Here is a 144,179-nt window from a genome sequence, read left to right on the forward strand (position 1 = left end):
GGAGGTCTAGGGTGAGGGTAAAAAACTGTAGAGAGACACCGAGTCTTTAATTCGGTACGCTGGTTCAAGTGGATGTAGGTTGCAGCAGTTATGCAGAAATAAAGAGGCTTCAGTCGTCGGGTAAAGCCTACAATAACAGCCCTGCCTGTCAGGAGACCAGACAGCTGTTGCGTAAGAGCAAGGTCGGATTACATGATGTGTCGTTATCTGCGAGTTAGCAGCGAGAGGCGCCAGTGTCCGCCCAGGAGGTGCGCAGTGCACACGCGGTGCAGGGCTAGATACCGTCTGCTATGGCGGAGCCCACCAGCATCGACGATACACACGCCACGTGCTGGCGGCCGCACGGCTTCTCTGGGGCATCGGTGACAACACAGACTGGTACTCCGACCGCATCTGTGATACACCAAGAAAGCTGTGACCTCTCAGCTGCCATGTAGTGGGTTGCTTATGCAGCAGCGGTACCTCTACTGTCAAGTAACTGGCGAGAGGGCAAGTGCACATCAGATCTAAGAGTTGCGACGTCTTGCGTGCTACAGTTCGTCGTCTATTGTAAAACTCGTAAAGATGTTGTGGTCAGACAGTTTGTGGACAACGCTCTTGATTTTAACAGTAATTATTGCTCTGTTGTACGTGTACTTGTCGTCTGTGAATAACTACTGGAAGAGACTCGGCGTTCCGTGCGTGAAAAGTGAACTCCTCTTCGGAAGTGCTCGTCGCGCCCTCTTTGCCCGGGAGTCGCTGCCCACATGTATCCAGAGGATATACCAGGAGCTCGGCGACGTGCCTTTCGGAGGATTCTACCTTATGATGACGCCTTGCCTCATGGTGAAAGATGTCGGACTCATCAATAAAATCCTTGTCTCTGACTTCGCGCATTTCACTGACAGGTAAGCCTCCAATTCATCTTACTTTCTTTATGTCCTCACTTTTCGAAATTTGTATGCCGTTTTTCTCTTTCTACTGTATCTGAGTACGTAAGTTTGAGACTGATTTGATGTAGCTCACCACGACAGCCTGCCTTGTGCTTTTCATATCTGCGTCACTACTACACATTTATCCATTCCTATCTGTTTTTTGTATTAAAGCACTGTCCCACCCCCTTCCTCGTTTCTGTACTCCCCTTCACTACCCAACTAACTATTCCTTGCTGCTTTACGGTGTGACCTACCAGCCTATCTGTTCCTTTAGTGAAGTCGTCACCTACACTGTCGTCTACATGAATACTCTGCAATTCCCACGTAAGTGCTTGGCAGACGGTTCAAATAAGCACTTTCAACCTACTACTCGACCGATTAACATTCCCTCTGGAGGTTGGAATCAACAAAATATTATCATATTCGGAGGAGAAAGTTGTGCTTGAAATTTCGTGAAAAGACCTTGCCGCAACAAATAGTTGTTTTCTCCCCATTTCGAAGTTATACCTCCATTAATTATCCAATCTACTCGTTTTTGTCTTCTGCATTCTTCTGTAGCATCAAATTTCAAAAGCTTCTGTTCACTTCTTGTCTGTAGTTTTTATCGCCCACGTTTGATTTTCATGCAAAGCTACTCTCCGGACAAATACTTTCAGAAGAGGCTTCATAATAATCACGTTTATAATGAATCCTAACACGTTTCTCCACAACATGCACATTTTTATGCTGTTGTCAGTCTGCATTTTCTAACCTCGATACTTCTGCCATCGTCAGTGACTATTCCATCCGAATAGCAAAAAGCGTCTCATTTCCTAAGTTAGTTTCCTCATCATCACCTGATTTTAACCGCCAACACACAATTATTCCAGTTTTCTTTTGTGGCTGTTCGTCTTATAATCTCTTCCTGAGACACTGTCCATTCTGTTCAACAAATCTTCAAAAGCAAAGGAAACTATATGGTTCCAGACTCCTTTTCAAGTCTCCAACATCTCTGCCGTATATAGGGAGACTGAAGTAACGGAAGGAAATTTGTACCACGGCCAGGATTCGAACACACGTCCCTTGCCCACTAGGTAGGTGTGCTAACCACCACACCTCTCTGGCACAATGGCTTTGCACAACTGCATGGGCTACCCTAGCAACCCTCCTTACTCAATCCAGTTAATAACACATCATTTGTAAAACTTTTAAGAAAATGTAGTATGGACGGTTGGATGGATGATTAAAGGGACAAAACTACTAGATCATCAGTCCCTGCGGATAGTTGCAAAGACGGAACATAACTCCACGAATTTTGAAGCTATTAAGGACGACGGAAAACGGAAAAAATGATTTTTCTTCTTTCTTCACGTTTGTAACCCATTCTGGGAGTTTCTTATTTTCATAACAAAAGTATGTTTTGCAGTACTCGATGTAAAAGTGTGTGCTCTCTAAGTTATGAGTTCCTTCCAGTTTGTGACTTCACTTTGTCTAAAAAACGAAAGATGAAGTTGCTGCGACCGAAACAATTAACAGTGGCATTTATATTCCTTATTGTCCCAAATGTTTGACCTTTTTTTCCGAAACCGTATATCGCGATTTACGAGGGTATGCATCGGCAGGAATCTAAGAGTGTAGCTTAAACTTTTCTTAAGTAAAATGAGCAGCAACGATGTACATATTCTTTCTTGTCACATATACACACATCAAAGTTTTGCATCACCCTGGTTCCCATAACTCCTGGAGAGAGATGTTGACTGTGGATATTGTATCACAGACACAGTCCCCTTGACTGTTCGGAGATGTCACCAAACCCGCCCAAAGATGTAAACAACAACGCATGACCAGCGCCTATTAGACGGAGGGGTTCCGACAGCCGATCAGTTCCAGTCATTCTTCCAGGAAGGAGGTACACGGCTCGTGTTGTCTGTAATTCAACCATGCCTAGACGGTCAATACCGCAGTTCGATCGCATCCGCGTTGTTGCTTAGTGCCAGGAAGAGCTCTTAACAAGGGAAGTGTTGTCCAAGCGTCTCGGAGTGAACCAAAGCGATGTTGTTCGGTTACGGAAGAGATACAGAGAGAGAGGAATTGTTGACGACATGCCTCGCACAGCCCCCCCCCCCCCCCCCTCAAGGGCAACTACTGCAGTGGATGACCGCTGCCCACAGTTTATGGCTCGGAGTAACCCTGACAACAAAGCCACCATGTTGAATAATGCTTTTCGTGCAGCCACAGGACGTCGTGTTACGCCTCAAACTGTGCGCAGTAGGCTGCATGATGCGCAACTTCACTCCCGACGCCCCTGGCGAGGTCCATATTTGCAACCACTACACCAAGCAGCGCGGTACAGATAGGCCGAACAACATGGGCAATGGACCGCTCAGGATTGGCACCACGTTCTCTTCATCGATGAGTGTCGCGTATGCTTTCAACTAGACAATCGTCGGAGACGTGTTTGGAGGCAACCCGGTCAGGCTGAACGCCTTAGACACACTGTCCAGCGAGTGCAGGAAGGTGGAGGCTTCCTGCTGTTTTGGGTTGATGTTATGTTCGGCCGACATTCGCCTCTGGTGAACATGGAAGGCGCCGTAACGGCTGTACGATACGTGAATGCCATCCTCCGACCGATAGTGCAACCATATCGGCAGCATATTGGCGAGGCATTCGTATTCATGGACGACAATTTACGCCGCCATCGTGTACATCTTGTGAATGACTTCCTTCAGGATAACGACATCGCTCGACTAGAGTGGCCAGCATGTTCTCCAGACATGAACCCTATTGAACATGCCTGGGATGGATTGAAAAGGGCTGTCTATGGACGACGTGACCCACTAACCACTCTGAGGGATCTACGCCGATTAACCGTTGAGGAGTGGGACACTCTGGACCAAAAGCGCCTTGATGAACTTGTGGATAGTATGCCGCACGAATACACGCATGCATCACTGCAAGAGGACGTATTAGAGGTACCAGTGTGTACAGCAATCTGGACCACCACCTCTGAAAGTCCCGCTCTGTGGTGGTACAACATGCAATGTGTGGTTTTCATGAGCAGTAAAAAGAGCGGAAATGATGTTTATGTTGATCTATATTCAAATTTTCTGTACAGGTTCCGGAACTCTCGGAATCGAGGTGATGCAAAACTTTTTTTGATGTTTGTATTTGGCTGTGTGTTTTCGAATATGTCGCGATTTCTGGTAGTGTGGTTAGGCAGTACCCTAAGAGTACAGCTTAAACTGATGAGAGTAAAACGAGGGGCAACCATGTTTATAATCTTACTTCTCGCTAATAATTTGCTGTTTATTTGGAGTATGTCGCGATTTTCGAGGATGTCGTTTGGTAGGAACTTAAGAGCGCAGCGTAAATAGCAGTATATGAAACGAGCAGAAATCGGTTTTATGGTCTTGCTTGTCACAAATATTTAGCTGTGATCAAATCCTTAACAGTGATTTCGTAAATTTGTCAGGCATCACAAAGAGCCCACCACACATGTCCGCTTTCCGATTTCAGATGAATGCCACATACACGTCCGATTTTGTTCAAAAAATGGTTCATATGGCTGAGCACTGTGGGACTTAACTTCTGAGGTCATCAGTCCCCTAGAACTTAGAACTACTTAAACCTAACTAACCTAAGGACACCGCACACATCCATGCCCGAGGCAGGATTCGAACCTGCGACCGTAACGGTCGCGCGGTTCCAGACTGTAGCGCCTAGAATCGCTCGTCCACCCAGGCCGGCCCGATTTTGTCACCCGTACTCAGAACACGCAGCGCTCTCGGCGAATCACCTGGCCCGTCAGCTAGGGACCAGAATGCCCTTAAAAGCAGTGTCCGAGATTGTTGGCTTCATCCTCTGGACGTCCTACTCGAACCTGTTCTCTACTGGACTGGATTACAGATTGCTATATGGACTATTGACTGATGTGCTCATAACTACTTCGCGAGACTTAACGGACTTTTTGGTACTATTCTTCTACCATCAAGTTTGCTCGCTCACCCTAAAGCACTTCTTTCAAGTTATGTTTTAACCTATTCTGTCGTGAATTAATAAAAGCTGTGTCCGCGGCTTGTGGTCTTGCGGTAGCGTTCTCGCTTCCCGCGCACGGGGTACCGGGTCCGATTCCCGGCGGGGTCAGGGATTTTTCTCTGCATCGAGATGACTGGGTGTTGTGTGTGTTTCATCATCATTTCATCCTCATTCACTCGCAAGTAGTGGCGTTAAAGAACTTGTGAAGCGGCAGCCGAACCGCTCCGCGAGGGGTCTCCCGGCCACCAATGCCATACGCTCATTATTATTAATAAAAGCTGTGCACTTTGGTATGCAGGAACCCAATAACCGAGCTGCAGTTTATGGCGGGTCATGGCCCATCGTACACAGGCGGGTGTGAGGTGGAGCGTACAGCATTAAGTTAAGTAGTGGTTTTGACTTTGTACAGATGTACTGTTTGTGTTTTCCTTTTTTTTCGTTTATAAATGTATAGCTATGGTGTTCTTTTAATCATTGATAAAGGTCTTTTTAGGCACTTGTGGGTTTTATTGTTCTGAAAAAGGTGTAATTATCTACTCCGAAACCTAGGTTAACACTAGGTGCTTTTTCCGCAATCGAGGCGGGTTTCCAGTTTTTTAATATTTTAATATACGCAGGTTTTCTCGTCGCATAATTTCCCTCCGTAGACAGAATTCTCGCAACCTATGGTAAATGTTGAGTATATAGTCTAATGGATTTATATTTTTCAGACCGTCTCGTCTCACACATTCGGGATGAATTGGAAGCATTTTTCCAGCGTGTAGTCGATTCTCTAAAAAAGTTGATATTGTCTTTTACAGTGGCAACAGTATTTCTAATTTCCGGCACTGCATTTGCATCATCCACCACAAGGTTGAGTTTGTGATTTTAGCAATGAATATACTAGATTCGATAATATTTTTTTGCTAAAATGGCTTGTACACCACTCTCTGCATGCGCTCGTAGAACAGCCGTTGAAGCCAAATACTACACAAGCTTCTGCTGGCAGACTAGTACTGATCTACAAACTGTCAATGCTTCGGCGATTGATGAGACATTCTGTGACTTTCGTTCTACAAAATCTACAAATTCTTCCCGGATTTTCACTTTGCTTACATCATAGTGGCTATATTCTCCCTAATAACATCGAATTATGAATTCTTTTTGATGATGGTGATGTGTAAACAGTATGACGACGCCACTTTTCCAGATGAGTCCTTAACTTGTCGTCGCCAGAATCCGTTTTCAAATTCAATAAATCTAATAAAACACCTTCATGTGTCTGTTTGTCCCTAAGAGGCATATAGAGCAAAAAAAGTATACAAGAGAGAATCCATGACAATATTTGGCTGTTTTCATCGATCACTTTATGCAGTTGCACGTCCACAGATGTATGTTCAAGAGAAGTTTTTGCTGCAGCTAACGCTGTCAAGTGAAGCTGGGTTTTGACATGCTTACGACTACCTTCATGCACATTCTTGAATTTTGTGGATACCCTAATGATAAATGATCCAAAAATGCCTCCAACAGTGTCAGTGACAGGAGGGAACAAAACACAGTCGAATATACTAGCAACATTGCATATTGATGTAATCAAGTACAATTAAAATTTTTTTAGAAATGGCTTGCATCACTTTCAAAATTGTGATTCCTTGAAGTGATTCAAGGATTTAGTAAAAGCTCCTTCTTCTTTTCCACTGACATCTGAGTAATCAGCCCAATATAACGACCCAGATGGTTTTCATTGCAGTCACTTTTTATTGCAACTTCCGAAACGCCTTTGGACATACAAGCTAGTTGGAATGTTGGCTGAGAATTAGGAACCGAGACTGCTACAGTTAGAGGTATTTTTGATTATTGTTCAGTGTCACCATTGGATGTTGATCGTGACACGTCACTCTTGTTATGATCGTCATCGCTTCAAATGGCTTGGTTCAAAATGGTTCAAATGGCTCTGAGCACTATGGGACTTTACATCTTAGGTCATCAGTCCCCTAGAACTAAGAACTACTTAAACCTAAGTAAACTAAGGACATCACACACATCCATGCCCGAGGCAGGATTCGAACCTGCGACCGTAGTAGTCCCGCGGTTCCGGACTGCAGCGCCTAGAACCGCACGGCCACCGCGGCCGGCATATCGCTTCCAATGCCGATATTTCGATTCCTTTTCCTTTCATGAGCAGCAGATCCTATAAAATAGGTAAACGTAAATTATTTCCTACTAGTTGACCATAAAACGAAAATAGAGTTAAGATAAGTGGAAGACAGACAGATTTACCGGAAACATAATAATATTCAAGTGCCAAGTACCTATATTATTACTGCCGCTTCTGGTGTCTGAGAACAATATTAACAACGAGAAAGTCCAGAAACATCACAATAACATTTGTTGATTTCAAGAAGGCCTACGACTCCATAGACAAACACTTTTCAATACATTGGAAGAAGTGAAGGTAGACAACAAGACCAGAAAACTAATCCAGGAAACATTAACAAATTCAAAATTCAAAGTGAAGTTCATGGGGGGAGAGATCTCGGAACCGTTCGAACTCAAGACAGGAGAGAGACAGGGAGATGGCCTGTCACCCACTTTATTTAAAGCAGTTTTAGAGAAAATAATCAGGACATGGGACAAAGGAGTCAATGGGGTAAAGATGGGGAGGCACAAAAATAGAACCATCAAAATAAAATGTCTGGCCTCTGCCAATGATATAGCCATCATAACAAATAACAGAAAAGAAGCGAAAGAAGCCCTAGAGACACTATATGAAATCGCAGCTGGAACAGGACTACAAATTTCGTATGAAAAAACGCAGTACATGGACACAAAATCCACAGACAGAAATCCATTGGTAAAAAGGTATGGAAAGATAGCACAAGTAGAAAGTTTCAAGTACCTGGGAGAGATTATGCAGAAAACAGGACTAAACTCGACAGCCAATCAAGAAAGTGTTGCAAAGCTGCAAAAAGCTTACAGACTTATATGGAAACATTACAACAAAAGAAGTATTTCCGTTAATGCCAAATTAAGACATTACAAAGTAGTAGTCTTACCAGAATCCTTGTATGCCTCAGAAACGACAGTAATCCGGGGAAGAACGAAAATCAAGGAAATGGAAAAGTAAGAGTGGAAAATTCTGAGAAAGTTCAGAGACAGGGGATTTGACAAAAAGACCGACAAAAGAACTGTACAAACAGACAGAGACAGTTACAGACAACATCAGAAAAAGAAGGGCGTATATATAGGATGAACGAAAGAAAATAGGCTGATCAAGAAGATTTTTAACATAGTGATGAGTAATACGGTGAAAAGTAACTGGGCAAAGGAATGGAAGACCTCAAGGAATTAAATATCTCCACTGAAGAAATAACAAACAGAAAAAAAATCAGGAAACAGAAATTCGAGGAAACACCAAAAGACAAGAAGCCAGGAAAGAAGTGGACAAAAGAGAGGAAGATGAAGCGCAGTGAATATATGAGAGGTTTTTGGGAAGAGAAAAGAAAGAGACAAAAAAGTGCCATGAAAATTGATTGTGTTTTAACGCTCTTTTAAATGGGGAATTAACGATAATAATTACTTCCTCCAGGCCGTGAACTATAAGAAATAATTGTTGTAGTTTGTGAACTTGTTAGTATATCCATGCCATTTCAACTACTGGGATTTTTGATGAATTCGATACAAAGCAGACAGGATTCAGGCAACGATCAATTTAAATCTAGAACTAAAGTAATTTCCTGTTGTAACTCTCTCAAGACATTCCAAGCGCATTTGTTGTAGAATTCAGTAGAGTTGTTCCTATATAAATAGCATCAATTTCACAAGGAAATATTATAAGTCGCCTGCTGTTCCTAATATATATAAAAGATTAGGAGACAATCCGAGCAGTTATCTTAGGTTGTTTGTAGACGATGATGTCATTTACCGTGCAGTGAAATCATTAGAAGATCAAAACCAATTGCAAAATGATTTAAACAAAATATCTGCATAGTGCGAAAAGTGGCAATTGGACCTGAACAGAGAAAAGTGTGAGGTCATCATGAGTACTAAGGGGAATCTCTTAAATTTCGTTTACACTACATACCACACAAATCTAAAGGCTGCTAATTCACGTAAATACCTAGGAATTAAAACTACGAACAACTGAAATTGGAGCTATCATACACATAATGTTGTGAGGAAAGCTTAACAAAGAACGAAATTTATTGCCAGAACTATTAGAAGATATAAGTTTACTAAAGAGACTGCCTACACTACACTTGTCCGTCTTCCGCTAGAGTATTGCTATGCAGTGTGGCGCCCTTATCAGACAGGACCGACGGAGGACATCGTAACAGGTGAAAAATGGGCAGCTCGTTTTGTATTCACTAGCAGTGGCCTGTACGACAGCTAGGGCTCTGGAATGCGTTGCCTTCTTTATTGTGTATTTCCTTCAATTGGTGTTGAGAACGATAGGCTCTCCTACTAACACACCCTTAAGTTTTTTTGTAGGGTTGAAATGTATGCAATGTTATTGGGCTGGTGCATAAGTTCATAGCGTTTTTCCATAAGTTTAATAAACACCAAAGATGCATATAACAGAGACTTCAGTCATCAATAACGTGTTCTCTGCCAATGCTGGGGTAACTTTCCGATTTCTTGGCTGTGGAAATCACGTGGTTTTGAGGCGAAGAACATGTCGATCCACGTCTGAAGCGCATTTTCATTTGCAAAGGAAGTTCAACATTTTTCGATAGAGAGCGGAAATGGGGAAAATCTGAGGGCACAAGGTCAAATAAATAAGATGGGTGCGGAATGTCTTTCCCATACAACTGCTGTGTAGTGTTTTTTGTCAATTTGTCACAGCTGTCGTCAAATTTTTCTGCTTAAGAGCCGAAATTGATGTTATAGGACAACACCTAGGGCCGCATGGGAAGGAGAGTGGAAACTGGAGAGAGGGGGCGGTGGCCGAGCGGTTAAAGGCACTACAGTCTGGAACCGCACGACCGCTACGGTCGCAGGTTCGAATCCTGCCTCGGGCATGGATGTGTGTGATGTCCATAGGTTAGTTAGGTTTAAGTAGTTCTAAGTTCTAGGGGACTTATGACCACAGCAGTTGAGTCCCATAGTGCTCAGAGCCATTTGAACCATTTTAGAGGGGGCGGTGGGAGGAGGGGTGGGGGCAGTTTTCACTAAACCACTGTTATTGATGGAAGCTTACCACTTACACGTTTGAATCTACGCATCGTAAGGTATCACACCAAATATTTATAAGTGAAAAAGAAAAAAAATCAAACTACGTTCATTTTTATGAAGGTTTAAACAGTGACCAGTTTTCTACATCGTAGCTGATACTGTGGCCAGTGCCGTGGCAACAAGATTCCGTGCTTGTTGTTCTGACTTGCGGACATATTCTCTAACTGTCTTGATACCCTACTATCTGAAACTATACCAAGCGACTGCAGCAGATCCTTTTTAATAGAACTTTTGTATTATGCAAAATATAACAGAACAGAGACCGTTTTAAGTAATGCAGTTAAACTAATTCATAGTTGTTACGGAGGGATAGAATAGCGGATGATAGAATTCAGTTTTATCCGTTGTCTTATGAGTGTTCTGATTACACAGCTCTACAAAATAAAATTTTTTTTTCGTTGCCAGGGAAGTTTGAACGAAAATGGGATATTGTTATGATACTCATTCCGAGTATATTTGTACTTTTTCCAGATTGGCTCTGGTTTTTGAGATATAGGTTATTTGTGGAAATGAGAGTTTCATGTGGATAATATCGACTGCAGGGTCCATATATGGTGTAATGTATTTGCTACCTGTTTCTTAATTAGTGATATTGTACTATTTTTATTAAACAATTGTGCTCAGGGAGTGCATCTTTGTGGTTGAGGATTACATCATGCAAACATCACACTGTCAGCATGTGTTCAGTCCTGTTGTGCGGTGCGTGTGTTGAAGATATTGAGGGTTGTGCAGATTTGAATTCGGCGGTACTCGACATTCATTTGTTGGCCGAGGTAATCCCCGCAACAGCCGATAGGTAGCGTTCAGTGTAAAGAAGAAAAATGGCGATGGTCGAAAGTCACACACATGTGCAGTGCAGCTTCAAGGAGATAGAACCTTTTCATCGTGACGTAGCAAATAAGAGGTGAGTATTCATTTCACACAAAACAATTAATGATGTTTGTTGGATGTGATTGACATGCAAATACAAGAAAGTTCTGCATAATATGTAGTATTTGTGCAATTTTGTTTTAGGAAAACATGAGTTCTTCATGCCATCTTTGCGTGAACCATCCAGATGAGTTCTGTTACATTTGTGGTGAATACGTTCTTCAAAAGAACAGGAAGAATATCACTCCTTTTGTGAAGGAAGCGTATCTGGCATATTTCGGAATTAAACTTGGAGATCAAGACAAGGCGTGGGCACCCCATAAAGTTTGTAAATGCTGTGTGGAGTGCTTACGGCAGTGGACAAAACGAAAAAGGAAAAGCTTAAACTTCGGAGTGCCTATGGTATGGCGAGAGCAGAAGAACCATACAGATGATTGCTATTTTTGCATTGTTAATGTGAAAGGTTTTAATAGGTTCAAAAAACGAAAGTGGGAATATCCCGATTTGGAGTCAGCAAGAAGACCGGTGGTGCACAGCAACGATGTTCCTGTACCAACCTTCACAACATTACCCACCCTAACATCATCAGATGACGATGTGCACGCCGAGGAATGTACAAGTAGTGGTTCGGAATACGAAGGACGTGAGACACAACCCCAGCAGTTCGACCAGAAGGAGCTCAGTGACTTGATACGAGAACTCAATCTTTCAAAGCAAGCATCAGAACTCTTAGCATCCAGGCTTAAGGAAAAGAACTGTCTTCATCCAAGTGTTAAAATAACAGCTTACCGGACGAGAGATGAAAACCTTCTTCCATACTTCAACCAAGAAGAGGTTATAGTGTATTGCAGCAATATACCTGGACTTTTACTTGAATTGGGGCTGCCGGAATATAGACCAGAGGACTGGCGTCTCTTCATAGACAGTTCCACTAGAAGTTTAAAATGTGTTCTCCTACACAATGGCAATCGTTACGCATCTATTCCAATTGCCCACTCAACAAAACTTTGTGAAGCATATGCTAACATCAAGATGGTTCTGCAGAAAATTCAGTATATGCAGCACCAGTGGTTGATTTGTGTTGATTTGAAAATGGTGAACTTCTTGCTTGGACAACAAAGTGGATACACAAAGCACCCATGTTTTATCTGCATGTGGGATAGTAGGGCAAAGCACGAACATTGGAAGCAGAAAACATGGCCTCCAAGGGAACATATGGCTGTTGGTGAAGCAAACATCATTAATGAACCTCTGGTTAGTAGGGACAAGATTGTTCTTCCACCATTACATATTAAGTTAGGACTAATGAAGCAATTCACCAAAGCTTTAGACAGAAATGGTAATTGCTTCACATACATCTGCAATACGTTCCCTGGACTCAGTAGTGAAAAACTTAAGGCAGGAATATTTGATGGTCCTCAACGATACCAATTTTACAAGTGTCATGACTGTCACTGAAGCATCGGCCTGGAACAGTTTTGTCGCTGTTGTAAAATGTTTTTTGGGCAATCATAAAGCTCCCAATTACGAGGAACTGGTCAAAAACATGCTCACTAACTTTCAAAATGGAAATGAAGTCCCATGCTTCTTTACAGAGCGTAGGGGAGACACGCACCGCCTTACTAGGCAAGGTCCTAATGGAGGTGGTTTGCCGTTGCCTTCCTCCGACCGTAATGGGGGTGATGAAGACGACACAACAACACCCAGTCATCTCGAGGCAGGAAAAATCCGTGACCCCGCCGGGAATCGAACCCGGGACCCCGCGAGACCACGAGGACAAAACTTAGGAGCTAACATGAGCATAAAATTGCACTTCCTTCACAGCCACTTGGAGCGGTTCCATCAAGATATGAAAGGAATAGAGGAAAGATATAAAGGAAGATGGGACAGGCATATGATGGCAGATTATTGCTGGAATCTGCAACGTGACTGTTCTGAAGAGACCTATAAAAGGAAAGCGTGCAGGAAGCGGTTCGTCATGGACGGAAAATGATATACTTATAGAGAAACTTTTCAATTATGTTTTATACGTGGACAAATGCGTATCAGGTTTTCATAGAAGCTATTTATAAAGATTATTTTCTTTTTTCATTGTAGTTTGTAGCGCTCGAGTTCAGTATTAGCAATTTTTTCTAATTTTTTGAATAAATCATGCATTATCTCAAAAACTAGAGCCAAACTGCGTAAATGGTTGCTATATTCGTCCTCGGCACCACTAACCCATCCTAAAGCCACTCAAATATCCTTGGCAAGAAAATGAGTGTTGACCAGTGCTATAACTAACTCTTACTGTAGTGAAAAAATTGGCTACTTTTCCCGACCGGCTTACTGGTTCGCAGAAGAGACTGTTGTTGTTGTGGTCTCCAGTCCGAAAACAGCTTTGATGTAGCTCTCTATGCTGCTCTGTCCTTCGCCAACTTCTTCATCGCTGAGTAACTACTGCAACATACATACTTCTGAATCTGTTTGCTGTACTCATCTCTTGGTCTCCCTCTACGATTTTTACTCCACACACTTCCCTCCAATACTAAACTGGTGATCCCTTGGTGTCACAGAATTTGCCCTATCAACCGCTAACTCTTTCATTGCCATTGCCAGTCTACATTTTATATCCTCTCTACTTCCACCATCAACCGTTATTTTACTGACAAAATAGCAAAACTCATCTACTACTTTAAATGTCTCGTTTCCTAGTCTAATTCCCTAAGCTGATTTAGTTCGACTAAATTCCATTATTCTTGTTTTGCTTTTGTTGATGTTCATATTATATCCATGTTTCAAGACTCTATCCACTCCGTTCACTGCTTATCCAAGTCTTTTGCTGTCTCTGACAGAATTACAATGTCATGGGCAAATCTCAAAGTCTTTATTTCTTCCCCCTGAACCTTAATTCCTTCTCCTATTTATTCTTTGGTTTCCTTTAGTGCTTGCTCAGTGTACATATTGAATAACATCGGGGATGGCCTACAACCCTATCTTTCAGTTTATCCAGGTCCCATCTCCTTAAATTTCCACCTTTTTGCAGTTTCTTAGTTTTTAATCTGTAGTTCGTAATCAATAGATTGTGGTCAGAGTCCACATCTGGCCCTGGAAATGTCTTAAAATTTAAAATCTGGCTCCTAAGTCTCTGTCTTACCATTATGTATCCATCTGAAACCTCCCAGTGTCTCCAGATCTCTTGCACGTATACATCCCTCTTTTATGATTTTTAAACCAAATGTTGACGATGGTTGAATTATGCTCTGTGCAAAACTCTACCAGACGGTTTCCTCATTCATTACTTTCCCCTTGTTCATATTCACCTACTATATTTCCTTCTCTTCCTTTTCCTCGCGAGTTTCGGTCCCCCATCACTATTACATTTTCGTCTTCCTTAATTATCTGAACAATTTCTTTTAAGTCGTCATACATTTCTTCAATCTTTTCATCTGCGGAGCTAGTTGGCATATAAACTTGTACGACTGTGGTGGGTGTGGGTTTCGTGTCTATCTTGGCCACAATAATGCGTCCACTGTGCTGTTCATAGTGGCTTACTCGCATTCCTATTTTCTTATTCATTATTAAACCAACTCCTGCATTACGCCTATCTGATTTTGTATTTATAACCCTGTATTCACTTGACCAGAAGTTCTGTTCCTCCTGCCACCGAATTTCACTAATTCCCAGTATATCTAACCAACCAATCCATTTCCCTTTTTAAATTTTCCAACCTAACTGCCCAATTAATGGATCAAACATCCCAGTCTCCGATCCATAGAACGCCAGTTTTGTTTCTCCTGATAACGACGTCCTCTTGAGTAGTCCCCACACGAATGGGCGACTATTTTACTTCCGGAATATTTCACCCAAGAAGAATCCATCATAATTTAACCATAGAGTAGAGCTGCATGCTCTTGGGAAGAATTACGGCTGTAGTTTCTCCTTGCTTTCAGCCGTTTGCAGTACAACACAGCAAGATCGATTTGGTCGATGTTACAAGGCTAGATCAGTCAATCACAGACACGAAGCCAACACCCACCACAGTCGTACAAGTTTATACGCCAACTAGCTCTGCAGATGTGGAGATTAAAGAAATGTATCATAGCTGTCATTGCAACTACTGGAAAGGCTGCTGGCCTTCCTCAGGAGCCACGTGTCTGTCTGGTTTTCCAACAGATATCTCTCCACTCTGTATCGCTGATGCACGCAAGCCACCCCACCGACGACAAGATCGACGGTTCACGGGGGTGGGGGAGGAAGAGACAATCAATTTGAAATAAGTAACAAGTAATTACATTGGTACGCCAAAGGACGTTGTTTAAACATTGATATTGTAAAAATTATTGCTCGTCACACAAGTGAGGTATGAAGAATGATATACAGGACTTAGATTAGTTGACTCAGAAAAAAGTATTTACTAAAACGTAAGGGAACAAGTTTCCTCTGTCTCTCACTGACAACTATGACGATATATACGAGAGCTATTCGGAAAGTAAGTTCCGATAGCTCGCGAAATGGAAACCACTGCGAAAATCCAATGAAGTTTTGCACAGATGTGTGGATCTAGTATGCCCGTTGAATGTGGCACGTGACTCTTTTGAACTCTGAGCGCACATCGAACACATAAGGATGCCTCGAAAATAGTGTCTCCCGCCAAGTATGAGCGCCGAGTGAAAGATTTCGCCTGACGTCATGCAGCCCACATAACACTACTGTCATGCGTTTCGTTCTTCATGACAGTTCTCGGCCGCACTCTCCAGGGCAATGAATGTTCTCCCTCAGCGTCTTCTATGGAAAGTTTTTGGTCACCCACAACACAGCCTGTAATTATCTCGTCGTGAGTTTCATCTCTGCTCAAATGAACCATTGGCTATGAAGACAACATATGGCACAGACAATAGGCTGTAGTCGAGCGTAGAGAATTGACGAAAAGCACAGGTGGCTACCTTCTACGACAAGTGTACTGGAAAGATGGTACAAAGCTACGACAAACGTCTAAGTCGGTGCGGCGACTACGTAGAAAAGTAGCTGAAAGGTGTAGCTTACTACTACAAATAATTTTATTTTCAGAATGGTTGCCATTTCGCGATCGATAGGACATTACTTTCCGAATAGTCCTCGTGTTAGAACTAGTGTCACAATTTCTCGGCAGACAGCAGCGCTTTCCAGGGCAAAAACTACGCAGTGGTCACCTTTCTCATACTAGCTACTTTACCACACCTTCCCTTATCGACATTATTATGTTGGTAACCTACATAAATTAGTACACTATAAATGCAATATTAAACACGATCTCAAATCTTATTAAATATTCTGAACGTCATTTTTCTTTTACTACAACGGCCTTAATTCATTCCCATATTACTTGCTACAAACATGTACCACATTTGAAGATGACCGTCTCTCTAATGCGCATTCACGAATCGGTGTTACTTCTGTTTGATATTTGTACCCTACACATTTGTACCATAGCGTTAGTTGCTCACTCCTGTGAGTTGTCAACGTTATAAGACTAACAATATAATATTACCCCAATCATCTCTATTAATCAAGCAGTGGCCGTGCTACTTTACTTACCTCACCGAAGTGAATTAAAATTAAGCACATCTTAAAATACTACTGTCTCTGTAAGTAATTTTGGTTATTATTGAGCAAAAAAAAAAAAATTCACTTCTAAGAAGCTCTTAAAGTTATTTGACGTTTTTGGATTCTGCTGTTAGTTGCTAGAATACGGCTGAAAACACTTGATTCGCGTCGCATGCGGCCCGCGGGCCGCATTGACGACCACTAGTTGGTTGGTTGATTTGGGGTAGGTGGACCAACAACGAGGTCATCGGTCCCATCGTATTAGGGAAGGATGGGAAGGAAGTCGGCCGTGCCCTTTCAAAGGAACCATCCCGACATTTGTCTGAAGCAATTTAGGGAAATCACGGAAAACCAATATAAGGACGGCGGGCCGTAGGTTTAAATCGTCGTCCTCCGAGATGCGAATCCAGCGTGCTAATCACTGCGCCACTTCACTCAGTGATTACCACTGTAGTTGAAGGGACAAACGATGCCGGTCGAGTTTAGGTTCGGTTTGCACACGTAAATCACGCATTCTCCGACAGTCAAGTCGGAGTTCATTGGTCGTGGTAAGCGAGAAATTCTACACAAGAAGTTCTACACAGCAGTAATGGTTAGGCCTTGGGGAAGCAATCTGTAGTATACCACACCGTCGCTGTTCCATCAAATGCACAACATTATCTTTTGTGGATGAGTGCAGGACTTTGCACGGAGAGTGGTTGCTTTGTTTGCGCTCGTCCTTTCCTTTCTTTCTCTTATGTTAGAATAAAGACACAATTTCTCGTCACCAGTAACGATACAGGATAGGAATGGTCGGTGTTGTTCACGAGCCAATTGACGATGAGCAAGCAAAGCTGTACATATAGCCACCCGCAGATTTTTGTGATTTTGGCACTGACTGCTGCTTACGTATTTGACGTGCGAACGAACCATTGTGTGTCATCTTCAAGCAAAATTACCTCGTGTTAGAAAACTCTGACAGAGTTTGGGTTTGGAGTAGATGAAGGCGGGATGTGTCATTAAGATTTCGATCGCATAATGCGTTCACTTCAATAACAAAAGTGTATCCCGCATGTCGAAAATTCTGTAAAATCATCAGAAAATGCACTTTCGTAAACTGTTGGTATATCGCCTTAACAATTTGTTGCTTGAAACTTCCTTGCAGATTGAAACTGTGTGCCGGACTGAGAATTGAACTCGGGACCTTTGCCTTTCGCGGGCAAGTGCTCTACCAACTGAGCTACCCAAGCACGACTCACGTCCCCTCCTCACAGCTTTACTTCTGCCAGTACCTCGTCTCCTACCTTCCAAACTTTACAGAAGCTCTCCTGCGAACCTTGCAGAACTAACACTCCTAAAAGAAAGGATATTGGGGAGACATGGCTTAGCCACAACCTGGGGGATGTTTCCAGAATGAGATTTTCACTCTGCAGCGGAGTGCGCGCTCATATGAAACTTCTTGGCAGATTATAACCGTGTGCCGGACCGAGACTCGAACTCCAGACCTTTGCCTATTCTTTCAGGAGTGCTAGTTCTGCAAGGTTCGCATGAGAGCTTCTGCAAAGTTTGGAAGGTAGGAGACGAGGTACTGGCAGAAGTAAAGCTGCGAGGACGGGGCGTGACTCATGCTTGGGTAGCTCAGATGGTAGAGCACTTGCCAGCGAAAGGCAAAGGTCCCGAGTTAGAGTCTCGGTCCGGCACACAGTTTTAATCTGACAGAAAGTTTCATATCAGCGCACACTCCACTGCAGAGTGAAAATCTCATTCTGGAAACATCCCCCAGGTTGTGGCTAAGCCATGTCTCCCCAATATCCTTTCTTTTAGGAGTGTTAGTTCTGCAAGGTTCGCAGGAGAGCTTCTGTAAAGTTTGGAAGGTAGGAGACGAGGTACTGGCAGAAGTAAAGCTGCGAGGACTGGACGTGAGTCGTGCTTGGGTAGCTCAGTTGGTAGAGCACTTGCCCGCGAAAGGGAAAGGTCCCGAGTTCAAGTCTCGGTCCGGCACACAGTTTCAATCTGCAAGGAAGTTTCATATCAGCGCACACTCCGCTGCAGAGTGAAAATCTCATTCTGGAATTTGTTGCTTCACTTACAAATAAAATCGAAACGTGGCGCAACTCTTCTAGAACACATTGATGCCAGTTCCATATTTGTACATCGAACAGTCTGCGTTACATATTTGTACATCGAATAGTCTGCCTTTTTGACCGGTTTGAATGAAGTATAAGATAAGGCGTGTGTTCTGCGCCGGATGAAGAAGACGACACACACCGAGAACCTTCTCAAGAAGGAGGGGAGGTAGTGAGGAAGAACTCCGTCCTCAGAGAATATACTTCAGATTTTTTATTCATTCGAAACTGAGAACTTTCTCAGAGAATGTTCTTTTGCTTTGAGAATCTTCTCCAGATAAAGTTCTCTTTTTTATTCATGGAACTAAGTGTCACAGATACGATGTGCGATTTGGGGTGTCAATTATTAAAAGAGAGGCGTTCCTCGTCGTTGCGAAATCTTTTCACGAAACTTTAGTCTCCAAGTTTTGTTGACATCCACAGAGAAATGACAGTTATAATAAAATAAGAGAAATCAGAGCATGCACGTTTTCCCTGCATGCTATTTGAGAGTGAAACAATGGAGAAATAGTGTGGAACTGGTTCGACGAACCATCTGCCAGAGCCGTAAGTGTGCATTGGAGAGTAGTCATGTGGATGGAATTTCTTTGTGCACTATATCGCATGTTATGTCGGTTTACATGGAAAATGGCGGAGCCGGAGATGACGCGAAAAACCGCATTAAAAAGCCAAATGCTGCCTTCACAACAAATTTAGGTATACGTATACCTGTGTAACCAAGTGTCGTAATATAAAACCACCTGTTGGGTCTGTAATTCAGAACAGTAGCAACCTATGTAAGAGAACAACAATTACTTAATAAATAATGATAAAAAACAATTTCTTATTAAATAGGAACTTTGAACTCACATAAAAGATTTGTACGAATGACATTCTAAAACGTCACACGCTCCCCCTTGTGTTTCGCGCGGCAGAACGAACGACTTTACAAGAGAGCAGACAGTCCTATTTGCGTTTCGTGCGTTATTACTGTCTACTGCTCATGCTCTCCGGGTGTATAACGCGTGGATGGGGTTATAGAGCTACGTGAAGCAGCCGGTAGTCACAGATATGCACGCTTGGGGTGCTGATGCATAGGTGTATACTTTAAGCTCATCGTGTAATAGGGGCCTTGTTATGCTATGGGAGACATTCTAGTGCGCTTGCATGGGAACTTTGACAGTAATCGAAGGCACGCCGCCAACTGTAAACCATCTGCATCCCTTCATGCTTGATGTCTTCCCCGACAGTGATGTCATCTTTCAGCAGTATAATTGTCTGTGCCTCGGAGCCAGAATCGTGCTACGGTGGTTTGAGGAAGATTATAGTGAACTGACGATGATGTCTCGGCTACGAAATTCGCCCGATGTAAATCCTATGGAACCCGCCTGGGTCGCTATCGGGAGGCATCGCCGCGTACTCAAATCAGCAGCCCAATTATTCATGCGATTTGATGACCTGTATGTAGACATCGAATGCCCTATACCTCCACAAACCTACCAACAAACTGTCGGATTTCTGATACGCAAAATCGGGGATGTACTTTGTTGCAAAAACGAACAAACAAGCTATTAAGCAGGTGGTCTTAATGTTTTGGCTCATAGGTGTAGAATACTACAGCAACGACAATGCTACTAGCAACCAAAGATCACATTACTCGTGCTTAGAACCTCTGTGGTGTAGCATATTGTGGCGGTTTTTGCGTATCATCAACATGGACAAACGCAATGAATATGGATGATATGATACTCTATGGTATTCTGCGGTTTGAATTCATTCTGTTTTTTAGCAGTTGCATTGATTTGATTTTGTAAATGATACTGACAATATTATACACATGTATAATGCATTATTCATACTACAACTTCTCCCGGATAATTATTTTGCTCAAATTGCACAAGAATTCCACCTGACGTAGTGTAATAATGTTGACTGTAAGTTGTGTTCATATCACTAAAATTACAGATCGTACATCAGAGCTTTTATAATTTTTGTCTTCGATGGATTTAGTTATTCTTAGCAAATTGATCATGAAAAGGAACCACAGAATACCACCCGCACACAACACTGACGTGTGCTACCAGAAATATTTTTCTCCGTGATTCGTGCGTAGTTTAATTTTGGCCTCATACATCAGCAATGAAATGTTGTCCAACAATAAATACCATCAGCACTGTTCTTAGAAAATGCAGTCTGATTCGATAATTTTTTTCTTTTATAAATAGAGTTCAGTACCACCGGTGCACATTTATTTCTTACACGTCGGAATATTGTTTGCAGTTTCAAGTAATTTAAATTTGCCGCTGCGATAAAAGTTAAGATGGCGGCCAACAAAAGATAGAGGATTTCTTTTTTAATTAAGATTTTCCTTTGCTCAATAAATAATTAATCATTTAAATTGGTGCCACCAATAAAAAAAATTATTAAATTGTTTTGCAAATTAGTTTAACACAAACCCATGCTATTTTCAACTAGAATTACAGACGAAGTTGCTATATAATCGCAACTAACAATGGCTGCGCTTCTTGCAGCTATGATAAAACAATTAATATAAAATTATAATTAAAAGAGGAAGTGATTTTACAATAATTAATCATAAATAGTTGTAACGCATTTGGCTTTGTTTGTTTTTTACCAGCAAATTAACATAAAAGTACAATACTTTTACATTAAATGTTTTTCATTCAACAGACCTTAAATCGATTCGCGTCTTGCGTCGACGACGTTCGATAGAAGAAGACGACAAAAGGGTACAAAACAAAAGAAAAGAATGACATAGATTAACAAAGAATGTGAGACGGGCAGGGTGGGAGATGAAGAGGGAACACAAGGCAGGAGACACTGAAGGGGAGCACCGGAGAGGAAGGGGATGTAGGAGGGGGAAAGCCACTCTGGAGAAGGGAGGGGGAGGAGAGGGAACCCTGAGGAGGAGACAGGAGGAAGGTGGGGTTAGAGTTGGTAGGAGCGGTAAATGTCGGGGTGAAGTTCATCATCCGGGAGGGGTAGGTGCTGGAAGTTGCCTTGGGAAAGGAGATGGAGGTGTGGACATGGGAATGGTCGAAGTGTGAGACAAATATTGTCTCTGTTTTACACAATTATCATCTTTTTAAGAAATAATTACATAATTGAATGAATATTATTGAGTTACATAATTTTCCAAAAAAATGGTTCAAATGGCTCTGAGCACTATGGGACTCAACATCTTAGGCCATAAGTCCCCTAGAACTTAGAACTACTTAAACCTAACTAATCTAAGGACATCACACACTCCCATGCTCGAGGCAGGATTCGAACCTGCGACCGTAGCAGTCGCGCGGTTCCGGACTGCGCGCCTAGAACCGCGAGACCACCGCTGCCGGCCATAATTTTCCACACGTTCATATTCCACTCGTAATATATACATATATATATACCGTGGATGTTATAATATCTACTATTGTAAACCTCTGTCTGAAAAAAAATTATCCAGTATACAGATATGAAATATGACACATCGACTACACTTGAATACAAAGATTAGCTAAAAACCATTCAAACAAACCTAGGAGAAATTTTACTTAGTGCGTGTGTTGCAGGTTCAGCCCTCTGAGCACCAAGATGGAGCCGTTGGCGAAGCATCTGTTCTGCCTGGGCGGCGACCTCTGGAGGGAGATGCGGCTGTACATGTCCTCCGCCTTCTCAGACAGCAGCTGCCGGCGCGACTTCTGCCTGGTGAAATTATGCTGCGACCGGCTGCAGAAGAGCGTTCACGCGGCCTTCCAGGGCCGCCACAGCCGCGACTTGGCCCTCAGGGATCTGCTCGCCTCCTTCACCACTGACGTCATCGGCATGTGCGCCTTCGGCATCGAGTGCGGAGCCATCGACGACCCTAACTCGCAGTTCCGACGTATTGGAAGTATGGTAAGTCCTTTCTCGTTGCGCGTCGTTTAAGCTCTTTGGGCAGTTTCTCACAACCTCGTATCCAGAATTCGTATCAAGAACAACAGCAAAGACGAGTAACTTACAAATAGATATCCTCAGTCTAGCGAAGCAACTTAACTCGTTTAATAAAGGCATGGTCTCCGATCCAGATTGTATTCCAGTCAATGTATTGACACATGTTGTTATTGTGGTCTTCAGTCCTGAGACTGGTTTGATGCAGCTCTCCGTGCTACTCTATCCTGTGCAAGCTTCTTCATCTCCCAGTACCTACTGCAGCCTACATCCTTCTGAATCTGCTTAGTGTATTCATCTCTTGGTCTCCCTCTACGATTTTTACCCTCCACGCTGCCCTCCAACACTAAATTGGTGATCCCTCGATGTCTCAGAATGGTCCTACCAACCGATCCCATCTTCTAGTCAAGTTGTGCCACAAGCACCTCTTCTCCCCAATTCTATTCAATACGTCCTAATTAGTTACATGATCTACCCATCTAATATTCAGCATTCTTTTGTAGCACCACATTTCGAAATTCTTGTCTAAACTATTTATCGTCCACTTTTCACTTCCATACATATCTACACTCCATATAAATACTTTCAGAAACGACTTCCCTGACATTTAAATCTATACTCGATGTTAACAAATTTTTCTTCTTCAGAAACGCTTTCCTTGCCATTACCAGTCTACATTTTATATCCTCTCTACTTCGACCATCATCAGTTATTTTGCTCCCCAAATAGCAAAACTCCTTTACTACTTTAAGTGTCTCATTTCCTAATCTAATTCCCTCAGCATCACCTGACTTAATTCGACTACATTCCGTTATCCGCGTTTTGCTTTTGTTGATGTTGTATCTTATACCCTCCTTTCAAGACACTATCCATTCCGTTCAACTGCTCTTCCAAGTCCTTTGCTGTCTCTGACAGAATTACAATGTCATCGGCGAACCTCAATGTTTTTGTTTGTTCTCCATGGATTTTAATACCTACTCCGAACTTTTCTTTTGTTTCCTTTATTGCTTGCTCAATATACAGATTGAATAACATCGGGGATAGGCTACAGCCCTGTTCTCACTACCTTCCCAACTATTGCTTCCCTTTCATACCCCTCGACTCTTATAACTGCCATCTGCTTTCTGTACAAATTGTAAATAGCCTTTCGCTCCCTGTATTTTAACGCTGCCACCTTCAGAATTTGAAAGAGAGTATTCCAATCAACATCGTCAAAAGCTTTCTATAAGTCTACAAATGCTAGAAACGTAGGTTTCCCTTTCCTTAATCTTTCTTCTAAGATAAGTCAGCCAACACAAATTCGGAAAATACCGTTCTCGTGAAGCACAACTAGCTCTTTATTCTGACGAAGTAATGAGTGCTATCGACAGGGGATGTCAAATTGATTCCATAGTCCTAGATTTCCAGATGGCTTTTGACACCCTTCTTCACAAGCGACTTGTAATTAAATTGTGTATCTATGGAGTATCGTCTCAGTTGCATGGCAAGCTTCGTGATTTCCTGTCAGAAAGGTTACAGTTCGTAGTAACTGACCGAAGCCATCGAATAAAACAGAAGTAATATCTGGCGTTCCCAAGGACGTGCTATAGCCCTCTGTTGTTCCTGATCTACTTAAGCGATATAGGAGACAAACTGGATAGTCGTCTTAGATTGTTTGCAGATGATGCTGTCATTTATCGTCTTATAAAACCATAGATGATCAAAATAAATTGTAAAATGATACTGACAAGACACCATTATGCTGCGAATAGTAAAAATTGACTCTAAGTAATTAAAAGTGTGAAGTCAAGCACATGAGTACTAAAAGGAATCCACTAAATTTAGGTTACACGATAAACAACACAAATCTAAAACCACTCAGTTAAACTAAATAATTAAGAATTATAGTTACGAATAACTTAAATTTGAACGATTACATGGATAATGTTGAGGGGAGAACAAAACAAAGACTGCGATTTATTGGCAGAGCACTTAAAAAATGCAACAGGTCTGCTAAAGAGACTGCTTACATTACGTGTGTCCACCATGTTCTGGAGTATTGCTGTGGTGTGTGGGATCACATCGAAAAAGTACAAAGAGGGGCAGCTCGTTTTGTGTCGTCGCGGAATAGGCGAGAGGGTGCCACGACACGGCGTTTTGTACTGTCGTTATATGCGAGAGAGATTGCCACGAATGTGGTAACCAAATTTGGCTGCCAGTCATGAAAATAAAGTCCTTTTTCGTTGCGACAGGATATTCTCATGAAATTTCAATCACCAACTTTCTCCACAGGAGTGTGAAAATATTTTATTGGCGCCCACTTACCTAGGGAGAAACCATCATCATAGTAACATAAGAGGAATCAGAGCTCACACGGAAAGACTTAATTGTTCGTACTTCCCGTTCGCTGCACGAGAGTGGAACGGTATGAAAATATTTTGGAGGTGGTTCGATGAACATGCTGCCACGCGTTCAGTTGTGAATTGCAGGGTAATCATGTATATGTAGATCCAAGCCTCTCGATCTCTAATCTTCTTCCAAATTTCTGCGTGGCATATCGTCCTCTAATTCATTTTTTACAATCTGCACAGGGTCTTCCTATTTTCTCTTGTATGGTGGTTGCCATTATAGTACTTTTTCGGCCATTGTTCATTCCGTAATGTCACCACATGCCCATACCATCTTGAACGCCGTTTCTCCACCACTTCAGTGACGTACGGGGAAGTTTTCATTCGTTTTCAGGTTTCTTAACATGGGATCTTCTCTCGGCCTGAAGTTTTCAATTTTTCTTGTATTCCTTTTATAGTCCGCAGCTCGTGGTCGTGCGGTAGCGTTCTCGCTTCCCGCGCCCGGGTTCCCGGGTTCGATTCCCGCCGGGGTCAGGGATTTTCTCTGCCTCGTGATGACTGGGTGTTGTGTGCTGTCCTTAGGTTAGTTAGGTTTAAGTAGTTCTAAGCTCTAGGGGACTGATGACCATAGATGTTAAGTCCCATAGTGCTCAGAGCCATTTTATTCCTTTTATTTTCCTCAATTATTGGAACATGATAGTTTGATCGATGTAAGACTTATTTGTATATCGCAGAGCAGGAACTCAGAGCCGTTCACTTGAAGAATAACAATCTATGACCGAATTTAGTACTGCTCTGCGTCCACGAACTCTTTTCCTAGATGTGGAATGCCTTTTCCCATTGGTTTTCAGCTTTTCTCTTCTTTAATAATCCTATATGTCTCTGCTGCTATAGTGTCCTCATCAGTGTATCTAGTTTCCTGAAGAGCTAAGAGTTGTATTTAGTACTCGTACATTAGCAGTTTTCCAGGGGTTTGGAATTCTGCCTGTTAGTAATGCCCCGTTGAACATGTTCTTAACAAAAAGTTTAATTTGTGTTACTGTTTGTTTTAATGTTTCTGAAAGTATGTTGTCTGGACAGGGTGCTTTTCGGTTTTTAAGCCTGCTAATTGTCGCTGCGATTTCTTCTTGTGAGAATGGTACGGTTACACTGTCATTGACGTATGGTCGTCCTGTCTCTTAGGTCATGTGGTGTCGCTCGTCTTGTGTGGGGTCGTCATCTAGGAGGAGCTTTCTCAGGAGATATTCTGCTGTACTTCTCCATGCTATGGTCATTGTGCCGTAAGCTTGTTTAAGTGTCGATAGAAGATGGGTTTTGACGAAATTGATCCAGTAGTCTTTCGCTCTTTTCTGTAGTTGTTTTTGATATTTCTGTTTGGCGTCATTATACAGATCGTGTCGTATCTGTCTTTCAGGAGCTGTCTTTGCTTGTTGGTGGTACTTTCTTTTGTCCCGTGAATCCTTTCTTAATCTTGCCACAGTTGTTTCTGCCCCCACCCTGTTTTTGCTGGTGGTATGGCTGCTTCCTGTGCTCTTTATATGACGTCTGTCAGAACATACGTTTTGTAATCTATGCTGCCTTGAACAGTATTTAGTGACGACGCCTCAAAAATGTCTCGAAATTTTTACCAGTTGGCCCTTCGTATGAGTGGATGCTGCTGTTCATTGTCCATGTTATGTGTATTGACATATTTGTCTGTAGTTATGACGACTGCATTGTGGTCGCTGTGTGTGGCTCTGTCTAATACCCTCCATGTTTTGAGTAGTGGAAGAGATTTTACGTTCCCTAGAGAAAGGTATATGTCACTAACGCTACCGGCGTCTCCGCGATAGGTTCAAATGGTTCAAATGGCTCTGAGCACTAACATCTGAGGTCATCAGTCCCCTAGAACATAGAACTACTTAAACCTAACTAACCTAAGGACACCACACACATCCATGCCCGAGGCAGGATTCGAACCTGCGACCGCAGCGGTCTTGCAGTTCCAGACTGAAACCCCTAGAACCGCTCGGCCACGCTGGCCGGCCCGCCGTAGGTAGGTGGCTGCCCCTCCCTATTCGGTATGAAGAGATTGCGCTCATTTATCACGCCAGCTCCAGTTGTCTTCTGTCGTCAGTTCCAATTAAGTTTCACAGGGGGGATTTTGCGTTGATACTGGTTAGACTGAGCAGCCTTTTCTTTCTGAGTATAGTGAAATGGCCTTTATTTCGTCTAAGAAATGTTCTATATCATACGAGTATTGGGCGTATATAGACGACATGAGCCATACATCCTGTTATTTCTGACGTTGCGATGACTTCCGAGCAAAACAGAGTGATCTGTGTTACTATGACGCTTTTGTTAACTATTATTATTGCGGCTTTCGCTTTTGGTGTTCTTCCTATTGTAATGTAAGGGGAGCCCTGAAATCTTCCAGCTTCGCTGAAAGGGTTTCTGAACGCGAACGTATCTGCTTTTGTTTCACATAAGAGTCTACCTAGTTCTGTGCTTAGTTATATTATCTTCAGAAGGGGTACCTAGTGAAGGAAAGACACTTCGGTGTGGCTTCTTTAAACTCCAGAAACACGCAACCATGTGCCCTCACGATATCCTAATACACTTTCCATAGGTTTAGCGCCTCTCCGCTTCGCGAATGTGACTCCCCTAAAAGCTTACATGGTTCTTTGGGGTTCGCTGGGAGATTTTCAACGCTTAGGGTCATCCTGTCAGTTTTTTCTGTAGTTGGGAAGCAGATTTTGTCCCCGTTTGGTTGCTTAGTTCGTCTTACATAGCGAAGAGCTGTTTGAAATATATCCTTGATTTCCAGTCTGGTAAGTCACACGTTAGCTTCTAAGTTGTCGTAGTTTACCTGAGTAACGGTATTCCACTTAGGATCCTCGGTTGTGTCTGATTGGTGTTCTTGACTATTCGTTTGTTGCTGCTATTTCGAGTAATTTTGTAGTGTAGCATGTTTTTTTCCTGTTTTATGATTTCTAGTGCCGCGGAGTTCTACGTGTTTTCGCTGAGCATTTCCCGTGATAGTGAACTGATGTCTTTGATCACCACTGGGGATTGTTGTTCATGAAAACTGACTATCGTATGTCCGTTTCTGGGGTGGTTGTGTCTGGTGTTGTACCGGTGCGGGATGCGTCTTTTTTTTTGTTCAGTTACCCTGCAATTTTGTTTTTCATAGTGACTATGTTCTACCCTCGTAGACAAAACGAACTGGTGTAATATAGGGTCTACATTAGGTTATATCATATTCTACTTGTTGTGCAGGTAGTGTGCAATTGTTTTTGTTTGTGTTTGCCTGTGGTGTTGCATTTGTTGTGAGCTCTGTGACATCTTCAGGGTGTTCAAGGGTGTCGTTACATTTCTCTGTACTGTCTCGAGTATTTCGTCTTCCAGTTCGTCAACTCGTAAAAGTAGACCAGTCTGGAAAATGGCCAATAAAACAAGAGATGTTTTAGGTGCCTGACCAGTTCATTTTCAGTTGCACCCTGCATGCACTTATCGTCTATATAGTCGGTAATGCTAAAGTATGAGACACTACTACCTGGGCCAAGTGAGCCAACGTTTTTTAAAGAGGTGTTACTCCTTCCCTTCTCACTTTTTCAACTGGGCTTGAGACCGGCTCAGGCGGAGTTCAAACGCTTTGTGTTATTGATTCATATAATTTTTCTCTCTTTTCCTTAATTTTATCCAAATGATGGATGGAATTCAGCTTATTGATTGTTTGTTTAGCTTGTGTTCTCCTCAGCTTTATTTCTTGGTTATTGATTCCTGGCCCTCAGATTGTAATTTACACACATTTATACTTTTGGGGCTACTCAATAGCGTTTACATCTATGATAGCGTCGTGTTGTTTACTTCGTTTAGAGAGACATTTTATTTTAGAAGAATTTATTGTTAGCCTAGCCTATTGTATGTTTCTAAGGTTTTCTTCTCTGTGTAATCTATATCACTGTCATCTGCACCCACTATTGTTTGGCCATTGGTGAATAGTAAACTCGATAGGTAATATTCATCTATGTCTACGCCCTAGGCCTAGTATAGTAAGATGCAGGAGTTTCACATACCAGTAAAACGTTTTCAGTCACCCATGAAAAAAGTTATATATTTTAATGCATAAACATGTCATTACAAACTAAACAGACGAACAAAAAAATATTTTTTTTCTTTCTATCGTTTACCACACTATAATATGGCTTACATTTTACCCACCCTCCCTTGTCCTCAGAACATTTGGACAAATACTTGGCTTCCTGCAGATAAGATTTTGCAGTGTTTCTGTAGGTATTGCAATCGAACACGGCTGTACATTATTCCATAGATTGGTTCAAATGGCTCTGAGCACTATGCGACTTAACTTCTGAGGTCATCAGTCGCCTGGAACTTAGAACTAATTAAACTTAACTAACCTAAGGACATCACACACTCCCATGCCCGAGGCAGGATTCGAACCTGCGACCGTAGCGGTCGCTCGGCTCCAGACTGTAGCGCCTAGAACCGCACGGCCGCTACGGCCGGCCATTCCATAGATCTTCAACATTAAATAACCTCTGTTTTCTGATCACCATGTCAAGTTCACATCACAAAAGTTCAACGAGACTGAAGTTAGGTGAATGACTTACTCAGATCATGTTCTTCAGTTCGCTATATTTCTCCTTTCTGTTCACATACCTCCTGCACAATTTAGAAGCATGTTTGGGATCGTTGGCGTGCTGGCTGGAGAACAAACTCACGACCAGTAAGTCTCTAGCCAGACGGAACTGCATTGCTTATATCCTGTGATATATTTCCTTCTTTGGTGTTCCATTAATTCTCATTAGATCACAGACTTTATCACCCATAAAACATCCTCACACAATGACCGACCCTCCACCATTCTTCACAGTTGGCGTCACATAATGGCTTTTCGTAGGTTGTCCACGAAGTCGACGAACAAACATTCGACGATTGCGCCAAATCCTTCAAACATAGATTCCTCCTTGAATAACACCTTGGACCATTGCTGCTCGCTCCAGCTTTTTGGATGAAGTGCCCACTGCAATCATTTCACCTTATTTTGTTTGCTTAGTAACATTTATTTGGCAGCTATGCACCCCTTTAAACCTCCACCACAGGGACGGCGTTGCACTGTTGGGATAAAGATTTTGGAATTTCGCATACTATTTACTTCCTCGAAAATTTCATGTGCAGTACGAATCCTCTGACGTTTGCTTTGTACACACATGAACTGATCTTCCCTCTTTGTTGTTACTCGGGGACATCCACATCGCGGAAAACTTGCATTGGCACAGCACATTTTTCAATTCCAATTTCCTATTATCGTCCCATTAGGAGGTAATATGCTATGGACCATATCAGGTAAAAAAACACACTGCTAGATGCCCCCAGCGTGCTGGAAACTATTACGATCTGATGGCTACACAGACTACAGAAGGAATGAGACCAATTCGAATGAAACTGCCCTAGGAAAAGGCGTGTCAATGTTGGAGATAACGCTCTATGCGAACATCCAGTCAAATACATGTCAGAGGCGATTAGTATTTACATGTTTATACTTGTTTCTTGATAGAACGGGTGTATGATAGAATATTCAAAGCGAAATCCCTGTTACAACCATTTATCCATAGTTTTGATAGGTGATCGAATACTTTTGATCAGTAGTGTACCTCTGATTTCACTATATTCGCAAGAATGATTCTAAACATTATGTGGGAGCAAGTCGATGAGTAAATGTAACTTTTTCCTGCTGCATAGCTTAAAGCACCGACTCGACAATAACATACTTTCTTGTGCATTAGCTGCGTTAAAGTGGGATACAGCTTTATTCGTAGTGGTGTCAGAGAATTTTGCTATGGGCGCCCGCTTATCTGTATGCAGCAAGATGAAAGCTAGCTGCTGTCTTCTATTTTTACTTAAGGTAGCAATGCTTATTATTTGCTTGATGTCGTTTTCTATTACGCATTTCACAATGCAATGGGGATGACAACAGTTAACCTTCGCAACATAAAGTCAAATACAAAACAAGTTACTAAGCATTTTCTGATACGATTATTTGCAAGAATGGTTATTTAGCCCATAAAATGAACTGAAAGTGGGCAGTTTAGAACTGTTGTTGTGAATGAAGCCTACGAAATAGGAATCGTACGTGTCATGCACATGTGGGTACTGTCTGTATAAACTGCAACGCCTGTGAGTATTGCTTAAGCATGTGAAGTACGTGTACAGACAAATAAACAATTACAATTTTAGAAAAACTGGATTACTAACTCATTATTTAAAGTGTTTTCCTCAGTACAATCTATTCCATATTTTGTACTTGTATGTACTTCACTTAATGGGTTCACCCAGTATTGATTAATAATCCTGAATGTGCATTTGTTGATCCTCTAAAAGATATTTTCATGAACAGAGTCAATTCATAACAAATGTTGTGTCTCTATAACGCTTTCTTAAGAAATTTCTATCGTTTATTTTGCGCCACGTCTTTGAGTAGGTCTACAGCCTGCAGCAGGCTATGTTACGTCCTCATTTCTCGGAGAGCCCTGCCTGTAAGGATCCAAACGTTCTCAGTTGGGGAGAGATCCGGCGACCGTGTTGGCCAACGCAGAGTTTGGTAAGCAGGAAGACAAGTCCATTTCAACAAGATAATGTCCGCCCGCACACAGCGATAGCTTCTGCTGCTTGTTTTCGTGCCTGTCTAAGTCTACCTTCGCCATCCTAAAATGAGAACGTTTGGATCCTTACAGGCAGGGCCCTCCGACCAGATCGGAATTTGGACGATCTAAAGCCACAATTGGACAATATTTGGCACGATATCCCTCAGAAGGACATCCAACAACTCTATCAATCAACGCCAAGCCGAGTAAATTCTTGCGTAACGGCCAGTGGAGCTCATTCTCTCGAACAAATCATCCGGTTTTTCTGAAACTGAAATCATTTCTTTGTTTGTGCATTTATCGGTTTCCGTCCCAATCGGATAACTTCTTCGTGGTACATTATCTTTTTTTCGTGCAGTTTAGTTTCCATGAGTACAAATAGTGGCTACTTATTGAATGTTTGATTAAGGACAGTATGCAATGTGCTTTTGCTTGTTGCCATCGGTTTTCCTATTCGACGACGCACACTTACTGCTGACAATGACATAACTAAAAAAAGAGAAAAACGAACAGCGTTATAGAATGTGTGAAACATTTGTAGAGACTGACACAGCTAAATGGAAAATGCAGGCGTAATATAGCCTGCTGCAGGCTGTGAGCCTACTCAAAGACGTGGCGCAAAATAAACGATGGAAATCTCTTAAGGAAGCGTTATAGAGACACAAAATTTTTTATAAATTGACTCTGTTCATGAAAATATCTTTTAGAGGATCAACAAATGCACATTCAGGATTATTAATTAATACTTGATGAACGCCGGTCGGTGTGGCCGTGCGGTTCTAGGCGCTTCAGTCTGGAACCGCGTGACCGCTACGGTCGCAGGTTCGAATCCTGCCTCGGGCATGGATGTGTGTGATGTCCTTAGGTTAGTTAGGTTTAAGTAGTTCTAAGTTCTAGGGGACGGATGACCACAGATGTTAAGTCCCATAGTGTTCAGAGCCATTTGAACCATTTTTGAACTTGATGAACACATTAAGTGAAGTACAAACAAGTACAAAAAACGGTATAGATTGTACTGAGGAAAACACTTTAAATAACGATAGAGAGATGCTGAAGGAAACGCGTTTGGCCATCACTGACTACCACAGCAGAATATTGTCGAAAGATCTTTCGCAAAACGCAAAGAAATTCTGGCCGAATATAAAGGCTGTTAGGGACACCAAAGTTAGCGTCCAGTCACAGACGGACGACACAGGAACTGAAACTGAGAGTAGCAAACTAAAAGCAGAAATACATAACTCTGTTTTAAAACGGTCCTTTATAGAGGAAAACCTAGGAGTGCTGCCCCAGTTTAATTATCGTACCACTGAAAAGATGAGTCAGATATCTAGTAGAGTCAATGGAGCAGAGAAACAGCTGAAATCGTTTAGACTGAAGAAATCCGCAGGTCCCGACGGAATCTGTATCGCCTTCCGTACACAACTGGCGGCTAAGTTAGCTGCTCTGTTAACTATAATCCATCGTAGATTCCTCGGACAAAATATCGTGCTCAGCAACTGTAGGAAAGCATAGGCCACACCCTTCTGCTACAAGTGTAGCACAAGTGATCAACAAATCTATAGTCCAGCATTCTTGAAGAATCTTAGAGCATATTACGATTTCAAACATAATGAAGTATCTCGAACAGGATGATCTCCTCCGTGGCAACCAACCCGGATTCCGAAAATATTGATCATGTAAAACACAGTCACACTTTTCTGACATGACATACAGCAAGCCATGGGTGAAGGCAATGAGGTAGATGCAGTATTTCCCGACTTCAGAAAAGCATTTGACTCAGTCCCCTACGCCTATTAGCAAAAGTCCGATATGGGTTATCAAGCGAAACTTGTGCCTGGATTGACGACTTTTTAGTAGGGCGGACGCAGCTAGTTATCTTGGATGTGTCGTCGACAGATGTAGAAATTACATTTGGTAGTGTACTGGGTCCCTTGCTGTTCATATTGTATATTAGTTACAATGCAAACAATATGAATGCTACCCTCAGAGCTATCTCTAATGAAGTACAGTCTGAAAGAAGCTGTACAAATATTCAGGCGGATCTTGATAAGATTTAAAACTGGTGTAAAGATTGGCAGCTTGCTTTAAACGTTTAGGTATGTAAAATTGTGCACTTAACAAAACGAAAGAACGTAGTATCCTATGACTATAACATCAAGGAACCACAGTTGAAGTTGGTCAACTCACACAAATAGCTGTGCGTAACACATGTAGACACACAAACTACGTGATTACATAGGCTCGTCGTGGGTAAGGCAAGCGGCAGACATCGTTTCATTCCTAGAATAATAGTGAAACGCAATCAGTCTGCCAAAAAGATTTCTTAGAAATCACTCTTGCGACTCATCCCAGAATATTGCTGAACTGTGTGGGACACGTACCAAACTGAACTAACAGGGGGCAGACAGAGAAAGGCAGCACATATGGTCTCAGGTTTGTTTGGCCCATAGGTGTGTCACAGAGATGTTGAAAGAACTGACTGGTATACTATTGAAGGTAGACGTAAATTGACCCAAGGAAGCCTGCTTAGAAAGTTTCAAGAACCACCTTCAAACGATGACTCTAGAAACATGCTACAATCCCATACATATCACTCCCATAGGGATCGTGCAGAGAATATTAGCTTAACTGCAGCACACAGAGACATTTGAAAGCTCATTCTTCCTGCGCCTCATATGTGAATGGAACCGGGAGAAACACTAGTAACTGCTACAATAGGATGTATCCTCTGCCAAGTATTTCACAGTGATATATAGAGCTTGGACGTAGATGTAGATATCTTTACGAGTGGAGCTGACTTGCTACCAGTTGAGAGAGAGATCATGCATGTATAATATGGGCATTAATTCTGATGGGGTGAGTTGATATCCCAGCCAATTTGGCCACATGACTCTGAAAGGTTAACCCTGTGGGGGTTGTTTAAAATGATTGAGAATGAAGCAAAATTTACTAGAGTTCTAACAACATTTATGTTTCAAAAGAAAAAAAAAACAGACATAAATTATGCTAACGAAGTTGTTGATTGAATACCGTAAACAATTAACAGGTGATTTAAGACCACAATGGTCAAGGATCCTGGGTGGCAGAAGTGAGTCATGTACTCTCGCCCTAAAAATGTGGATAACGCAATCTGAATTGATCTGACGCTGAGCAGATTTTGAGTGTTCAAATCTACAGAAGTTTCTCTATATATGTGTGCAGCTGAGAGCTAGTGGCGATTGAGATCTGTACGCCCTGACAAGGCCAGAGGGGCAGTACGTTACCCTGTTTGCTTCGTGCGGCGATGTAACTTGCAACTGGCGAGATGTGTGCGGCGGAGGCGAGACGTGTGGCGGCACCTGTGAATCGATCGCGGCCACGAAAGAAATGGAAAAATCTCGCGGTCTAGCGATCAGGCAGATGGGTCGCAATTTACTCTCTACCAGAGCCCTGAAATCACGGTAGATTTCAGTGTGTCACACACCCATTCGCTGGTCATACCAAGGACCAATTTGGCTAATTTATACGTCAGAGTGCACAAGGATACCAAACATCAAGACTGGTAAACCAAAAACCAGTAAGTATGCCCTCGGCAAACGAGTAGTCCGAGATGTTTCACGTCACACTGTTGGCACAGTAAGAACTTCACCACAGGCTCCCCAGTCTAAACTACTCGCAAGTGAAGTCAGTCTCAGGACAGGTCCCAAGCACCAACCACAAATGCCAGGGCATCGAAGAGAAGTCTCCTACCAGACCAACGTCCAGCACCCGAGTGCCTTGCACCTCTTCCAAAAAATTTCCGTTTTCCCGCAAAGTGCACAAAAGACATCGCCTTCACGCCATCTTGAGCCAATCATAGTGCTCTAGAGGTGCTGAATCTCCCCTTCCACATGACAGCACAAACTCATGTTGAACCAGGGCAAGAGTTACGAAACCTGCATCTCTGGAAAAAAAGAAAACCGCCAATTACTGGCTTTTTAAACTTTTAGCAGAGAGGGAAGGTGTTTTTCTCCAAAGTAGTGGCGCTTCCCACAGTAACAAGCGATCGTATACAATCTTAAAGATCTTTACCTAAATCGCATATACCTTGGAGCTTGTTAGTCCTAGCTATGAGGTATAATAAAGATTCTATCTCTAAACACTTCTCGGATGCCGGAGTTTCTTATACAACAGAGGCGGCCAATGGAAGTGGGTCACAGGCCTATTTGCAGTATCGGCGAACATGAAAACTTGTGAATTCTTACTACACCTGGCTGTGCACACAATGCCCATTTTATGACGCCATGCATCCCTTCAGTCCGTCGCTCCCAGCACAGCCTTCGGCTGGCGCCAATGCAGTATCGTAGTATTGTTCTGCTGGAAACCCATCTCAACAAGGGTCTGCTCTGTCTGCTCTGTATGGTTGTGGACCTGTCCAGCAAGATTTACTGAGGGATTGGCTCGTTGCCAATAGCTTTCAACTCCAAACATGTCGTTTCTATGAGCTAAGAACCATAAAAATACGTCATGCTTTTAGCGCCCTACTGTGCTCCATCAATGTCTGCTCAGGCTGTTAGCTTTCTAGAGTCTCACTCAAGGTGTGTCAAGTTTTAACAAAATCTTTAATAATTTTCCATATATGACTACTAGGTCGCAGCAAAGCGTCTGATTGGTTGAATGTATGCACAGAGCACCATGTCTTATGTGTCTCTCGACCGACTATCCTTGAATCCAAAGACCTCTGCCAGTCCGTGTTCGTTCAGAGATGCTGGTTATATTGTGCAGTACACCAGGTGTCTTTTCTATGGGTCGGCAGGAACAGTTTCTCTGGTGTTTCGGCAGATATTTTCAATTTCGTTTTTTGCAATGGGTAACTGGTCTCAGCTAAAAGAAATCATACTCATCCCATCTTTAACATGACGCACAACGTTGACGGAATGCGTCAGTTTGTTTTCAGTTTCTAACAAAACGGTTTCAAATCCGAATTTTACACACCCATTCGATAGCGCTACCAGATTAGTCTAGTCTCATATCCGCTTTATTACCAACAAGTATTGACAGTCGCAGTAAAAGATGAAGAATAACTAGAACTTAACTATATATTTTTTTTACAATCGCATTGACCAACTGGTATCACGTTAACAACTTCAGTTCTCGTCTTCCTTTGTTGTTGTTTCCTATTTCTCCAGCATTTCCTCATTTTCTCCCCATGAAATTTCTTCCTTTCTTCTGTCCATGTTGTCCTAGATTTTTTATTTCTTCTGCTTTGAAAGCCATCCAAATTTAGTATTATTTTTAAACGGTTCTGTCTGCTATTTCTCATTCTTTGATGTTGTTTCTTTCTAGATCTTTCCTTACTTCTGTAATCCATGCTATTGTCTATTTCTTCTTCCAGAAATATAGGTCTAATTGTTTTGTTAGTCTATTTCCATCCATTGTGATTAACAATAGATTTTCTTTTCTTCAAAAGAGATCGTTTATAAGCACAGAGATAAGAGGAGAATGATTTTATATACAGCTAGGGTACCCAGCTTTGCTCAGGAAGTTGATATGAGATTGTTTGGTAGTTGGAGTAAAAGTATAAGAGGTAAAAGATTTTATTGAAAACATAACTATTTACAATACTTGTTAAAGTATAAGTGATAAAATTTTTATTGAATAATATTCTAACTATTTACAATACTTGTTTATTAACAACATTTTTCATTTTGTTATCTGGGGTAAATAGTTACATGTTTTTCGAATTTCCTACTTGAGACCATGCTGCGATTTTCTGACCATGAAAGGTACAGGATCTTTCAGGTTGATGTCGCAATATTTCAAAGTTTGTCCTTGCGTATTGTTAATTGTAAAACTGTAGGCTAATTTGATTGGAACTTGCAGTCTTTTAAACTGGAATGGCAGTTCAGTAGAGATCAGTGGCATTCTGGGGATAAATTGTGTGTGCCCTTTGTACTTCCCAGTCATAAGTTCGGCTCTGATGACGTTATTCTATAGCTGTTTGACGAACATCCTTGTTTCATTACATAGTTTTGGTGAGTTGAGATTTCTGAGCAGTATGATCGGAAATCCACTTTCAAGTCGAAGGCAGTGTAATGGCGTATCTGCTACTTGTAAAGAGTTTAGAAATTCTGTACTGAAGTTCAACTTTCTTCATTGTTTCCCATCATGTCGATAGATTTGTATATTCTCTCTTCGCCAGGAATTTTCTTTTGCATATTAAAGCTGACATCGTCGACAATATTATTTTTAGTTGCAAAAATTTCCCTTTCAAATATGCAGTCTGGATTGGTATACTTATGAACAATGTTTGGATACGTATAGTCGATGACCTCGTTTTTAGCAGTGGCTATGGCGCAGAAATAACTGTTGAGTTTCATGAGGCAGGTCCTCTCGTCAGTAGGATATATGCCTTCACCTATTTGTAGAAGCTGTTAATGTGCTGATGCTTCATCTTTCCTTAGTTCAACTCTCATTTTTTTTGTTAGTCAGAGTATTTTTATGTGTGGCCAGAGATGATTTTTTGAAGCATGAATCCATGAATCGATCTCGTCTCTTGGTGCTGACTTAGGGATAACCAGAAGTGTTTGTCGAAAGTCTCCTGAGAGTAACACCAGAGCTCCTCTCATCATTTGAGACTCTCCTCGAAGTCTTGTAATGTTCTGTCCATGGTTTCGAGTGGATTTTTATGTGACATTGTGCATTCCTCCTAGAAAATAATTTTAGCTCGCTTTAGAAGTTCACCCCTTGAGATTTTACTTACCAGACATTGTTCTTTGACTATATTCAACGGTAGTTGTAGGGCGGAATGGGCAGTTCGTCCTTCTTCCATAACTGTTCCTGAAACGTTGGATGATGCCAGTGCAAGGGCGATGTTTTGTTTAGCACGTACTTGTGGCACCAATATATTTATTAGAAACGTTTTCCCAGTGCCGCTTGGTTCAAATGGTTCAAATGGCTCTGAGCACTATGGGACTTAACATTTGTGGTCATCAATCCCCTAGAACTTAGAACTACTTAAACCTAACTAACCTAAGGACATCACACACATCCAGACCCGAGGCAGGATTCGAACCGGCGACCGTAGCAGTCGCGCGGAGTGCCGCTTGGTACGTCCAAGTAAATAATTCCGCCAGTGTTGTTGTCGATCTGGTCCGTGATAACGTTGTAAATTTCATTTTGGTTTTCATTGAGGAGTGATGTCTTGTGAATAATGTATTGAAATAGTTCGTTGAAGTTGTAGCTTTTTTCCTTTGTAATTTCGAAGTTTATCACACTGACAGCATCTTTTTGTGGTGCTTGCATCGCAGGCTGTACTAATGTCTGGTTGTTTATTGCTAAACATTTATCTTTTAGGCGAATGAGAAATTGAATATGTCGTCGTTGAATTCGGTGGTCAATTCCGGATGAACTTGTCAGATTTGGTACAGTATGTCATCACTCATACTCTCTTTGAAGTAGTCCCATAGTTGGCGAATAAGTCATTTGTTCAGCTGGTGATGTGAGTGAGGCTTCCTGTAGTGTCACTTCCCAGTGGTTGTCGTATCCCAGTAGTCCTTAGCGTTGCCACGTTTCTTTGTACGTCTGGCATAGGTAACCATCAACAGTTCTGAGATCTGTGAAACTTGTTGGTCCCCGTGTTTCGTGTAGCAACATCCGGAGATAAAAACATTCGGCATTGTACAGTGTATACTCGACCTATAACCGAATGAGAGTAACAAAGTGATTGACAGCGAAGCACAGTTGAACGTGGAAGGGGGCGATGTTGTCGATATGCCGGTGCGTGCATTACGACCGTAGCAGCAACAGCTCTGCGGTTCCTTACTGGACTACCTTCTCACACCACGTTTTAATGTGCGATATTGAGTTCGCTTTACCGGATCGTTATATCCTTGTTGACTAACAAACGCACTTCCATGTATAAAATGATACCAAGCATATTATTTGTATATCTCAACAAAAGCAACAGGTGGAGCGGCCGCGTGTTCTGAGGCGCCTTGTCACGGTTCGCGCAGCTCCCCCCGTCGGAGGTTCGAGTTGTTCTTCGGGCATGGGTGTGTGTGTTGTCCTTTGCGTAAGTTAGTTTAAAGTATATTAAGCAGTGTGTAAGCTTAGGGGCCAATGACCTCAGCAAAAAGAAAATGGCTCTAAGCACTATGGGAGTTAACATCTATGATCATCAGTCCCCTAGAACTTGGAACTACTTAAACCTAACTAACCTAAGGACAACACACAACACCCAGTCAGCACGAGGCAGAGGAAATCCCTGGCCCCGCCGGGAATCGAATGACCTCAGCAGTTTGATCCCATAGGAACTTAACCACAAATTACCAGTTTCCAGGAAGATAACTGTTTTTACAATAATCAGAATGAATCACGTTCAACTGTCGTATTCGATAGGTATGGGGTGTTAAAATGCATCTGAATCGTTTATGTAGACACAATAACTAATAATATTAAAATAGTATACACTGATTGAGTACTTACCAATCACTGTAGGGTGCATTCGGAGTGTCATACATGTCCAGAGGAGTATTCCTTAATGATGAGATGAAGTTTATTGTGCAACTGCAGTACCCACCTCTCTTCCAAAAATACGACGAATTAAGGCACAGGGTAAATGCCACTTAGTTCAGAATCATTTTCTTCCTCGACACTGTCGGTATCTGCTCTGGTCCGTGGACGAGCCACTGGAATTGCCCGAGGATATAATTATGTTTTCTACGTTATTCTCGACATTCGCTTGAGTTTTCACGCTTCTCTAACAACCGTTTCTGTGCTGTGTACAACTTTTCTCCACTTCTCCGACGTTATTTAAGCCACTTTTTCCTCTAACAGTCTTTGAATTTCTAGCACAACGAAGCTTTTGTTATTTGTGTCCAAATCATTTCGATGCCGTTAAAGAGGCAGTGGTGTGGTAGAAGCCTAAGAACACTAAGGTCATGTTCTTTGACGACCTTGTCCACAACATACTGTTGAAACTATATCTTATTTTTCTTTACTGTTTCCATGAGATTCGCCTTACAAAAATTGTCCGAATTTTCACGTTAGGGCGTTTCAACCATTCAACAATGTTTTTTCGTTGTCATCGTTGGAGCTTTATCTTTAATAACTCAATGGTATGGGGCATTATCCATTACAATGAGAGACAGCCGATTTACGTTTTCCAGTAGTTGTTCCTTGAACCACTTCAGAAAACTATCGTGATTCATCTCCTCGTGATAGTCGTTTACTTTCCTTGGTTTGTAAACGAGGAGACAGTTAGGCACGAAACCAGATGCAATTCCGGCATGCAAGACAATAATTATGGCGCCCTTTTTCACCGGAACGGCAGAGCTACCACATATGCTATCATCTGTCCAGTCTCTTCTGACAGAATGACTGGCGTTTATCCAAATTTCGCCGGCCGCTGTGGCCGAACGGTTCTAGGCGCTTCAGTCCGGAACCACGCGGTTGCAACGGTCGCAGGTTCGAATCCTGTCTCGGGCTCGAATGTGTGTGATGCCCTTAGGTTGGTAGGTTTAAGTAGTTCTAAGTCTAGGGGACTGATGACCTCAGATGTTAAGCCCCGTAGTGCTTAGAGCCATTTGAACCATTTTTATCCAGGTTTCGTCGAGCCACACAATGTCTTCAAATGAACTATAACGATAATTCTTAAAAATCGACAACGCCACGCTACGATGTCACCTCTCTCCATTATAATTTTCCGTCCGTTAATTTTTTCATACCGAAAACAGGGGGCTCTGTCAACTGTTGACAAAGACGTTTTGCTGCCAATGAATAACTCTGCCTCACGAAGAGCAAAGCACAGTTTTTTCATAGTTGGGTGTTCTTTTCTCTCGTAATGTCCACATTTGTGATTACGAACAGAATCTTGTTGAAAAGAGTCCAAGTTTGTTGGATGTGGTTCTGTCCTCCTCCTCTTTCCAGGTGTCTGCAGTTTGGATGGACCAGGCTCTTTTCCTTCTGCCCAGTATTTCTCCTTACAAGTGTTAACGACACTATTCTTGTGTATCTTCAACGCGTCTGCAGTTCTTTCGACTACCTTCGGTGGAGGCAATAGAGTTACACCATTGTCTCTCTCTTTCTCGAAATGTTTTAGCACCGAGCATACAGACTAATGTGCCTGACCACACAAAACATGGGTAGAACACTGAACTTTTCGTTTAACGGCCACACTTTCTTCACTCTTCCACTACAAGCTTCAGACATTCTGTAGTTCAAAATACACTACTGGCCATTAAAATTGCTACACCACGAAGATGACGTGCAAAAGACGCGAAATTTAACCGACAGGAAGGAGATACTGTGATATGCAAATGATTAGCTTTTCAGAGCATTCACACAAGGTTGGCGCCGGTGAGGACACCTACACATGAGGAAAGTTTCCAACCGATTTCTCATACACAAACAGCAGTTGACCGGCGTTGCCTGGTGAAACGCTGTTGTGATGCCTCGTGTAAGGAGGAGAAATTCGTACCATCACGTTTCCGACTTTGATAAAGGTCGGATTGTAGCCTATCGCGATTGTGGTTTACCGTAGCGCGACATTGCTACTCGTGTTGGTCGAGATTCAGTGACTGTTAGCAGAATATGGAATCGATGGGTTCAGGAGGATAATACGGAACGCCGTGCCGGATGCCAACGGCCTCGTATCACTAGCAGTCGAGATGACAGGCATCTTGCAACGGTTCGTGCGGCCACGTCTCGATCACTGAGTGAACAGATGGGGACGTTTTCAAGACAACAACCATCTGCACGAACAGTTCGGCGACGTTTGCAGCAGCATGGACTATCAGGTCGGAGACCATGGCTGCGGTTACCCTTGACGCTGCATCACAGACAAGAGCGACTGCGATGGTGTACTCAACGACGAACCTGGGTGCACGAATGGCAAAATGTCATTTTTTCGGATGAATCCAGGTTCTGTTTACAGCATCATGATGGTCGCATCCGTGTTTGGGGACGTAGCGGTAAACGCACATTGGAAGCGTGTATTCGTCATCGCCATACTGGCGTATCACCCGGCGTGATGGTATGGGGTGCCACTGGTTACACGCCTCGGTCACCTCTTGTTCGCATTGACGGCACTTTGAACAGTGGATGTTACATTTCAGATGTGTTACGACCTGTTGCTCTACGCTTCATTCGATCCCTGCGAAACCCTACATTTCAGCAGGATAATGCACGACCGCATGTTGCAGGTCCTGTAAGGGCCTTTCCGGATACAGAAAATGTTCGACTGCTGCCCTGGCCAGCACATTCTCCAGATCTCTCACCAACTGAAAATGTCTGGTCAATGGTGGCCAAGCAACTGGCTCGTCACAATACGTCAGTCACTACTCTTGATGAACTGTGGTATCGTGTTGAAGCTGCGTGGGCAGCTGCACATGTACACGCCATCCAAGCGCTGTTTGACTCAATGCCCAGGCGTATCAAGGCCGTTATTACGGCCAGAGGCGGTTGTTTTGGGTACTGACTTCTCAGGATCTATGCACCCAAATTGCGTGAAAATGTAATCACATGTCAGTTCTAATATAATATATTTGTGCAATTAATACCCGTTTATCACCTGCATTTCTCCTTGGTGTAGCAATTTTAATGGCAATAGAGTAATCTCGCCGCACTGAGAAACAACAACGAAACGGACCATAAGTGTTTACGTTACTGGCGGCGAGCATCCTCTGCAGCTGGCTACAGCAGCCGCTACCTGCAGTAGCGGAAGGCTTTGACAACGGTGAACGAAACAGGAGCTGCGGCCAAGCGCGTTCTCTGATTGGCTGTTGCTATGGTGCAACTCACTTTGTTATTCTGATCCGAGTATAGTGCGCCACTTTTCATGATTCCTTGATGAGCTTCTACTGGAGTTCCTTGTTTTCGTCGTTGAAAGATGTTTTTCTTTTTGTGTTCCACGTATAAATAGGTAGGGACGTCGACATATAGCAATATTTTCGTGAATGGATCCGTCTCGCACAGTTGGTAAAAAGCTGTTAATGCTGTGTTCTGCGGTGTTTCACTTGCAACTTTTCTGGCGCTGTCTTTTGTGAAGTAAACTCTCTGTCCATTCTCCAAATGTACTGCTAGATACTGCGCAGCTGGTACGCGTTCATTTATGGGAAAACCGAAAATCTGTCACGCTGCTTCGCAGCTGTTGTTGAATCTTCCTGTGTGGTACATGGGGATCTCGTCGTTTCTGTTTGGTTTTTTGCTGTCCTTGGCTATTTGAAATACTGCCGAGTCACTGCGTTTGTTCACATACTTACAGATATATTTGATGGATTTCACTGAATTGCATTGTTCTACGTTTATGTGTGCTTCAAACATTTTCTAAAGTAGTGTGTTATATGGTACTGCGCTTCGGTTATCTATTTCCAGTTCGTCGCTGTCTTGTATTCATATTTTTGTCGGGGAGACACCGTTTTTGTGTGATCGTCTTCTGTATTTGGGATAGCCAACAACTCTGGTTTGTGTGTCGTCTAAATACGGTTTTGGGTAATTCTTCGTACATTTTCCATCGCTCATACATGGCGAATTGGTGTTTAATGCCCCGCATGGTTCGTGGATCAGGTTGTTTACCACAGTTCCGGATCGTCTTCCGGATTGGGAAATACAGCTTGGATGATTTTGTCGATTTCCATGGGATGAATTCTGTAGCCATATGAGATTATGTGAGTCAGGCAGGCCTCGTTTTTGCCATTCGATTGTGTACATATGGTATTTTGTGATGACTTCACAGTAAATCTCATTCGTTTTTGTCGGAAAACTCACATCGATGCATGGGGGCTTGTCCGTATCTTAGTTATTCTTTCCTTTTTGGCCACGACGAGTGACATGTGAATGTTATGAAGAGATCAAGTCGTCCCTATTTTCGTATGTAGGTCCTGGCATCTTGAGTCTATTCCTACAGGTGTCTTGGGCTTCCTATGTGCGATGAGGGTAAGATTATCATTGATCCAATGTCGTTAAAGTTTCCGTCACTTATGACTGCATCTCGATGGTGGATACATTCTTCCGTGCGTAGTTCCTTCTGATTCCATCTTTTGTGAATCATGCTTTCCGCTTCTAGTTTTGCATGCATATCAGCCGCATATCTTTTGTCAGCTCATATTATAAATTTATAGTCATGAGAAATCATTCGATCTAGAGCTGCTTTGAATATGTGAATCAGTTAATTGTATGTGAGAAAGGACGCTCGGGTTAGCCGCGCGGTTTTGGGCGCCTTGCCGCGGTTCGCTCGTACCCTCCCCCCCCCCTCCCCCCCCTCCCTCGGAGGTTCGAGTTCTCCCTCGGGGCATGGGTGTGTGTGTTGCCCTTAGCGTAAGTTAGTTTAAGTTAGATTAAGTCGTGTGTAAGCTTAGAGACCGATGACCTCAGCAGTTTGGTCCCTTAAGGTCTTACCACAAATTTCCAATTTCTATTTGTGAGAGATCCTCTGTACTTCTTCGACTACTTCTCGTCTCAATCCATTGATATTTGTGCATCGTTGATCAATTTCTGTTTCTTCATTTCCGATGAAATGCACTTGCAGAGATTTATGGTATTCGTTGGGTGGTGGTAGTAATGATCTCATGCTCTGATAGATTTGTTCTTGGACGGAAAAAACATAATCGATTCCATATTTCTTAGTGTTGATCGAAGTGACACCGGAAGAAGTCATTCGGAAACAGACGCTGTACGCTTTTACATTCTGAAGAAATTGTTTTGATTCTGGAGTTTCCCTGGTCATGTAACGTAAAAATTCCTGCGGAGGTGCTCCCAGTGATGGTAATCGAATATTTACATTCATGCAACAGAATCCTGGTGCTTCTCTACTGAATTTTTTCGCATTGCAGGTCTGGCATATGTTATCCATTTTTCTGCTTACGAAGTGTTTGCGTTTGTTATATTATTTCGTCGGGTCTTAGTGGAGTACTTCATTTGTTAGGTTCTGCTCTTTACTTGTCATCACCCACGCTTCTCGTACGGTGGCTTGACTTGGCAGCCTTTTGCTATAAGATTGTGTACCGATTCTTGATTCTTTAATCCCTTTATTTCGTTGGTCTTCGGTTTCTCTGCTTCTCTCGACGCTCATTGTCGTTCGTTGGGAACTTAATTTACTTCGTGCTCTTTTTCTGTTTCATTTTTTCGCTTTCTTTTTGTTTTCGTTGTTTTGCTTCAGAACTGGCAATATCTCCTTCCCTTTTACGATTGGATATTGTCTACTAAATGACATTAACTTTTTATTAACAAGTACACTTTTCATACTTTACTTTCAGTTTATATTCAGGCAATGTATCACTTTGACTACTCACACTCCATTGTTTGATTTTATTCACACAGTGCACTACTTTTTCGGTTGCTCCTTTCGTCACTGGTAAGAAACTGACGTTCGAACTTCGACAGGCCTTACCTTATATACCACAAACTATAGGTAGCCCCACCAGTGGCGAATTCCAGAACATACCAAAGAGGCTTCTAATGATCCACGATGTTCCAGAACATTCCACAACATTCTAGAGTGTTCTGGAATGGTCCGCAATGATATGGATGTTCTGGGATGTTCACGAACATTCTGGAATCTTCCCGAATGTTCCAGAACATCCCAGATTATTGTGGAACATTCCAGAACATTCTGGTATGTTGTCGAATGCTCTAGAATACTCTTGAATGGTCTGGAATGTTCTCGAATATTCTCGAATGTTCTGAAATGTCCTAGAAATTTATAGAAACCGAAACTTCCCAAGGCTTATATCTTCAAAAGCACGCCCTTCAGGTGAAAACAGGAACCTTCTTCATGAATGAGGATAGAGGGCTACCGCACCGTATAACTCCCTTGATTGCACTGAGACTCGTTTCTGAGTTTTAGAGGCATGCACATTGTATATTACTTTTATAACGTATATTGATTTACAAGACTAACAGCAGCTCATTGCTAAGATACTTTATAGTATACATGATGAGCAGAGACACATTGTACCAATACTAAGAGAGGAGGAGAAGGATGATTTCATACACAATATTTACATATCAACAACTGATCGACTACTATGGTTATTTTTATGTACAATATTTAAATTGTATGGGAACAGCAACCGCAGGTGAAAGAAAAGAAAGAACTACATATATACACATATATAAAACAACGCTTAGTATGCAAAAGATGTGTACATATTACACACAATAATGCACAATTTGCAAGCATATGTAGTTTGCAGTTAGTTCCATTAACACACACACACACACACACACACACACACACACACACACACACACATACACACACAGTCACTCAAGTGAACAGTGAGAGAATGCGAAGTCCCCATCCCATCCACACAGATGAAGTATTTGTCATCATGGCACAACAGATCAACTATCAGTTGCAGTGGAGTATACACATCATGGTCTCACAACCAAGTGACTACTTACTGCGCCATATGCGGAGATACATCATTACTGAGAAGACTCTCCTTATAGACTTCACTCGTAAGAGCCTGTGAGGCAATGTGATACACACCTTTAGCCCATTTCTGGGTGGCAACTTTATCTATATGACATGCATACATCTTTGATATGAGCCCTACAGACTCTAGCCATTCATATCGTCTTTGGTCAGACCAATAATCCTCTTTTTCTGAGGGCCTATTCCCTAAGGATTATCGGCCACATATCCAGATGTGTCGAATTCCTCAGCATTTTACCTAATTACTTCAAATGGATCACGGCATTTCACCCAGTGGATGAAACTATATGTATCCATATGAAGAAACTTGACATCAGCGAAGTATGGTTTTACAAACTTGTAACGGGATCATTACATGTGGGACTTCAAGAGATCCAAAACACAGGCTTTGTCAACTCCAATGAAACCTTAGCCATCTCTACAGTGACTAGCTGTTCATTGAGGATTTTCCCCCACTTGAGACCAAGTAATTAGGATTCTGCCTCTCGAATTTTGGCAGGTCTGGGATTGTGAAGGGGAATGAGATGCCTTCAAAGTTATAATACCTTCAGACATTAGATGTTTTACATGTGTCTGTACGGTATGCATATTTCGAGTAATTTCCATTGCAAGCCAGAAGCGACAATGCAAAGCAGCATGCACCTTTATTACGTCAAATCGAAAGACCTGCACCCGGCGAACGGTCTACCCGACGGGAGGCCCTAGCCACACGACATTTCATTTCATGTAGATTCTGGACATTAATACATGCCTGTTTAGTCGCTATATCTTTTGGGAGAGCAGTGAAAGTGCACCCCTCCCCCCCCCCCCCCCCCCCCTCCTTCCAGTAACTGATCAAATCTGTGACTACAAGCAAATCAAGAACGGTTATGCCAGTGAGTGCCTTATCAGACTCTCTTTCCTGCATATCAGAAAAGTAGCTCAGTATGATGCTTTCGTTAAAAGTTCTGTACCACTTTGCAACTGACTCACCCCACGATGTCATGTCATCCTTCTCCCAAATTTCAACAATACTTTTTTCTGCAGTAGCTTTACTGCCTTCTCCTGGAGTGTGCGTCAACTTGCAGCATGGAACTGTTTACCACCTGATGGTGGGGTACCACTGCTTGTTGATGATGTCAGGGAGCACCGTTTCCATCACTGCTCTGCATGCACAAAGGAAGGTAGCAGGCTCTCGACATGCCACATTTGTGTCACTGGTGTGAGATTGGAAGATCCTGTCCCTGAAGGCACCAGCAACCACGAAGTAGTATAATGCAGCTGTGTGATTTACCTCATGATGTGCTATGGGCTGCTGCTGCTAGGCCAGGGATGATAGCCAGATGGGCCTGCACGTGGTGATACTGAAACAGATGTATATGACTGCATCAATGGTGGGTCTGCCTTGCTACTACTGGGCCAGGGATGAGATGATGATGATGTAGGCATCAATGTTGGGAACAGAAGTGGTGTTGTTGCTTGCCCATGCAAGTCGAGATGCAGCAAACCTGTGTCCAGACACGTCTTGCAAAGATGGCAATTTCGGGCTGCGAAGTAATTCTGAAACACACAAATCACAACAGCCTATAAGTATCATGTGAAATTAAACAACGACACATACATACAGATACACACTAAAAACTTCTAAAAGTCTATCCTTGTGGAAAGTGGGACTGTGGCTAACAATGTAGATAATGGAAATGGAGCACCAGAGCCATATTTTCAAAGTATTTGTTACTTAGATGACTAGTTTCTATACTAAATTTGCGTCATCTTCAGGTCCTACTATTAACCAAATAAGTACTTCAAGCCACTGCCTCATGTACAACAGGACCCATACAATAACTAGCTGCTATGGATAGCTATTCATCAGGAATGTATATTCTGAACACTTAATTGCCACTATCAGTCATACTCATGTAATGTATCATCGAGAGGAGGTGATGGTGGATTCCTATCATCCTTAAAGTGGGAGCGCTTACTAGCTGCACCACCATCAGCATATACTGACCATTTCATGACTAGAGCCAGTCAGGCTGAAATGGGTAGCAGCTGGTCAGCACTGGCTATACACAGGCTGTAGATAGGATGTGCACGCATCCAGCTGGGGATACAAATGTATCAAGAGAAATAATTTCATCATCATTCGGCAACCTGCCACTTGCGCCAGCTTATTTCCATGGAAATCACTGTGCGGTGCTTCTTTCTGCACACGTGTTGCTATACAAGTGTCACCAGGAGATGTCATGCATTCGCATGATTGTGTGAAAACAGATTGGTAAAAAAATTGATATCATACGTTTCCGCAACTGTCGCCATATACGCTAACTTAAATCAAAGAGCGCACCGCTGCAGTGGAACACGAGGTGCGCCAGGTGCAACTACACTGCTGCAGTACAACCCGAACGCAGGGTGACTCAGCAAGTCCTCCCGGCTATGAGCCAAGGTTGCTCCAGGCACAACCGTACCATATCTATTGGCCAAAGACATGGATGATGCGTGTACATCAATTTATGTATTGGATGACTGATACTTTACAATGTAGAGAAAGCCTCTTGTCTTCATGAGGAGCACACGTAACGTTTGTTAAATACTTACCTGAAGCCTATAAATGAGGTGAAAAATGCGAAGTGCATAAATACAAAGTTAAAAAAAAATTATTTATTAGTAAACCAATTCAATAGTAGTGGTATATTTTTCGAGGTATTTCCTACTTTTCGAAAACTGTATATGTTCTGAAATCTTAAGAACACTTCTTCAGTCGTTAGGAAATCAGAACCCATTTCTGTACAGTCAATCGTTGTAATACCTCTGTATAATAGTTATGGTGGAGCATGTATTATGGGTTGCTCCATGCATCATCATGTTACAACAAAACTGCAGTACGATGGCATACATTATAGTAAGCATATGCTAACATAACTTTCACGTAATATTCACTTGGAAGTGACATATCGCAAATAAAGACACCTAGGGTTATATGTTGCGATAGGACGGTTGTGATTGACTGTTTAACATGGATGACCACCAGCTGTAGAATAAAACTATATAATGTATTTGTACGTCAAATTACAAGTCCAGTAGTGAACAAGTTATCTGTAGGCATGTGTTTGACTCTTTGCTGTAAGTATTTCAAACGTTAATACACTACTGGCCATTAAAATTGCTACACCACGAAGATGACGTGCTACGGACGCGAAATTTAACCGACAGGAAGAAGATGCTGTGATATGCAAATGATCGCAATCGTAAAATGCGTTTTAGACAGGTACGTGCCGAGTAAAACTGTGAGGGACGGGAAAAACCCACCGTGGTACAACATCAAAGTTAGGAAACTACTGCGAAAGCAAAGAGAGCTCCACTCCAAGTTTAAACGCAGCCAAAACCTCTCAGACAAACAGAAGCTAAACGATGTCAAAGTTAGCGTAAGGAGGGCTATGCGTGAAGCGTTCATTGAATTCGAAAGTGAAATTCTATGTACCGACTTGACAGAAAATCCTAGGAAGTTCTGGTCTTACGTTAAATCAGTAAGTGGCTCGAAACAGCATATCCAGACACTCCGGGATGATGATGGCATTGAAATAGAGGATGACACGCGTAAAGCTGAAATACTAAACACCTTTTTCCAAAGCTGTTTCACAGAGGAAGACCGCACTGCAGCTCCTTCTCTAAATCCTCGCACAAACGAAAAAATGGCTGACATCGAAATAAGTGTCCAAGGAATAGAAAAGCAACTGGAATCACTCAACAGAGGAAAGTCCACTGGACCTGACGGGATACCAATTCGATTCTACACAGAGGACGCGAAAGAATTTGCCCTCCTTCTAACAGCCGTGTACCGCAAGTCTCTAGAGGAACGGAGGGTTCCAAATGATTGGAAAAGAGCACAGATAGTCCCAGTCTTCAAGAAGGGTCGTCGAGCAGATGCGCAAAACTATAGACCTATATCTCTTACGTCGATCTCTTGTAGAATTTTAGAACATGTTTTTTGCTCGCGTATCATGTCATTTCTGGAAACCCAGAATCTACTATGTAGGAATCAACATGGATTCCGGAAACAGCGATCGTGTGAGACCCAACTCGCCTTATTTGTTCATGAGACCCAGAAAATATTAGATACAGGCTCCCAGGTAGATGCTATTTTTCTTGACTTCCGGAAGGCGTTCGATACAGTTCTGCACTGTCGCCTGATAAACAAAGTAAGAGCCTACGGACTATCAGACCAGCTGTGTGGCTGGATTGAAGAGTTTTTAGCAAACAGAACACAGCATGTTGTTATCAATGGAGAGACGTCTACAGACATTAAAGTAACCTCTGGCGTGCCACAGGGGAGTGTTATGGGACCATTGCTTTTCACAATATATATAAATGACTTAGTAGATAGTGTCGGAAGTTCCATGCGGCTTTTCGCGGATGATGCTGTAGTATACAGAGAAGTTGCAGCATTAGAAAATTGTAGCGAAATGCAGGAAGATCTGCAGCGGATAGGCACTTGGTGCAGGGAGTGGCAACTGACCCTTAACATAGACAAATGTAATGTATTGCGAATACATAGAAAGAAGGATCCTTTATTGTATGATTATATGATAGCGGAACAAACACTGGTAGCAGTTACTTCTGTAAAATATCTGGGAGTATGCGTGCGGAACGATTTGAAGTGGAATGATCATATAAAATTAATTGTTGGTAAGGCGGGTACCAGGTTGAGATTCATTGGGAGAGTGCTTAGAAAATGTAGTCCATCAACAAAGGAGGTGGCTTACAAAACACTCGTTCGACCTATACTTGAGTATTGCTCATCAGTGTGGGATCCGTACCAGATCGGTCTGACGGAGGAGATAGAAAAGATCCAAAGGAGAGCGGCGCGTTTCGTCACACGGTTATTTGGTAACCGTGATAGCGTTACGGAGATGTTTAATAAACTCAAGTGGCAGACTCTGCAAGAGAGGCGCTCTGCATCGCGGTGTAGCTTGCTCGCCAGGTTTCGAGAGGGTGCGTTTCTGGATGAGGTATCGAATATATTGCTTCCCCCTACTTATACCTCCCGAGGAGATCACGAATGTAAAATTAGAGAGGTTAGAGCGCGCACGGAGGCTTTCAGACAGTCGTTCTTCCCGCGAACCATACGCGACTGGAACAGGAAAGGGAGGTAATGACAGTGGCACGTAAAGTGCCCTCCGCCACACACCGTTGGGTGGCTTGCAGAGTATCAATGTAGATGTAGATGTAGATTAGCTTTTCAGAGCATTCATACAAGGTTGGCGCCGGTGGCGACACCTACAACGTGCTGACATGAGGAAAGTTTGCAACCGATATCTCATGCACAAACAGCAGTTGACCGGCGTTGCCTGGTGAAACGTTGTTGTGATGCCTCGTGTAAGGAGGTGAAATTCGTACCATTACGTTTCCGACTTTGCTAAAGGTCGGATTGTAGCCTATCGCGGTTGCGGTTTATCGAATCGCGACATTGCTGATCGCGTTGGTCGAGATCCAATGGCTGTTAGCAGAATATGGAATCGGTGGGTTCAGGAAGGTAATACGGAACGCCGTGCTTGATCCAAACGGTCTCGTATCACTAGCAGTCGATGTGACAGGCATCTTATCCGCATGGCTGTAACGAATCGTGCAGCCACGTCTCGATCCCTGAGTCAACAGATGGGGACGTTTGGAAGACAACAACCATCTGCACGAACAGTTCGACGACGTTTGCAGCAGCATGGACTATCAGCTCGGAGACCATGGCTGCGGTTACCCTTGACGTTGCATCACAGACAGGAGCGCCTGCGATGGTGTACTCAACACGAACCTGGGTGCACGAATGGCTAAACGTCATTTTTTCGGATGAATCCAGGTTCAGTTTACAGCATCATGATGGTCGCATCCGTGTTTGGCGACATCGCGGTGAACGCACATTGGAAGCGTGCATTCGTTATCGCCATACTGGCGTATCACCCGGCGTGATGGTATGGGGTGCCACTGGTTACACGTCTCGGTCACCTCTTGTTCGCATTCAGAGCACTCTGAACAGTGGACGTTACATTTCAGATGTGTTACGACCCGTGGCTCTACCTTTCATTCGATCCCTGCGAAATTCTACATTTCAGCAGAATAATGCACGACCGCATGTTGCAGGTCCTGTAAGGGCCTTTCTGGATACAGAAAATGTCGACTCCTGCCCTGGCCAGCACATTCTCAAGATCTCTCACCAATTGAAAACATCTGGTCAATGGTGGACGAGCAACTGGCTCGTCACAATACGCCAGTCACTACTCTTGATGAACTGTGGTATCGTGTTGAAGCTGCTTGAGCAGATATAGCTGTACACGCCATCCGAGCTTTGTTTTCCTCAATGCCCAGGCGTATCAAGGCCGTTATTACGGTCAGAGGTGGTTGTTCTGGGTACTGATTTCTCAGAAGCTATGCACCCAAATTGTGTGGAAATGTAATCACATGTCATTTCTAGTATAACATATTTGTCCAAAGAATACCCGTTTATCATCTGCATTTCTTCTTGGTTTAGCAATATTAATGGCCAGTAGTGTAAAAGGTGTTTACAACATGCTGGTGGTGTCAGTTCTTCTACTAGTGTACAGGGAAACTATGTTCTAGTTAAGGAAGTGCAGTTAGTAAACTATGCTGACCCTAATAAGCATGAGACAGAAGTGGTACACTGAGGTGACGAAAGTCATGGGATATAGTGGTGCGCCTCCTTTTGCACGGCGTATTGCAGCAGCTCGACATGGCGTAGACTCAACAAGTCGTTGGAAGTCCCCTGCAGAAATACTGAACCATGCTGCCTCTAATAGCGAAAACGTTGCCGCTGCAGGATTTTGTGCATGACGTGACCATTCAGTTGTGTCCCATAAATGTTCGATGGGATTCATGTTGAGGATCCGGGTGGCTAAATCATTCGCTCCAGTTGTCCAAAATATTCTCCAAACCAATCGTGAACAATTGTGACCCGGTGGAAACGCGCATTGTCATCCACAATTTAAGTCCCTGAATGGCTATAAATGGCCTCCAAGTAGTCGAACATAACCATTTACAGTAAATGATCGGTTCAGTTGGACCAGAGGACCTAGTGAATTTCTTGGAAACACAGCCTATACCATTGTGGAGCCATCACCAACTTGGACAGTGCCTTGTTGACAACTTGGATCCATGGCTTCTTGGGGCCTGCCCCCCATTCGAACCCTACCATCAGCTCTTACCAACTGAAATCGGGACTCATCTGACCAGGCCACGGTTTTCCAGTCGCGTAGGGTACAACTAATGTGGTCACGACCCCAGGAGAGGCACTGCATGCAACGTGGTGCTGTTAGCAAAGGTACTCGCGGCCGTCGTCTGCTGCGATAAACTATTAACGCAAAATTTCACCGCACTGTCTTAACGGATACGTGCGTAGTAGGTCCCGTATTGACTTTTGCGGTTATTTCTCGCGGTGTTGCTTGTCCGTTAGCACTGACAGCTCTACACAAACGCTGCCGCTTTCTGTCATAAATTGAAGGCTACTGCGTTGTCCGTGGTGAGAGGTAATGCATGAAATTTGTTATTCTTGGCACAATCTTGACCACTTGGATCTGGGAATATTGAATTCCCCAACAATTTCCGAAATGCAATATCCTACGCATTCCAACTATCATTCCACGTTCAAAGCCTGCTAATTCCGACTGTGCTGCCATAATCATCTCGGAACCCTTTTCCCATGACTCACCTTGAGCACAAATGAGAATTACGCCAATGCACAGTCCTATTATACCTTGCGTACGCGATTCTACCACCATCTGTATATGTACATTTTGCTATCACATAACTTTCGTCACATCACTGTATATTAAAAGAGGGTAAACGTTGTTCTTCACAATACTGCCAGCGGCACAATGTCTGTTGTGAGTTGGCACAGAGTCACACCCAGTTCGCCGAGAGGACTAACAAACATTTTTTCTCCATAATTTCTATGAATTTATCATTAAATTATTCTGTAGCGTTAATGTTCGTCACAATTTTGTGGAATATGCTATGACATTATTAGGTTATACACATCACACAAGGAATTCACATACAGTGTTTCCCCATGACACTACGCTATAAAACCGTGCTGCAGTCATAGGAAGCAAACATAAAATAAAACTTTGTAATCAGTCATCAGACGCAGAATTTGGAGGAAGACTCCACGCCAGATTAAAACACAAGAACACATAAGTACCACAGCATGCAGCTAAGTTGCCACCCTATATACAGGGCTATTACAAATGATTGAAGCGATTTCATAAATTCACTGTAGCTCCATTCATTGACATATGGTCATGACACACTACAGATACCTAGAGAAACTCATAAAGTTTTGTTCGGCTGAAGCCGCACTTCAGGTTTCTGCCGCCAGAGCGCTCGAGAGCGCAGTGAGACAAAATGGCGACAGGAGCCGAGAAAGCGTATGTCGTGTTTGAAATGCACTCACATCAGTCAGTCATAACAGTGCAACGACACTTCAGGACGAAGTTCAACAAAGATCCACTAACTGCTAACTCCATTCGGCGATGGTATGCGCAGTTTAAAGCTTCTGGATGCCTCTGTAAGGGGAAATCGACGGGTCGGCCTGCAGTGAGCGAAGAAACGGTTGAACGCGTGCGGGCAAGTTTCACGCGTAGTCCGGGGAAGTCGACGAATAAAGCAAGCAGGGAGCTAAACGTACCACAGCCGACAGTTTGGAAAATCTTACGGAAAAGGCTAAAGCAGAAGCCTTACTGTTTACAATTGCTACAAGCCCTGACACCCGATGACAAAGTCAAACGCTTTGAATTTTCGGCGCGGTTGCAACAGCTCATGGAAGAGGATGCGTTCAGTGCGAAACTTGTTTTCAGTGATGAAGCAACATTTTTTCTTAATGGTGAAGTGAACGGACACAATGTGCGAATCTGGGCGGTAGAGAATCCTCACGCATTCGTGCAGCAAATTCGCAATTCACCAAAAGTTAACGTGTTTTGTGCAATCTCACAGTTTAAAGTTTACGGCCCCTTTTTCTTCTGCGAAAAAAAAAAAAAAACGTTACAGGACATGTGTATCTCGACATGCTGGAAAATTGGCTCATGCCACAACTGGAGACCGACAGCGCCGACTTCATCTTTCAACAGGATGGTGCTACACCGCACTTCCATCATGATGTTCGGCATTTCTTAAACAGGAGACTGGAAAACCGATGGATCGGTCGTGGTGGAGATCATGATCAGCAATTCATGTCATGGCCTCCACGCTCTCCTGACTTAACCCCATGCGATTTCTTTCTGTGGGGTTATGTGAAAGATTCAGTGTTTAAACCTCCTCTACCAAGAAACGTGCCAGAACTGCGAGCTCGCATCAAGATGCTTTCGAACTCATTGATGGGGACATGCTGCGCCGAGTGCGGGAGGAACTTGATTATCGGCTTGATGTCTGCCGAATCACTAAAGGGGCACATATCGAACATTTCTAAATGCCTAAAAAACTTTTTGAGTTTTTGCATGTGTGTGCAAAGCATTGTGAAAATATCTCAAATAATAAAGTTATTGTGGAGCTGTGAAATCGCTTCAATCATCTGTAATAACCCTGTAGATGTTTAGTGTCAGAGGATAGGAGTGTGCATAAAAGACTTTAGACACACATGGTCATCGAAAACGCTGCAAACTGATTAGTTTTTGTTTTACTTGTCAATAACGTAATATAAGTGAGACTTTCTTTTATAGAGATACTAAGGACACACTGATGTGGGCCGAAACCACCAGCTTCCAAACAATTACGACAGGTAATTGGTTACACAAACTGTCAAACAGCAATACTGATATGGTTAGGTCTCTGTTCGTCATTTCTAAATCAACATGTAACGTATCTGACTTTTTTTATACAGTGCTTATTAATGGTGCGAGTGAGTGGAAATCGATTCATCAGTTAAGTTACCGGCGGGGTCAGGGATTTGCTCTGCCTCGTGATGGCTGGGTGTTGTGTGTTGTCCTTAGGTTAGTTAGGTTCTAGGGGACTTATGACCACAGCAGTTGAGTCCCATAGTGCTCAGAGCCATTTGAACCATTTTTTTAAGTTACCGGGGTTCGATATTGCCCTAGAGTCAAAATTATGTGTAACATGTGTATCACTGTTATTATTACCACTATTATTAATGGTTATTCACTCGCAACTATGCTTTGAATAAAGAAAAAGTCTCACTTGAATATGATGACCACAGTGTTGCTGAACCTCTACTACCCACTTGTTCCTATTGGCGAGTCTGAGAGTTACAAACAGTCTTATTATGAGGAGTTAAATGAGAGGGTGCTCCATCCTGATGGAGCTCAACAGTGTCAGCTATGCCTTCTTACTGAAGCTTAGATACCATAAATTGCTCTTTGACATTCAGTGGTAGCGTGAGGTGGCTTGTTCCGCCGTATGAGGCAGTTATGCTTGTTAACTTTTCTGCAGATATGGGATGTTTGTTCTTCAATAAACAAAATGTGATGCATAAGTTGTTGACTGTGTGCAGCTCCTGTGAAATCGTATCACACAAATTGCCAAGTTGCATAATCTTTGTGGTCTAATTTGTGAAGCACCTGATTGTGGTACACTTAAGAGTTGATATAGTTGGCTGGCTTTCTATTGCTTTTCTGATTTCATTAACAGGCTCTTGTGGTATAGGAGATCTCCATGCACGTCTGGCTACATTCCCAGCAACAATTCGTATAGTGAAAAAAATTTGCCACGGCGTGTCTGAATACATTGCGAGTGCTTTATGCAAGAACCAGCTGGCCAACTCCATGGCGAGTGTCATCTTGACATGCGTGCTATCCCTCTGTGTGTGTTTCTGCACTTGCTGTGGAGGGGGGGGGGAAGGGGGAGGGGGCCGAGTAGCAGTGCCAGCCAGCTGCATGCAGAGCTCACTTCGTGCTGTGGCTTTCGAAGCAGTTTTACTCGTATGTATCTTAATCTCAAAGGGCTGGGTTACAAAGTTATTATTATTATTATTGGAACATACTACAACAACTGCCTCTTGTTAGGAGTTTTATGCTATTTATTGCACTGTATTAACCGCTAGAAATTGACCGTTACAGCTGCAGTAGGAATTTCCATAGACTACCACTGTTGGTGGACCGACTCGCAGATATGATCGTGTTATTACATAACAAGTTGAGGCTTTGTTTTCGTAGCCACAAGCTTCCTAGCTGTTTAAAGTACCAGTAGTCATGTGTATGTCGGATTGCACTGTTCTGCAAAAATATACATTCTAGAAGTGACTTTACATAAAAAGAAAGATACCATTTCATTTTTCGACTCCATTTTTATTCAACTTGTGAAAGTTATCCTTCTTGTGGAAGTGCAATAGTGGCTCACCATATACACTATGTGATCAAAAGTATCCGAACACCCACAGAAACATACGTCTTTCATGTTAGGTGCATTGTGCTGCCACCTACTGCCAGGTACGCAATATCAGCGACCTCATTAGTCATTAGACATCGTGAGAGAACAGAATGGAGCGCTCCGCGAATCCTACAGACTTTGAACATGGTCAGTTGATTGAATGTCACTTGTGTCATACTTCTGTACGTGATATTTCCACACTCCTAACCATCCCTAGGTTCACTGTTTCTTATGTAATAGTGAAGTGGAACCGTGAAGGGACGCTTACAGCACAAAAGCGTACAGGCCGACCTCGTCTGTTGACTGACAGGGACCGCCGACACTTGAACAGGGTCGTAATATGTAGTGGGCAGACATCTATTCAGACCATCGCACAGGAATTCCAAACTGCATCAGGATCCACTGCAAGTACAATGACAGTTAGGCGGGAGGTGAGAAAACTTGGATTTCATTGTCGAGCGGCTGATCATAAGCCGGTGTAAGGTGTAAGAAACTTAAAAATTGGACGATTGAACAGTGGAAAAAAGTCGTGTCGAGTGAAAATCACGGTACACAATGTGGCGATCCGATGGCATGGTGTGGATATATGGAATGACCGGTGAACGTCATCTGTCAGCGTGTGTAGTGCCAACAGTAAAATTCGGAGGCGGTGGTGTTACGGTGTGGCCCTGTTTTTCATGGACGGGGCTTGCACACCTTGTTGTTTTGCGTGGCAATATCGCAGCACAGGCCTACAGTAATGTTTTAAGCACCTTCTTGCTTCCTACTGTTGAAGAGAAATTTGGGGATGGCGATTGCATCTCTCAACACGATCGAGCACCTGTTCATAATGCACGGCCTGTGGAGGAATGGTTACACGACAATAACATCCCTGTAATGGACTGGCCTGCACAGTGTCCTGACCTGACTCGTACAGAACACTTCTGGGATGTTTTGGAACGCCGACTTCGTGCCAGGCCTCACCGACCAACATCGATACTACTCCTCAGTGCAGCACTCCGTGAAGAATGGGCTGCAATTCTCCAAGAAATCTTCCAGCATCTGATTGAACGTATACCTGCGAGACTGGAAGCTGTCATCAATCTAATGGTTGGCCAACACCATATTGAATTCCAGCATTACCGATGAAGGGCGCCACGAACTCATAAGTCACTTTCAGACAGACGTCCGGATACTTTTGATCACATAGTGTAAGTAATGGAATTGGAAGACCACAGCTGTATTTTCAAAATATTTATTACTCACACTACTAGTTTCAACGGTACATTTGCGTCATCTTTAGGTTCTGTGTATCAAAAAACAACTCATACTGTTGCATTTCCTCAGTCTAATAAATTAATCGGTGGAAAAATAAAATACCACAACTGCTTTAACGCCGCAAAAGGAAAAAAACTCAAACAAGGTACCCTGTGAGTGTACATATCAATACATGGAAAGCCGGCCGAAGTGGCCGCGCGGTTCTGGCGCTGCAGTCTGGAACCGCGAGACCGCTACGGTCGCAGGTTCGAATCCTGCCTCGGGCATGGATGTGTGTGATGTCCTTAGGTTAGTTAGGTTTAACTAGTTCTAAGTTCTAGGGGACTAATGACCTCAGCAGTTGAGTCCCATAGTGCTCAGAGCCATTTGAACCAATACATGGAAAGGTTTTAAGTACACATATTTTTTTTTCAGATACTTGAATCATAAAATGGATAAAAGTATATGAACATTGATATTTTTCCCTTTTCAAAATTTACTGTTGTTAGACACTATGTTGTTTTACACTGTCATAGTTTTAAAGTAAGCCAGTGATTACCTTAGCAGGTTCCACCTTTTCCGCATATACTAGTAATCACACATATGATTGCTATGACACATTTTTCAAACGTATGTTTTTACACTGAAGCGCAAAACAAAGTGGTCTAGACATGCGTATTCAAATGCAGAGATGTGTAAACAGGCAGAATATGGCGCTACGGTCGGCAACGCCTATATATGACAAGTATCTGGCGCAGTTGTTAGATCGGTTACTGCTGCTGCAATGGAAGGTTATAAAGATTTGAGTGAGTTTGAACGTGGTGTTATAGTCGGCGCTGGAGCGATGGGACACAGCATCTCCGCGGTAGCGCTGAAGTTGGGATTTTTTAGTACGACCGTTTCACGAGTGTATCGTGAACATCAGGAATCCAGTAAAACATCAAATTTCCGACATCGCTGTGGCCGGAAAAAGATCCTGCAAACGGGCCGAAAGAGGACTGAAGAATACCTTTCAACGTGACAGAAGTGCACCCCTTCCGCCAATTGCTGCAAATTTCAACGCTCGGCCATCAACAAATGTCAGCGTGCGAACCATTCAACGCAACATAATCGATATGCGCTTTCGGTGCCGAAGGTTCACTCGTGTACCCTTGATGATTGCACGACAAAAGCTTTTGCCTCGCCTGGGCCCGTCAACACTGACATTGGACTTTTGATGATTGTTGCCTGGACAGACGAGTCTCCTCTCAAATTGTATCGAGCAGATGGACGTGTACGGGTATGGAGAAAACCTTTTGAATCCATGGACCGTGCATGTCAGAACGGGACTGTTTAAGCTGGTGGAGGCTCTGTGGGGCGTGTGCAGTTGGAGTGATATGTGACCGCTGATACGTCTAGATACAACTCTGACAGGTTCAAAAAAATGGTTCAAATGGTTCTGAGCACTATGAGACTTAAGATCTGCGGTCATCAGTCCCCTAGAACTTAGAACTACTTAAACCTAATTAACCTGCCCGAGGCAGGATTCTAGCCTGCGACCGTAGCAGTCGCGCGGTTCCGGACTGAAGCGCCTAGAACCGCTCGTCCACCGCGGCCGGCCTCTGACAGGTAAAACGAGCGTAAGTATCCTATCTGATCACCTGCATCCATTCATGTCCATTGTGCATTCCGACGTACTTGGGCAGTTCTAGCAGGACAATGTGACCAGACTTCCAAAATGGTTACATAATGGCTCCAGGTACACTCTTTTGAGTTTAAACACTTCCGCTGGCTACCAAACTCCAAAGACATGAACAGTATTGAGCATATTTGTGATGCCTTGTAACGTGCTGTTCGGAAGATATCTCCACTTCCTCGTACTCGTAGGGATTTATGGACAGCCCTGCAGGATTCATGGTGTCATTTCCCTCCAGCACTACTTCAGACATGCCATGTCATGTTGTGGCACTTCTGCGTGCTCGCGGGGGCCCCACACGATATTAGATAGGTATACCAGTTTCTTTGTCTCTTCAGTGTACGTTCATGTACTTATGTAGTTTTATCCATCTTACAGTTCACTGACAGGGTACTTTGGTTTTGTCCCTTTTACGATTTTAAAGCAATTGTAGTAATCTTTTTGCGTCAGTTAAGTTATTAGACAAAGGCAGTATTAATATATGAGTCTTTTTTTGCTAAACAGGACCTGAAAATGACACAAATGTTACGTTGAAATTATGTCTGAATAAAAAAAAAATACTATACATATCAGCGCACACTCCGCTGCAGAGTGAAAATCTCATTCTGGGAACTATGAAAATATGGCTGTTGTGTTCCATTTCCATTACAAGTTTTTGTTTTGTGATGTCCTTAGGTTAGTTAGGTTTAAGTAGTTCTAAGTTCTAGGGGACTGATGACCATAGCTGTTAAGTCCCATAGTGCTCAGAGCCATTTGAACCACTACAAGTTTTGCTTCGTTCACGTTCATTTTAAAACAATGAAACATTACATTTCCATCATATGAGAAATATCACGAGTGACGATCACATCACCAACGTTCCAACAATTTCAAATTTAATTCATTAGTCACTTTTTCATATTTGCCAAAACACAGGGAGTGAGGGACACTCTTATCCTCAATATTGTAGACAACGTATTCCGGTAACAAATCCGCAACTCACTTCACTTTCTCCAAGACCTTCACGAAGACACGCGACTCGATCGAGCATATGCAATTCTGCCCCGTCTCCAGTGGCATGCCAGCCCATATTGTGCTCGTGGTTATTCTCCCGGGTTCGATTCCCGGCGGGGTCAGGGATTTTCTCTGCCTCGTGATGGCTGGGTGTTGTGCGATGTCCTTAGGTCAGTTAGGTTTAAGTAGTTCTAAGTTCTAGGGGACTGATGACCATAGATGTTAAGTCCCATAGTACTCATAGCCATTTGACCCATTTTTTGTTATTCTCCATTAACAGGTTTACAGAACTTAATCCAATTCATAGTAGGGCCTAGTCAACTCCAAAATAAAATCATCAGATGCAATAACGTTACTTCGAGCGTCATCCAACATCAGAAACGTTAGTGTCTTTGTAACAAATCGATTGTCTGCGATGCGGAATCCTTGATAATCAAAGAGGACATCGTACATGGCTCTGCATCTGACTTCAGTTTCCATACTAACACTCATGCTGCTGCTAACAATGCTCATATAAGACTGATGTTAATTGTAGTTGGAAAGGTGGATACATCTAGAGTCTATGCAGGAGTGGGCCAATAGGAGCCGTAGTTGGGTAAAAGTCTCTTGCTTCCTGTTGGCTTTTAAAAGCAGTAGGATGCATTTTCCCCACCATCACACATGAATTCCTGGGTTTGCCAAAATAGGACAATATTATAGTAAAGACATACATTTAAATTCAACCCTGCAAATTCGGCTTATATGTGTTTAATACTTGTGTAGGTCATAGAAGCCGATCCTGATGGTGTGTGTGTGTGTGGACACACAACGTCATCTAATTCGATTACTACAAGAACAACAGAAGCTGTGAGTTGTGACTATGCATGTCCGAATGGTAACAACATCAATTTTCACAATATGCACGCTGTGTTCTGTACCATTTACGTGCATGCGTTAGTTTAAATTATAATCCAGACTCCAATAGAGGTGAACAGGAGTACAGGCAGCAGTTACCGTGTTGAAACTACATGTAGTGTCTGTTTAAAGAAAGAGCTTCTTTTGTAAACGGTGTCTTACTGCTAATAACTAAAAAGTTAATTTGTTAAGCTACAGTTCAACTGCTGGCACACAGGTTCATTGGTAACAAGCACAGCTGGGATCACATTTTACAAAAATGGTTCAAATGGCTCTGAGCACTATGCGACTTAACTTCTGAGGTCATCAGTCGCCTAGAACTTAGAACTAATGAAACCTAACTAACCTAAGGACATTACACACATCCATGCCCGAGGCAGAATTCGAACCTGCGACCGTAGCGGTCGCTCGGCTCCAGACTGTAGCGCCCAGAACCGCACGGCCACTCCGGCCGGCTCACATTTTACATAGGAACCCTTGTCTGGAAACATCATCCAACTACACTATAGGGTGTCAAAGTTACAGGGGCTGACGCCTATAAGTGTAAGTATACACAGTGTGATTCCTTGATGATGTATGTTACAGACTTGCTAGGATGATAGAGAAGGATAAATGTATCAGTTTGAGGTAAGAGTTCCTGTATCAGAAAACGAACGAGTCGAAAGTTCTAAGCGAAAACCGTTTTGATACCTCTGACTGTGTGATACATGTACTGCTACTGTCGGTGCTAAGATTGTCCGGTAGGCAACTTTCAGACGTGATAATATGGAACAAAACAAGAAAAAACGCCCAGGAAACATGGGTTCTAAAATGCATACCTTAAGAGCTATAAGCACTTCTTCATCTTCGCTACTGTGAAACACATCTTCTCTATTGACCAAGTGCTCATGATCTTAAGGTATGCGTTTTACAGTTCATCTTTATTGGGCGTTTTTTCTTGTTTTGTTCTATATTATCACGTCTGAAAGTTGCCTACCCCGCAATATTAGCACCGACAGTACCAGTACATGTATCACACTGTCAGAGGTATCAAAACGGTTTTCACTTGTAATTTTCGACTCGTTCGCTTCTGGTGTAGGGACCGTTAACTCAGACTGATACATTTGTTCTTCTCCAACATCCTAGAAAGTTTTTAACATCATTACGGAATCACCCTGTATACACAGTGTGGTCCATCTGATGTTTCCCATGAGATTATCTCGAAAACTATATACATTGGGTAAAAGTAGTGGGTAAGACAAGTTAGTAAGCTCAAAGGGGGACATCAAATGATAGTACATGTGACCCCCAGCCCCCGCTCCCTTGGGTGGGGCGGGGGACAGATTCGGATTCTCCATAAAAAAGTAATCAAGTTTTGTCTGAAACATTTTTTAAACCATTGAAAGATGGCGCTGAAATCGAGAAAAATTAAAATTGGGGAAGAACTCCGATTTATTTAGAATGATCCGAGAAGGATGCATCAAATCGATATAAAATGTCCACTGATTCTTTGATTATGCCAAATTAAGCTTTTCTTTTTCTTTTTTTTTTTTTTTCAAAATGTATCCTACCCGCCACAGTTTTTGAGGGAGGGAGGAGGAATGGTATTAAAATCTCGTTAGGGAACTCTTCACAGTTGCATTACACACACGACTGTGGCGTTACTGTGGCCAAACTGCGAACTATGGCTCAGTATAAAGGCTGGTGCAACACGATCAGACGTCACTTCATTTTCAGATTGTGAACCGTAAACATCAACTGATGAAAGTAAATTATTCCTTAGCGAAACATGGCTCACTATCCTACTACAGAGATTGTTGATATGATGTTAATTTTAGGTGAATGCCGTAACAATTACGCTGCAGCTGCGTAATTGTATGCGGATCGTTTCCCAAACAGACGACATCGAAGCGAAAACATTATTCGAAATTGCACTCAACGAGCTCGAAATGGATACATGCACCGTCCACCTCGTCATCGCGAATACAATGAAAATGACGCTCGTACCCTTACCGTTCTCGCCTGTGTTCAACTGGATCCCGAAATTAGTGGTCGTGCGATTCAGAGACAAACTTGAATACCGAAACCAACTGTTTCGAGGATTTTGAAGGAACATAAATATCATATCTATCATATCTTACTGACACAGGCACAGCCGAAAGATATGCAAATACGCGTGCATTTCCGCCAGTTGGCATTGGAAATGATAAGAGGTAACAATGATTCTTTTTAGATACGTTATGTTCACCGATGAAGCCACATTCAAAAACAATGGTGAGTTACATCGTCATGATTGTCATTATTGGTCCCCTGTCAATCCACACTGTCACAGACACGTTGACAATCAACAAAAATGATGGTTAATGGACTGGTGTGGAATTTTAAACGGTTTCTTGGTAGGACCGTATTTTTTGACCGAAATGTTATTTATAACTTCTCTGTGATGATTTGTTGGAGCTAATGGGAGATGCTGATTTAGAGACAGGACGGAGCAGCTCCCCATTATGCTAAAAAAGTGCGGAACGTTTTAAAATTACCGTACCCTGGTCGGTGAATAGGACGCGGCGGACCAGTTCAGTGGCCTCCACGTTCACAAGACCTAACATCTCCTGATTTTCTCTTGTGGGGTTATTTAAAAATATTGTTTATTAAAGACGGTACACAACCAGAAACGATATGGAGCAACGCATTCGAAGAGCGTGTGCGGCCATACCACGGGATGTGCTGCTCAAAACTGTGGACAACTTTCGCCGACGATTGACTTTATGCATTGAAGCAAATGGGGATAATTTTGAACAATTCCTTCGTGGCTAATTTCATTAATTAAGCACCCCAAATTGTGGGATGCAAGGGGACTCACACTAACGAAGCACCCAATGGGAACATCATTCTACTACGTTTATGTCGTTGTTCCTGGGTAACGCTAAAAGTAGGACACAGTACATTTTGTACAAAAACAGCTTACTTTTGCGTAACGAAAGAATTGGTGCACATTTTGTATCGATCTGATGCGTCCTTCTCGGATAATTCTAAATAAATCAGAGTTCTTCCCCAATTTCACTTTTTTCTCGATTTCAGCGCCATCTGTCAATGGTTTAAAAACATGTTTCAGACAAAATTTGATTCCTTTTTTTATGGAGAATCCGAATCTGCATTAAAAAAATGGGTGTTTCCATTTAAAATTTAAAAGCTGCCTCCTGCCGCACCCAAGGAGACAGGGGGCTGGAGGTCACGTGTAGTATCATTTGGTGTACCCCTTTGAGATTACCAACTTGTCTTACCCACTATTTTTACCCGATGAGTAGTTTTCAAGATAATCTCATCCGAAACTTCAAGTCGACCACCCTGTACCCACATTTACCGGTGTCGGCGCCTATAACTTTGACACTCTGTAGCGCCATTGGATGACGTTTCTGGACGTGGTTTCTTACGTACAACTTGAAATACTAAGTCCCCTCTACAAACTCTAGATGTGTTTAACATGAATTGCGAAACACCCTGTATATACATTTATTTACAAAAATTGTATTGTAGCACAGTATTTCATAAACAGCTGTCTTCCATAAGCCTTTAAAATCAACCTGTATTGCAGGGAGTCCAACACGTGTGAACACATACATTGGAATACCGTTCGTAAACTCAGCCACTACGGACTTGATAGATTTAACACTTACACACTTACGTACAGGAAGGTTACAGGCACTGATGCACTTGCTCTATATTTACGCTGTTGTGCAAATACATAGTTGTGTAGATTCATAGTACGTTCCTCTTAACTTATAGACGCCAGAGGCGCAATCTATCTGTTGCAGTTGATAATGCGTAATTTGCGTCTTTAAGTTCAGCTCGACTGCATGTATTTACACATATGGCAATTATTTTCTTGGACGGTACGTCTGAATTTTTGGTCTTTCCTACCAATTTACGATTTGGCAACCTACAAGTCTCCAATTTTACCAATTGCCAGATGTGGCACCACTCAACTAACATCTTTTACGAACTACAGTATGACGTCTTTATTTTTTACACTGTCGAAATACTTACCACAGAGTACGTACGATGTATGTGTGGTGCATATGAGGCGCATTTGTGACACAGTTTTAGTGTAAATGTGGTATAGTTGCAGTACCGTGACGCCAGTTCACCAATTATGCAGCCAATTTACCAAGTTTTCGATTTGACCTCCTACCAAAATTTAAATTTTTTTTATCAATTTGTCTGTTGTACAGCCAATACTACCAATTTCTGGCTTTAGTGCCACTCAACTAACATTTTGCAGACTAGGCTATGACGTCCTTATTTTATACTGTAAAAGTATCTTACCCACCCATCCCCCCATCCCCCATTGCCATTTTTTTACTCTGCTTCTCACTACAGCACTTGATCCCCTCACTACAGAGCTGAAGTTTCAAATGGAAAGCAACAGCACATGACTGACAAATAATACAGGCACTTTTGAGCACTAAATTAATTATGGACAGTGGCATCACATTATACCAATGTGTGTGTTGCATGTGAGACATCGATGTTACACCGACATGACATTTGCGTTACGTCAGATCATTCAGATACTATTCAGCAAAAAATAATTTGTTATATCTGAGCATTGAGAAATTATAAACATTGATGTGATATGATGATGATGTGTGAGAAATTATAAACATTGATGTGATGTGATGATGATGTGTATCTTGCATGTGAGGTACCGACATTACAGTGATGTGTCACATACGTGTAACACAAGTGTGGCATCATAAGATTATTTGGATAATTTTGGCCAAAAAAATTGTTATAACAAATATCCAAGCACTGAGCTAGGAGGAGAGCACATTGCACGAAAACAGTCGGAGCCTGTTCATTTTCATAGTACGTGCAGCACTTGTATTAAAACGCTTGAAGGGCGACTAGCTCTCAGCATGATGCCGTCTAGAACCGCGGGAGTTACTAGACTCCTACCGGGCGCCTCCCCAGGTGTCGGACAGGGGGATGCTCAGCAAATTTGGTGCGTACCGGGGAAATAAAAAACCCGGGGTGGACCAAAACTAGTACCAAAGGGCACGACGGCTCCACACGTCAGTGGCGGTGCCCAACAGCGTCTGTTTCACATGTCAGTGGCGGCTGAGTCATGTTTCAGGGCTACAAAACTTCGGTCCTATCAACTGGCACATGCCAGACAAAAATATGAATTACAAATAAAATCGTGGTTCGTGTACGAAACAACAAAATTACCCCAGGTGGTAAAATCCACCAATCTAGTGAAAAGGTGGCAACCGGTCGTTCGGATCCTGGGGATACCGGGCCTACACTATTTGTGAGTGAGGCGGGGCACTCTGGAAAACTTTCCAAAAACAAAAACAAAAATTTATTTGGAACAATAAACATACAGACAGTGATACAAAAAGGAAAATTACATACAGTAACAGAAGAATCAAAGAGACTGAAAATCCAAATCCTAGCATTACAAGAGACAAGACTTTTACAAAATCTTTTGATTCTTCAAAAGTAGAACTGATACGAAAATTGGCAGAGGGGTAAACATGCTTGATATGGCCTTTATTGTTGAATAATCCGCTGTTAAATCTACAAAGTCTGTAAGAACCATTAACAAAAGACTAATGTTTCTTAGATTTAAAGATCAGAATAAAAACTATATTCTAATTAATGTTCATGCATCTTGCAACATTGAAAATAGGAAGAACCAAGAAGATGTAGATAAATTCTGGGATCGATTAGAACTGGGAATCTCTAAAATACCAAGAAATGACATGAATATACTTATTGGAGATTTCAACGCACAGATTGTCAAAGAAAAAAAAATAGGAAGACAGTTTGCCTCTACCCAGCGCACAGAATGACCAACAAAAACGGTATGAGACTAATCCAACTCTGCCAACAGTTTAACATGAAAATCAGCTCATCTTCCTTCAATAAGAAATTTAGTAAACAGGAAACGAAGAAATTCCTTATAAATATCGACTCTGATCACTACCCACGAGGGTTCGAGTACAGTTCACCACAAGACGAAAAACGCCACGAACACAACCGGTGGTTCCAAAATTTAATCTACAAAAACTAACAGAATCAGAAACAATAGAAAAATGGAAATATTCTCCTGCAAACAACTGGTAAAATTAAAGACAAAAATCACAGAAATATCCAAGGAACAAATACCGTTACAAAACAGACCCAAACATCCATGATGGAATATAGAAAGTGAAAATGCACTACGCAAAAAAGCCTTCGCAAATTACAACTCGAATAAGAACGAGGAGAATCACCAAAACTTTCCAGAAACACGAAAGGTTTCGAATAAAATTATCAGACACGAGAAGAGAAAATATGTAATCCAGCAACTAGAATCAATAGAAACAGATTTTAAAAATTATAATAAACATGGATTCTACAAGACATTCGCAAACCACATTAAAGGGTATAACCCTCAAAATCTTTGCTTCTGAAAACCAGATGGGAATTCAGCACTAAGCGATGAAGAAAATTGTGAGGCACCTGCCGAATATTTTGAAAAACTACTAAACTGTCCAGAACCAACAGAAACCCTCCCAATATCCAACAACAAAGCCCCGCAACAAAACGATTCTACACCGCCAACAGAAGAAGAAATTATCAAACACATAAACAAACTCAAAAATAACAAAGCCTCTGGGGAGGATGGAATTGTAGCCGAATTTCTCAAAAGCCTAGGGCCTAATTAAAGAAAGGAGCTAGTAAGAATTATTCAAAATATATGGTTTACCGAAGAAATCCCAGAATATTGGAAGTGTGCCTTAATACACCCATTACATAAAAACGGGGACAAACATGATGTGAATAATTACAGAGGAATCTCTCTACTACCTGTCACATACAAGAAAGATACTGCCAGCTTGTATTCCTGAAAGAGCCCAACAACTGCTAGAACCTAAAATCTCAGATTGCCAAGCTGGTTTCAGGCCAAACAGATCGTGCCCAGAGCAAACTTTGAACCTAAAATTAATCACAAGAATAAGGAAGATGCGGCGAGGCAAGCCTACAGTATATGTCTTTGTCGACTTCAAAAAGGCCTGTGACTCCATCCACAGCCTCACACTAGTTGAGATTCTTGAAGAAAAAGGATTAGATCGCAAAATACAGAAAATCATGCAGCAGACATTAACAAATAGAACATCCAAAGTGAAATTTATGGGAAAACTTTCTCAAAACCATTCGAGATAAAAACTGGGGTTATACAAGGTCATGGGTTATAGCCTTTTTTGTTCAGTGTAGTTCTAGATAGAGTCATGAAAGAATGGGAAAAGAAATCTGAAGAAGAAAATTGCTGGAAAGTAATTTTATTAGGAACAAAAAAAAAAAAAAAAAAAAAAAAAAAAACCTACGAATCCCCTACTGAGCTTTTGAGGACAATTTCACAATAATGGCAGATTCTTGTGAGGTGCCTATAAAACAGCTAGAAACTCTAAAAGAATGTGCAGAGAAACTCGGCCTGCAGATATCATTTGAAAAGACCGTGTTTACAACAACAAATTTAGAAATTTTCAAATTACAAACCAAATATGGAGAAATTAACAGAGTATCACACTTTAAATATCCAGGAGAAATTATTTTTGAAAAATATGCACAACAAGAAAGAATATAAAGAGCTCGTAAATGTTTTGGATTAGTGTAAAACCTCTATAATAAAAAAAGCTTATCTTTAAATGCCAAAATTAGGCATTACAAAACAATAATTAAACCATCGATGATATGTCAGTAAAACCTTGGCACTAAACAGGAAAACTGATATAGAAAATCTAAAGAAAAAATAAAGAAAAATAATTAGGAAAATTTTGGGACCAAGATGGACCGAGAATTGATACAGATTACAGAAAACGTCCAAAATTGAAGAATATTCTAACAGAGACAGAGATCAGGAAAAGACGCCTCAAATTCTGTGGCCACGTAATGAGGCTTCCCGAACACAGACTAACAAAAAGAATAGTAAAAATACGTAGATGCCCTCGCTAATGGAGGAGAATGGATCCAAAATGTTAGAAAGGACTTGGAAGTAGCCAAAATCACCAAAGAAGAAATAGACGTAAGGAACAATTTTAGAATAAAAGTAGAAAAATGGGAGGTTAAACCAGAGAAAAAAGCCCGAAGAAGCGGAACAAAATGGAACGAAGAAAGAAGATCTAAATTCTCGCAAACAATGAGAAACTAGCGCGTAAGTAAAAAGAACCAGAAGAACAAGAAGGACGGAAAATGAACCATCTTTACTTAGCGTCTTCCACTTTGGGAGCTTTGCGACTAATAAGAATAAGTACTAATAGCATTTATTAACACTGATGATACACAGTTTGGCTAAATATTAGTATGTTTGATGTGTGGCACTTAATACCTAATAAAATGAAACTATATAACTTACCTGTCTCTTGGTAGTTTACGATTTAGTCACGAAGACTGAAAGTATTACGCAGACACTCGGAGTTAACTATTCCTACTGGTTCGTAAATGGCAACTGCTAAGTCGGAACTGTAGTCTTCTGAACTGAACTCCCAAAATTCGTGGTACTGTGTAATTGCAAGAACTGAATGATAGTGGCGCATCGCCTTTTGTTCCTGTTAGCTCGACTCACGCCAATGCTAAGCGGAAGCAAAGTAGTTCACGGATTACGGCGCTCTATCTGGCGGCTGGCAAAATTATCAGGGGATGAATTTGACACGCTGGTGGCCTTGGGGCGGAAACAGAGTGTAGTCCCCATTAGTGAGCGCAATCTGGAGCTGGCTGCTTGGGGCTGGGAGGGTACCAGGTCTATGGCTGTGCTCGTATGTTGGCGGCCTCTTGTGGTATTTCTGTGTACCTCTGAGCTCTGTACTCGACACAACCAAATACAGGAGCGTTTGGAGTTGTTAAATCAAATTTAAGATTTTTTGAAGATGAAAGAAAAGAACTTTTTCAGTGACGTAGTAACCATTAATGAGGTACGGGTTCATTACTACAGATCACAGACTAAGCGATAAAGACCGCACTGCTGATTTATTACAAGTAGGATTGTGCTCCACCAAAGCTGCAGAAATGACGTGGTAAATGGTAGGATTATTTGTGCTATTGGACTCCTCCCCTCCATCTACCCCTCCTATCAACTTTGACCCTGCCCCCCCACTTCCGGTGTCCTTTCCTTTAGGCACCCTCCCTCCCTCCCTTCTCCTCCCTTCCCTCCCCTTCTCTTTCCTTTTCCCCCGTCCCCTCCCTCCACCCCTCTTCCCCCCCCCCCGGGCTTCCCCTCCCCCTTCCTCCCTCCGCCCTTTCTCCCCTGCCCGTGGCATCTCTGCTTTCCCCTCTCCCTCTCCCACTCCCCTTCCTCCTCCTCCACCTCCTCTCTTGGCAGGTCCCCGGACTCGCACACGCATAGTGAACATTCGCGCGCCGGATATCATCGCCATCAGTGTCTAGTGTGTGTGCTTCGTTTTGTGTTTCGTGCAGTTACAACTCCATTGTTCACATGTGCCGTCGCCGTGCTCCGTGTTTTGTGCGCCGTGTCAACAAGTGTTAGTGTTTTTATCGTCCAACGTGAACGGCTTCTTGTTTTTTGTTTTTTGTAACTACTTTCTTTGCCCGCCATTTTTTGTATTGTCTGTGTCACCTATATCATATTATTGTACCCCATAAGGCTGAAGAGCAGCGTATTAAGCTGCTGCCAGCCCGCCTTGTATGAGGTGATAAAATTACAATAAAGGAAAAAAAAAGTGCTATTGGCAGGGAAAGAAACATAAATGAATGTGTGTGAGAGAAACTGGGAGCCAACGACTTCTCTTAGTTTGCCTGATGTTTTTTTTTTTTTATTCTGTACATAATAAATTAGAACCACAACTCGTTCAGTGTTAGTCTTCTGTGCATAGCCCTAAAAAAAGATCCACTTTATAAGCAATAAAAATTAGTTGATCACGTAACTTCTACTCCTTTACCTAAGCAATCACTTTTTGTGCAAGTACAGTTGAAATATTAAAAAAGTTAAGTAATTATTGTTATTTTATACTCACAAGGGGAGACCGCCAATTGTGAAATTCAGATTCGATTCATACTGCGCATAATAAAAGTTCATGGCCAGAGGTGTAATGTGGCAAAGCACCAAGATGCACTTCTCAGCCGTTGTCGAGAAAATCGACAGTTAAAAGAAACCGTTGCGGTGAAATACTCTCTACGATTAATAATTTTCTACAATGTCGTAGCGCAGCGGTAAGCGCTCGGGTTCGTAATCCAAAGGTCGCCGGATCGAAACTCGCGCCATGCAATTTTTTTTGTAGTATTTGTTTTTTGTAATTCAAATGAATTCCCGGCAATCAATTGCAACAATTATGCATAAAATAAGTTGTTGAAAGTCGTTTGTCGTGGAAAAACTGGCGACTTCGAACATCATTATGTTTTCCGCAAATAAAGTTGTATTTCACAAATGTTATTAATATCTTCATACTGTTATCCACGTATAGTTAACGGAAGACGTAGAAACGATATTCCGAAACGAATACGTATAGCGTTAAGTCAAAAGTTCGAATTAGAATAGAGACACCACGAACACAAATTTGCTGTGGCAGGTATGAAATATAAACTCCGTTACTCGCTCGTTACACTTGAAGGACAGATGTTGAATGGGCCGAAACGAGCCGCCGCATAACAGCGTAGTTGCCTGCTAACTTCGAAAGAAGGTAGATGCGGTCCCTCGCGCAACTGATAAACATCGTCAAAAATCAGTGCGGACGGGAGAGCTTTGGTACACCCTGTTAAAAAAAAAGGGAAAAATGGAGGCGGTACAATTGGAGAGCGATCCGCCTTCACCAACATGCATAAGCAATTCATTAATAGTATATATATATATATATATATATATATATATATATATATATATATATATATATATATATATTTGAATTACGAAAAACTATTAATAAAAAGAAGTTGCATGGCGCGAGATTCGATCCGGCGACCTTCGGATTACGAACCCGAGCGCTTACCGCTGCGCCACGACGCTGCAGAAAATCATTAATCGTAGAGAGTATTTCACCGCAACGGTTTCTTTTAACTGTCGATTTTCTCGACAACGGCTGAGAAATGCATCTTGGTGCTTTGCCACATTACACCTCTGGCCATGAGCTTTTATTACGCGCAGTATGAATCGAATCTGAATTTCACAATTGGCGGCCTCCCCTTGTCAGTAGTACGTTCATGATCAAAGGCAAGAGTTTCCTGTTGTTATTGATAAGTGTTAATGTTGTTTATGGATAACAGAAACTTGTTTCATGTAAGCTACACGAAGTATTGAAGCAATGATTGATATGTTTTTGTTTTGCGTTTTGTTAATAATACTTTTTTTTTGAGAACATCGCATTTTATAGCGTTCTTCGGTAAATCTGTAGTAATTTTTTTGTTTGTACTTGGTTTTTCTGCAACATCACTATTTCGTGTTAGAAATCAACAATTTACGAATAAAACCAGAATATAAACACTGAAAATTTCAATTTTGTTATAAATACCGTTTATTTACAAGTAACGAACAGGTGGAATGTAGAACAAAAATGTGTCATAGGTTAAGTGGCTCTTTATATTTATACTTGTTCAATTTGTATACGATTCACCACTTCCGGTTTCTAGGGGAATGTAGTGAGAGACTGATCGCATTAAAAAAAATCGGTGGAAATTATGTATCATCCGATAGGTATGCAACACACCTAACGATAGGTAACACAGTTATGATCTTAACTGACCAAGGCTACAAGGGGAAACTATTTAAGTCTAAGTTCATTTACGATAGTCTACAGTAGCGTACCGTAGTTTTACAAGCCAATTACGAGCCTAAAAGTCAAATAAAAATAGTAATAGCTGCTGTGAGAAATGAAATCTGACATCGCAAGGTAGAGAAAAGCAATAATTTTGCTTGAGGATAATTTCCAGCATCATACAGCAGAAAACGATGCAGTGCATTCAGAATATTGGCTTAAAGCTGATGAAGCGCTCACCGCACACTACTGATCTAGCTTCAAGTGATTTTCACTCCTTTACTCCAACGAAGGAGCACCTACGTGAATCCGTTTTTGTCTCGTTGCTTAGTTATAAAATCCTCTGTGGTTTCTGATATGTTAGGTAGTCGCCTAGATTCCTTCAGCAGGGCGTATGAACGATTTGGCTTCTCCATCAATATTCCAAAGACAAAGGTGATGGCGCAGCCAACTCCTGGCTCCTCCGTTCCTGACTTCAGCGTATCCATTTATGATACACCCTTGGAGCAAGTGGACCATTTCCTCTACCTGGGAAGCATACTGTCATCTAACTGCTCATCTGGAAAAGGTGTGGAGAATAGATTACGTGCTGCCCATGTAGCATTTGGACGTCTTACAAAGCGTGTCTTCCTTAATAAAGACCTAACACTGTACACCAAACTGATGGTGTACAAAGCTGTAGTCATTTCCACCCTGCTATATGGTTGCGAAACCTGGACGTTATATCGCTGCGATCTGAAGAAACTAGAACGCTTCAACCAACAGAAGCTAAGATATATCATGAACCTGAAATGGGATGACTTCATATCCAACACGGCTGTTCTAGAGAAAGCAAAAATGTATAGCATGGAAGCTCTTATCATTGGGCATCAACTCAGATGAGTCGGACATGTCCAGCGGATGAAAAATGACAGACTTCCACGCCAAATGCTGTACAGCGAAGTGAGCACAGGTAAAAGGCCACGAGGTGCCCCTCTCAAACGTTATAAGGATCAGTGCAAGAAAAATCTGAAAAACTTGAACATCGATCCGAGTAACTGGTCCACAATAGCAGAAGACCGAAGTCGCTGGCGCTCAGTTACCTCAAATGCTCTTCAAAACTTTGAGCTGGAACGTCGAAGAATGGAGAATGACAAACGCCGGAGACGTAAACTCCTCCAGGCTCAGCCACGTCCTCCACCTTCCATCAGCTGTAATGTCTGTGGCCGCCTGTTCCACGCTAGGATTGGATTGCTAAGCCATCAACGACACTTCCACGCCTGAACCGTGACAAAGGAAATCTCAGGAGAGAAATGAAAACTCGGATACGAGTATCAGCCGACGACGCCTGGCAGTGGGTACTCTGGGTATTTATTTAGTAGTAATCTTGTACGGCTCACAGTTGTAGCGATGACAGCGAATGCTGCCCTCAAGATGTTCATACGCTTAATGCGCTTACTCGCCGCTGCCAAAAACTCTCTCGCAAGACTTTTCGCTAACGGAAAGACCGCTGCAATATTCTAATCTAGTGAATGTATAGTTGCTCTCTGTTGCAACCTGTAGAAGCCTCTCTCGTTTTGCGGCCGAACGAATTGCGCGACATCTTTTTTCCGGTTGAATGATGATACTGTATATCGCCCGGATTTGCGCAATCGGAAAGTGCAGCTGCTTCTATATGTCCGCCTTTTGCTATCATTAGAGTGCCGCCTGACTGTTAAAACTGCTGATTCATTCATGCTCCACTTTATGTTGTACGTACTCTAGAATAATATGACTCTGGACCTCAGACGAGGGTCATTTCAAAAGTTCAGCACACTGTAAGATATAATTTAAGAAAATAATTGGTTTTATAAAACACTTTTGCAGCCTTTCAATAAAATCTCCATTCTTGCTTGGCAGAGCTTCCCAACATTTTAACAACTTCTGTATTCCCGATAAGGCACCTTCATTGTTCAGCTGTCTAATTATTCGCGTTCATCAGTTGCATCAAACGTTTTCCACGGAGTTCTTCCTTCGATTTGGGAAACAAATGAAAGTCTGGCGGCCTCATATAAGGAATGTACACTGGTAAATGTCCCGAGTTCGAGTTGAGAGGAATGTCGTTACACGTATTGCCAAATGCATTGAGGTTGACGGACCCCATTTTGAGCATTTATTGCATTAATGTGGTATTTACAGGTAATCGCGTTGTAACGTTCTCAGAAATGGTAAGTTTACAAAGATACGTGTATCACATTGGAACAACCGAAATAAAATGTTCAAACGTACCTGCGTTCTGTATTTTAATTTAAAAAACCTACCTGTTACCAACTGTTCGTCGAAAATTGTGAGTCATATGTTTGTGACTATTACAGCGCCATGTATCACAAAGCGAAAAAAGTGATCCAACTAAAACATTCATATTTCTTTACGTACTACACGATTATGTAATAAAAAATGGGAGTTCCTATTTAAAAAAAATGCATTTGATATCCGTTTGACCTATGGCAGCGTCATCTAGCGGCACAACCATAGCGCCATCTGGTTTCCTCCTTCAAGCTAGACAAGTTTCGTTCTTTGTAGTTTTTTCGTTTGATGCTATTTCGTGAGGTATTTGGCCCGGTCACGATTAATGGACCACCCTGTATACAGATGGCGGTAGTATCGGGTACACAAAGTATAAAAAAGCAGTGCATTGGCGGAGCTATCATTTGTGGTCAGGTGATGCATGTCAAGAAGGTGTCCGACATGATTGTTGCCGCACGACGGGATTTAACAGACTTTGATTGTGGAATGTTACTTGGAGCTAGACACACAGATCATTCCATTTCAAAAATCGTTAGAGAATTCGATATTCCGAGTTACACAGTGTCAAGAGTGTGCCGAAAATAACAAATTTCAGGCATTAGCTCTCACCAGGGACGACGCAGTGGCCGACGGCCTTCACTTAACGACCGAGAGCAGCGGCGGTCGCATAGTATTATCAATGCAAAAGAGAAGCAACATTGCGTAAAATAATCGCAGAAATCAATGTGGGACGTACAGCGAAGGTATCCGTTTGGACAGTGCGGCGAAGTTTAGCGATAATGGGCTATGGCAGCAGATGATCGATGCGAGTGCCTTTTCTAACAGTACGACATCGCCTGCAGCGCCTCTCCTGGGCTCGTCACCGCATCGGTTGGACTCTAGGCGACTGGCCTGGTCGGTTGAGCCCGGGATCAGTTGGTAAGAACTGATGGTAAGGTTCGAGTGAGGGCAGACGCACATAGCTATGAAACCAAGTTGTCAACAAGGCACTGTGCAAGCTGGTGGTGACTCCATAATGGTGCGGGCTGTGTTTGCATGGAATGGACTGGGTCCTCTGGTCCAACTGAACCGATCATTGACTAGAAATGGTTGTGTTTGGCTACATGGAAAACATCTGTAGCCATTCAACGATGAAATTTTTGTGGATGACAATGCGCTATGCCACCGGACCACAATTGTTCCTGAATGGCTTGAAGAACATTCGGGACGATTCGAGCGAATTATATGGCCACCTTGATCCCCCGACATGAATCCCATCTAACATTTACGGGTCATAGTCGAGAGGTCAGTTCGTGCACAAAATCCTGCACAGGCAACATTTCGGTAGTTATGGATGGCTACAGAGCAGCATGGCTCATTGTTTCTGCAGGATACTTGCAACAACTTGTTGAGACCACGCCACGTCGGGTTTCTGCCCTACGACGGACAAAAGGGGGTCCGGCACGATGTTAGGATGTATCCCATGACTTTTGTAAATTCAGTGTAATCTCGAGATAGTGTCGTATACGGGACGGGAGATCCTATTGCAAAGCTGTAGAAGTGGTTGGTGACACGTATTATGGATGGAGCATCTTGAATAGTTGCTTAGTTATAAAGTCATCTGTGATTTCTGTTCTCTTAGGTAGATCGCCTTGCAATGTGTGCTCTGGGTAGTTAGTCCTAGCCTCCTACAGCTCTGCGGTGTAGCGAGAACAACAAATGATGCTTTAAGAAGGTTTATATGGTTAATGTGCGAACCCACCTCTGCCAAAAATCCCGCCGGGCGCTGTGGCCGAGCGGTTCTAGGCGCTTCAGTCTGGAACCGCGCTGCTGCTACGGTCGCAGGTTCGAATCCTGCCTCGGGCATGGATGTGTGTGATGTCCTTAGGTTAGTTAGGTTTAAGTAGTTCTAAGTCTAGGGGACTGATGACCTCAGATGTTAAGTCTCATGGTGCTTAGAGCCATTTGATCCATTTGAACCAAAAATCCTCTCGCTAAACTTTTCGCTAACGGTAAGATCGCTGCAACATTCTGGAGTCTTGTTGTCTTTTGCGACCTATCAAAGGCTTTCGTGTTTTGCGTTCTGAAGGCCGCACGAATGGCGCGACGTATTTTTCCAAGTTGAATGACACTACATCGCTCGGATTTGCAGTGATCCAAAATTGCAGTTACTTCCGTATCTCGGCCTTCTCAATCAAGTCCCATTGCTGTCATGAGAGTATAGCCTGATTGCTCTGCTTTATGTGTAAGTAGGCTGTTTAGGTTTTTTTTATTGGTAACGCCACCTCTGTATGAAAATCACTGGCTGTGCTGTGTGCAGTCTGTGTCTGCTTTGCATTGTTGTAATACTCGCCATTGTAGTGTTAGGCAGCTGGCTGTGAACAGCGCGTAGCGTTGCGCAGTTGGAGGTGAGCCGCCAGCAGTGGTGGATGTGGGGAGAGAGATGGCGGAGATTTGAAATTTGTCATGAACTGCTATATTTATATATGATGATATCAAGGTAAATACATTGTTTGTTCTCTATTAATATCTTTCATTTGCTAACTATCCCTATCAGTAGTTAGTGCCTTCCATAGTTTGAATCTTTTATTTAGCTGGCAGTAGTGGCGCTCGCTGTATTGCAGTAGCTTGAGCAGCGAAGATTTTTGTGAGGTAAGTGATTTGTGAAAGGTATAGTTTAATGTTAGTCAGGGCCATTCTTTTGTAGAGAATTTTGAAAGTCAGATTGCGTTGCGCTAACGAAATATTGTGTGTCAGTTTAAGCACAGTCATGTATAATTGTTTAAAAGGGGACGTTTCATATGTTGTACGTATTCTAGAAGTATCTGACTCGCGGTTTCGATATCATCTTGATTGTACGGAGGTTATTTCAAAAGTTCTGCATACTGTAAGATAGAATTGAAGAAAATATTTTTTTTTATAAAATACCTTTACAGGCCTTCAAAATAATCTCCATTCTAGCTTATGAGAGCTTCTCAAACCTTTATCAACTCCTATATTCCATGCAGGGCACCTTCATTCTTGAGGTGTCAGATTACTCGGCTCAGCTCACTGGAAGCTTCAACTGCAACAAAGCTTTTTATACGGAGATGCTCCTTTAATTTGGAAAACAAATAAGTCTGGAGGGGTTCATATCAGGATGTATGGTGGGTGGGGAAGTATTTCCCATCCATATTTGCCGAGCGTTTCTCTCAGTGGTATGGAAATATGCGGTCCTGCATTATTGTGCAAAAGGACCCAGCTGCAAGCTTGTCAGGCCTTCTACATCTACATCTACATGGATACTCTGCAAATCAGATTCAAGTGCCTGGCAGAGCGTTCATCGAATCACCTTCACAGTTCTTTATTATTCCAATCTCGTATAGCGCGCGTAAAGAATGAACACCTATATCTTTCCGTACGAGCTCTGATTTCTATTATTTTATAGTGGTGATCGTTCCTCCCTATGTAGGTCGGTATCAACAAAATGTTTTCGCATTCGGAGGAGAAGGCTGGTGATTCTTTGACGAATTTTCGGCCGCAGAACATTTTGTAGAAGCAGCTTGTAGTACGCGCCTTTTACAGACGCCCCCTAGGGCAGATTAATTGTAGCTTTGACTCTATTCGTGTCAAAGGCATAGAACATCATCAGTTTCACCTTTGATTGTTGGAGGCGGAATTTTTTTGGTCTTGGGGAATCTAACTTTTCCATTTAAGAAACTTCAGTCCTTGCTCAAAATTTCGTATCCAGGTTTCATCAAGTGCAACAGTCCTTTGCAGAAACTGTTCTCCTTCTGTTCGATAATGTTGAAGCAATTCTTTTACGACCTGCTTTCTTCTCTTCACTCACATCATGCGGAACCCATCTGGCAGCAACTTCTCTCATCTGTAACTTTTCAGTTATCATTATGTATGCTGAAGTAACAGACATTCAGGCCTATATGCAATTTCCTCACATGTTTTTCGTCGAATCCTCTCTCAAAGTGTCATTAACAATAAGTTGAGAGGGGCAGTATGTTTCAGTTGATGACCTTCCACTTCTTGGGTCGAAAAAATGGTTCAAATGGCTCTGAGCACTATGGGACTCAACTGCTGAGGTCATTAGTCCCCTAGAACTTAGAACTAGTTAAACCTAACTAACCTAAGGACATCACAAACATCCATGCCCGAGGCAGGATTCGAACCTGCGACCGTAGCGGTCTTGCGGTTCCAGACTGCAGCGCCTTTAACCGCACGGCCACTTCGGCCGGCTTTCTTGGGTCGTCCTCAGTCCTTACCCGACCTTCATGGAAACAGTCAGACCACTGTGATACACTTATTCCCACATACCTGTCTCAAAGCGGTGTACCGAGCGAGGTGGCGCAGTGGTTAGGCACTGGACTCGCATTCGGGAGGACGACGGTTCAATCCCGCGTCCGGCCATCCTGATTTAGGTTTTCCGTGATTTCCCTAAATCGCTCCAGGCAAATGCCGGGATGGTTCCTTTGAAAGGGCACGGCCGACTTCCTTCCCCATCCTTCCCTAACCCGATGAGACCGATGACCTCGCTGTCTGGCCTCCTTCCCCAAACAACCCAACCCCCCAAAGCGGTGTAAATGTCCGTTGGGTTCTTTCCACGTAGGGATTCGATTTTCATGTAGGAACGATGGTTAACTTGTGTAATCCGATCTGACTCGGTTTCAGCTTGCGTTTAAAAACTGAACCACTCGCGTCACGGCCACGCCAACCAGCAAACATATTTGTGACGATCACGCCTGACGTCTCGCTCACGACTGATATGAATTTCAACTTAATCGCACCACCGTAACATTCGCGCATGCTCAATACGCAGAACTCTCGTAATGACCCTCCTATGGTGCGACTCTAATATCGACTGGCAGCTCTGCTACGCCGTTTTAAATGAACCTGCTCGTAATGCATCTGATTATGGCCCTACCAAACTGCCATTTTTATGTCAGTTTTCTGCCGGAAACATGCACAGGATTAAACTTTTTACGGGACTTGCTTTTGCATTGCTAGTGTGCTAGGAATCGCGCTGTGAAATCGAAGTGGGAACAGTTTCCTTCATCCTGTATAAAGAAACATACCCTGTAACATAAGGATGTGTAACCTAATTTATGCGAATCACTGACTGGGGAAGTTCGATTTTTATTTTCTCCTGCATGTCGTTAACAGTTGCAGCTAGTTCTGTAAGTACACCACTTGCCAAAAAGCATCTATTTCTAATATATTCTTCATACATAAAAGTGACAGTTGTACATCCCTATGGTTCCTGAAACCCGCCACAGATGATCCTGTTCGTTCTTTATTCTGGGACACTCACATTACATTTCTCTTCTTCGCAGATTGTTCCGAATACGAAGAAAAAGGCTTCCAGTGCACTGTTAGTCTTGACGTTACCGAGAATCGGATCTTTCTTTGGCGTTAAATTCTTCAGCACCACAGTGAGAGAGTTTTTCGACCGGATAGTCATGGAAACTATAGATTACAGGAAGAAGAACAACATCCATCGGGAAGATTTGGTACAACTAATGCTGGAACTGAAAGACGGCGGTATCATATCTGGAAAAAACGGCGAGGCGATAGGTGAGTACATGCAGCGGAGATGGTTTTTAGGGTTCTGTCTGTGTATAAGGGAATTGGCTAACTATGTATATCGAAAATACAGGGCAATACTTTTGAACTGGGTTCTTCACGTAGAACAAACATAAAAATTCATGTCAACGGGATTCCGGAAACGCTGGTCTCCAATCGATGAAGCTGACAATTAAACCTGTTGCTTCACATATTTCTTAGAACTTTGCTTGTATAACACATTACCTGATTACTTGGATATCAATCCGTTAGTAGACCTAAGTCGGGGTTTTCATATATCCATATATATGTGGCATGTTTCGTCCACGATGACATCAGGTTCCCTCTTGTGGGATGAACTGTTCAGACATGGTAGGAATATTCGGTTGCAGAAAACACAAATGCTTTGAGCGACTAGTGACAACAAGGCTGTTACAGTGTTAATGACTACAGGTGTTTAAAGGTGTCTTAGCAAAGGTATGATAATCCAAAATAGTTCAAATGGCTCTAAGCACTATGTGACTTAACATCTTAAGTCATCAGTCTCCTAGAACTTAGAACTACTTAAACCTAACTAACCTAAGGACACCACACACATCCATGCCCGAGGCAGGATTCGAACCTGCGACCGTAGCAGTCCCGCGGTTCCGGACTGCAGCGCCAGAACCGCACGGCCACCACGGCCGGCATGATAATCCAAAACGAACTTTTACTCTGCAGCGAAATGTGTGCTGATATAAAATTACCTGGCAGATTTAAACTGTATGCCGGACCGGAACTCGAACTTGGAACGTCTGCCTTTCGCGGGAAAGTCCACTAACCACTGAGCTATTCTAGCACGACTAAAAACCCACCCTGAAAGTTTTACTTTCGCCACTACCTCACCTCCTACTTTCCAAACTTCACTGAAGTTCACTGCAACACTTCGCGATCGTAGCACCTCTGGAAGGCCGAGAAATTGTTTCCAGACTGAATTTTCACTCTGCAACTGTGAGCGTGCTGATTTTAAACTTCGTGGCGAGTTAAAACTGTGTGCTATACCAAGACGCGAAAGTGGGACCTTCGTCTTCTGCGGGTGAGTGCCCTACCGACTGACCAATCGAAGGGTGGCTCACGATCTGGACTAGATTTATTTCCGCCAGTACCTCATCTAGTATCTTCCAAACTTCACAGAACACTTGACGAGACTAGCTCTCTTGGAAGAAAGTCATGGCCTATCGTCATCATGATTTTGAGTGTTTTTTTGGTCTCCTTTTCTTTCCTGTTGACACTACTGTTGGAACTGCTAGCATGAGATAGCACTCCGAAGAGCAGTGCGGTTTATGCATCAAATAGACTTGAAAGCAGTAAATCAATTTACTTTTTTATATACTTCCCGAAAATTTTAATTGTGCACAATATGTTGGTCATTTTGAATAGGTTATTAAAGGAGAGATACACGAATTGACAGGCTCAGATGGTATTGTCTTTTATTTGCTCACTGGTGTACGAGATGAGTGTGCTCACTGAGATTCAGCAGATCAAATTCGCGAGCGCGTGTTGAAAAGTAATGTCTCCGAATGTTTTATGTGAAAACTTTTGAAAATTTCTAAATAGAACAAACGATATTAACATTCTTCCTCTTCATTCTTCATGTCTGCGTATTTGCAGCTCTTTGGCGGTCGAAAGCTTCGACTTGTAGCGTGTGACATGGCAGTGTGTAACGTAACTACGTAGGTGTGTGATTAACAGCGTGCTGTAATCGAGTTTCGAATTCAGAGTTCGTCCCACACGCGGAGCACACTCTCCCTATACGTGAAATACCAGACCACATACGAGTGCTGCGACATCTACAACAATCACACACCTTGGGTTCACTGTCATCTATCATCCTCCATACGGTCCCGACGTGGCCCCATCCGATTTTCACCTGTTTCCGAAACTTAAAGAGCACCTTCCGGCACCTCACTTAGATAGTAATGAAGCGGTGTCTTCTTCTTCTTCTTCTTCTTCTCTCGTATAAAAGGCAGTGTCCTGACTGACTGACTGACTGACCAACCCATCATCGCCCAGCCCAAACCGCTAAGGATATAAAATGGTTCAAATGGCTCTAAGCACTATGGGACTTAACATCTGAGGTCATCACTCCCCTAGAACTTAGAACTACTTAAACCTAACTAACCTAAGGACATCACACACATCCATGCCCGAGGCAGTATTCGAACCTGCGACCGTAGCGGTCACGCGGTTCCAGACTGAAGCGCTTAGAACCGCTCGGCCACTCCGGCCGGGGCTAAGGATATAAACTTGAAGTTTGGAGAGGTTGTGGATCTTATACTATAGGCATCGTTTAAGAACGGATTGTCCGAAATTCCACTCCTAAGATGGTGAAATAAGGGATAAAAGGCTATTAAGGGAATTTTGAAGCTAGAAATACGAAAACTGGTTTCTCAGTCAGAAAATGAAAAAATACGTGTCAGCATTTTTGTCGGTGGTAAAATAGTGGGTGGAAGTTGTTTTGAAACTAAATAATTACCAAAGCACTACAAAAAATACGTGTTTCAGCATTTTCTGGAAATTCAACCACAATGGTGGTAAAATAGTGGGTGGAAGTTGTTTTGAAAATAAATAATTACCAAAGAACTTCTAAAGAATTTTTGAGGCTACATCTCTGACAATTGGTTAGAAATTACAAATATGTGTTTCAGTTTTTCTGGAAATTTAAAAGCTAAATTTATGTAAATTAGAATTTTACTCCTCGGTTAGAGATAAAGAAATATTTTTAGGGGATGAAAGCTGCTATAGAAATACCTACTCAAGAACGCAAAAGGCATGATTAACAAAAACTTTAGACTCCAGTTATCAAAACCGCTTTTTGGTCAGACATTCGGAAAAGACCATGCGTACATGGAATGAAGAGGTTAGAAGGCGTTGCAGTTTGTGAACAACATAAAAATTCGATTACATAATAATAAAAAAATCTCTGCAGCCCATGCAGTCTACGCGAACGAAGCAGCGGGCGCTAAGCTAGTTTGAGAAATAAATATGTAGACATGAAGAATAAAGATTTAGAACGTTCATAACGTTTGTTTTATTTAAAAAGCTTTAAGAGTTTTCACGTAAAAAATTCGGAGGAATTACTTTTCTGTACATCGTCGTACACCTAAGAACACACGACTTTAAGGAATTAAATATTACTTGCAGATTATTTTATCCAGTAGGACTGGTATAAGGGAATTGTTAACCGGATTGAAGCACTGATTTTTGAACAAATAAAATATATTTCGTTTTTGAAGTCTTACTAGAGTGCAAGGAGATGACTTTTTTCCTGGTTGCTTCTCACAACTAGCAGTTATTATGAGAATGATAAATAGCTAACATGATCTTTATGTAAGGTGTTACAAATAAGATACAGTCGACGTTTGTACGAAATACAACATATGAATGTAATTTCAACAGACGTCTCATGTATGATGCAAGAGGTTACTAGAGGTTATGTTGTTGTTGCAGAGGTGACAGACAACCTGGTGGTGTCGCAGATGATGATGGCGTTCACGATGGGCTTCGAGATGACTTCGTCGGCCATGAGTTTCTGTCTGCACGAGCTGTCCCTCAATCCAGCGATGCAGACGCTTGCCCGCAAGGAGGTGGACGCGGTACTCGCCCGCCATGGGGGAGAGGTGACCTACGAGGCGATTCAGGAGATGACCTACTTGGACATGCTGATTGCAGGTCAGTGGCTGTTCTCTACCAACCTCGATCTACATAAATGTGCTGGTGCAAAAGGTCTTATTTGTTAATGAGGCGCTTGAAAATAATAAATGTACCTAAAATAAACTGAATTTATTTACGATATTGTTCGAACTTTGAATGAAGGGCAACATTAACAGTCCATATTTCTTAATTTCTGGATACCGTTTGGCACAGTGCCTCACTGCAGACTGTAAACAAAGGTCAGAGCATACGGAATATATTGTCAGTTATACGATATATGAGGTAAAGTAAGAGAACCCAGTTCGTTGTCCAGCGCGGCGTGTGTTCTTTGGGGGTTGGGTTGTTTGTGGGAAGAGACCAAACTGCGAGGTCATCGGTCTCATCGGAAGCCGGCCGTGCCCTTTCAAAGGAACCATTCCGGCATTTGCCTGGAGCTATTTAGGGAAATCACGGAAAACCTAAATCAGGATGGCCGGACGTGGGATTGAACCGTCGTCCTCCCGAATGCTTGTTCTTTGGAAACAAAGGTATGGTCACGAGTGCCTCAGGGAAGTATGATAAGAGTGCTCTTGTTCTCCATATAAAAGACGACCTGACGGGCAGGTAAAGCAGCAATCTGTATCTATTTACAGATGAAGCTGTTGTGTACGGCTATGTGTCGCCGTTTAGCCTAGGAGCACGTTGGATAACTTGGATAAAATTTCCATTTTGTGTTGTGGACGGAAGTTTGGTCTAAATGTGGGAAAACGTATGTTAATGTGTCGAGTAGGAAAAACAATTCTATAATGTTAGAATACAGTATTAACGGTGTTTTGCTTGACACAGTCACGTCGATTAACGTAACGTAACGTTGCACAGAGCCGTGAAGTGGAACGAGAACGTAAGGTTGCTCTTAGGGAAGGCCAATTGTTCTCTTCAGTTTAGTGGGAGGGTTCTAAGAAAGTGCAGATCATCTATAAAGAAGACTGCGCACAGAACACTTGTGCGACCAATTCTTGAGCATTGATCGAGCGTTTGGGACTCCAATCAAGCAAGGTTAAAGGAAGGCTTGAAGCATTCGAAGGTGTACTGCAATGTTTGTTACGGGTGTGTTATATCAAGACGCGAGAGTTACAGAAATTCGCGTGAACTCAAGAAGACGTTCTTTCCGCGAAATACTATTGAGAAAGTTTAGAGAATGAACATTGGCAAAAGACTGCCGAACGGTGCTACTGCCACCAACATACAAGGTAAAGACAGAATAAATTAGGGCTCCTGTGAAACAATGCACTCTGAGGTGACGGAGGTCATGGGATAGCTCATAACGTCGTGTCGGACCCCCTTTGGCCTGGCATAGTGTAGCAGCTCGACGTGACATGGACTCAACAAGTCGTTGGAAGTCCCCTGCAGAAACATTGAGACAACTGCCTCTGTAGCCATCCATAACTGCGAAAATGTTGCTTGTGCAGGATTTTGTGCACCAACTGACCTCTAGACTACATCCCTTAAATGTTGGACGGTATTCATGTCAGGGAACCTGGGTAGCCAAATCACTCGCTCGAATGTCCGGAATGTTCTTCGAACAAATCGTGAACAATTGCGGCACGGTGTCATGGCGCGTTGTCATCCACGGAAATTCCATCTGAGCGACCACAAATGGTCTCCAAGTAGCCGAACATAACCATTTTCAGGCTGTGAACGGCTCAGTTGGCCCAGTGCATCCAGTCTACTCCATGCAAACACAGCTCACACTATCATGGAGCCACCACCAGCTTGGTTCAAATGGCTCTGAGCACTATGGGACTCAACTGCTGAGGTCATTAGTCCCCTAGAACTTAGAACTAGTTAAACCTAACTAACCTAAGGACATCACAAACATCGATGCCCGAGGCAGGATTCGAACCTGCGACCGTAGCGGTCTTGCGGTTCCAGACTGCAGCGCCTTTAACCGCACGGCCACTTCGGCCGGCACCACCAGCTTGTACAGTGCCTTGTTGACAATTTGGATCCATGGTTTCGCGGGGCCTGCGCCATGCTCGAACCATACCATCAACTGATATCGGAACTCATCTGACCAGGCCACGACTTTCCAGTCGTCTAGGATCCAACCGATGTGGTAACGAAGCAGCAGCAGGCGATGTCGTGCTGTTAGCAAAGGCACTCCCGTCGGTTGTTAGATGCCGTAGTCCGCACCAAATTAAGCCGGACTATCCTAACGGGTGCATTCGTCGTCCGTCCCACATTGGTTTCTGCTCTTATTTCACGCAGTGTTGCATGTCTGTTAGCACTGACACTCCATGCAAACGCCACTGCTCTCGGTCGTTCAGTGAAGGCCCTTGGCCACTACGATGGCCGCGGTGAGAGGTAATGTCCGAAATTTTTTATATTCGTCACGATCTTGACACTGTGGATGTCGGAATATCGAATTCCCTAACGATTTCCGAAATGGATTGTCCCATGCGTCAAGCTGCAACTACCATTCCGCCTTCGAAGTTGTGCGTCCATAATCACCTCGGAAACCTTTCCACATGAATTACCTGAGTAGAGTGCACACCCAGTGCACTGCCCTTTCATACCTTGTGTACGGGGTACCGCTGCCATTGACACATAGTGTCTATCACAATTCCATGACTTTTGTCACCTCAATGTAGTCGTTTTTCCTTGGTCGCGTCCACCAGCTTAGGTGGGTGGTAACGTGCTTGCCTCCATGCACTAAGCCCACTCGTGGACTGGGTGTTGTGTTGTCCTCATCATCATTTCATCTTCATCATCGGCTAATGTGGCGCCGAATGAAATAAGACTTGCACTTGGCAGCCGAACCCGAATGGGCCAACATTGCCATACGATCACTTCATTTTTTTCCTTGGCCGCATTTGTGGGTAGAGTGCGAAAGGAAATGATTTGTATTGGTACAAGGTACCCTTCGCCATGCACCGTATGTTGGCTTACAGAGTACATGTGTAAATGTATGTGTAAGATTTATTAATATTCCTTTTGACGGAGTTACATGTTCTCTCCGACGTATTCACTCGTTACTAGTTAAGTCCGACTTGTATTCCCTAACCCGTTTGGACTCTTCTTTTCTTCTTCGCCGTTTCCCCCTAGGAGTTAGTTGTTTTCAGACTCGACATGCCTTATTTGTTCCAATCATCCGGCGATATATTTCTGTCTTCCATTTCTTCCTGCGTGTATTTTCCGTATCTTAGCGTTCGCTTTTCACCCATTCTCCTTCTGGCTGGCTCCCAGTTTAGAATCTTCCTTGGCGACCTAGTTAATTAGCTAGTTACGTGTTCCATAGATCATTTGAATGATTCTTTTATCGAAATGACGTGGAATGAGTCAGTTTACAAGATGTTTGTACATGATTAATGTTAATATATATGAACACACTATTATTTTTAGACCTACTCATGCAGCTACATCTGAAATTTTTTCCTGGCTACCAGTTTGTAAATAAAAATTCAACAATGGAACAGAATGAGTTATCCAGGAGAAAAGATTTTAAATTAGATTTAAAACTGACTTCGCTACCTCTCAGCTTTTACGTTAATGGGCCAATGATCAAATATTTTTATTGAACTCCTATCTTAGCCACTGACAGCTTTAACAGTTGGGCTTTAACCGTAGGTAATATAGGTCATTTTCCCCCTAGTGTGGTAGGTATGTACAGAGTTGTTCTTCTCAACTTATCGATGGATTATTTACGAAGAATGTCGTTAGCTAATATACGAGTATGTAGTGTGACGACGCAATAAAATGCCTATGTATCTACATGAAATTCGTGGGTGAACACCGCATATTATTGTTACTACTCGCTTTTGTACAATCAATACTTTCTTTCTAAGTGACGAGTTATCGCCGAAAATTATTCCGCGTGACATTATTGAATGGAAATTGCAGAATATGTCAGGAAGTTGATTCGTTTGTTTCCAAGATTAGCAATTACGTGAAGAGCAAAAGTAGCTGAAACAAATTACTTGAGAATCTCATCATATGCTTCATCCAGTTCATGTTTTCATCAGTACGAAAAAAGATATAATTTGAGCATTCTGCCCGATTTTCTGACTCCTGATCATGTGATGATCAATTGTTGATATGACTCTATTTGTTGTATGGAACTGAATGTAATGCGTCTTTTTTTAAAAAAATTAGGGAGAGTCCATTTTTAGAGAATCTTTGTAAAATATTACCAACTCTTCTGTTGCTTCCTCTTTAAAGCGATCTATTGTAACACTTGTATCGTCTGCAAGAAGTACTAATTTTGCTTGTTGAATGTTAAGTGGAAGGTCATTCACATATACAAGGAATAGGAGTGGATCCAAAATTAAACCCCGTGGGACGCCCTTTGCGATTTTTTTTTTAGTCTCAGTCAGAAATATTTACTAGCTTCCCGACATTGTCTAAATTATTCAGCACAAACTTTGCATTCTGTTTTTCTTTTTTTTTTAAGTGTGATTCAAACCAGCTGTGAGTAAAGTCATCAGTTCCATAAGACTTGAGTTTCACTAAGAGAGTCTATTATTTAAGGCTTGTACTATTTGACCATACCACTGAATCACTCTATTCTCCAAGTGTTTGCTATGGAACACGTTGTCTCCTTTCGTCTTCGTGCCTGCTCATTTCGTATCCTATCTTGCCTTGTCAACTGCAGACAGTCCAGTTCCGCTGTTGTAATTTTCTCCCTAACTTCCCTTGTTTGAGACCTCATCTCAGATTCATATAGAATTATGTTCTCTATCACACTATGAAATATTTCTTAGTGTCCTCCTGAATACTGTATGTTCTTTGTTCTTCCTCTGTATCAGTTTCTACCAAATCCTGTCGATATTTATTACCAAACACCATTTGCTATACTACTCTTTAAGCTTTCCAGATTGTATTCAATATCCCCTTCAATTTGAGAGAATATTACCTGGCCGTTCGCAAATGAAAGAGAGTGAAGAGTATCATCACCAGTCATTATTTCCATGCCTGAGCATTTCCTACTCCAAGCATTCAGTGCCTGTTCCAAATAAATATCAAGCAAAATAGGTGATATTCCACAACCTTGTTTTAGACCTTTGTCAACGACAATAATTCGGCTAAATTTGTTTCCCCTTTTTAATCACACCTTTTGTGTTCCTGTATACCTTTTTAACCAGGTTAATCCATTTTTCTCTCACGTTAATACGTCTCACTGTTTCCCGTAATTTTACCCTAGGGTCACAGTCGTACGCTTTTATTTTTATTTCTGTGTTTTTCCAATAACTGTCTGACACAGTGAATGTCATCAAGACACGATCGTCCTTTCGTTAAAGCATTTTGCTGTTCACTTAAAGCCGACGCAGCCTTTTCTATTTCCTTACTCAAAATACTGGAGAAAAGCCTAGCTGCTGCTGGGTCACCTATTCCTCTATAATTTTTACGTACCCTCTTGCCACCTTTTTTATATATCCAGGAGATATATGATGAATTCCACTCCCTAAGTGCATCTGCTCCCACCTCAATTTTCCCAAAAAGTTTCTGCAGATGTCTTATTTTTACATTTCCTCCATACTTTAGAAATTCCATTCGTATATTTCCTGGTCCTGGGCCTTTATTTACTTTTGTTTTAGACAATGCTGCTTTCACATCCTACCCCTCTATTTCTATATTATTTTCTTCTAAGACCTTCACTTCTTCTCTCTTGTAGTCCAAACTATTTTCCTGCAATGACGTTGAATGATGTTCTATCTATTCTTGAGCAGGAAATTTTATATAATGTTCTAACACTCCTTGTCATGCTTCCATGCTTCAGTAGACTTGTTATATAGTTTACTGTTATTCCCGCACATGCTGTTCCGATGTTCATCCCTCTAAATCCTGATCCTCATTTTAACCTGTTATCTGCTCTTGACATATAAGTCTCTTGATTCTGACGTCTTCTCACTTAACCGCTTAACACATGCTTTTTTTCTGTTCTTCATTCATGTCTTCTACGTCATTGGCAAACTATTTTACATATTTCTTCTTCCATCCTCTCCGAGGTCGTATCTTGCTGCTTCCAGAATACTTTCTTCCAGTAGTCAGTACACAGTTGCCAGATCTTATACATTTCAATGTTACATTTACTGTGGAGCCTAGCTTAGTATAGCATTTTGATGATATATTGCCTAAGAAGGTCTATCTTAAACATCCCTTTTTATATTCTGTAAGTTCATCCTTCAGTTTCGTGATAGTTGGTCTTACATTTCTGTGGCATATTTTGTCCGCTACCGTATGACGATTACTGGCGCTCTCTGGCTGTCTATATACTCTTACGTCTGCCAGTACTGTCATCCTTTTTTCCCCCACTAACATAAAGTCTGTAATCGATTTGCGATCCTCGCAGGTTCTTCCCATGTGCATTTATGTATATCTTTACGCTGGAAAATGTGTTTGCTACAATACAAACCTATTCCTTACATAGATTGATTTACATCCTTCCGTTATGTTGTGCTTTCTCCAAAAGGACCAACAATTTCTTCTTAAATCGTTCCTCCCCTACTGTTTAAGTCACTTTATCGTTTTTGTTCATATTTCTGAAACTTGAAAAACCCAATTCGCATATAAAATAGCCTTTAAACTCTTGAGAAAACTGGAATAGAGAAGTGCCTTCGTTCAGCATACAGTAATGCTACCTATGACGTAATGCCAGTTCCATGTACTCTTTGCTTCTGCGCGGTCTAGGCCGCCTTGCCACGGCTCGCCCGTGGCTGCCCCCGTCGGAGGTTCGAGTCCTCCCTCGGGCATGGGTGTTTGTGTTGTCGTGAGCACAAGCTAGTTTAAGTTAGATTAAGTAGTGTGTAAGCCTAAGGACCGATGAACTCAGCATTTTGGTCCCATAGGAACTTACCACCACCACCACCACAAATTCTTACAACTTCCGAAATATTCACTTACAATTTGCGGTACTACCGCATGATGCTGTTTATTAAACATTCGAAACTGCTACCGGCATCACGCTACTACTAATCTGAACGGCTCATTACAATAATACACCAGTTTCATTATTATGACCACCTCTGAAAAGCTAGAATAACCACCTTTCGCAGTGTGGGTCGCTGCAAGAAGTGCAGGAAGAGAGTCATTGAGATTCTGGAAGATACTGACAAGAATGTGGAGCCATGCCGACTCCAGTCCCAAGGCCCGCTGCGATACGTTTCCCGGTTGAGGATCCATCGCACGAAAAGCCCGATAGAGGTAGTCCCACAAATTCTCGACTGGATTCCAATCCGGGGAGTCCGATGGCCAGTCGGATACGATAGACCCATCCTGGTGCTTTTCGAACAACACAAGTAAACTGCGAGCTGTGTGACACAGTGCACTGTTCCTTTGCTAGATGCTATCGTGCCGAGGAAAAACAAAATGCATGTAGGGGTAGACATGGTCCCCAAGGAGAGATGCGTACTTGTGTTGATCCGTTGTGCCCTCCAGAATGACGAGATCACCCAAGAAATGTCACGAAAACAATCCTCAGGCCACAACGCTCTTCCTCTGAACTGGATCCTTCTGACGGTCGTTGCAGGGCAGCACACGCTGCCGTCTGGCCAAAGGAGCACAAAACGTGATTCACCTAAAAAGGCCACCCGTCAACACTCAGTGGACCTCCAGTTTTGGTATTGGTGTGCAAATTCCAGCCTTCGTCGCCGATGAGTAGGAGTCGACACTTGTGAATGCAGGCATCTGCTGCGGAGGCCATATGCAGCAACGTCACTCAGCTACCGTTGAGAAGACATTGTTGGTAGCCCATTGGCTCACCCGAGAGGTCAGTTGCTCAACAGTTGCACATCTCCGCGGCCGTCGTTCACCCCTTTCACCTACGGCCCGTTGCGCACCGCAGTTACCTCGGTACAAATCTTGAATCCGGCAAGGTGGTGCTGTGGTTAGCGCACTAAACTCGGATTAGGGAGGACGACTGTTCAGTCCTGTGTCCGGCCATTGTAATGTCTCTTGCAGCGGTCTCTCCACGATATTTTCAGAAATTTTAGAAATTATATAACTCACTACATATCTCGAAATATCTCTTCTTATCTTACCGATTATCAATGCAAAGTAGTTTCAAGCCCAATTATTCCTTGGAGTGTCCATTTACTCCATGGAATAGCTTCTCTGCTATCTACGTTTTCTCTTATGAAAAGAATAGGAACTTCTTGCCGATTAGTCGTAAAAGAAGGATCTATATGTACGTATTGTTGAGCGAGTCGCCATCTTGATGAGATTCTGTATGAGAAGGAATTTAATACATGAACTAAACTAAAGTAAGTGTGTTCGCGTATTATTTAACGGATTATTATTATTGACAGTGTCTGCTTACTACGTTATGTTGCACGGGATCAGTGGGGAACGTCTGATTTACACTGGACGAACCTGCCGTTTTGAATGCTCAAGATATCCAGTTACTTCTAATAAATAGGCTAACACGGTCTTACCAGCAGATCTCCGGTCTTCTCCATGTGATCACCGAAAGATAATAATTATTACAAATGTTTCCAGGAGATCGACTGACAATTTTCGTCGCACCGAGACTTCGAAATTGCTTCACTGCCTTATGGAATTTAAGTTAAGCTTAATTTAATCAGGACAGAACAGTATTGAACTGTGTGAATGTGATAAGCCTGCTTTGTCAATGAAAATTCCCTTAATATACGCATGTTTTTACTATCCTGATCAGTGAAGCTAAATTAGGCCGTAATTTTCCTAAATCTCTTCAGGCAAATGCCGGGATTGTTCCTTTGAAAAGGGCACGGACGACTTCCCTCCCTAATCCGATGAGACTGATGACCTCGCTGTATGGTCTCCTGCCCCAAAACAACCCAAATTTGTTGTTAATAATCCAACCCATTTCAAAAGTAATAGCAGTGTGCATAGCTATAACACCAGGAGAAAGGATGATCTTCACTATGCAGGGTTAAATCTGACTTTGGCACAGAAAGGGGTAAATTATGCTGCCACAAAAGTCTTTGGTCACCTACCAAACAGCATCAAAAGCCGGACAGATAGCCAACTAACATTTAAAAATAAATTAAAAGTATTTCTAGAGGACAACTCCTCCTACTCATTGGCTGAATTTTTAGATATAAATTAAGGAAAAAAAGCAACTTAAACATTAGTGTCATGCAATATTTTGTGTAGTGTAATATCTTGTACAGACATCTTTTATTAACCTGACACGTTCCACATCACTACGAAGTGTCGTATTCATGATCTATGGAACAAGTATTCATCTAATCTAATCTAATCTAAACCCAACAAATTTTGGAGAGCCCCATTTTGCCGCACAGTATACTATAACATGGCCGACACGCAAACATTTTACAGAAGGCACCTTTTCGGAAATGCTTCCACCCGTGGACCGATACCCAATGATCGTGCCATTTTTGAACGTTAGATAAATCGCTCCGCTACCGTGTAACGACAACGACTGCAGTTTCCTGCCTCCCCCCAACGCGCTTCCATATGATCTCCACGGCCAGTGCTGCCACCTGCTGTCTGTGAATGGATGTTGCGCGATGATGTTGATCATAGGCGGTGGTCACATTAACCCTTTAGATCTGAACTTCTTTTGGGTGAAAGAAAATTTTTAGTTGATTTTTTTGATCGTTTTAGATGCAAAATTTGTACACAAATATGTACCCGTTTTCAGAATATAGTTTCTACACTTGGCTTCTCCTTATGGACTAAAATAACTAATTTTCAAATATTCGCTGTTGTAATAAACGAACTGGTCATTCACTAATTACCATGCAAAATAACAATATTCAGTTATTCAGCGGAATATAATTAAGCAACCACTTCCGTTTTTCCTGGAGGTCACAAGCTCTACTACATTGACATTTGGTATTTATATAGTGATGCTCAACAGTTGGCAACACTTGTGCATGATGAAAAAATTGAACATTCACAAATATATAAATCAGTTTTCCATTGGAGGAAAATTATTCCTGTCGCAGCTAAGACACAGTAAAATTTAATGTACATAATTGTATCCATTGGGTCTGAAAGCGTTAAAGTGACTGGACAGTCCATTTGCCAGACTACACATAATAGCAGCAGCAGCTCAGAATATTAGTATGTGCTATTCAGTCTTACTCGCGAGGGAGAATGAATATTACTAACAAGATTTATTACGCAGTCTAGCTAGTGGTGCCAGCGCGAGAAAGTTACATACCCAACCGACAATTTCTCTTTTCCAGTTGAAAGCGTCCCATTTTTACGCAATTCTCGTTTGTTACCGAGTTTGAGCGAAAGTTACGGACTCTTTACCCTGCCGAATTCAGGCCACTATCAAGACATCGCGGTATCACGCAGTGATGGTGTGATGTTTTCTGAGGGAAACTGTTTTCTTGTATCCTTATGAAATAAAGGCAAAGAAACTACTGATGGTGTCACAGATCTGTGGAAACATGTTTTGCTGAGAAAGTCAAGAAGAAATTATGTATGTTGATGGCGCCGACAGCGTCAATTTCTTGCCGGTGAGATTGCGAAATGTTTCCAGAGACGCTGCGGCTGTACCCGATGCAGATGTACATGATGCGGCAGTGTACCAAGACGTACCAGGTGCCGGGAAGCGACCTGGTGCTGCAGAAGGGCACCATGGTGTACCTGCCAGTGCTGTCTCTCCAGAGGGACCCCCGCTTCTACCCGGACCCGCTGCGCTTCGACCCGCAGCGCTTCGCCAACTGCAAGGGCGACAACGTCGACGTCCCCTACTGGCCGTTTGGTGAGGGGCCGCGGGCCTGTCTGGGTGAGTGTATATAGATGATGATAATAATAATAATAATACTAATAATAATAATAAATATGGCTTTTGGAGCACCAAATGTAAGAAAAATAGCATAGTCAAGGGAAAACACACTAAACAAGAAGATTACATATTGGATAACCACAGCGACTGCATAGAAGCGATGGAAAAAACAGATGCCTGTAAATATCCAGGATACAGACAAAAAATAGGAATAGATAATACAAATATTAAAGAAGAACTAAAAGAAAAATATAGACAAAGACTAACAAAAATACTGAAAACAGAATTGACAGCAAGAAACAAGACAAAAGCTATAAATACTTACGCTATACCATTATTGACCTACTCATTTGGAGTAGTGAAATGGAGTAACACAGACCTAGAAGCACTCAATACACTTACACGATCACAATGCCACAAATATAGAATACATGACATACATTTAGCAACAGAAAGATTCACATTAAGCAGAAAGGAAGGAGGAAGGGGATTTATCGATATAAAAAACCTACATTACGGACAGGTAGAAAATTTAAGAAAATTATTTATAGATCGTGCAGAAACTAGCAAAATACACAAAGCAATCACTCATATAAATGCATCGGCTACACCACTGCAATTTCATAACCACTTCTACAACCCTCTAGATCACATAACATCAACAGATACGAAGAAAGTAAAAAAAAAATGGCTCTGAGCACTATGGGACTCAACTGCTGAGGTCATTAGTCCCCTAGAACTTAGAACTAGTTAAACCTAACTCACCTAAGGACATCACAAACATCCATGCCCGAGGCAGGATTCGAACCTGCGACCGTAGCGGTCTTCCGGTTCCAGACTGCAGCGCCTTTAACCGCACGGCCACTTCGGCCGGCAAGAAAGTAAATTGGAAAAAGAAAACACTACATGGCAAGCACCCGTATCACCTAACACAGCCACACATCGATCAAGACGCATCCAAAACATGGCTAAGGAAAGGCAATATATACAGTGAGATGGAAGGATTCATGATTACAATACAGGATCAAACAATAAACACCAGATATTACAGTAAGCATATTATTAAAGATCCCAATACCACAACAGATAAATGCAGACTTTGCAAACACCAAATAGAAACAGTAGATCACATCACAAGCGGATGTACAATACTAGCAAATACAGAATACACCAGAAGACATGACAACGTAGCAAAACCAATACATCAACAACTTGCCATACAACACAAACTAATAAAACAACACGTTCCCACATACAGGTATGCACCACAAAATGTACTGGAGAATGATGAATACAAATTATTCTGGAGCAGAATCATTATAACAGATAAAACAACACCACATAACAAACCTGGCATCATACTCACCAATAAAAAGAAGAAATTAACACAACTAATCGAAATATCCATACCCAATACAACAAATATACAGAAGATAACAGCAGAAAAAATTGAAAAATACATCCAACTGGCTGAGGAAGTCAAGGACATGTGGCATCAGGATATCGTTGACATTATACCAATTGTACTATCAACTACAGGAGTCGTACCACACAATATCCACCAGCACATCAACACAATACAGCTACATCCAAACGTATATATACAACTACAGAAATCTGTGATTATTGATACGTGTTCAATTACCCGAAAGTTCCTAAATGCAATGTAACATATACCGTACAGTTAAACGGAGGTAATGCTTGATCAAGGTCCGCGTCACTTTCCATTTTTAACCAGACATAACGTCTGAGAAAGGAAAGAAATAATAATAATATTTCGTGTGGTTCAATGGCCTGATGCATGTCTTTCTGCTGGGCGACACTTCAGCGACTTTCGTGTCTCTAACCTATACCAGTTATCCAATCGGCGAAAGAGGACCTATAGTTTGAAGTGGAATCTGAACCACGTATTTTTTCTGGCGACTCCTCACATTGTTGAGAAGTAGAGGCTAAGTTAAACCGAAGGCTGAAAAATCCGCGGCCCGTGATTCGACTCTCCGACGTTCGGTTACAAAGCACGCCCTTTACCGCTAGACCACCAGTTCAGATCATCTACAGGTTTTGATGAGTGACTCTGTAAGTAATTTTGATACATATATATTTCGTGACATTTCTTTTGGTTGAATTGACATAGAAACTTAAATTATTTACATCGCCAAGGAACTACAGACCTTAGTAATTGACTTAAATTTCATACCTCTACCCGTTCCTGAGGAAAAGTGGTCTTTAAGGCTCTTTTGATAGCATTGACTCACAAGCTTAAATTTTCTACACCTCCAAGGGACTGTAGACCTCAGTACGTGACATAAATCTCGGCTTGGTACCTATAGAGAGAGGGGTTTTAACATACAGACAAGAAATGAAAAAAAAGAGAAACGTGTTTGATATAAACCCTAGCGAAAAAAAGAGGTGGCGCCACAAAGGAATTATCTGAATGGGACGGAAATTGGTAGATGTGATGTATATGTCCAGTCAAAGAAGTAATTCCAATTTCAGAAACACTGGATAATTTCCAGAATGAGATTTTCACTCTGCAGCGGAGTGTGCGCTGATATGAAACTTCCTGGCAGATTAAAACTGTGTCGAGTTCTAGTCTCGGCCCGGCACACAGTTTTAATCTGCCAGGAAGTTTCACTGGATAATTTGTTCAAGAGAAAGAGCTTCACAAGCCATCCGCCTCTGGCCGATTGCAAGTAGTTATTCGGCTTGGCACTGACTGATGTAGTTGTTTGATGTCCTCCTGAGGGATATCGTGGCAGATCTGTCCGGTTGGCACATTACATCTTCAAAATCCCGAGCTGTTTGGAGGGCCCTGCCCATAATGCACAAGCGTTCGTATTTGGGGGACATCCGGAAACCTAGCTCGCCGAGGCAGGGTTTTACAAGCACAAATACCGACAGTAGAAACTCTCGCGTGTGGGGGCTGGGGGCATTATCTTCCCCAAAACTAAACCCAAGACGGCTTCCATGAAGGGCAAAAAAACAGAGCGTAGAATATCGTCGACGTACCGCTGTGCTGCAAGGATTCCTCGGATGACAACCAAAGGTGTCCTGCTACGAAGTGAAATGCTATTCCAGACCATCACTTCTGGTTGTCGCGCCATGTGGGGCTTGACAGTCAGGTTGGTACGCCATCACTGTCCAGGTTGTATCCAGACCCGGCTTCGCTGGTCATCGAGGCTAAATTCGAAGGAGGACTCATCACTGAAGACGATTCTACTCTAGTCAATGAGTATTGAGGTCGAAGACGTGCATGGAACACCCCAGATAGCAGTGGGATACCAACCTGACAGTCGGCCGCCATGCGGCCCGAGAACCAGGAGTAATGGTCTGGGATGCCACTTCATTTCATAGCTGCAGACTTTCGTTGCATTCGCGGCACGCTTACTGCACAGCGGTACTTCGACGATATTCTACGCTCCGTTTTTTGCCCTTCATGGTAGCCATCTTGGGTTTACCTTTGGGCAAGATAATGCCCCCAACCCCCACACGCGAGGGTTTCTACTGTTTGTCTTCGTGCTTGGCAAACCCTACCTTGTCCACCAAGGTTGCCAGTTGTTTTCCAAATTGAGAAAGATGGAGCATTATAGGTAGGGCCTTCAAGCAACTTTGGATTTTGACGATCTAACGAGCCAGTTGAACAGACTTTGGTAGGATATCCCTCAGGAGGACATCCAACAAGCCGAAGAGGGCGTAAGGACCAGAGGTCGACCAACGCGATACTGACTTTCTCAATCTGTGAAACTCTTTCTCTTCAATAAATCATCCAAATTTTTTGTAATTGTAGTCATTTGTTATTTTGTTTGGCTGTTCGTGTGCCTTTTTTGTCTTTGAATGTAATTACAAAGTAACAAATTTCGGAAGTTTTCCTTTACTTATACTGTGAAACCTTACTTCTCTTCAAATTCCATGATTCTGTGTCAAAGGTAAGTACCTCGCAGATTTTGAAGGGGGAGTTGCCGAGTGCCGAAATATGTGCCAAGCTTTCTACAAGGCGATCTTTTGATTGTGTTGACTTAGGATCTTAATTTTTTGATACTGCCAAGGGGCCTTAGACCTCAGCACCTGACAAAAATTTCAACTTGATATCAACATCCATTCTTGAGAAAAAAGAGATCTTAACTGAAGGGCCGGCCGCGGTGGCCTAGCGGTTCTAGGCGCTTCAGTCCGGAACCGCGTTGCTGCTACGGTCGCAGGTTCGAATCCGTCCTCGGGCATGGATGTGTTTGATGTCCTTAGGTTAGTTAGGTTTAAGTAGTACTAAGTTCTAGGGGACTGATGACCTCAGATGTTAAGTCCCATAGTGCTCAGAGCCATTTGAACCATTTAACTGAAGGATACAAAACAAATAGCAAATTTTTATGTGATATAATTACAAATTAATAATTTTCGTTTTTTTTCTTTGTTTGTACTGTGAAAACTTGCTTCTTGTTGAATTTCGTGATTCTTGATCAACGGGAGTTAGTAAGTTTGCGAGTATCGAAATATGTGACATAAATAGCCATTTCTTTTTATTGCTATGACTTAGAAACTTAAATTTTTCACAACATCAACGAACCGGAGACCTTAGTATGTGAAATAAATCTCAGCTTGGTATCTCTACCTGTTCCTAAGAAAAAGGTGCCTTAACTAACGGACAAACAGGCAGACAGATAGACGTCAGGTTGATCTTATAAGGGTTCTGTTTATACCGACTGAGGTGCGAAACCCTAAAAGTAACCTTATGGTAAAATAAAAACAAAACAATAACGATAATGAAGACTGCTCTTTTGAAACTGCACAACTTTTTCGTTTGTGAGATCGAAGTCTAACTAGCTGGATAACATTCATATCGCGTTGCCCCATCGCGTGAATTATAAGAGGCTCTGATTCTCACTGGCATACTGAATACAAGGCGACCGAGAAATTGCTGCCAAGTCTACCCCAGTTTTCCACAGCGGCTCTCCTGAGGCCATCCATTGTGCGAGCAGGGTTCTTTCGAAGACTCAACTTGTCCGAAGCATACTCAATCTGGTTCACGTTAGCAGATACACAGTAGGCCATTCACTCGGTTCATTCTTGCCTCCTGGAAGAAAGTGTTCACATGGTGGGTACGGTGTGTTCGAACATTATCGTCTTTGAATATGACATCATCGCCGAAGTGCTCATTGTAGTAGGGCTGGACAACAGCGTAGAAGCTCCTGCCCCTGTTGTAATCGGGTGACTGTATGCATGAGGCGAGTATAGGTCCTTAATGACTCCGTACTATTGTACAACGATGATCAAATGTCAGAAAACCCTGCACTCATCGGCCAGCACAACTTTACATCGTGATTGAGTTTCAATTCCAGGTGTCCTCTTGTTCACCTTTTTCTCGCACCAGGGCACTTGGAGTTTGTGCTGCATATACGTAACGGACGCGTAGAGGTCAAGTTGGGCATGTGGCGACCGTTGCGTACTATCTGGATCGTCACAGCCCTCTTAATTACCTTCAAAAATGGTTGGAATGGCTCTGAGCACTATGGGACGTAACATCTGAGGTCATCAGTTCCCTAGACTTAGAACTACTTAAACCTAACGAACCTAAGGACATCACAACACCCATGCCCGAAGCAGGATTCGAACCTGCGACCGCAGAAGCAGCGCGGTTCAAGACTGAAGCGCCTAGAACCGCTTGGACACACCGGCCGGCTTCTTAATTAGCTCCAAAGAGAGGGAACGCAGTTCTTTTGCATTGTGCTTCGGGTACCTAAGATACGTAATTTGTAAGGACTGGTCATCCGTTGCTGGTAGAACCGTGGGCGACCATTGCAAGGCAGGTCTTCACTAATTTGTCTCCCGTAATAGAGATTCAGTATCCGAATGATGTCGCTGTGATGTACGCCAGTTTGGTGGACCATTTTCCACGCTGAGATGCATTCTCGGTGTAAAGTTACTTCGCGCGCATGACCTAAGCCTGAAATGACCATTCGAGGCATGTAGGCGGGGTGAACAGCCCACACAAGCCATGTCGGATTGGAGGCACAGCACGCTTTGCTCAAAAACACTGAGAACACAGGTTTACTTTTACATTCATTAAGAAGGTTCACGGCAATTTCCTATGAAAAAAAAAAATGGTTCAAATGGCTCTGAGCACTATGGGACAACATCTGAGGTCATCAGTCCCCTAGAACTTAGAACTACTTAAACCTAACTAACCTAAGGACATCACACACATCCATGCCCCAGGTAGGATTCGAACCTACGACCGTGGCAGTCGCGCGGTTCCACACTGTAGCGCCTAGAACCGCTCGGCCACACCGGCCAGCATTTCCTATGATCTAAATAATAAGCAGAGAGAGGCTTTTGATGAAGAAACACCAATTATGCAAGGCATAAGCGTAGTGCAAAAAGTTGTTTTGAGCAACTCACATAAGTTATGTAAATACCACTAAATGAGTTTAGGTTTGTTTCCATGAGGAACTGCGTGCTCCACGACCGTATTAGTGAGATCCAAGATTGGGGGAAGGGCAGCGTGTTTAATGCAGATCGACTTCAGATACTCTGTAACTGTCTTCAGCGCAGTTACATCCAAGTCGTGATGACTCATCGTAAATAAAATCACACATGGGACCGCGTTTTCGTTACAGAAAACAGAGAATTCCCCTTGCTCCTACATTGGATCTCACTAAATAAGTTGCATGGAGGCTACTAGTAGACAAATGCAAATGTTAACGTCGCTTCCTAAACCAGTAAAGTTATCTATATTGGAACTTATTAGTCACGTTTCCTTTCCAAATGTTGTAAGAGAATAATGTGTCCAGAAATTTTGACCATAATATATTCTTTGGAATTATGAAGATGTGAGCGATGAAATACGGATAACAAGAGCTTATTTGTAACTTGTACAGAAAACAGTCTGAAGTTATAAGAGACGAAGGACATGAAGAGGAAGCAGTCTCCAGTTACGTGTAATATATCGTCTTTTGCGATTGTAACAAATGTCTTCTTTGGAGCACACGCGTTTCAATTTATTTCAAAGTATCCTCTGTGGTATGTCAACAATGTAGCTTTCCTTACAAATCTGCTTACTAAGAACGTAAACAGTTATCATGTTTTAAATTACTACTATTAAACACTATTAAATCATTATTATTATTAGTCACGATTTTTTCCTTCATATTTCATTCTTGATGCTCTTCTACACACAAGTGTTCGATTTTAGTACCCTGAACTTCACAAAAAATTAATAAATTCTGGCTTTTCGTGTTGTGTGGATCTACACTCCTGGAAATTGAAATAAGAACACCGTGAATTCATTGTCCCAGGAAGGGGAAACTTTATTGACACATTCCTGGGGTCAGATACATCACATGATCACACTGACAGAACCACAGGCACATAGACACAGGCAACAGAGCATGCACAATGTCGGCACTAGTACAGTGTATATCCACCTTTCGCAGCAATGCAGGCTGCTATTCTCCCATGGAGACGATCGTAGAGATGCTGGATGTAGTCCTGTGGAACGGCTTGCCATGCCATTTCCACCTGGCGCCTCAGTTGGACCAGCGTTCGTGCTGGACGTGCAGACCGCGTGAGACGACGCTTCATCCAGTCCCAAACATGCTCAATGGGGGACAGATCCGGAGATCTTGCTGGCCAGGGTAGTTGACTTACACCTTCTAGAGCACGTTGGGTGGCACGGGATACATGCGGACGTGCATTGTCCTGTTGGAATAGCAAGTTCCCTTGCCGGCCTAGGAATGGTAGAACGATGGGTTCGATGACGGTTTGGATGTACCGTGCACTATTCAGTGTCCCCTCGACGATCACCAGTGGTGTACGGCCAGTGTAGGAGATCGCTCCCCACACCATGATGCCGGGTGTTGGCCCTGTGTGCCTCGGTCGTATGCAGTCCTCATTGTGGCGCTCACCTGCACGGCGCCAAACACGCATACGACCATCATTGGCACCAAGGCAGAAGCGACTCTCATCGCTGAAGACGACACGTCTCCATTCGTCCCTCCATTCACGCCTGTCGCGACACCACTGGAGGCGGGCTGCACGATGTTGGGGCGTGAGCGGAAGACGGCCCAACGGTGTGCGGGACCGTAGCCCAGCTTCATGGAGACGGTTGCGAATGGTCCTCGCCGATACCCCAGGAGCAACAGTGTCCCTAATTTGCTGGGAAGTGGCGGTGCGGTCCCCTACGGCACTGTGTAGGATCCTACGGTCTTGGCGTGCATCCGTGCGTCGCTGCGGTCCGGTCCCAGGTCGACGGGCACGTGCACCTTCCGCCGACCACTGGCGACAACATCGATGTACTGTGGAGACCTCACGCCCCACGTGTTGAGCAATTCGGCGGTACGTCCACCCGGCCTCCCGCATGCCCACTATACGCCCTCGCTCAAAGTCCGTCAACTGCACATACGGTTCACGTCCACGCTGTCGCGGCATGCTACCAGTGTTAAAGACTGCGATGGAGCTCCGTATGCCACGGCAAACTGGCTGACACTGACGGCGGCGGTGCACAAATGCTGCGCAGCTAGCGCCATTCGACGGCCAACACCGCGGTTCCTGGTGTGTCCGCTGTGCCGTGCGTGTGATCATTGCTTGTCCAGCCCTCTCGCAGTGTCCGGAGCAAGTATGGTGGGTCTGACACACCGGTGTCAATGTGTTCTTTTTTCCATTTCCAGGAGTGTATTTTAGCGTCAAATACTTTGTTTTGAGGTTGCAGAGCGCGATCGTCCTTTGGACTGGTTTTGTGGTCGTGGAAGCGTCTGTTATTGCTCTGTGTGTGAATACTGTATGTTATTTGACTGGTGTGTGTGTGTGTGTGTGTGTGCGAGTGTGTGTGTGTGCGCGCGCGCATGCACGTGAATTTAGGTATTACTTTTTTTTTTGTAAGGGCTAGGGGGCGAGGTGATAAGTCATAAATCATGTGAGTGAGAGGATTTTTTGGGTGAAACCGGTGGAGGGGACTGTATGTGGTGTGTGTAAAAGGGGAGATGATCTTCCTAACTTCTGTCTAAAAGTTATTAAACTCGTAAATCTTCTTCACTATGGTACTGTGGTGGGTGATGGTGAGTGGAGACTTTGCCTAGTTTATGCAATACTGCATTTGTAGTAACCAGAGGGATTGTTATTTACATACTGTATGTTTTATTGGTTTAAATAACGTTTGTTTGCAAAAGTTTGTTTGGTCATATGCTTCTCTTTCGTGAGTGCCTTTTGAATTTCGGCGTTTTCTTGTAGTGTTAGAATATTTTTTCTTTTACCATTACTGATCCGATTATTTTCATGTCTGTTTCTATCGTGGCAAAGTGGTGGTTTTTTGTCTACGATTTTCTGCAAATATTGAATGGCTGGTGCCATACACACACACATGCTTTTTATACCTTATTTCTAATTTCTGTTGGTACGTACTAAGTATAGAACATCACAGCTGTTACAATTGAGTTGATAAATGCCAGATCTTTGATGTACGTTAGTGTCTTCCTCCTTCTTTAAACATTACTGTATTGAGTTATTACTTTGATGAGCTAAATTTAGTCTTCGATTGTTAAGGATGTTACGAATTCTTTGTCAGTTCGTTTCCATACGTAAATGTGTACCAACTTGTCTGTTGAATTTTAATGTTGTGTCCTTGTTGTGTAGCGTAGTGTGGTTGGTACCAAAAACTTCATCACATTAAAAATGCGTATTACACTCATGCTCATAAGTTAAGGATAACTGCAGAATGTGGTGCCACACAACGTGGCACTACACAAACCTGCGCCAATAGCATAGGCACAAAGGGAACACACACGACACAGATCTGTAAGTCCACGGTATTGGTGATAAGTTGGGAAAACCGTCCAGAAACACATGTGCTACAAAACCCCACTGTTCCCTGCGCGTGTATCCCGTCATCAATATGGGATATGATCACCATGCACACGTACACAGGCCGCACAACGGGTTGGCATACTCTGGATCAGATGGTCGAGCAGCTGCTGGGGTATAGTCTCCCATTCTTGCACCATTCTTGCGTCATCCAGCAGGAGGAAGGTGGGACGCACTGCATGCCTGTAAAGGCGGACATACAGGTGCAAAATGACGTCCCGATACACCTGACCTGTTACAGTTCCTCTGTCAAAGACATGCAGGGGTGTATGTGCACCAATCGTAATCCCACCCCACACCATCAAACCACGACCTCCATACAGACCGTTTTCAAGGAAATTAAGGGGTTGGTATCTCGTTCCTGGTTCACGCCAGATGAAAACCCGGCGATAAGGTCCCGAGAAAGGCTACTTGCAGAACTCCGTGGCTGTCTGCTGGCACTGATGGTGAGATATCGATCTTTTTGTGGTGTTGTACACTGTGGACGTCCCGTACTGTAGCGCCTGGACACGTTTCCTGTCTGCTGGTATCGTTGCCATAATCCTGAGATCACACTTTGTGGCACACGGAGGGCCCGTGCTACGACCTGCTGTGTTTGACCAGCCTCCTGTCGCCTTAGTATTTTACCCCTCATAACTTCATCAATATGTGTTCTTTGAGCCATTTTCAGCACACAGTCACCACCATCACGTCTGAAAACGTCTGCACACTTGCTCCCTGCACCGTACTCTGACATGCACCAACACACCTCTGCGTATGTGGACCGCTGCCAGCGCCACCGTGTGACGACCGCAGGTCAAATGCACCGCATGGTCATACCCCGAGATGATTTAAACCCACAAACCGCCCACCAGAGCGTTGTTTCACCATGTATTAGCATTAACCTTAATTTATGACCGTTAGTGTAGATATTAATATATGTTTTCCTGTTTCACGAAAGTCTTTTTCGTACTAGTGGCAGCATGTTGACTGTATCCTCTTTATTTCTGCCTCCAGACAGTAAAACTTCTCTATTAGTTTTAATGTCTTATTTCCCAGTCTAATTCCTTGAGTTTTACCTGGCTAAATCCCATTGCATTGCTTTATTGTTGTTTTATTTTTGTTTGTGCTCATCTGACAAACGTATTTCAAGACAGTGTCAGTTCCGTTCGGTTGATCTGCCGAGTCAGTTGCGCCGTTGGCAAACCTAAAAATTTCAGTTATTCTCCACTCTGAACTTTTTCTAGAATTTCTCCTTCGTTCCCCCCTCACTGGTTGCACGGTGTACAGACTGAATAACATGAAGGATAGGCTGAAACCCAGTCTTATTCCCAATTAATGCTTCGATTTCATGTCCTTTGACGTTTAGAACAGTAGTACTCTTACTTCTCACTGGTTTTGCATTTTTTTCCGATTGCAGGTTTCTGATTTTTAGGGAATGCTATAATCATGGGCGTACTCCGTGTGTTCGCAGGGCAAAAGTTCGCACTGATGGTTGTGAAAGCAGGGCTGGTGGCGCTGCTGTCTCGCTTCGAGTTCCGGCCGTGCCTCCGGTCTTCTGGGAGGCCAGCTGACTTCGAGCCTCACAGTCTCCTGGCGAGACCCGCAGGGGGACTGTGGGTCCGCGTCAGCCTCCGACCGTGGCTTCCTCTCCAGTGAAGGCGGAACATGACCCAGAGCGTTACAGGGGGCTTCGAACCTCTCTTGCGGAGCCACGAGTTACGACAGCGGTGCAATAAGAACCCGTGTTAGGAACACAGACACCATTTTTTCTAAGAATGTCTTTGAGCTTAGCTCCTGTTACAAATGTATACGTTTCCCAAGGTCTCACCTATTTAGAACTCGTGTGAAGAAATCCCCCTGAGTCGTTTTTTGATGTATGAGGACAAGACAAAATCGCCGGGATCCAAGTCGTGAGAATTCGTGGAGGAGGCGCAGGGAAGAGGGTTGAAGGACGCAGTCGACGGGGCACAGTTGGCAATTCGTGACGCAACTCTTTTACATGAATGTGTTGGCGCTTTGTCGTGGCGATACAGCACTTTCTTCATCACCAAACAAGGCCACATATCCTTCAATATAGAACTGCTCGAATTTCTCACTGTAGTATTTTATAGTGATCATTTTTTCCCTTTTCGAATAAACATGTGAGCATGACGCCCTTCGTATCCCCAAAAAAATCGTCTGTCACTTTTTCGACCGACTGGGCCTTCTTCTCTTTCTTCGGAACATATTGATCGGAAGCAACGCATTGTTTTGATGGTTGTTATATTTACGAGGTATAATGATAAATCCTAGCCTCATAGAGACGGCGACAGCTCGACGCAAAAACTGCTCGAAACACAGCTTCGAAACTGAAAGCGGCAGCCGTTTGTTGTCCACCGTCAGCAGTCGCGCGGTACCGATCGCCAGCTTGTCACGCGACATTGCCATTCCCTTCGATTCACCTATGGCCACTGCTACCGTAAACATCATCCATTTTCGCTTTAATCTCGCACGTCTTTTGCCATGCAAAAATTAAAAGCTGAGGATTAAACGATATTACAATTGTTCCATCTTGGTGGGAACCACGTAGCGCAACGTGTGCCAAATCCGTACTATCCCATGAATCAATGTAATTTGCTTTACCACCATATAACAGATGGCGGTACACGATCTTAAAACACGGGTACTTGTAGAACCGCTCTCATAGGCCCACGGTACGTTGCATGGTATATTAGCTACTGCTAAAGAAACTTGAGAAGCAGAAAAATAAACAGATTTTGTGATGACAGAACCATACACGATTAAGATGTTCTAAATTTACATTTCTATAGTCAGCCGAAGTAGACGGTAAGCAGACAGCACAAAATACAGCAGATAAAAGTTCCACGCTAACACTCATTCACTTCCAGGAAAAATGTACAAATTACTATATACCAAACATGTTATGAAATCGAACTTTGAGATTTCTTTACTTGTCTGTTGTCTTTTAAAATAAAAAAGCAAAGAAACATTTGCTTAGCTTGACAAACATCCATTGTTCCAAATAAATAGCTGATTATTATCTCCTAACTATGTATCTAAGATAATCGGTCTAGTTATTTCAACTACAGTATTACAAGCAAGGTATTTTGCAGCTGCGAAGAACGACGATTATGATACAATAAATGGCAATGTTGTGGCTGACAGCAAGTTACGAGTGCTTTTAACAGCCACTTTCTCACGGTAGCAGAAAAAACATAATTAACTGGTTGAGTTGAAGAAGCAAGAGAGTATTTGAAAAATATCATTCACAACACATTAAGCAACGAGAAGTAGCAGCAGCATTCCTCACTGAAATTACTAGAATCATAAAAGTTCTAAAACACAAGGGTTATATGGTATTCATAGAATTTCAAAAAGAATTACTAGTTGTTTCAACTGAATAAGTAATGTTCCAAGTGACGTATGCAGTGCATCACAGGAACAGGAACGTTCGTTCACACAGCTTAAAAATTTCTTGGTTCAACCTCCTTATAAGAAATGTGACAACAAATACTAAAATAGTTATTCCAGTTTTCTAACTTACAGCAAGTGAAAGAAAGAGGTATCATAAATGCCGTCGCTGAAAATTCCCTTCCTTCATACCTCCTCTGTGTTACCACTTATGACGTGTCACTAGTCTCCATTGTACTAAGACTGCAGTACACACGACGTGTCTAGTTGCTGCCACTGACCTGAATGGAATGCATAAGTTCTGAATAATGTTCACCAATCTGCAGTCTTCTATAGTAGCTGTCCCATGCGCATAAAATAGCGCGTAGGTCCTGAATCCGTTATCTTGAAGCTGTAATAAACTGTTAGCGACGAACTAGCATTCTTTAAATAATTAAATTTTGAATTGCTTTGCTTCAACGGGATGCCACTCGCTTTTTATTAGCAGAATACGAGAAACTGCTCAATGAAAGTACAATTTATGAATCACAAATAATTTCCATTCTTCACACTTTCACAGAGCATAAACAAAATAACGACCTGCATGTTTACGTAATTACTATCAAACTAGTTCTTAATTAAATGTTCGAAAACCAGAGATTGGTAAATAAGTTCTTAACCGATACCGATTGCAAAATGGTTCAAATGGCTCTGAGCACTATGCGACTTAAGTTCTGAGGTCATCAGTCGCCTAGAACTTAGAACTAATTAAACCTAACTAACCTAAGGACACCACACACATCCATGCCCGAGGCAGGATTCGAACCTGCGACCGTAGCGGTCGCTCGGTTCCAGACTGTAGCGCCTAGAACCGCACGGCCACTCCGGCCGGCCAAACCACTTCGCCGGCCATCTTTTTTTTATCTCATTTTGCTCTATATTGGTCGATGAATTTGTTCGTGGAGGACGTCCGATGACAGCTGTTCAGGTTATTTGTCGATCCGTTCACTCGGTTTTTGATTACAGAGGGTAGCTAACCCTCTGACCGAGCACGCCGAGCTACCGTGCCGGTGCCATCCAAGTTAGGCGCGACCCGAAGGTCTCCGAAGGTCCCGAGTTCGAGTCTCGATCCGGCACACAGTTTTAATCTGCCAGGGAAGTTTCATCTCCGAAGAACTTCGTTTACCTTTTCGTTCAGCAATTGTTTATTATTCTGCTGGTAATTAACTCTTTTGAAGTAATGGAATAATAGCCTGCTGTTGAGAGATGCTGCTATATGAAATGCAAGTAAATTCACTGTTTAGTTTTTCTAATATTAATAACGGAAGTTTATTATTTTGGTGTGCCACTTACGAACTCAGCAGCCAATCACGGACAAGAAGCACAATTTAGGAGGCCTTCTCCCGATACACGTACCGAATAAACTATCAGTCACCGGTACCTCACACCACATTACGTCATCTTCCCACTGCTGCCATCTCAACTGCTCTGAGAAGAGGTTCTTCTAGCTGAATATGATGGCTTTAAAGCCAGCAATATCACAAACTGACGGCTTTCTCTAAGAAATTCGGAAAAGCAGTGTTATAAAATGCAGTCCCATATTTAATAAGGAGCAATTTACTTTGAACGTCACAGCTTGGACATCACAAGGGTTGCTCGAATGTGAACGCTATTTATATATCCACTCACCAACTATTGTAAGCCCTGAATACCGAAATATCGCCAGCTGGTAGTTTTTGTGATCTTTACACGGATTTTGATTTGTAGATCGTATTACTCTCTAAGCAAAAATGTATGTTTCTTTGGAACTGATGGCTTCACAAACGGTTTGAAAAAGCGTCCTTAACAAACATAATGCAAAGAGTTGTGCTGAATAATTCACACAATGTGATTAGGGAGAAATCACGAAGGGAACCCCACAGGGTTCAGTTTTGGAACCATTCCTATTTTTCTTATTTGTGAGTAACCTTAAACTTAACATTCTTCAAGTAGAAATGCTACTTCTTGCAGATGATACTAGTATTATAATATGTTCCAGTAGAGAGAAAGCAAGAGAAGAAGTGTTATTAAGTGGTTCCCTGAAAACAGGCTATCCATAAATTTGAGGAAATACGCTATATTCCGTTCTGTACAACAAATAGTCTCATGAACAATTGTTGCAGGACATGAGTAGGAGTCCGCAAACAGAGTAGAATTTTCCAAATTGTCGGGTAGACATAGTGATGGAAACTTGAACTAGAAGGAGCATGTTGCTGAGCTGCTCAATCTATAAGTTCATCTACTTTTGATTTTAGTATAATTGTTAGTCTTGGAAAGAAACGAATCAGTCGCACATTTCCGCTCGGTAATGTCTTATGGAATATTGGTGCAGCTCATTACTTAGAAAGAAAGTATTACGTAAACGAAAGCGAGAAGTAAGAATAATATATGTTGTTCACCTGCTGGCACCTTGTAGAAATCTCTTCTAGGAGATATACAGGGTGTTACAAAAAGGTACGGCCAAACTTTCAGGAAACATTCCTCACACACAAATAAAGAAAAGATGTTATGTGGACATGTGTCCGGAAACGCTTAATTTCCATGTTAGAGCTCATTTTAGTTTCGCCAGTATGTACTGTACTTTCTCGATTCACCGCCAGTTGGCCAATTGAAGGAAGGTAATGTTGACTTCGGTGCTTGTGTTGTCATGCGACTCAATGCTCTACAGTACTAGCATCAAACACATCAGTACGTAGCATCAATAGGTTAGTGTTCACGTGGTTTTGCAGTCAGTGCAATGTTTACAAATGCGGAGTTGGCAGATGCCCATTTGATGTATGGATTAGCACGGGGGAATAACCGTGGCGCGGTACGTTTGTATCGAGACAAATTTCCAGAACGAAGGTGTCCCGACAGGAAGACGTTCGAAGCAATTGATCGGCGTCTTAGGGAGCACGGAACATTCCAGCCTATGACTCGCGACTGGGGAAGACCTAGAACGACGAGGACACCTGCAATGGACGAGGCAATTCTTCGTGCAGTTGACGATAACCCTAATGTCAGCGTCAGAGAAGTTGCAGCTGTACAAGGTAACGTTGACCACGTCACTGTATGGAGAGTGCTACGGGAGAACCAGTTGTTTCCGTACCATGTATAGCGTGTGCAGGCACTATCAGCAGCTGATTGGCCTCCACAGGTACACTTCTGCGAATGGTTCATCCAACAATGTGTCAATCCTCATTTCAGTGCAAATGTTCTCTTTACGGATGAAGCTTCATTCCAACGTGATCAAATTGTAAATTCTCACAATCAACATGTGTGGGCTGACGAGAATCCGTACGCAATTGTGCAATCACGTCGTCAACACAGATTTTCTGTGAACGTTTGGGCAGGCATTGTTGGTGATGTCTTGACTGGGCCCCATGTTCTTCCAACTACGCTCAATGGAGCACGTTATCATAATTTCATACGGGATGCTCTACCTGTGCTGCTAGAACATGTGCCTTTACAAGTACGACACAACATGTGGTTCATGCACGATGGAGCTCCTGCACATTTCAGTCGAAGTGTTCGTACGCTTCTCAACAACAGATTCGGTGGCCGATGGATTGGTAGAGGCGGACCAATTCCATGGCCTCCACGCTCTCCTGACCTCAACTCTCTTGACTTTCATTTATGGGGGCATTTGAAAGCTCTTGTCTACGCAACCCCGGTACCAAATGTAGAGACTCTTCGTGCTGGTATTGTGGACGGCTGTGATACAATACGCCATTCTCCAGGGCTGCATCAGCGCATCAGGGATTCCATGCGACGGAGGGTGGATGCATGTATCCTCGCTAACGGAGGACATTTTGAACATTACCTGTAACAAAGTGTTTGAAGTCATGCTGGTACGTTCTGTTGCTGTGTGTTTCCATTCCATGATTAATGTGATTTGAAGAGAAGTAATAAAATGAGCTGTAACATGGAAAGTAATCGTTTCCGGACACATGTCCACATAACATATTTTCTTTCTTTGTGTGTGAGGAATGTTTCCTGAAAGTTTGGCCGTACCTTTTTGTAACACCCTGTATATTTTAACTCCTGATGAAATTGAGCATAAACAATCCATCACAATTTGACAACAATAGTTATGTTCATACCTACAACATTAGAAGAAAAATTAGCTTTATTGCACAAAATTCTGTCAGTGGCTCAGGAAAGAGTTCAAATTTTTTTTAATAAGTTGCCCAATAACATGAAGCGGCTATTAGGTAGCAAAGCACGTTTTACACCTAACCTAAAATCATTTCTTCCGGATAACTCGTTCTATTCTACACACGAAATTTTGTTTAAAAACTTGTAGCCTGTAATAAAAAATTGTTTTTAATTGTGGTTGCATGAATATGAATGAAAGAAATATGTTCGTGACGTTGAATCTAATAATGCATACATGTTCCCCAAACTGACTTATTCTATATCATTTAGACAGAGAAACTGTTAATAAGATCTATAAACCATGTACATAATTAATATCTAAGTATTTTTGCAAGATGTTGTTGGAAGCTAACTCAGGAAATTTACTATTACTGGTTAAATGAGTTATTTGTCGATATTGGATAGATATTTTTTACATTACTATTAGCAGCTCAGGTGGTAAGGCAGTACTAACCAAAGAAAGCAAAGATGAAATGTGTAAGGAATGTCTGGAGGGTCTATTTAAGGGGAAAAACTTCAGAACAATGTAACGGAGAAAGAAGGGGAAGTAGTTGATGATGAGATGGGAGATATGATATTGCGAGAAGAATTTGACAGAGCGTTAAGTGGAAATGCGGCGCCTGGAGTAGACGTCATTCGTTCAGAATTATTGATTACCTTGGAGGACAAAACTTTTCCACCAAGTGTGCAAGATATATGATACAGCAGAAATAAACTCGGATTTCAGGAAGAATGTAATAATTTCATCGTTGCAAAATATTGACGCGAATAATTTGCAGAAGAATGGGAACACTGGTAGAAGGCAAACACAGCAAGATCAGTTTGGGTTCTGGATAAATGTAGAAACGCGCGAGGCAACACTGAACCTACATCTTATCTTAGAAGGTAGGTTGAAGAAAGGCAAGCCTACATTTAGAACATTTGTAGATGTAGGGAAAGCCTTTGATAATGTTAGAAATTCTGAAAGTATCAGGGAGAAAATACAGGGAACGAAATGTCATTTACAGTTTGTACAGAAATCAGATTGCAGTTGTAAGTGTCGAAGACGTGAAAGGGAGGCAGCATTTGCGGAGGTAGTGAGACATGGTTGTATCCTTTTTCCTATATTCTTCAGTCTATATGTTAAGTGAGCAGTAAAGGAAGCCAAGGAGTAATGTAGAAAGTGATTGAAGGGAATACAGACACATCTGTGATTACCAGAATACTTACGATTAATCGCTTAACTGCCATTAATCGCCATCCTCCACCTAGTCTTCTGGTGTCCGTTGTAAACAGAAGTTGCGGCTAGACCAGCCTGACGAGTGCGAGATTTATCATTCATGCATTGTGCTCAGTCAGTTATTTATGACGTTCCCTTTTTAGGACTTTATTCAGACTCTTGACTGTGTACTTATGTGGGCCAACTGATGGCATTTGAAAGTGTTTTTCCTTTGTTACAAAGCTTGAATATACAAATGGTGTGCTTGAGGATATTTAGCAACAAAACCGACATAGAATTATCTTCCCTTTTTGATGATTAGGGACATGTTTTATCAATTACGTTCGTTTCGCATATTTTAATGCTTCTTTTTAATTTTGCATGGTCTTACTTTGTTAAATAATGGTGGAGCACATAAATAGTTCATTAAGAGAAACAACTGGGCAGCTATGAGTAGGACTCACCCACTGAGGTTTCCGTACGAAATTAATTACGTATATAGCCAGTCCATCCATTTCGGGAATCGAGAATTCCGTCGATTTTTACCTGTTTACGCCATTGATACTGGCAGGATATTGGTCCCAAGGGTTCTAAGATTTTCAAGAACGTTTTAATTTCATTAATGTAAACGTGACATAAAGTCGTGCAGGAGGCAGACGACCATTATTATAATAATGTGTAGCCCTGCATTCAGGCTGACTGAGTCTTAATGGTAAAAGTCAAGCATGAGGCAAGGAATGACTTTATTGCTGACATGACGCATTTCGGAATTTATCCATCATCAGGTACCCAGGAGCGATTGCAGCGTATAAATATGGCGTTTCAAGTCGTATGTGAAATAAAAGTTGTCAGATTTCATGACTCTAGGCCAAAGGGCAGTTTCCTATAGGTTTTGATGGGTGAGTTTGCGAATATCAAAATATGTAACCTAAATGGACGTATTTTTCGATTGTATTGACTTAAAAGCTTCAATTTCTTACACCACCAAGGGATCATGGACCTTAGTAAGTAACATAAATTTGAACTTGATACGTCTGCCCGTTCCTAAGAAAAAGGGCTCCTAACAGTCGGACGGACAGACAGACGGGCAGAAAAGCGATCCTATAAGGGCTCCGTTTTTACAGATTCATGCATGAAACCCTAAAAGTTTAGTTATGGTCCTTATTCTTACGATCCCTGTGTTAGCCACCATTTAAATGGTTTTGGACAGAAAACTGATGCAGAAAAACCTAAAAACTTATTTACGATACTTATATTTTTTGTTTTTATAGGAATATTTTTATCCTAAGTATTTTCATGTGTCGACGGATCTGGTTTCCCAGTAACAGGAATTGAGCTTCCCTCGGTTTTGTAGCTTTCCGCTACTTCAGGAATAGCATCACCTTTCCTGGATTTTTTTTGTATAAATATTTACAGTGTAGTTCATGTTGTGAAGTTTTCTGCTTTGTGTGATGTATGTGAGAAACACGTGGTATTTATGTGTAGTTACTATATCTTATTATGTTTGCACCTCCGTAGCTGAGTGGTCCCCGCACGGAGGCTCAGCGTCTTCGGTCAGAAGGCTGGCTGCTCTTTGTAATAAAAAAAAAACTGAGTGAAGTATTCAGCGGTTAACTTGCAGGGATGTGATGTGACGTCCGCCCAGGTCAAATGACGTCAAGAATGACAAGAAAGAAATCATCAGCGCAGCTTGCCGCTATGCTGGATACCCGGGTGTGATATCTGGTACTGTCCGGGATTTTTCCTTCGTGAGAGGACTGGTACGGGGTGTCCTCAGCCTTCTGAGGCCAACACAAGACTTACTCGACCGCTTAGTAGAGGTGGAAACGTCGAGAAGCCCGACAACGACAGCGAGGGCTGTGTCCTGACGGCATGCCCCTCCATATCGTATCCGATGACGCTATTGACAGATGATGACACGGCGTTCGGTCAGGACCGATTAGCCTGCCGAGGGTCAGAATGTGGAACTGTATTATAAAGCGTTCTGATCTCATAAGCGGCGATGTTCTATATCGTCCATGGCTCACAATAAGGAAAACTCCACTTTTTTTAGGTAAATTTTTTCTTTAGCGTTGATGAGTGTAGGTCTTCCTTAACTTTGTTAACGAGAGCTCTCATGAGATCCGGGCGTGTGTGCTGTCGTTGTTGCGTGGTTGGTTAAATTGGGGGAAGGGGATCAAACAGTGAGGTCATCGGTCCCATCTGATTAGGGGATGGGGAAGGAAGACGGCCGTGCCCTAACAAAGGAACCATCCCCGGATTTGCCTGAAGCGATTTAGGGAAATCACGAGAAACCTAAATGAGGATGGCCGGACGTTGGTTTGAACCATCGTCCTCCCGAATGCGAGTCCAATGAGCTAACCACTGCGCTACCTCGCTCGGTGCTATCTTTGTCTGTAGACACTTTTCCTTAATATTTTTAATTTGGTAGCATGTCGACAAAGTCGGCGTGTCGGGAAGGTTGGCTTTCCTTCTTTTTAAGTTTGCCACATAAACTTACATAAAATTGGCAGTATTCCTTCATATCACTGATATAACATTCAACAACCGAGTAATTCTATAAACCGGAAAAAGCCATCGCACACGAGCATTACTACACTCTTCGCGTCTCTCGTATGTATTGTGCGACACAGAAACATGTGTCGACTGGCCAAGAACGTCATATATCATAGAGAGTTTTCACCGGCTGCTCATCTCCAGTGCCAAATGAATTTAACGTAGTCGTGCGGCGGACACAGCATCTCAAGTGTCACAGGCTCATTATGAATCGAGTATATGGACACTTTCTGGCAATAGGGGTCACCATCAAAATGAGTGTCCCATGTCAAATTCAGTTACAATATTTCTGAGGGTTCGTAGGATGTTGTTGTTGTGGTCTTCAGTCCGATGACTGGTTTGATACAGCCCTCCACGCTACTCTATCGTGTGAGAGCCTCGTCATCTCCGAATAACTACTGTAGCCTACATCCTTCTGTACCTGCTTACTGTATTCATCTCTTGGTCTACCTCTACCATTTTTGCCACCCACACTATCCTCAAATACTAAACTGGTGATTCCTTGATAACTCAGAATGTGTCCTATCAACCGATCTCTTCTTTAGGTCAAGTTTTGCCCCAAATTCCTTGACTCCGCGATTCTGTTCGGCACCTCTTCATTAGTTACGTGATTGACTCATCTAATCTTTAGCATTCTTCTATAGTATTATATTTCGGATGCTTCTATTCTCTTTTTATTTAAACTGTTTATCCTTCATGTTTCACTTCCATGTATGGCTACACTCCACACAAAAACTTTCAGAGAGGGCTTCCTGACACGTAAATTTACACTCGATATTAACAAAGTTCTCTTCTTCAGAAATGCTTCTCTTGCCGTTGCCAGTCTAAATTTAATGTCCTCTGTACTTCGGATATGATCAGTTATTTTGCTGCCCAAACAGCAAAACCCACCTACTACTTAGAGTGTCTCGTTCCTAATTTAGCTCCCTTAGCACCAACTGATCTAATTCGACTACATTGCGTTATCTTCGTTTTGCTTTTGTTGATGTTCACCTTACATCCTCCTTTAAAGACAGTGTCCATTCCGTTCAACTGTTCTTCTGAGTCTTTTGCTGTCTCTGACAGCACTACAATGTCATCGGCAAATCTCAAAGTTGTTATTTATTCTCCTTGAGCTTTAATTCATATTCGTTGAATAGATACACCGAACCATATCAATGGCGTAAGTTCGACGGGGAAACATGGAACATAATAACTTCTTAGGCAACAATATGGTAGGCTACATCGTTTCTGATGGGGAGATATTTTGACAAGCGAAAGAAGCGTCCTGCAATTTCAAGAACATGTGATAAGACTATTCCTGTTCAGGTTTTAAGCGAAGGGACTTCATACAGCAGGCTACACATGTCGTCCCACGCGATGACCACTGCATAACAAGCTGACGCGTTGTCAGAAGAGTGTACATGTTCTGCGTCTCATGCAGACACAGTTCTGCTGCGATGTGGACGACAGGTGCGTCACAGTGTAGAAGTGAAATGGCGCTGTGGCTGGAAATGTACACCAAAGTTTAAGTATGTGTGACAGCAATACTTTTGTGCAGTGTAAATGCCAGAAACATCTCTGACGACAGAAGCTTCTAGCACTTAACAACGGCTCTGTGCATCGTCTCCATGTTTCACCAGTGGAGACACACTGGTCTGATGATGGTCTGTGTATGACTGAAACCTAGTACATATCATAAAAAGAAACCATTTGCGATCTGGACTGGTTGTTTTTGTTACATTACGATACAACATTGCTGACGTTCCCATAATGGGTTCAAATATTTGTAAAGTCTGTAGCTTCGATGAGAGTTTTTTTTTCTTTATTGTAATTTCACTCCCCAAATTGGGGCGGGCTGGCAGCGGCACAATGTGCCGCTCTTCAGCCAAGAGAGGCACAAAAAAATAAGCACATGAGGAAAAGAACATATATCAGAGAACGGTAAAAATTGGTGAAAAAAATGAGAATAAAAACAGATGATTGTAATAAGGTAGATTGAAAAAACGTAGATGAGAGACACACACACACTTGTGGAGAGCGATCACTTTAGGTTGACGAGAAAACAAAGAAACACCACTGTGGCAACACAATGCGGTATACTGGCGGCACTGTTGGCGGTGATGAAATGAAGCGCTACAAGCATCACTTGGAAAACACTAACACCACAACAAAAACGATAAACGTTAAAAATCACTTCACCAAAGGGGGGGGGCTGCTATCACTGGGTGAAGGGTAGGGGAGGAAAGAGTTGGAGGGGGGGAGAGAGAGAGACAGTAGGGGAAGCCTGGAGGGGGAGGAGGGGGTGGGGGAGAGGAGAAGGAAAGGAGCCAAAAGCCTGGGGGGGAGGAGAAAGAAGAGGTGTGGCAGAGGAAAAGGATGATGAAGGGAAGGGGTGAGGGAGGGGGAAGAAGAGAGGGAGCCATGAGGAGGGAGGACGGGGGAAGAAGAGGGGGGACTAGATCTGGAAGGAGGGGTAGATGGAGGGTGCGAGGACATTATCTGGGAGGGGGAGTTGGTGGGAGCCACTTTGGGCGAGGGTATGGAGTGCGTGAAGAGGGAGACCAGGCAGGACACTGTGGTACAGGTGCAACAGCGAGCTGGGGTGGGAGATGATGGGGGAAACCAAAGAATGGGGAGAATCCAGTTTACAGGAGATGTATAGTATTCATATTCATTCAAGGAACAGGAGGAGATGGGGTAAGAGGATCAAATCATAGAGAATTAGCGTGGGGGATGGGAGATGGATGTGATAAGCGAGGCAGATTGCATGGCGTTCAAGGATGGAGGGATTTGTAGTAGGTAGGGGGGGGGGGGGCGGAATTCCAAGCACGGCATAACACAGGATGGGGCGGATGAGAGACTTATTGGTATGTAGGGTAGTGGATGGGTCTAATCCCCATGTTCGACTGGAGAGGAGTTTGAGGAGATGGAGACGGTTACGTGCCTTGGCTTGGACTGCGTAGAGATGGGGGGTCCAGGAAAGGCAGCGGTAGAGGATGATGCCAGCGGGACGGCAATAGATGGTGAGGCAGAATTCGAGTTAAAGTTTAGTTCAGATATCATTTCCTTTGTCACATATTCTTACACTTACAGTTCAGTGATATACGTTCGTTTGTGTCATTTAATATTGGGAAGTTTTCTTAGTTTGGGTACGTAAATTTGGAGGTTATTTTAACAGCAGAGTTTGAATATTTATTCTTTCAAATTTCGATTTGGAATTTTATGCAGGCTCTTTACTCTGTTAACTTTGTATGTTGGAACTGCAAGACACCTACTATGACATCACACATTGCAGCGCTGTTTACTACACTGCCCAATGCAGGACTTCACATGATAGATTCTTTAGTATACAGTTCTAGGTTTTCAGATTTTTTAGTTAGAGTCAACTGGAACGCAGTTAAACAATTACAGATGGATTTGACAACTCATTTCACCAGATAGCGTTTTTGCAAGCATACCAGTTGCATTGTTCTGTTGACAGGACGTCCACATTGCAATACATACAAACACGGAAGTTAAGAGAATAGGATCGGTATACAAACAAAGGAACAAATGAAACAGTTACATACTATATTATACATTTGCCTATGAGGAAATTGTTTCCAGTAAAAATTGATCGAGTAGGTCTCAGTAGAAAATGAGTGATTAGAAGGCTGGTGTTGAAAATTCCTTGCAGCAACATAGCGTTTCAGTTAGCTCTAGGGTAGCTCAATGATAGAAATAAAATAAATGGTACAGTGCTAGACTACAGATCCAAACGTCACAGGTTCGATTTCCAGTTAATCCCAGGATTTTTGACTGTCAGTTCCTTCACTTCTGGCAGTGTTTGCTGATGTGAAAAATGCCGAGACGCACCGTGGATCGGAATCCACGTTAAACAGTAGGCCCCCTCTAACTGCACTGTTCAAAACAGTTTTCAAATTAATGATTGCTTTACGTTTACACTGTTTCTAGTCTTTTCTTTATAATGGATATCAATCAGTGATCCAGGACACGATGGCTTGGTTCTTTTGCACGTCCTCCGGTTTGACGCCTGTCGCTGCTATGCCTTCCTTGCTTCTGGGTAATCATCGTTTTTTCGGAAGTCCACGGAACTACTTCTTTCTTAGTCAGAATAGCATGGATTTTAAATCGTTGCCGTCGTTTCTGGCGTTACGGCCATATTACCTAACGTGTGTTTCTCTTAATTTATAGGTGGTTGCTGCCACTCCCATCCGTATTCTGATGTGTTCAGTTTTCATATAATCCAGTCATGTGGCACCCATCGACCAGCGCTACATGTTTATTTCCACTCCACGCAGCGATCGTGTTTTTGGTGACATTTTATCCACGCAGTCTGAAGTCTCGATATCCGAAATTATAAAGAGACCGGAGGCATTTAAACAGTACAGTTTTGCTCAGTGGTTGATTTTACCTGATGACAATGCCGGTAGTAGGACGTTTTAAAGGCACATTTGCAAGATGAACGTGGATATGTTGCAAAAACGTAGATATAAGTTCACAATATAAATATAGAATTACTGAAGATATTAATTAGTGTAAGCGGTTGTATCGATTGCGGTGTGCAACCGCTGAAACATTAGAATAATTAAGCAGTTCAGTTGTCCTGCCGAGAAGACGGCACCTTTTTTGTTCTTTGAAGCCGTCCACATCGGATGCGTATCTGCTATCACTGCAGATAATTATTTGGGACACCACCATTATCCTGTTTTATTGAGAAGCAATCTCACTAGGCGTACTCATAGTTACACACAGCAACAGAATTAATGTGTCTATGAATTTAATTTAGAATAATATTTGTGAATACAGTGATATTATTTAATCTTTTGTTTCATTTATGTTGCAAGCTATTGTCCCAGTTAAAGGCGTCTTAGAATGGCTAAATGTTCCGTGTTACAAACTTTACAAAGGTCCAGCACGAACCAAAACTTCGGAATTATTCATTTTACAAAGTCCGATAAAGAAATATTTCAGAAAAATCACTCACGGTCAAACTTACAATGGACGCAGCTTACGCAAAAAGCCATTGTCAGGCGCCCAAAATTTGTATAAACTGATCACATGCTATTGTCATTCATCATCATCATCAGTTCTACATAACCTTCTAAAACTGTTTTTATCAGTCCGTCATTCTTTCTTAATATATGCCCAATCCAATTTCTTTTTCTTCTCTTTATTACATCTAGTAACTGTCTTATCTCTCCCACTCTTCTCAGTACCTCTTCATTTTTTACTCTGTCCATCCAACTTATTCTTTCCATCCTCCGCCATGTCCAGCTCTCAAAAGCCTCCAGCCTTTCTCTGTCTTTCTTCCTCATAGTCCATGTTTCAGTGCCATATAGAAGAACACTCCATACACGACATTTTATGAGTCTCTTCATGAGTTCTCTGTCCAGACCGCTGCAGAAAATTATCCTTTTTTTTATAAAACGCCTCTTTTGCCATTGCTGTCCTTGTTTTAATTCCTGTGGTGCACTTCCAGTCGGTGTCTATCCTGCTTCCAAGATACTTAAAATTTTGCACCTGGTCTAGGATTTCTTCATTCAGTATAATTTTTTTCCTTATTTCTTCCTAATGACAATAATTTTGTTTTATTTGTGTTAATTTTCATTCCATATTTATTCCGTTAGTTTCAATGGTGTTCACCAAATCCTGTAATTCTTTTTCCCCTGTGGCTAGAAGGACCATGTCATCAGCAAACCTCAAATACCCTGCTCTTCTTCCTCCAATTTCTACTCCTTTGTCATCTGATGAGCATTGGTCAATCATATTTTCCAAGTAGAGGTTGAAAAGTGTAGGTGATAGACAGCATCCTTGTCTTACTCCTTTTCCTAGTCCGATCCAGTTTGTACTTCCTCCTCTCACTTTAATTGAGGCTTTTTGATTAAGATATAATGAGTTTACCTATTATTATTTGTCTGTTCTCTTATATTCACAAACCAGACAGGATAAGCCACGATAAATCTAAATGTCCGCGTTCTTAACTTCAGGATGTAATTGCTTAACCGATTCTTCTACATTGTCCGATCACATTAGTATGACCACCTGTCAAAAACATGAATAATCACCTTTTGCATAGCTGACAGCTGCGAGACGTGGAGGAAGTGAGTCAGTGAGATTATGGAAGGTACCGACAATGGTGTGGATCTGTGCTGCCTCCATTGTCGTGGCCAGCTGCGCTAGGTTTCTCGGATGAGGATCCAGAGCGCGAACATCCCGATCGGGATGGTATTTCATATCCTAGATTGGGTTTAATTCCGTTGACTTGGTAGTCAGGGGAGTACGGTAAGTTCATCCTGGTGCTCTTCGAACCACACTGTGAGCTGTGGGCCAGGTTGCATTGTCGTGCTGGCAGATGCCTTCGTGTCGAGGAAAAACAATCTGTATTTAAGGGTGGACATGGTTGCCGAGGATGGATGCATTCTTTGTAGGTCCACTGTACCTTGCACAACGACGAGACTACCCACTGAATGCCACGAAAACATTCCTCAGGCCGTAACCGTTGCAGGGTGTTTGCTTTCAAAAGTTTCACGCCAACGATCATCTGTCCGATGGTGCATAAAACGTGATTCATCTGAAAAGGACAGCTGTCGCCACTCAGTGGACGTCAAGATGCGTTATTGGCGTATAAATTCCAGTCTTCGTCGTCGACGAACAGCAGTTATGGTGGGTGCATGGATCAGGCGCTTGTTGTTGCGGCCCATACGCAGCAAGTTTCTCTGAACTATCGTAAAGGAGAAACTGTTGATAGACCCTTAGTTTATGTAGGTGGTCAGTTGCTCAACGGTTGCTCCACGTCTGTTCGTCGGCACACATCTCAGCAGCCGACGTCCACCTCTGTCATCTATGGCCCATGGCAGACAGTCACCTCTGCGCTGATTTGGGTAGCGCCATTCTCCCATACACGGTATACTTTAGCCCCTGCCGCACGGGAACAGTTTACGAACTTAGCCGTTTCGCAAATGATTCTACTCTTGGACTTAAAGGCAATGATCATGCCCTTTAGAATGTCACATAAATCGCTCTGTTTCCGCATTACGACAACGGTTGCACTGATTTCCGCGTTTCCCCCCGTCACGCTTTATATATCCTACATTGCTAGTGCTGCCACCTGCCGTTTGTGAATAGTTACTACACGTTGACCTCGAACATAGGCAATGATCACATTATGTGACAGGATCGTATAAATCCGGGTCTGATTTTCGATATCAAGCGAGTTCGATCTGCCAGAAACACATCAGTAGCCTGTGTCAACATGCAAGAATGGGGTGTCTGAATATCTGCCGTTCCTGTGTCCACACAAAAACACGAATAGGTGTCTTAAGAGACCCTCTACGCACCCCAACATCGACTGGAAAAACATTTGTAATAAGTTTCCTTTAATTTACGTCTATGGTCACAAACTTTTAGTTAACAATTACCGGTTTCGGTCTTTAATGACCATCATCAGATCTGCAGCAAAAATGGGAAAAACATAAATACACTCGCAAACTGTATACAGCTTAAGAACAATACATAGACCATAATGAAAAGTAGTGCTGACAAAATTTAGATTCGTGCGCTTTAAATATGAAGAGGCATGCCTGTTCCATAAAAACAAAGTCCTAATGTACTGCAGCCATAGTGGCATCGTCAAATGTTAAATGCCGAATCAGCACCAGCACCGTCAAATACATATAAATAACATCACATCCACGAGTCATATTGTCATTAGTGCTATTGTTTAAAACAAGCTGCCGTACAGTAGCCACAAGATGTTTGTGTTGTAAGTTCACAGTTCACCAGATGTCGCTAATGTTGGCATACAATAGTTTTCAATAATTAATTGAAACAGCGAAAATAAAGGGGGATACAATAGTTGAAGTCTGTAATAAGCTTATAATGTATAAAAGGCATTACAGTGATAAAAAGAAAAACACGACAAAAGTAATATTGTTAAAAAGAGGAAGAGTTAAAAAACAGTGGTTGACATGTGACCCAGTGCCAATATTCTAGAAAATAACATGAATATTAAACACCGTTGATAGTGTACCGGGTTATATTAAACAACCATAACACAAATCGCTAAAGGCGCCACAAATGGAAGAAAAAATAGTGGTGCACATAATCAGCGTCCTCTGTTAGCGCAAACGTCAGAATTCCGCACAGGCGGAAAGTGGTTGGAGGAACGTGACAGGCAGAGGGCCCCTCGTACCCTGCGGTACTCCTTTTCAAGAAAAGAATGATAAAATTCCGTAACAGTGGATGATCCACATTATCTGATTAATGCAGTCTATGAAATGAATAGAGGAGGAACAAGAACATACTAGAGTCATGTGTTACATTTGTAATTCCATATGAGCATCGAACAACATTCGTAACACCGAAATTCAGTTAACTGCACGACTAGCATAGCAATATGCCCACATCTTTTACTAAGCAAATGTAGTGGTCGTAATAAGAGGCGTCTCTTTCAACGTGAGAATTCAGTTGTCACTGAGAAGCTATCTTCGCTCACAGCAACTGGCTCCACGTCTGCATGCAGCACAACGAATTGAATAACTACCTTTACCGCCGTCTGTCAGTGCTCCATGCAAACCTTGCGTTCATATGTGTCTCGTTTTCATTTTGAGCAAGTGTGTCATAAATAGCCACAATGATGAGAGATGCATATTACGTAAATCGTCCAAAACCTTCAACGTAAATAAATTGTGCGCAATAAACGGGTAACCACAGTACTGTTCTATTACACCTACTGGCAAAGAACTTTTTTCGTAATGCTAAAAGGTTTTTCCTGGTGTAAAGTGTGTAAAACGTTGAATCACATGAAGTTTGGTACAAACTTAGAATTTTTTTGAGGCATGCAAAATGTAGCTGTCACGCCAGTAGTGTTTAATGGTAGCTGTCACGCCAGTAGTGTTTAATGGTGTTCTGCAACTTTGCCTAGTGCAAAAACTTGTTTTATATATATATGTGTGTGTATGTATAAATAGCCTGTAATACAGCTATCTACCTGTGAGACAGCCATTCAAAATTCAAAAGATGAGCACTGAACTCAGGAAATCTATCCTCAAGTTGGAGGGAAGAACGTACTGCTCGAATCTTTACTGGAGAGAAACCTCCCGCCTTCAATTCACCTAATAATTGAAATAATAAAATGATTTATTAAAGCTCTACCAAAAGATGGTGACAGTGCCAAGTACGTGACAAGTAGGTACCCAAGGCTGTAAGGAGCCGAGGTTGTTGGACGTAGACATTCGGAAGTTAAAGAAAGACGAAACATTGGAAAATAAAACTAAAGGCATTGAAAGATCAGCATGGATATCCTTTAAAATTGTTACCAAGTCTCTCGGCAACTACAGAGACCCAGTTTGCTAGAATATAGTAACAAGCACGCTGCATAGCTTCGAAGTATCAGGTGCCTCAATGAGCTCGAATCTCTCCTACCTGGACTATCATGACAGCTATTCTCCATAAAATCTAGGTACTGCAAGAAACAGGGAGAAAGGTTTCATCAAATGGCGAAAGAAATGAAACGAAGGTATTACAGACAATTGGATATCAGCATGATAGCGCAGGGAGTGTCATGAGGCAGCGCACGAAAGAAAAATTTTGAGGCGAGTTTTGAGGGGAAAAAGAAGAGACAATAATGTTTAAGCCTTCGCATTGTAGCTGAAGAACATATACTTCATTATAAAGTTAGGAGCGGCTTCTTTTAGCGTATTCTTTAACAAATTTTTTAGGTGTATGTAATTAGTATGAATTTTCGTCTATGAGGCCTATTAGGAAAGTGAGGTCCGATCGGTCGCGAAGTGGAAACCACTATAAAAATTAAAAATGTTTTATTTGGAACAGTTAGCTACACCTTCCAGCTACTTCTTCCCATATTCGCCGCTGCGACTGCGACGTAGGTCGTGACATTTTACCAATTTTCCAATATCCTCGTCACATAAGGCAGCCGCCTGTAGTTTCTGCCGATTCTCTACACTGGCTGCAGCTTGTTGTCTTCATAGCCAATGGTTCATGTGAGTAGAGACGAAAATCAGAGGGAGTCAAGTCCGGACTGTATGGTGGGTGATCGAACACTTCCCATCGAAAACGTTGCAGGAGTGGCCTCATAGCCCCTGCAGTGTGCGGCTGAGAACTGCCATTAAGACGGAAATGCACGACAGTCATGTTGCGCGGGTTGCATGAAATCAGGCGAAATCTCTCACAGGCACTCGTACCTGGCGGGAGACACTGTTTTCTAAGCATCTTTACGTTCTCACTCTGCGCTCAGGACTGAAAAGAGCGACGTGACGCGATCGATGGGCATAATAGAAACACTAACCAACAAATGTATGGAAATGTTCATTGGGATTTCACAGTGGTTTCTATTTCACAATCGATCGGACCTTATTTTCCGAATAGCTCTTGTATTTTGGGAAAATCTTACGTGATAGGGAGAAAAATTGGTATTTCTGTATTTAGCATACCAAAATAAATTAGTATCAAGTAAAACTACTAGAAAAAAAAAGCAAAATATAAATTTGTCGACCTTTGTTAGAGACTGCTATTGGCAATAAAACGACAAGAAACAGCAACAGCAAAATATCTAGGCGTAACTGTCCAGAGAGGGCAAAAGTTGGTTCATAACTTAAAACTAGTTGCAGGAAAGGCAGGCTCCAGGCTGTGACTCATTGGAAGAGTCCTAAGGAAATGCAATCACCACGAAAGAAGGGGCTTACAAAAAACTTAGCCTGTACTTGAGTAATGCCCGTCGGTCTGGGACTCTTACCACACAGAGTAAACAGAAGACACAGAAGAGATACAAAGAAGAGTTGGAAGTTCCGACATGCATTCGTTTAGTAGACGCGACAACTTTATGGGAGATACTCATCCAACTCCAGTGAAATTCGCTAGAAGAAGGGCTTTGTACATCACGAAGAATCTCACTATAAATATTCAGAGCCGCGCGGGGTAGCCGCGCCATCTAGGGCGTCTTGTCTAGGGCCGCGCGGCTCCCCCTGTCGGGGGTTCGAGTCCTCCCGACATGGGTGTGTGTGTGAAGTCTTTAGCGTAAGTTAGTTTAAGTTAGATTAAGTAGTGTGTAGGCTTAGGAACCGATGACCTCAGTAGTTTGGTCCCATAAGACCTTACCACAAATTTCCAAAAACATTCAGAGAGCCAATAATCCGCCACGCTAACGAACGCATATGCCATAGCGTTTGACTCGTAGGTAACATGGTTTGATTCCTGTTGGTGGACAGTTATCAACGCCATTATTTGGACGGCAGGGGAAGAGAGGTGATGGCGTGAAGTCCCTGGCCACCAGTCTTTGCGCCAATGTCCTGGATTAAAATTCCGAACGTCTTAGCAGTGTTCAATGCTTAATGGTGATTCCTCCATCGGAAGGGGACATTAAACTCGGCGGCCCTCTTGGTGCCGTTCGAGAGAAGTAGACTATATGGCAGAGCCACGTTTCACCTTGTTCCTTCCCTATACCCAAAACAACACAAACACAACACTACGCTGTACAAGCACTCACCACAGTCAACCACACGGCACAGATACACAATCGACACTTCATAACAGGTCGGAGGAAGACAACGGCAAACCATCTCCACTAGGACATTACATAGAACGGTAATGCAGAATTCCTGCATCTGCTCTCATACGCCCATTCCCTGACAAGGGAAACTCCCCATCGCACCTCCATCAAATTTAGTGGTAAAGTGGCCTAGTGTATATCCCGTCAAAAACTGAACCCGGATCAAGCATGAAAACAGGAAGAAGGTGTACTGAACCGTGAAAAATAAAAATCAAAATAGTAAAAGTAAACTGTCCAAGCTCAAGCTTTGCAATATCGAGCACATTTGAAGAGCCGCGGCGTCGTGGTTCTGTGGTCACTGTGTTGTAGTGCGAAGGCGGAGATCTGTCTTCGAGTCTCCCTTGTGTCCCATGCTTTTTCTCACTCAATTATGAACTGTCCGTCCGGCCACTTACGTGTCTGTTCGCTGTATTCAGATTTGTGTCTGCCTGATAGTGTAACGTCAGTTTGCGACAGCGAAGTGTAAGGAAGGGACTCCAGACGTACGTACCTCCTATTTGTTCTACACAAATACCATATGTTATGACTCTTGCGTTCCGTTTTGGAAGTTTCGACTCTTGAGTTCCTTTGTTGTAACGTAGTTCGGAGCCGTTTATATGTTTCTTTCATTTCTGTGAGAGATCAATGCGGCAACTCACCTGCTCTCTCCATTCACCACATTTACTTGGGACGGTAATATAGTCTTACCACGTAATTCATTCTGTAACCAGTGTATAGTATAACAATTGCCAAGACTACAGGAGAAGAGCAGACACTGTGGCGGTTTTGCGTATCATCAACATGGACAAATGCAATGACTATGGATGATATGATACTCTATGGTATTCTGCGGTTTGAATTTAATCTGATATTTAGCAGTTGCATTGGTTTGATTTTGTAAATGATACTGACAATATTATACACATGTATAATGCAATATTCATACTACAACGTCTCCCAGATAATTATATTGTTCAAATTGCACGAGAATTCCACCTGACGTAGTGTAATAATGTTGACTGTAAGTTGTGTTCATATCACTTATATTGTCTTGTTCAACAATAAATACCATCAGCACTGTTCTTAGAAGATGCAGTCTGATTCGATTAATTTTTTTTTTTTTTGAATAGAGTTCAGTACCACCGATGCACATTTATTTCTTACACGTCAGAAAATTGTTTGCAATTTCAAGTAATTTAAATTTACCGCTGATATAAAAGTTAAGAGGGCGGACAACAAAAGAAAGAGGATTTCTTTTTTAATTAAGATTTTCCTTTGCTCAACAAATAATTAATCATTTAAATTGATACCACCAAAAAAATTATTAATACTGTTTTGCAAATTAGTTTAACACAAACCCCTGATATTTCGACCAGAAGTACAGACGAAGTTGCTATATAATCGCAACTAACAATGGCTGCGCTTCTTGCAGTTATGATAAAACAATTAATACAAAATTATAATTAAAAGAGGAAGTGATTTTTCAATAATTAATCATAAATAGTTTTAACGCATTTGGCTCTATTTGTTTTTTACCAGCAAATGAACATAAAACTACAATAATTTTACGTTAAATGTTTTTCATTCAACAGACCTCAAATCGATTCGCGTCTTGCGTCGCAGAAGAAGACGGCAAAAGGGTACAAAACAAAAGAAAAGACATAGATTAACAAAGAATGTGAGACAAATATTGTCTCTGTTTTACATAGTCATCATATTTTTAAGAAATAATTACATAATTGAATGAATATTATTGAGTTACGTAATTTTCCATACGTTCATATTCCACTGGTCACATTATAAGTAAAAAAATATATATCGTGGATGTTATAACACGTCAATGACCGGACGAACAGTTCGTAATTTTGTGAAAGAAAATGGAACACGAGGGATATTTGAAGATGGATCTCTCGCGATGCGGTCTAACATCATAACGACGCAACCACGTTGCGTGGTTCTTCCAATTCGTTCGAGATTGTTCATCTTAAACTTGGACAGTTCACTGTTTCTATTTTGCTTCTTTTTCCACAGTTCAATACACACCTTCCTGTTTTCATGCCTGATCTGTGTTCGCTTTTTGACTGGGTCATCTTACAACTAAATATTAGGGGGGGGGGGGGGGTGCGATGTGGAGTTTCCCTTGTGAGTATGGGACTATTTTCATTTTGACTTTCCAAGAAGAATCAACCAGCGTATAAGCTCTTCCCCCATTTAGCGCACGATTCTTGAACTTAACAGGAATTCGGAAAAACAATAGTGTTGTCAGAAGTAACCGCCACCACGTACCGTAAATAGCAGCCCGCGCAGCATGGACAAATGTAGATGCACGAAGGCGTGCTGAAAAGTAACGCCTCGGAATTTTTCCATGTGAAATCTCTTGAAACTTTTTACATAAAACGGACTTTATTAACATTCTACGTCTTTATTCTTCGTGTTCCCATATTTATTTCTCAACATAGTCACCCCGGTGACGAGCACATTTCCCTCAACGAGAGACCAGTTTGTTGATACCGTCACTGTAGCATACTTGAATTTGTTGACCGAGTCACAATCTCGCCTCTGCTTGCATCGCTGTCAAAGTGATGTCAACGAAAACGTTCTTCAAGTTTTGGAAACAAATGAAAATCGGAAGGGGCCTCGACGGGACTGTATAGGGGCCGAATGATGACAGTGAACCCAACGCGTCGGATTGTTACACATGTTGCGACTCTCGTTCTTGCTTGTGTTGGAGGAGAACTCTTCGGATTCGTGCTTTCAGCAACACGATTGCAGCACGCCGTTTCTCACGCACCGACATGGTTACGTTACACAGCGCCATCTTATACGCTGCATTTCGGAGCCCTGTAGCAGTAGAGGGTTGCAACTTGCGTCAGTGAAGCGAGAAAATCTATCGAGTAATAAGCATGACATGTAATACTTCAAACAATATTGAGAACAGAATAAAAAACTCGGAGGCATTACTTTCCACCACGCCCTCATATATGTAGAATAGCAAATTATTTTATTTTTCTTTTATCCATCACACAAAATCATTACCGGTGACAAAAAAAATATTTTTATGTGTAATTTGAAGCATATTGTTCTTGTGTTAAGGTGGATGAAGCGTTAATGGTTCACAAATATTAGCCAGAAAAGCGATGTCACTGCAAAGTTCCTCATAAGCCTTCCCCTCCTGCCCCCCCCCCTTCCCCCCTTACTCGAGACACCTTAGCTTGAAGATAAGGCTGGCCTCAATGAAACTGCTTCTTCACGCTCCGCAGTGATCGGAGTTTTCGCGTGAGTCACCTCTGGCTGCCTTATCGATGGATCCCGAGTGGTAATCTCTGCGATGAGGTAACAGCTAAACCCGCGTTCATATGCGAGTCACGCTCCATTACACAAATCTCGCATGTCTTGCAACATATGTAAGGTTTCTAGTAAAATAAATTTCGTGGCATGAGTTGCATTAAACGCAACGGAAGTCATACTTCCGTTAACCAGTACAGTCTTGTAATTATTCTCCTTCGGATGAAAGGGGACGGAAGAGGAACTGTAGACCTACATTATGCAGGTAATATAGAAGATATTCACTGAAGTTATCACCAATCGCACATGACAAACACTAGATTTTAATGAGTCAAGGGAACAAGCTGGCGTTGGAAAATGGCATAGCACAACGGATAATTTTCAGGGCACGAACGAAGCTGTAGCCTGGAGTAGTGATAGTATGAATTATCACTGTGCCTCGGTTTCTAAGATTCTGAGGAGGCTTTATACTTAGTTCCAACAAAATCTGTACTGACAGCTCTTGAGAAAAGAGACACTGATTCAACCTGTGTTAGTGTACATGGTGATTCAGATAAGCTGTGTAGCTCAAATCTTCCCTGAACCGTTTAAGCGCCGTATTTCTGTTTTCACTCAAATGAATTGTGAAAAAGTAATCATTACGTGACGTGTAGTCTCTTTTCATAGCTACATTAATTACGGAGAGAACGGTGTCGACTTCGGTTTATCAAATGGAAGCTATGGTAATTTCTGCTGAATAGCAGCGTAGTTCTACAAGAAAAGAATTCAATGGTTTTACTCTTTCCAAAATCCGTTTAGTAGAAATTACAGCACATAGAAAGGATTTATCTGTTTTAAACACGAAACTGATTGCCGTCTTATGCAGAAGTTCGTGTTGTTATAGGGATCTGTCACGTCAGGCTCATGGTTTGCTCCAGCTTGAAGCTGTTAAGAGAGTCTACTTTCAAAATCAGAATATTGGAGAAAAGTGTAATTTAAAACTGATACTAATTATACTTGGCCACATGTGGCTGGACCAACACACCAACAGCAAGGAAAAGGATGTGGCATCCAAGGTGTTTCATCATTTAACTACAGTAACAGTTCTACAATTGTTTATGTCAGAGCCTTGAAATAAAGGTGCAGGTCTAAAATTGAATAGATTTGCGAAACAGGGAATTGATCTATAAAGACAGTTAACTAATAGCTTCGCATCATGAGTTTAATGTCAACATACGCACTTACGTTGCAATATTGCACCAACAATAGGAACAAAAAGGAGGTCTCAATAGAATAAGTTTATGAACACTTCCTTAAAATTCCATTTACGTCATTAAGTGTTTGACGTGCCCAATGCCTACTATAGTACACCTTTCCAATCTTTGGTGCACGGACTTCTGGACTGATCGAAGAGATTCCTGCGATATCACTGTACTAGCTACGATATTTTAAATTATCTTGGGTAGTCGAAACTTGTGCATATGCTTCATTTATTAGTTTACCCCAGAGAAAAAAGGTCCAATGGGGTCCAATCAGGCGTACATGCAAGCCAAGTGATGAAGCCTTCACGTCCTATCCAGTGACCAGGAAAGAGATAGGTGAGCCCTTTCCTAGAGACAAGCAACTAGTGAACCGGCCACCAATCGTGTTGGTATTACATTTCTTTTTTCTTAATTCATCAGTATTCTGACTGTTTTTACGCAGCCCGGCACGAATTCCTCTCCTGTACCAAACTTTTCATGACAGATAGCATGTGGACCCTAGGTCCTCAATTATTTGCTGGATGTATTCCAATCTCTGTCTCCCTCTACAGATTTTACCCTCTACAGCTCCCTCTAGTACCATAGAACTTATTTGCTGATGTCTTGACAGATGTCATATCGTCCTGCCCCTTATTCTATATTGCTTTCTTTGCCGATTGTACGCACAGCCTTCTCATTCAGTACCTTATCAGTCCACATCTCAAATGCTTCGATTCTCTTCTGTTCTGGTTTTCCCACAGTCCATTTTTCACTACCATACAATGCTATGCTCCCAACGGACATTCTTAGAAGCTTCTCTCTCAGATTATGCCCTGTATTTGATGCTAGAAATTTTCTCTTGGTCACGAATGGACTCTTTGTCATTGCTAGTCTGCTTTATATGTCATCCTTGCTTCGTCCGTCATAGGTTATTTTGCTTTTAAGACAGCAGAATTCTTTAACTTCGTCTAATCCATGATCGCCAATTGTGATGCTAAGTTTCTGGCTGTTGTCATTTCTGCTACTTCTCATTACTTTCATCTTACTCCGATTTATTCTCAAGCCATATTCTGATCTCACTATAATGTTCATTCAATTCAACAGATCGTGTGTAATTCTTCTTCACTTTCACTGAGGATAGCAATGTCATCAGCGAATCACTGACATTCTTTCACCTTCAATGTTAATACCTCTCTTGCACTTTTTTTGGTCCCCGTCACGGCATCTTCGATGTATAGATGGAATACTAGTGGTGTAAGACTACATCCCTTTCTTACGTCCTTTATACATGGAGCTCTGAGTTCTATATGGTTCAAATAGCTCTGAGCACTATGGGACTCAACTGCTGTGGTCATCAGTCCCCTAGAACTTAGAACTACTTAAACCTAACTAACCTAAGGACATCACACACATCCATGCCCGAGGCAGGATTCGAACCTGCGACCGTAGCAGCAGCGCGGCTCCGGACTGGAGCGCCTAGAACCGCACGGCCACCGCGGCCGGCTGAGTTCTATATCTTGCAGTCTTATTGTTCACTACCGCGCGACTGCTACGGTCGCAGGTTCGAATCCTGCCTCGGGCATGGATGTGTGTGCTGTCCTTAGGTTAGTTAGGTTTAAGTAGTTCTCAGTTCTAGGGGACTGATGACCACAGATGTTAAGTCCCATAGTGCTCAGAGCCATTTGAACCAGCCATTGTTCACTCTTGGTTCTTGCACATATTGTACATTACCTGTCTCTCACTATAGCTTACGCCTGTTTTTCTCATGATTTTGAACAACTTGCACCATTTTACATCGACAAACGATTTTTCCATGTCGACATCTCTTGTTTCCATTTTCAACCGCAACGTCAGAATTGCCTCTCTGGTGCCTTTACGTTTCCGGAATCCAAAACTAATCGTCAACTAACAGATCAACTATTGTCTTTTTCATTCTTCTGTATATCACTCTTGTCAGCAACTTGGATGCAACAGCTGTTAAGCAGATAGTGCGATAATTATTTGAAGTGGTCCTTCCTCTAGGAGAAACGGTAGCATTTTGGTAAGAAACTGTACGCACCTTTTACCCGTCAGCGTTTCTGCAACGACTTAAGGATCAACCCTGTAGTCTCCATTAATGCCGCAACAAACATTCACATTCCACTTCCTCTGCTGTTCCACATGCCTCACCAATCAATTTTTTTCAAAGTAATCAGCATTTGACACATCGACACACGTGAACGACACAGACGGAATGAAAGGTACATTTACTCTGTGCCACTTTTATCCCCCCCCCACCATGAACCATAGACCTTGCCGTTTGTGGAGAGGCTTGTGTGCCTCAGCGATACAGATGACCGTACCGTAGGTGCAACCACAACGGAGGGGTATATGTTGAAAGGCCAGACAAATGTGTGATTCCTGATGATTCCTGAAGAGGGGCAGCAGCCTTTTCAGTAGTTGGAGGGGCAACAGTCTGTATGATTGACTGACCTGGCCTTGTAATCCTAACTAAAACTGGCCTTGCTGTGCTGGTACTGCGAACGGCTGAAAGCAAGGGGAAACTACAGCCGTAATTTTTCCCGAGAGCATGAAGCTTTACTGTATGGTTAAATGATGATGGCGTCCTCTTGGGTAAAATATTCCGGAGGTAAAATAGTCCCCCATTCGGATCTCCGAGCGGGGACTACTCAAGAGGACGTCGTTATCAGGAAAAAGAAAACTGGCGTTCTGCGGATCGGAGCGTGGAATGTCAGATCCCTTAATCGGGCAGGTAGGTTAGAAAATTTAAAATGGGAAATGGATAGGTTAAAGTTAGATATAGTGGGAATTAGTGAAGTTCGGTGGTAGGAGGAACAAGACTTGTGGTCAGGTGAATACAGGGCTATAAATACAAAATCAAATAGGGGTAATGCAGGAGTAGGTTTAATAATGAATAAAAAAAATAGGAGTAAGGGTAAGCTACTACAAACAGCATAGTGAACGCATTATTGTGGCCAAGACAGACACGAAGCCCACACCTACTACAATAGTACAAGTTTATATGCCAACTATCTCGGCAGATGATGAAGAAATTGATGAAATGTATGATGAGATAAAAGAAATTATTCAGGTAGTGAAGGGAGACGAAAATTTAATAGCCATGGGTGACTGGTATTCGAGAGTAGGAAAAGGGAGAGAAGGAAACATAGTAGGTGAATATGGATTGGGGGAACTAAATGAAAGAGGAAGCCATCTGGTAGAATTTTGCACAGAGCATAACTTAATCATAGCTAACACTTGGTTCAAGAATCATAAAAGAAGGTTGTACACATGGAAGAATCCTGGAAATACTAGAAGGTATCAGATAGATTATATAATGGTAAGACAGAGATTTAGGAACCAGGTACTAAATTGTAAGACATTTCCAGGGGCAGATGTGGACTCTGACCACAATCTATTGGTTATGAGCTGTAGATTAAAACTGAAGAAATTGCAGTGGGAATTTAAGGAGATGGGATCTGGACAAACTGATTAAACCAGAGGTTGTACAGAGTTTCAGGCAGAGCATAGGGAAACAATTGTCACAAATGGGGGAAAGAAATACAGTAGAAGAAGAATGGGTAGCTCTGAGGGATGAAGTAGTGAAGGCAGCAGAGGATCAAGTAGGTAAAAAGACGAGGGCTAGTAGAAATCCTTGGGTAACAGAAGAAATATTGAATTTAATTGATGAAAGGAGAAAATATAAAAATGCACTAAATGAAGCAGGCAAAAAGGAATACAAACGTCTCAAAAATGAGATCGACAGGAAGTGCAAAATGGCTAAGCAGGGATGGCTAGAGGACAAATGTAAGGATGTAGAGGCTTATCTCACTAGGCGTAAGATAGATACTGACTACCGGAAAATTAAAGAGACCTTTGGAGAAAAGAGAACCACTTGTATGAATATCAAGAGCTCAGATGGAAAACCAGTTCTAAGCAAAGAAGGGAAAGCAGAAAGGTGGAAGGCGTATATAGTGGGTCTATACAAGGGCGACGTACTTGAGGACAATATTCTGGAAATGGGAGAGAATGTAGATGAAGACGAAATGGGAGATACAATACTGCTTGAAGAGTTTGACAGAGCACTGAAAGACTTGAGTCGAAACAAGGCCCCGGGAGTAGACAACATACCATTAGAACTACTGACGGCCTTGGGAGAGCCAGTCCTGACAAAACTCTACCATCTGGTGAGCAAGATGTATGAGACAGGCGAAATACGCTCAGACTTCAAGAAGAATATAATAATTCCAATCCCAAAGAAAGCAGGTGTTGACAGATGTGAAAATTACTGAACTATCAGTTTAATAAGCCACAGCTGCAAAACACTAACGCGAATTCCTTACAGAGCCGAACTTGCGGAAGATCAGTTTGGATTCCGTAGAAATATTGGAACACGTGAGGCAATACTGACCTTACGACTTATCTTAGAAGAAAGATTAAAGAAAGGCAAACCTACGTTTCTAGCATTTGTAGACTTAGAGAAAGTTTTTGACAATGTTGTCTGGAATACTATCTTTCAGATTCTAAAGGTGGCAGGGGTAAAATACAGGTAGCGAAAGGCTATTTACAATTTGTACCGAAACCAGATGGCAGTTACAAGAGTCGAGGGACATGGAAGGGAAGCAGCAGTTGGAAAGGGAGTGAGACAGGGTTGTAGCCTCTGCCCGATGTTATTGAGCAAGCAGTAAAGGAAACAAAAGAAAAATTCGAAGTAGGTATTAAAATCCATGGAGAAGAAATAAAAACTTTGAGGTTCGCCGATGACATTGTAATTCTGTCAGAGACAGCAAAGGACTTGGAAGAGCAGTTGAATGGGAAAGACAGTGTCTTGAAAGGAGGATATAAGATGAACATCAACAAAAGCAAAACGAGGTTAATGGAATGTAGTCAAACTAAGTCGGGTGATGCTTAGGTAATTAGATTAGGAAATGAGACACTTAAAGTAGTAAAGGAGTTTTGCTATTTGGGGAGCAAAATAACTGATGATGGTCGAAGTAGAGAGGATATAAAATGTAGGCTGGCAAGGCAAGAAAAGCGTTTCTGAAGAAGAGAAATTTGTTAACATCGAGTAAAGATTTAAGTGTCAGGAAGTCATTTCTGAAAGTATTTGTATGGAGTGTAGCCATGTATGGAAGTGAAACATGGACGATAAATAGTTTGGACAAGAAGAGAATAGAAGCTTTCGAAATGTGGTGCTACAGAAGAATGCTGAAGATTTGATGGGTAGATCACATAACTAATGAGGAGGTATTGAATAGAATTGGGGAGAACAGGAGTTTGTGGCACAACTTAACAATAAGAAGGGACCGGTTGGTAGGACATGTTCTGAGGCACCAAGGGATCACAAAGTTAACATTGGAGGGCAGTGTGGAGGGTAAAAATCGTAGAGGGAGACCAAGAGATGAATACACTAAGCAGATTCAGAAGGACGTAGGTTGCAGTGAGTACTGGGAGATGAAGAAGAAACTTGCACAGGATAGAGTAGCATGGAGAGCTGCATCAAACCAGTCTCAGGACTGAGGACCACAACAACAACAACACTTTTATGCATGTATGGCGGCGGTGAAATACTTTCTTTCCTCCATGTCCTACGTATTTCCTTATGTGGTTAGAAAACCACGAACTTCTAATTTTGCATTCAAAATGGATAAATCCTAAGTTTGAAAATATTTAGAAACGAGCATCGGATTTTGAGGAATGAAACAGTGCTGAATGCCTCTCCTTTCGAACTACAGTTCTAGCAGCATAAATTTTTATAGTTTCATTAAAACAAAGCGAAGTTGGTACCAATGTATCTGTGATTAATATATCTATGACAAGAGAATATACGTAATTCAGAGAGGATTTTCTCACGATTAATCTGGATTTAAACATAAGTACATATCTTTAAAAGTACAGGAAATATTTGAAGTGGACTGGTTACCTGAACCACTATATATACGTCAAAGCTACAGCTTCCATAGGATTTTTGAGAAATTTACAATAAAAGAGGCAAGTAAGGAGGAAAGGAATATTACGAATGAATGTTCCGTCGACGACGAGGTGTACAGAGAAAAAACACAAACTCGGGTTGAGGAAAGACCATCACGGCATTTTTATGAAGTGATTTAAGGAATCCGCGGAAAACTGACATCTGGACAGCTGGTCGGTTATTTTAATCACCCTCCTCTTGAATGCGATTACATTTTCACGCAATTTGGGTGCATAGATCCTGAGAAATAAGTATCCAGAACAACCACCTCCGGCCGTAATAACGACCTTGATACGCCTGGGCATTGAGTCAAACAGAACTTGGATGGCGTGTACAGGTACAGCTGCCCATGCAGCTTCAGCACGATACCACAGTTCATCAAGAGTAGTCACTGGCGTATTGGGCGAGCCAGTTGCTCGGCCACCATTGACCAGACGTTTTCAGTTGGTGAGAGATCTGGAGAATGTGCTGGCCAGGGCAGCAGTCGAACATTTTCTGTATCCAGAAAGGCCCGTACAGGACCTACAACATGCGGTCGTGCATTATCCTGCCGAAATGTAGGGTTTCGCAAGGGTCGAATGGAGGGTAGAGCCACGGGTCGTAACACATCTGAAATGTAACGTCCTCTGTTCAAAGTGCCGTCAATGCGAACAAGATGTGACCGAGACGTGTAACGAATGGCACCCCATATCATCACGCCTGGTGATATGCCTGTATGGTGATGACGAATACACGCTTCCAATGTGCGTCCACCGCGATCTCGCGGATGCGACCATCATGATAATGTAAGCAGATCCAGGATTCATCCGAAAAAATGACGTTTTGCCATTCGTGCACCCAGGTTCGTCGTTGAGTACACCATCGCAGGCGCTCCTGTCTGTGATGCAGCGTCAAGGGTAACCGCAGCCACGGTCTCCGAGCTGATAGTCCATGCTGCTGTAAATGTCGTCGAACTGTTCGTGCAGATGGTTGTTGTCTTGCAAACGTCCCCATCTGTCGACTCAGGGATCGAGACATGGCTGCACGATCCGTTACAGCCATGCGGATAAGATGCCAGTCATCTCGACTGCTTGTGATTCGAGGCCGTTGGGATCCAGCACGGCGTTCCGTATTACCCTCCTGAACCCACCGATTCCATATTCTGCTAACAATCATTGGATCTCGACCAACACGAGCAGCAATGTCGCGATACGATAAACCCCAATCGCGATAGGCTACAATCCGACGTTTATCAAAGTCGGAAACGTCATGGTACGCATTTATTCTCCTTACACAAGGCATCATAACAACGTTTCACCAGGCAACGCCGGTCAACTGCTGTTTGTGTGTGAGAAATCGGTTGGATACTTTGAATTGTGGCTGTTGAAGACAATGACCGGATTGACAGGAAAAGCAGGAAAATGTGGTATCGTCCAAAGATCGCGATGATATACCCTAGTCGACAATGCACATCGATACCTCCAACGTTAGCGTTGTCTCTCTGTGCAATCCGCAACGAGTGGGAGACGCTATAGATGGAGAAGATGTAATACACTGGATTTGTATTCAAGAGGAGGGCGGTTAAAATACCCGTCCAGCTGTCCACGTTAAGTTTTTTGGGGATTACCCGAAGAATCCACCAATCCACCACGCGTCCCCTCTCAGCACAGCAGCCTCCTCATACTGAGACCAATATTGTGTCGAGCATGCAAGAACTCTTCCCCCCATCTAACGGAGTCATAGTGAAGGAGCAACGAATTGTTAAAGTTCCTGATGAACTTCTACTTTAGAAAATGTTGAACATTGCACCTCAAGAGAACAGTTTGTTAATTACAGCATCAAGTGATGCTTTGCTAGTCCATGACAGCTGTAAATTATCCAGTACTCCTGTGGCATAGAAGTACGCCAAACTTAAGTAAATTTTTTATTCATTAATGTAATAAAGTGATCTAATATTTCATGTGTTATAGTTCGATGAGCCTTTTCCCATAGCAAGCAAAGGACTCACAGCTATGGCCAGAACAAAGTAGTTTCGTCCAGTCATATCAGCAAATAAATAAACTGAAAAGTGATGTTGGTCTGGAGTACATTTGGTAAACTAAATACGACAATCAAACCTATGTTTTCTAGGCATCCGAAAAGAATACATTACATTCAGTATTGTTATGGCACAAGCATAATGCGATAGGGCTCGTTACTGTAGGCAATCGCTTGTTGGAATATGCTAGTGTTGCATTGCGCCACGGCATCCATCTAGGTACTGACGTCCACCTATGGTTAGTGACCAACTTGTTACCAAAACTGGGAACACTTCGGCATGGGGCGCGTGTGAAATTTTTCACAGCTGCACCATAACAATAACAATAAATCGCCAGGTCCTGATGGGATTCCAATTCGGTTTTACAGAGAGTACTCTACTGCACTGGCTCCTTACTTAGCTTGCATTTATCGCGAATCTCTTGTCCAACGTAAAGTCCCGGGCGACTGAAAAAAAGCGCAGGTGACGCCTGTGTATAAGAAGGGTAGAAGGACGGATCCTCAAAATTACAGACCAATATCCTTAATATCGGATTGTTGCAGGATTCTCGATAATGTTCTCAGTTCGAATGTGATGAATTTCCTTGAGACAGAGAAGTTGCTGTCAATGCATCAGCACGGCTTTAGAAAGCATCGCTCCTGCGAAACGCATCTCGCCATTTTTCACATGGTATCTTGCGAACCAAGCGTTTGACTCGGTGCCCTACTGCAGATTCCTAACTAAGGTACGAGCGTATGGGATTGGTTCCCAAATATGTGAGTGGTCGAAGACTTCTTAAGTAATAGAACCCAGTACGTTGTCCTCGATTTTGAGTGTTCATCGGAGGTGAGGGTAACATCTGGAGTGCCCCAGGGAAGTGTCGTAGGTCCGCTGTTGTTTTCTATCTACATAAATGGTCTTTTGGATAGGGTGGATAGCAATGTGCGGCTGTTTGCTGATGATGCTGTGGTGTACGGGAAGGTGTCGTCGTTCAGTGACTGTAGGAGGATACAAGATGACTTGGACAGGATTTGTGACTGGTGTAAAGAATGGCAGCTAACTCTAAATATAGATAAATGTAAATTAATGCAGATGAATAGGAAAAAGAATCCCGTAATGTTTGAATACTCCATTAGTAGTGCAGCGCTTGACACAGTCACGTCGATTAAATATTTGGGCGTAACATTGCAGAGCGATATGAAGTGGAACAAGCATGTAATGGCAGTTGTGGGGAAGGCTGATAGTCGTCTTCGGTTCATTGGTAGAATTTTGGGAAGATGTGGTTCATCTGTAAAGCAGACCGCTTATAAAACACTAATACGACCTATTCTTGAGTACTGCTCGAGCGTTTGGGATCCCTATTAGGTCGGATTGAGGGAGGACATAGAAGCAATTCAGAGGCGGGCTGCTAGATTTGTTACTGGTAGGTTTGATCATCACGCGAGTGTTACGGAAATGCTTCAGGAACTCGGGTGGGAGTCCCTGGAGGAAAGGAGGCGTTCTTTCCGTGAATCGCTACTGAGGAAATTTAGAGAACCAGCATTTGAGGTTGACTGCAGTACAACTTTACTGCCGCCAACTTATATTTCGCGGAAAGACCACAAAGATAAGATAAGAGAGATTAGGGCTCGTACACAGGCATATAGGCAGTCATTTATCCCTCGTTCTGTTTTGGAGTGGAACAGGGAGAGAAGATGTGGTATGAGATACCCTCCACCACGCACCTTATGGTGGATTGCGGGGTATGTATGTAGATGTAGATGTAACAAACATGCAATGGCATGTATAAATGCTGATCATCCAACCCGGCTGGTCATCAACTCGAAGCAGTGAGTCATCGAGTCAGCATCTGCTGTCGGACTGGCTTCCGCCGTGAGGCGGTTATCGGTCCATGTCATCTTGAAAGAAGTGCCTGCCAGGAGGTCCAGCGACAGCATTGACTGGCTGAGGGTCGAAGTGAGGCCCT

General features: G+C 42.5%; 1 protein-coding gene across 1 annotated transcript; it reads left to right on the forward strand.

Moving 5' to 3' along the window:
• The first annotated feature begins 243 nt into the window (after positions 1-243).
• LOC124605485 (probable cytochrome P450 6a14) lies at positions 244-109,893 on the forward strand. Its single transcript, XM_047137209.1, has 6 exons — positions 244-887; positions 22,237-22,561; positions 82,419-82,659; positions 86,137-86,358; positions 96,815-97,063; positions 108,363-109,893. Exons 1-6 carry the CDS (start codon positions 565-567, stop codon positions 108,545-108,547), a joined length of 1,545 nt encoding a protein of 514 aa, XP_046993165.1. The 5' UTR covers positions 244-564; the 3' UTR covers positions 108,548-109,893.
• Positions 109,894-144,179: the final 34,286 nt, after the last annotated feature.

The sequence above is a fragment of the Schistocerca americana genome, chromosome 3 (genome assembly GCF_021461395.2).
Source record: "Schistocerca americana isolate TAMUIC-IGC-003095 chromosome 3, iqSchAmer2.1, whole genome shotgun sequence".
Lineage (NCBI taxonomy): Eukaryota > Metazoa > Arthropoda > Insecta > Orthoptera > Acrididae > Schistocerca > Schistocerca americana.

What these genes read in the sequence shown, in the direction of transcription:
- LOC124605485 (XM_047137209.1), top strand. Translation starts at nt 565, where the DNA reads ATGTTGTGGTCAGACAGTTTGTGGACAACGCTCTTGATTTTAACAGTA. An exon ending in AAAAAACGGCGAGGCGATAG is followed by an intron (nt 82,660 to 86,136) that starts GTGAGTACATGC and finishes TTGTTGTTGCAG; the next exon opens with AGGTGACAGACAACCTGGTG. An exon ending in GGGGCCGCGGGCCTGTCTGG is followed by an intron (nt 97,064 to 108,362) that starts GTGAGTGTATAT and finishes GTGTGTTCGCAG; the next exon opens with GGCAAAAGTTCGCACTGATG.